This window comes from Enhydra lutris, unplaced genomic scaffold (assembly GCF_002288905.1).
Source record: "Enhydra lutris kenyoni isolate GAN:26980312 unplaced genomic scaffold, ASM228890v2 scaffoldscaffold13, whole genome shotgun sequence".
Taxonomy (NCBI): Eukaryota; Metazoa; Chordata; class Mammalia; order Carnivora; family Mustelidae; genus Enhydra; species Enhydra lutris.
This window is the reverse complement of record NW_019154097.1, coordinates 40,645,661-40,785,408: the sequence shown is the minus strand read 5'-3', so window position 1 is coordinate 40,785,408 and position 139,748 is coordinate 40,645,661. Positions and strand designations below refer to the sequence as shown.

At 44.7% G+C, this 139,748-nt stretch overlaps 7 protein-coding genes across 18 annotated transcripts; 3 read left to right on the top strand and 4 right to left on the bottom strand.

The window, feature by feature from the left end:
• The first annotated feature begins 9,952 nt into the window (after positions 1-9,952).
• LOC111146407 (coiled-coil-helix-coiled-coil-helix domain containing 2) lies at positions 9,953-14,263 on the top strand. Of its 2 annotated transcripts, none has more exons than XM_022501947.1 (4): positions 9,953-10,085; positions 12,126-12,375; positions 13,122-13,285; positions 13,961-14,263. In XM_022501947.1, the coding sequence occupies exons 1-4, from the start codon at positions 10,036-10,038 to the stop codon at positions 14,031-14,033; spliced, it is 537 nt and encodes a 178-aa protein (XP_022357655.1). In that variant the 5' UTR covers positions 9,953-10,035; the 3' UTR covers positions 14,034-14,263. The 2 variants fall into 2 exon arrangements, with proteins under 2 accessions (XP_022357655.1, XP_022357656.1); XM_022501948.1 differs by having other exon boundaries at positions 9,976-10,085; positions 13,122-13,281.
• Positions 14,264-20,187: 5,924 nt separating this feature from the next.
• On the top strand, positions 20,188-26,604 carry LOC111146405 (phosphorylase kinase catalytic subunit gamma 1). Of its 3 annotated transcripts, none has more exons than XM_022501945.1 (9): positions 20,188-20,270; positions 20,774-20,930; positions 21,402-21,451; positions 24,120-24,185; positions 24,440-24,603; positions 25,000-25,090; positions 25,228-25,381; positions 25,522-25,647; positions 26,028-26,604. In XM_022501945.1, the coding sequence occupies exons 1-9, from the start codon at positions 20,188-20,190 to the stop codon at positions 26,271-26,273; spliced, it is 1,137 nt and encodes a 378-aa protein (XP_022357653.1). In that variant the 3' UTR covers positions 26,274-26,604. The 3 variants fall into 3 exon arrangements, with proteins under 3 accessions (XP_022357653.1, XP_022357651.1, XP_022357652.1); XM_022501943.1 differs by having other exon boundaries at positions 20,774-20,952; positions 21,397-21,451; XM_022501944.1 differs by having other exon boundaries at positions 20,774-20,952; positions 21,397-21,454; positions 24,114-24,185.
• A 55-nt stretch (positions 26,605-26,659) lies between these two features.
• On the bottom strand, positions 26,660-37,516 carry LOC111146406 (sulfatase modifying factor 2). The gene is given in 10 exon segments (XM_022501946.1): positions 26,660-27,526; positions 28,748-28,892; positions 29,065-29,083; positions 29,085-29,150; positions 30,994-31,049; positions 31,859-32,009; positions 32,357-32,401; positions 32,760-32,874; positions 35,584-35,740; positions 37,425-37,516. Coding segments are annotated over 10 exon segments (903 nt in total). The 5' UTR covers positions 37,489-37,516; the 3' UTR covers positions 26,660-27,441.
• A 355-nt stretch (positions 37,517-37,871) lies between these two features.
• Positions 37,872-49,007, bottom strand: LOC111145912 (chaperonin containing TCP1 subunit 6A). Of its 3 annotated transcripts, XM_022501220.1 has the most exons (14): positions 48,800-49,006; positions 48,300-48,363; positions 46,431-46,565; positions 45,490-45,663; positions 44,673-44,776; positions 43,946-44,056; positions 43,285-43,444; positions 43,118-43,200; positions 42,110-42,206; positions 41,628-41,775; positions 41,090-41,223; positions 40,079-40,181; positions 39,092-39,164; positions 37,872-38,793 (listed from the first exon to the last, which is right to left on the bottom strand). In XM_022501220.1, exons 1-14 carry the CDS (start codon positions 48,934-48,936, stop codon positions 38,721-38,723), a joined length of 1,596 nt encoding a protein of 531 aa, XP_022356928.1. In that variant the 5' UTR covers positions 48,937-49,006; the 3' UTR covers positions 37,872-38,720. The 3 variants fall into 3 exon arrangements, with proteins under 3 accessions (XP_022356928.1, XP_022356929.1, XP_022356930.1); XM_022501221.1 differs by lacking the exon at positions 43,946-44,056 and having other exon boundaries at positions 48,800-49,007; XM_022501222.1 differs by lacking the exon at positions 46,431-46,565.
• Positions 49,008-53,419: 4,412 nt separating this feature from the next.
• LOC111146302 (phosphoserine phosphatase) lies at positions 53,420-92,225 on the top strand. 5 transcript variants are annotated; one of them, XM_022501795.1, is made up of 8 exons: positions 74,117-74,291; positions 77,044-77,175; positions 77,425-77,485; positions 85,564-85,722; positions 86,433-86,567; positions 87,441-87,586; positions 89,413-89,561; positions 91,748-92,225. In XM_022501795.1, the coding sequence occupies exons 4-8, from the start codon at positions 85,583-85,585 to the stop codon at positions 91,853-91,855; spliced, it is 678 nt and encodes a 225-aa protein (XP_022357503.1). In that variant the 5' UTR covers positions 74,117-74,291; positions 77,044-77,175; positions 77,425-77,485; positions 85,564-85,582; the 3' UTR covers positions 91,856-92,225. The 5 variants fall into 5 exon arrangements, with proteins under 5 accessions (XP_022357502.1, XP_022357501.1, XP_022357503.1 ...); XM_022501794.1 differs by lacking the exons at positions 74,117-74,291; positions 77,425-77,485 and adding an exon at positions 53,420-53,457; XM_022501793.1 differs by lacking the exons at positions 74,117-74,291; positions 77,425-77,485 and adding an exon at positions 64,041-64,058.
• A 5,639-nt stretch (positions 92,226-97,864) lies between these two features.
• On the bottom strand, positions 97,865-128,855 carry LOC111145486 (nipsnap homolog 2). Its single transcript, XM_022500382.1, has 12 exons — positions 128,682-128,855; positions 128,503-128,613; positions 128,069-128,385; positions 117,573-117,712; positions 117,445-117,490; positions 114,418-114,512; positions 114,008-114,078; positions 113,089-113,229; positions 112,153-112,184; positions 105,071-105,165; positions 100,438-100,521; positions 97,865-99,022 (listed from the first exon to the last, which is right to left on the bottom strand). The coding sequence occupies exons 1-12, from the start codon at positions 128,853-128,855 to the stop codon at positions 98,958-98,960; spliced, it is 1,371 nt and encodes a 456-aa protein (XP_022356090.1). The 3' UTR covers positions 97,865-98,957.
• Positions 128,856-131,173: 2,318 nt separating this feature from the next.
• On the bottom strand, positions 131,174-134,617 carry LOC111145560 (mitochondrial ribosomal protein S17). 3 transcript variants are annotated; one of them, XM_022500492.1, is made up of 3 exons: positions 134,489-134,617; positions 133,864-134,003; positions 131,174-132,128 (listed from the first exon to the last, which is right to left on the bottom strand). In XM_022500492.1, exons 2-3 carry the CDS (start codon positions 133,984-133,986, stop codon positions 131,859-131,861), a joined length of 393 nt encoding a protein of 130 aa, XP_022356200.1. In that variant the 5' UTR covers positions 133,987-134,003; positions 134,489-134,617; the 3' UTR covers positions 131,174-131,858. The 3 variants fall into 3 exon arrangements, with proteins under 3 accessions (XP_022356200.1, XP_022356199.1, XP_022356201.1); XM_022500491.1 differs by having other exon boundaries at positions 134,494-134,617; XM_022500493.1 differs by having other exon boundaries at positions 134,508-134,617.
• Positions 134,618-139,748: the final 5,131 nt, after the last annotated feature.

Sequence of the window (139,748 nt, the reverse complement as noted above, 5' to 3'; positions counted from 1 at the left end):
CTGTATGGATTATATATACTGTATGGATTAAATGGATATAATACTGTACAAATTTCAAGAGTTCTTAGGAGGTGTAAATAAAATAATACAGGTAAAGCTCTCCATGCCTGGTATATCGTAGGCCCTCTCATGATTAGTATATGTGCTGCTGAAACAAACAGCACTTACATCAATGTTCCCATTGCCACTGACTTGGCCTTCAGGATTTTACCCTCAGTCTCCTGCTGTGTCTCAGAGACATCATGCCCAGATTAATCTTCCTGAAGGCCACTTTAAACATATAAAAACCCTCAAGGAATGCTCTAGCCCTGCAGGATAAAAAAGCCTAAATTCCTTATATCATCTATTAAATTTTCTTAAATTTTGTTAACACAACTTCCAAAAACACACACTGGTTCTTGACACAGATCTTCTGTCCTCACCATATTTGATTCTGCTTCTTCATGTGAATCTGTGCTGTCTTACTTAGTGTGCCCTTCCCCCTTTATCATTTTAATCTTTCTAAAACAAATTCTACCTGTACTTATTTTAAGTGCCACTTTCTCTCCAAATCTTTCATCCATAGTAAATATCCATCCCTTTAAAATCCATAGAACCTCATTTAAACACCACCTAACCACTTGTGTATACAGTATTTTGTATTTTGGGATCTACAGTTAAAAATACATTCATTGGGGGTGCCTCGGTGGCTCAGTGGGCTAAGGCCTCTGCCTTCGGCTCAGGTCATGATCTCAGGGTCCTGGGATCGAGCCCCGCATCGGGCTCTCTGCTCGGTGGGGAGCCTGCTTCCTCCTCTCTCTCTGCCTGCCTCTCTTCCTACTTGTGATCTCTGTCAAATAAATAAAATCTTAAAAAAAAAAATGCATTCATTGGTTCATGCTTTTTTTGTCTGGTATGTACAAGGCACCACATTCATGTAAGTATGTCTTAGTTATCTAATGGAAAAAATGACATTTAGAGTGTAACGACCTTACTTTCTTAAACATCTCACTTCGTACACGGTTCCCAATTCATCACAATCCCAGACAGACATAAGCCATATTAAAGCAGAACTCTGTAACATGTTCTAACTAGATTTTGCTAACCTTAGATACTAAAAGTTTTATAGGTTAAATACAGTAATTGTGAAAATTGTGTATTAGTTACTTATTGCTGTGTAATAAGTTACTCCAAAACCTAGTGGCTTAAACCAGCAAATACATATTATTTTAGTTGCTAGAGGTGAAGAACTCAGGTGGCTAACAGAGTGGTTTTAGTTTAGGGTCATGATGTTGGAGAGGGATTAGGTTCCTTTTTTTTTTTTTTTTTTTTTTTTTTTGGATAGCCCAAGCAGGGAGAGCTGCAGGCGGAGGGAGAAGCAGGCTCCCTGCCAAGCAAGGAGCCAGATGTGGAACTTGATCCCAGGACTCTGGGACCATGACCTGAGCCTAAGGCTTACACTTAACCGACTGAACCACCCAGGCACCCTAGGCTCCACTTTTTCAAAGAAGTGTCAAAGAATCTGTGCATCTATTTTAAACACCATGGTATGTTTAATTAGTATAATTTAATTAAACAAATTGGAAACAAGCAAAAAAAAAAAGGAAGAAATCCCTCTTCAATGGGTAATACCACTAATTAAGTGCACATAATTCAAGTGTTTAAAATATCTAAGAACTTTTTCTAATAATATAACATACTATGTATACCACTTTGTAACCTCTTTCACTTAATATATTGTGAAGCTACTTTTCATGTCAGGTGTTCTTTCGTAATACTTTAAATGGCTGCATAACATTTTATCATGTGTATGAATCATAACACATAATTCTATATTGTAGGACACTTTTAAGTTTTTTATTGATTTTCCCTATTTTATACAACTTGTTAAATGAACATCTTTAGAGCTAATTTCTTTCCACATTCATGACCATTTCTTGAATTCCTAGATGTGGAATTTCTGGAACAGGTTTGCACAATTTTAAAACTTCTGGTACCTACCACTTGACTAGAATTTTATTGTAATCATCAGGGGTCCATTCATCCAAACATCGGTATCACATATATGTAACAATCCCTTCAAGAGTTATTTGTTCAAATTTTGATCACCATATGTGAATTTGTTGAGAATGATTGAGATCACTATGGAATGAGAAGTTTTTATATCTAGCCTGGGGGAAGCCATGGCCACAAGTTAAAGCCACATAGCCACCTGCTTCTCCCTCTCCCTGTGCCTGCCACTCCCCCTCCTTGTGTGCTCTCTCTTTCTCTCTCTGACAAATAAATAAAATCTTTAAAAAACATTGCTCTGTGGGCATGTAGGACTAGGGAAGCATATTTGGAGTCAGTATAAATATTAATTTTTAAGGCTTCGGCAATTGCAAAGCATGAGTGAGCACTGTGGCACACCCAGCTTTTCTTATTCCCTTTTCCACGAAACTATTGCCATCAGTAAACCAACTGTCATCTGTATTTCCAGTAGGGGAATCTTTTCATCTGGTTGACTAGAATAAACAAGATGAATGACTTCCAACAGTTATGCTCTACAGAAGTACAATGGACAGGTCTAGGCATGAGGGTAGCTGGGTTTAAAGTCTGACAGATTTTAAGTATTACTTCAGGCATATCTCTAAGCATAACCTGGTATTTAATAAGTCTGCCTCCCATCATTTATTGGTGGCCTTCTGTCCCCAAAACACTCTGGACCTCATGTGAAGTCACTACAGTCTGGGACTGTCCAATAGTGAGCTTTGAGGCTCCTACCAGGAGGACTGCTGTATGTTTGGCTAAAGGCTTTGTTTGCCATTGTACCTCAATAGAGGTGGCTTTTAGGATAAATATAAATAAAGGATAATACCATCGAGAAGACCTCTTTGTTTGAGGTCTGGAGTTAACAATATCCTAATTACAAGTAATCACTAGCAAGTAGGAAAAGACTTGTCTCAAGAGCTGGGGGCATCCCCAAGTGCATCATCCAATTTAATCATAAAGAAAGTGGGGTGGGGGCGCCTGGGTGGCTCAGTGGGTTAAAGCCTCTGCTTTCGGCTCGGGTCATGATCCCGGGGTCATGGGATCGAGCCCCGCATCGGGCTCTCTGCCTGTCAGGGAGACTGCTTCCTCGTCTCTCTCTCTCTCTCTCTCTCTCTGCCTGCCTCTCTGCCTACTTGTGATCTCTGTCAAATAAATGGATAAAACCTTAAAAAAAGAAAAAAAAGAAAGCGGGGTCATCCATTATCTCCACAAGCCCATAGTTAGTGGGGTATGCTCTGGCTTTTAAGGAGGTGATTTTGTCATCCCAGCCACATAGAATTTGTCAAGGTGATAGCTGAGTTATGCAATTGTTGGGGAATCTGTCCCATTTCTTTTCTTTTTTTTTTAAATTTTTTAAGATTTTACTTTATTTATTTGACAGACAGAGATCACAAGTAGGCAGAGAGGCAGGCAGAGAGAGAGGAAGAAGCAGGCTCCTTGCTGAGCAGAGAGCCCGATGTGGGACTTGATCCCAGGACCCTGGGACCATGACCCGAGCCAAAGGCAGAGGCCCAACCCACTGAGCTACCCAGATGCCCCAAATCTGTCCCATTTTCCACTTGTTTAATCATATGTCCATGGGGTCCTGTTATTATCCCCACAGAATAACAGGCAAGAATACTGCCTATACCTGGGCTATTGTGGCAATTTTTCTGAAGTTTACCTCAAGTTGCCTAGCTAAAGCAAACAACATTTAAGGACAATCAAAACTAGGATTTAACATCCACAAAGTTGCGTTATTGAAACACAATTTTTCTCTATAAAATAACCCTCATTTCCAGAGATAGCCAAACAAGACTAATTTCTTTGCAAAACAAGTCCAATTTTAACAAACTTGGACTAATTATTTACATAAACTCAGCAAGATAAATGATCATATAGATCTTTTAAGAATTTGCTTTGCTGGAACTTTTAAAAGGAATCTCTAGGTTGAATCTCTAGGTTGAACCTTTAGTAGCCTCTCCAGGCCAGAAGCCAAGCCCAGTACTTGCCATCAGACATGCCTACAATATCTGTAGTGGGAATCCCTCATCATGAGGTCTCCAAAGTGTCATGAAGCTCCTCTAGCTGCCAGGAGGTGATATTCTTTACTCACCTGGTGAGGCTCCTGGGAACTCTTTAGCAAGGTATCAGGCCAAAATTTCCAGAGGCTTTATGGCTCCAGGTTTCAGAAAGCCAGCCTTAGTTCCTCAAAGCTGTCTGGTCATATCTGAGTCTATGCATGTCTCTCTCAAATATGACATTCCAGTCAAAGAACTTGGTAAAATAACCAATGTTTCTAATGGCGTCCTGTTACAAGAAGAACAGATTCTTATTGAACTTAAGTGACTATGATTGCCATGGAAGAAAGAATACTTACTGAGACCTTTTGAATTTTAGAGGGTTCAGGTAGAAAGAAAAGTTAGATGCTTCAATGTGTTCACAAATGAATACTTTATCATGTTTCTGTAAGTCATAGATATCTTGAGAAAGTTTCCTTAATCTGAAAGAGTAAACATTAGCGAACCAGCAATATTTCAAACAAGAGTCACAAAACTATAATCTTTGGTTCATTTAGTCCCTTGTTACTAATTCTTGTTTAACTTAAATGCAGCTTTTTAGTTAGTTCTGGAAATTCTTACTCATTTCAGTTTTTTTCCCCAGTTTTGATCTTTAAGATACTGAACAGTATCTTTAAGATACTGTATTTGTCCTATAAGTCCTTTTGATGAACTCCCTTGAAGATGAAACTCATTTTGTAAGAGAAGTAGAATTATAAATGACAAAAACTCAGAAATGGACATTGTTAATGATCTGATATGAGAATTCATTATGATATAACTGATAAGGAAACTGTTATTTCCATGACACAGAACACTTCAATAGCTAGAACATCAGAACATCAAGTGATAATGACCTTATATCAAAACATAACATACCAAACAAACATGCCTAATCAGTCAAGGAGACTTTGGTCATGATTTAAATCTTGGGGAAGTTTGCTAAAACCTTAGAAAGTTTTAAAGCACACACCTAAAGATGATTAAGGATGTTGGTCAAAGACCTAATAAAGACAAAATATAGAAACTGTTTTTTCTCAGCAGGCAAAGAGAAAACAACTATTTACATTTTCGTATAAAGAGCAGACCCAACAATTCAAGGAAACTTTGTCTTTTTAATAGAAAACAGACTTTTAATCTTATACCAATGTATTTTTAAAATCCATTCATTTCACTCTTAGTCCATCCTGACCACACCTAAAATTCTTTTCCAAAGATTTTCCATCATAAGCCTACAGCTTTACTTTGCATTCAGATTTTGTCCCAAGCTATTTCTTTCCAACCAGTTGCATTTAGGACAAAATTATCTTTTTTTTACTTTCAACAAAAATGCATTTTTATTCCTTACGATGTGGGAAACAAAAGCAGAAGAAAAATTATTAACTTTCCTTACTACCCACTGACAAGTCCTTTAAACAGGCAGAGTGACATTTCTCTAGGGACTCTACTGCCTTGATATTGACACTTTGCTAATGATAAAAGACAATCCTAGCCTGACCCACCCCCCAGGATGCTGTAAGTCTACTTTAACATATAAAACTTCATTTAGAAATTTCCTTTATCACTAAACCCCCAAGCATATGGCCCACCAGTATACATCTGAAGGGTCTCATGACTAAGGTTTTATTAGACGGTAATAAATGAACTTTTCCCAACAATAGCTAGCCCCCTCCAGGCCTTGGAAGCCTTGTTTCAAAATTCCTTAAACACTTATGCTATCCCTAACCCCCTCCCAACCTGAAAGTATATAATGGGCCACTACTTATGACCCCATAGCAGCTCTTTCTACCCATGGGTCCTGTCCCCATGCTTTAATAAAATCACCTTTTTGCACCAAAAAGTCTTGAGAATTCTTTCTCCTACATCACTTATATCTTTCTTACACAAAGAATTGTTTTTCTTATTTCTATCAATCTTAATTACAGTTAATAGAATTTTTTCATTTTAGAAACCTTGGTCTCCAGTGAAAACTAAGTACTAGCCAATTATGAACTGTTTCACCAAAACTCTTAGATGGCATTTTCAAGAATCTATTAAGCACAAAGCATGTTTACCAACAGACTCAAATGTCCTTAGTTTCTTTGCAATAAGAAGTCAAAAGTGCAAACTACATTCAGTAATCAATGACTTAGCACCTTATCCTATTTGGAAAAGACCTAGATGTCCGATGAATTTAATCCCACTTACCATCCAAAGAAAACTTTAGTTTCAGGTTACCAAAGACCTTGAAAGCAATTACCCATGAAAACTTTGCTGCGACAATTAACCATCATTTTAGTCATCTTTTTACTAACAAATTGCAAAGATAAATAAAAAAAGATTAAAAAAAAATAACATGAGGTTATTTGCCCCTCAGCAAACCTCTATAGAATAAAAGTTTCACATTTAGTGTTAACTTTAAAGACATGTCTATCTTAAACCAAAAAACTTAACTTAGTTTAAATACTCAATTATGTTCCGCCTGGATCCTCCCCATTGTCAATGTTTACCTGAGACACTGTTCGGGGGGGATATGGAGTGGAGGGTGTCAAGTCCAGGGGGTGCTCTTCTTGCCCCTTTACAGCGAGGGGAGGAGCCATGGTGCCTGAGGCACCCAGGATGATCTAGAAGCCAGTTATGCAGGCCACATCCAAGGTGGTACAGAAACAGACGGAGGGAGAGGGGGAGACAGGAGAGGCAAAGTGCTGCCAGAAGGCAGAGAAGGGGTTCCCGGTTCCAGAGCTCATCAACCCCCACAGAGGAGCAGATGCCATGTTTTCCTGCCAACAAGAGGTAATACGCAGTCCATGCCAGGCCAGAGAAGACACAGAATTTCCCCGAGAAACAAAGAGAGTTTCAGCAGCTGCTTGGGAATATTCCTTTAAATCCGCATCCTGAGGTAGACTAAACCACAGTTGGCTTCAATTATAACCATTAACCCACGAAATGAGTGAGGGAGAAGCCCCCACATCTACTAGGAGGAGGAACAGTGAGAGTCAGAGTCCCCTTTGCTAGGGAGGGCTTGTGTTTCCTCCAGGAACCTGGGTTTATTTGGAGGCCTGTTTAGATAATTACCACCCAATATGTTGTGGTGGGGGGGGAGGGAAGGAGGTTATTGGTCAGAATGTTCCAGCAAACATTCTGTAAGAGGCCTGTAGGTTGAAGTCCTGGTGTAGAGCAATGAAGGTTAGGTATGAGCCATGAAGATATTCTAGATCCATTTGCCCTATTCCCTGCAGAGGAGATCCGATAGATCGCACTGAGGCCATGCAGTGTTACAGGAGCTCAGTTTTTTCCTCAGTTTTGCAACCTAAATTGTTTCCAGGGGGTTAAAAGGCACCCCAAGGGAGAGTCCTTGGGGACTGAAGAAAAGAGAAGGTCCATTACCTAGAAAATCCCCCCGCCCACCCCACCCTGGACTCCCAGGTGGTGTTCCAGGATATGTCAGAGTTCACGGTTTCAAAGCGACCAGAGGCATTTGCCGAACAAAATCGCTATAACCATTGCTGCCAATAAAGGCCCCTGAAGGAGGGACACTAGGGTCCCCTGCTTCCCCATTGCATCCTAGGCTACAGATGGGTGCCCTGAAAATCATGCCATAGAAGGTCATGCCTTATTTTACCTTGCCTTGAAGAACCTCCCATTTTTAACCCATGGAGAACACTAGAAAAGTTTTACAAGGGGAAATTACCCAATTTTGTAGCTTAAGTAGTTAGTAGAGGACATTGACGGAAAACAGTAAAGATAGAAATCCATCATGATCTAAGCAACATTCCAACACATGTAGTCTTTACAGCCAACTTCCCTAGGAAATGGTCCCCAGTTGGGCTTTAGTTCAATTGAGTCCTGGTTTTGGCCAGCTCCCAATGAAGGTCCTGTGGCCAGAAATGGCTGGACCAGGGATGTGAAGGGGATCATATTAGATCAAACAGGAGGAAACCTCACCTCGGAGTCTTAGGATTAGCAGCCATCCCATGCCCAAGACAGACAACTTTGTATAAGGACAGCAGTAAAGAGACAGCATCAAGCTTCTGGGTCTTATTACTATCCCATCCAGGGTACTAACTTCCAGCCAAGAGGCAGGCTTTCCCTCCCCACAGAGTAGGAAAGCACTCTGAGCAATCAGCATGAAAGTGTTCCAATAAGACCATATTCCTCAAAGGCCCCTGGAACGAAAGTAAAGGAAGAGGAGAGAAAGCACTCACCAAGTTTGCGTGGAAGCTCAGAGTCCAGAGACCCAGAAGCTCCACATTCAGGTGCCAAATGATGTGGTTTTGGAATATAGGTGAGGTTTGGTGGGGTGGGGTCCGGAGCTGATGACCAAGAAAGAATTCTTGAGACATAATTGGTGCACAAGGGTGGTTTTATTAAAGCCTGGGCAGAAAAAGCTGCTGCCTGGAGCTTTTTTATAGTTGCATAGTATGTGATGTGACTTAAAAAAAAATCAGTATTCTACTGACAGGAATCTAGGTTGTTTCAAATCTTATACCATTACAAAATAGCCTTGTAAAAATTATCTAATATTCTCTCCTCAGTGCAGGAATTAATGACTTAAGCCAGGAATGATTAAAACTGTCTGTTCTGGATGGTTGCCTGAACTGTCCAAAGTTATGCTCTTCTTGGGCCACGATGTCCTATATAAGGCTCCGTTACTCCTTCTCCGCTTATGAATTATCCGAAGGCAAGTACAATGTCGAATCATTGAGTTCCGTGAAAATAAAACTTCGTGAAAGGTTTGTGCATTATTTATCCTTTGGATGCACAAACATTCCCTGTTACTGGAAACAATGCGTTAAACTCTGTTACTCTGGTGGAAGGGGAAAACGTCTCTTGACATCCACGCAGAAATGGTGTTCCACTTCTGCTTCTCCTCCTCCATAAATCCCACCCCATCCCAAAGCCCTCCTCATGAAACCCTCCATGAAATGCCACTAGCCAACTTTCCCCCTTACTGCAGCGGTTCTGAAACGTTACTGCAGCCGCCTGTCGCACCAACAGTCACGGAAACGCACACACTTGGGGCTTTCGCAACTGCTGTTCCCTCCGCCGGGCCTGCTCCGACCCCTGATCAACACCTGGTTTCCTTCCGGTGCTTCCTCAAGGAGCCTATTCAAATGCCGCCTCTTCAAAGACCGCCGCCCTCTCCCGCCTCTCAACTTCCATCTCACTCGCGCAGCTTCCGTTCCTGTCGCCACGACCGGCTTCATGCGGGCGTCCGTGTCCCGCTCCCTGCCTGTCTTACGTGCTGCTGTGTGGACCTGCAGGGCCTCGCTGGCGCCGGACCGTCGTTCGGAACACGGATGACTACCAGCGGACCGCTCTACCCCGCTAACGGGCACAGTCCGGGACACAGACCGGGACACAGACTAAGAGCGTCCGAACACGTGCAGTCATAAATGCGAGGCGCCGCTAATCTCAACTTCTGCAGCCTCAGCCCAGATGAGAGAAATACAAACAGATCCGACTCGGAGCCGTCGATCCTGCCTGAGGTATTCCGGCTCCCTCGTTCAGTCCCTACCGCGCGCCCACACGGTAACTCAGAACACCTGACCCGGGCGAGTAACTTCATGCTGAGAGTTAACGCGTCCGAAGGCAGCGGCAGTCGCGCCAGAGATCTGTCCGCCGGACTAACAACACGCACGTCCGGAGGGAAGCGGTGAGGGTCCTCGCGCTCTGGGAAGCGAACCGCAAGCCGCGCCGACTCAGACTCAGCGGGAGAAAAACGCTGGCGCAGTTACTTTACGCATTTCCGGTCTCCTTCCGGCGCCCAGCGCGGAGCTCATGACGCAAACCGCGTGCGACCAGGCGCCGCCGTGGCGTCCTGCCCTTCCAGCGACCTTCAGGGCCCGCGCGGACGCGGGCGAGCAGGAGCCTCTGCGTGCACGCTGATTGGTCGCAAGCGCAGGCCCAGCCCGCCCCCCGTTTTCCGTTCTGCGGCGCCGCTGACGCCGCTGGGGTCTCCGCCGAGTCTCAGACGTCTGGAAGCAGGGCCGCTCCGCCAGGAACCATGCCGCGTGGAAGCCGGAGCCGCACCTCCCGCATGGCCCCTCCGGCCAGGTGAGGCCGCCGTTGGGGGGGTTGAGGCCCTGCGGGCGCTTGACGCAGAGGGAGGCCGCGCTAGGAGCGGGTCAGCCTCCGCCGCCGCTCGTTGGTTGTCACGGGCTTTGGCAGGGTTTCGCGCTGGGGGCCCTTTCCGGTTCCGAGCGCCCGTGACTCCGTGAGCTGCCCTAGAGCCCGTTTAGTTAAGTGACCCCTCCGTGAGGGGCTTGGAATTCACGACCCCCACTCCGGCCCCGCCCGGCCCGCCGCGCGCTCCCAGAGCGCATTTTAACTTAGAGCGGCCGTGCCCTGGAGGTGGCGTTTTCAAGTGTGAGCCGAAACGTCAAGAGGAGCCCCCCCAAAAAAGGAAGAGGTGGGGAAGGTGTGCTGGAAAGGCCGTAGGATGGGGAAATGACCCGCATTTCAGTAAACGGGCTGATCTGAGCACCAGCAGTGGGTTCCAGGGGCTCGGCCTAGTCGGAACGCAGTTACTAAAGCCTTACGTGTAGGGGACGTTTTCTAGTTCTTTTCTCTTCTTTTTTTAATATTTATTTGTCAGAGTACAAGCAGAGGCCGCGGTAGAGGGAGAGGGACCCCCCAACCCCCAGCGATGTGGGCCTCCATCCCACGACCTGGAATCATGACCCGAGGGGAAAGTGGACGCCTAACCAGCTGAGCCTCCCGCCCCCTCCCCCCGCCGTTCTCTAGGTCTTAAGATATTTTAGAAAGTACACTGCTACTCGCACTTTAACCTCAACACCAGTAACCTTAGGGAGAGATGTTATTCATCTTTTCCAGAAATAAGGAAATTGACAGCTCGGAACAAGTGACTTGTCCACGGTCTCTCTATCAGTGCGTAGGAAAGCCAGGTCTGACCCGAGTTTTCCAATGACCAGTAAAGGACGTTTTAGCACACTGGTTTTCTGGAGTAGGGTGGATTGTGGTGAAACAGTAGGCTAGGAGTATAGGGAAGTGGTTCACTTAACGGAAAGAAGCTTCTCTCCAAAGAACCAAAAACCACATTTTTGTAAAGTGATGCCAGATGCACCCTGATGGAACCGAAGTATAAACTTCTGACCTAGCCTTATGTGGGGCAAGAGCACCCAAGGAAGTAATCTAAAAACGGCCAGAGGAAACATAACATAGGTAAAGATTTTTATTTTATTTTAGTTTTTAAAGATTTTATTTATTTATTTGTCAGAGAGAGACCACAAGCAGGTGGAGAGGCAGGCAGAGGCAGAGAGAGAAGCAGGCTCCCCGCTGAGCAAGGAGCCTGATGCAGGACTTGATCCCAGGACCCTGGAATCATGACCTGGGCCGAAGGCAGCCGCTTAACTAACTGAGCCACCCAGGCGTCCCTCTTATTTTATTTTTAAAGATTTGGGGTTCCTGGGTGGCTCAGTGGGTTAAGCCTCTGCCTTCGCTCAGGTCATGATCTCAGGGTCCTGGGATCGAGCCCCGCATCAGGCTCTCTGCTCAGCAGGGAGCCTGCTTCCCTTCCTCTCTCTCTGCCTGCTTCTCTGCCTTCTTGTGATCTCTGTCTGTCAAATAAATAAATAAATAAATAAAATCTTTATTTTTTAAAGACTTTATTTATTTGACCGAGCACAAGCAGGGGGAGTGGCAGGGACAGGGAGATGCAGGTTCCCTGATGAGCCAAGAACCCCATGCAAGGCTCAATCTGAGGACCCTGGGGTAATGACTTGAGCCACCACCATAGGTGAAGATTTTTAAAGCGGTGCTGGGCGTGTTAGTGAGAGCCCGTTGATGACCAGAAGCCTTAGTAATAACAGAAGTAGTCAGGTAACATGTATTTCGTATGTTTTATTATTATAACACTGTATTCTTACAATAGAGTAAACTAAAGGAAAAATGTTACTAAGAAATCATGAGAAAATACATACGGTAGCGTACCTATCCCGTATTTATCGAAAAAATCCACATGAAAGTGGACCCCTGCAATTCAGACCTGTGTTAAATGGTCAACACTACCGTTCCTTTAAGTCCAAACCTGGTAGCAGGTGGGCATTTCATACTTTCTGTTCTGTTCTTTCTTAGCCGGGCCCCACAGATGAGAGCTGCACCGAGACCAGCGCCCGCAGCTCAGCCGCCAGCAGCGGCTCCCCCATCTGCTGTTGGATCACCTGCGGCTGCACCCCGGCAGCCCGGTCTCATGGCCCAGATGGCAACCACTGCAGCCGGCGTGGCTGTGGGCTCTGCTGTCGGGCACACAATAGGTCATGCCATCACTGGGGGCTTCGGTGGAGGAAGTAGTGCTGAGCCTTCAAGGCCTGACATCACTTACCAGGTAAGGTTTTAGGCAGTGTTTTCTTTCCGTGGGGCGTTTTGAGAAAACCTAGTTATTTTTAAGTTCCTTATGTATAGGAACTGTCTGTAATTTTAGAATCCACAGTGCTTTTAACAGAAAATGGTTTATCAAGAGCCAAGCTTGGCAGTTGTTAGTGGCTTAGATGAGCATCATCAAGTACTGTACAAATTGTACTTGTTTTTAAGGAGTAGAAGAGCAGTTCAACTTGATTTCACTGTAAACAGCCATTTCCCCCTTATTTTAAATTTAGTTTCAATCTTAGTTAAGTGTTTAAAAATCTCTTTAGTGGCTCTAAACCTCTTCTCTGTACTCTGATTTCTTTTCTGACATTTGCCACTGCCCCTTTTTCTGACGTATGTGAATTTACTTTCTGATGAGCATGAGTGTTTGGTGTGTAGCCTGTTGTATTTTTGGTGTATTTGATACTCTCATCCGTCAATTTTTCTGTAATAGTCCCACTTTCTCCTCCATGAAACTTCACTGAACCCCACTGGTATTTTGCATCATTGTTCTTGAATCTTCCTTCTTATAACTGGAATTTTGTTAAAGTCCATTTGCTTTTGCCTTTAAATTTTTTCACTTTCCATGTTATTAGATGGAAATTAATTTGCATCTAGTTCTAGTTATGTTTCCCCAGTTGACCTCAAAGACATTGGATACTGTTCTTTGTTCAGGCGTAAATCTAATTTGCTTTCTAAATGGTCCTGAATGTTGTGCCTTTGCAGGAGCCTCAGGGAGCCCAGCCAGCGTACCAGCAGCCACAGCAGCAGTTTGGCCCATGCCACTATGAGATGAAACAGTTTCTGGAGTGTGCCCAGAACCAGGGTGACCTTAAGCTTTGTGAAGGTTTCAGCGAGGTGCTGAAACAGTGCAGATTTGCAAATGGTAGGTGATGCACCAATCCCTGATTGAACCTGCATCTGCTCAATTCATAGCATGATACCCCTGGGCCCTATAGAGCTTTGGGATTCTGTGTCATAAATTAAACTGACAAGTTGGAGGAGATTTTGTTTACATTCTAAAAATAATTTAGTTCTTCTAACAAAGAGCTGGTCCAGAGGTTTCTAGTCATTATCTTAAGCTTTTGCCAGTTACATTGTGATTCTGATTCTTTTTAAGTGGGTGTAGATTAGTGTGTCAAGTCTTGTTCTGGTTACAGGATGTGGGTGATCTAGCCATAAAGCTGTGAATAAAAAATTACATTCCATTTTCACCCATGTCCAAGATTAGATATAGTTATTGGTATATATATATATGCCATATATATAGAATAAGTTATTGGCATTCTTCACACCTTATTTGAGAAAAGAGTTTATTCCATCCCTCAGTGAACTCTGAGGTTTGGGCTATCTGGAGTGGTGGCAGTGAATTTGTTTATATAATTTCCTCCTTTTGACCTAAGAACTCACCATCTGTTAAAATGCTCATTTTCATTTTCCTACCTTCATTTAGGCAAGAATCTGATAAACCTGGGCTTTCATCCCTCTTTTTATCATTTGGAAGGCTTCTGCTTTGCTAAGAATATACAACTATTACTCTATTAACTCACCTTTTCTGTTTGCAGGATTAGCCTAATCAAGAAGTTCAAATTGAAGACACAGAAAATCATCTCTCATGACCAAGTTAATTTAGCATAAAAATATAATTAATAGTGAACATATAAAGTATAAAACCACCAGTTAAGCCTCTCCATCATTAATTACAGCTTTCTTCAGAATTGGAATGAAAAAGCATGTTCTTACTGAATAGAAGTTCATTGAGATGGTTTGAGTTTGGGGCTGGGAGGATGTTTGTGTGCCTCCTTAAATCACCTTTTGTGATGTTCTCATTTGTGAACTAATTAGAATAAAGTGATTTTCTCTCAAAATGTGGTGTCTTTGAAGTGTGAGATTATAAATTAGATATGGTGTATGCACGCTGCACATAGGCATTTTGCAAAAGAACCCAAGTGTCTCAACATGTCTTAAAGCATATCTGTTTTATAGTCTTAGTATTAAATTAGCATCCATCTGGATGATCTGGCCGAGCAAGCTGAGGAGCTTTTGTAGGAAAGTAGTTCCGTAAGGAGTCGCTCACTAGCCAACAGTGCTCATTAAAAAGGTTCCAGATGGAAGGCTAGGGTTTGGTACTGAGCAGTAGCAGGAAACTGTTTTAAAGTGAGCGATAAAGGAAATGTGGGCAGAGACCTATTGCAGGAGTGGGTTCCTGTGGCCAGGTCAGAACTTCCTGTCACCTCCCCTACTATATCCAGTTAATTGGTCAGAGATGAGAACCAGTCTCAGTACAGGCATTTCCCCTGCAAATGTTTTTCTTCTGTGCAAGGCCTTGTAGCTTCCCTTTGCTGAAAGACTCAAGCTAGCTGCAGCTGCCCACTCCATGTTGTCTTGAGATGGGCTCAATTTGGGGTGCATCATTTTTAAAAAAGGAACCCAGCGCCATTCCTCACAACTCAAAATATCATTCACTTCTGGGAGATCTCTCCAGCCTACGTTGTGTTCTGCACTTCTGCTTTCAAATGCATCTTTCTGAGGCTACTGGATTTCTCCAATCCAAGTTGCAGAGACCCGTGTTACTGCGAGGTGAGGAAGGCGCTGTTGAGTGAGTAGATCTTCCAGTTGCTGCCTCCTGTTCTCAACTGTGTTCTTAGAGTGTCCCACTCCTAAAAAAATTTTTTAAAGATTTTATTGGACAGCACAAGCAGGGGAGTGGCAGGCAGAGGGAGTGGTAGAAGCAGGCTCCCTGCTGAGCAGAGAGCCCAGTGCAGGGCTCCATACCAGGACCCTGGGATCATGACCTGACCCAAAGGCAGATGCTTAACCGACTGAGCCACCCAGGTGCCCCTAGAGTGTTCCAGTCTCACTGAGTTCCTGAAAGGAGCCAAGAACACCTTGCCTGAATCACCACTGCCAATTCACTCCTGGTAAACCCCCCAGCACCCGTTTCTGTGAAACCTCAGGACTTCTAAATTCATAGTGTTACTGTCCCTTATGTCCAAGGTGTAATGGTGTATGGTGGGTACCCTAATAGTATTTTTTTAAATTCTTTTTTTTTTTAGATTTTATTTATTTATTTGACAGAGATCACAAGTAGGCAGAGAGGCAGGCAGAGAGAGAGGAAGAAGCTGGCTCCCCGCTGAGCAGAGAGCCTGATGCAGGGCTGGATCCCAGGGCTCTCAGATCATGACCTGAGCCGAAGGCAGAGGCTTTAACCCCCTGAGCCACCCAGGTGCCCCACCCTAATAGTATATTGTTGAATCAATGAATCAAGGCAAAATGGGGCAGCTGGCTGGCTCAATGGGTAGATCATGTCACTTTCAATCTTCGGGTCATGAGTTCAAGCCCCACATTGACCGTAGAGTTTGTTTAAAAAAAAAAAAGTAAACAGCTGTCAAGAAGAATGAAATCTTGCCATCTGCAATGATGTGGATGGAACTAGAAGGTATTATGCTAAACAAAAGTCAGACAAATACCATATGATTTCATTCACATGTGGGATTTAAGAAAACAAACACGGGAAGGGAAGGAATAATAAAAGATGAAAACAAGACAAACCATAAGAGACCCTTAACTATGAGGAACAAATAGAGGGTTGCTGGAGAGGAGGTGGATGGGGAGATGGGGTAACTGGGTGATGGGCATTAAAGAGGGCACTTGGAGTAATGAGCACTGGGCATTGTATGCAACTGATGAATCACTGAATTCTACCCCTGAAATTAGTACGTGACAATTTAAGTAAAATAAAAAAATTAAAAGGAAAATGAACTGCTGACATCAATAAATGCAAGAGTCTGGCTGGCCTGGCCTCTCTCTGGTAGAAGCCATGGCTACAAAGAGACAGGAATAATCCACTAGATACATTGGCCTTTTGCCCTGAGGTTAGAAGGGATTTTGTTAAACACAAAGTATAAAGCAGAAATCAAGTCTGTAGTTTATCATCGGACAACAGAAGGGATCAGGGAGCTTAGTGACAGTAAGTGAAGTGTTTTCATCTTGAGCCAGATGCTGCGTCTCAGCAAGCAGAAGCCTTTATGCACAGACCCCAAGTCACTTCCGCTCCTGCATCTCTAGCAGTCCAGCAAGTATCTCTCCAGGGGAAGAAACAGATGGTCAACATGAATAACGGAAAGAGCACTTGGGGCCACAGCTGAGATCAGTCTAGAACCTCTTACCTATTTAGTGGCCTTGAGCAAGTCACATTCTCTTTACCATGGGCTTAACACCAGAGTTTTGGGGTGCAAGTGCTTTGTGAAATGCTAACCAGGCATGCTTGTGGGCTCAGTCTCTGTGTGGAGCACTGCATTACCCCTCCCTTCATTTGTTCTATTAGAATTAGGGATTTGGAAAAAGGTAGTTTTAGGGACATCTGGGCGGCTCAGTCGGTTAAGTGTCTGCTTTCAGCTCAGGTCATGATCCCAGGGTCCTGGATCGAGTCCCACATCGGGCTCCTTGCTCAGCGGGAACCTGCTTCTCTTTCTGCCTGCTGCTCCCCCTGCCTGTGCTTTCTCTCTGACAAATGAAATCTTAAAAAAAAAAAAAAAAAGAGTAGCTTTAGGACGAGAGAGCAATAAGTAAGTGTCTACTGTGTGCCAGCACCTTCCATACACTTTTTCCAATTCTGTCAACCTCTTAATTATACTGATGAGGACCCTCACCCAAAGAGCCCAATGGCGCACACTGTCAGAGCCCATATGCTTTTCCTGGCACCGGGAGCTCCACCCAATAGCCCACAGGCTGAAAACCAAATGGGTTAAGGATGAAATCATGGAGGTAGATCAGAGATGGATTCCTAAGGGGGATGTTCCCTAACCTTTAAGGTCTGCATTTTGCAGATCAGCCACACTAACCGTTCCTCTGTGGGCCCCAGTGTCTGCTCTATGGGTCTGCCAGTGCTTGGGTTTCTCCAGGGCCCTGCTCTCAACATACACAGAAATGGCTCCCAAAGAAGTGACTGCATTCCCACCAAGGCTGGCTTTGTCTACTCAGGGCCCAGGGGCCGAGGGAGCTCCAAAGGGGAGACAGGTCACCTCTGCTATCCTGACTGCTCCCAGGCTGCCCGAGCTTCCCTCACCCTCCAGCAGAGGTCACCTCCTGGGAAGACTTGGCCCCTGCCAGGCCTTGGCCTGCATCCCAGGTTTGCAGTTGTGATTTATTTCTGGTACATCAGCCTTCCGTCACCAAGTAGCAAAGCCCGAAAGCCGAAGGAGGAGCAGCAAGATATCTTACCGTGGCCACGAGCGTCTGCGGGGGAGCCGCTTCAGCGCTCAATTGTCCCCACTCCCCAAGGAGCTCTGAGAACTTCAGGATTCCTGTCACATTCACTCCAGGGCCTGCGAGGACCTAACAGTGAGTAGCTGAGAGGGTGATGGACAAAAGCCAGGCGACAGGCAGAGAGAGGGAGAGGCTCTGCGGCAGAGAAGACAGAAACCCCAAGAGCTGTTAGACCCACTTTTCTCTTCTGAGGGCAGATGGATGCAGAGTGACACCACTGACTCTTGAAGCCCCCCTCAGGGTATTTGCCTACAGAGAGCACGTTCCCTGTATTTTCAGACTCTCTGAGCTTGGGGGAGGGATGTTTTGTTCCAAAAAGAATCAGGTAACCTACTCCCATCTGGGGACCCTTCCCAAAGAAGTCTTGGGAAAGGTGTGGGGGGTATGGATGGAGGCCATGGACAGAGGCCCAAAGATGGCCCCAAGTTAGGCCTAGAGCAAGGGGCTGGCCCTCCTGCCCCACCCCAGGAGAGGTGAGTGCAGCCAGAAGTCTGTGAAGCTCGTCATGCCAGGGAATGGAGACCCCAGCCTGGATGGCTTCTGGGGCTTGCAGTGGGGGTGGTCCAGATAGATACACCCTCTGCCTGTGGAGGGCTGGGGAAAGGGAGAGATGGTGTGCTACTCAGTCGTGGCAGGTGGGGGGCACAGATGCCCATCTTGGGAGTTTAAAAGGACTTGCAAGGAAATAGGCTTGTTTTTACAGTAACAGATATTTCTGTGCTCAGCTGGGGTTGCTGACTGGGGAGCCTGTAGCAGCCTGGGAGCCTTCTCTTGGCAAAGGAGACCGTTGTTGTTCTAATTCTTCCTCTGGTAACCAGGCACCCAGCAGTGGGGACACCAGGCTTCCTGGAACAGCTAGCCCCACTTGGCTGGTCAGAAAATTGGCCCCTTGGATAGACCAGGCCTTCTTGAACCCAGAAAGGGCAGTAGAAGTGAGACCAAAGGCCGGCTTGGCCCTACTGAGTGTGAACTTGTGCCCATTTTCTGTCCGCCCCTCCCCCTGTCGGTAGATGATTCTCTCCGTCCCTCAAATCCTATATCGAAGGTAGGAGGTACTAGGTGGCCTCGTGGGTAGGTGGCCTCCATATTCCTGCGGCAAAGCCAGCTAGCTCAGCAGCTCTGTGTCCGGCCGGTATATCCTGGCTTGGTAGTGCCCCGAAAGGCAGTACCTGCCACAGGGCTCACTGGCCAATATTTTGGTAGGACATGGGGCATTCTGAGGACAGGTCCATTCTGCCATCAGGACCCTGAGCCAAAGGGATACCTCCAACCATTGACTCACATTCAGGGAGCAGCACTGGGCACAGGTGGGGAGGAATGGCTAGGACATCCTAGATAAGATCAGTCAAATGGAGGAGGTGACACCACCCACTGACGAGTGATACCAGAGCTTGGGACCATTAAGCTCTGCATCCCTCTGAGCACCAGGCAGAGGGCTTCTCGAGGAGTATGGAAGAAAGAAGAGGAAGAGAGAGAGAGAGAGACATGGAGCAAGGGACAGCAGAATGCAGGCAGGCAGGAAGGGAGGGTGGAAGGAGGGGAGGACAGGAGGGAGGAGGGAAGGTTAGGAAAGTCCTGGATAAGGGCAGAATGAGTAAGGAACAGTGGGAAGCACAGGAAGTGTGTCTTGGAAGGAGGGGAGTTTCCAGGGGAGGACAGTTATGACTGCAGGTGGCAGAGAGAGGCTATAGGACTGCCATATTAAGAAGGGAAATCATGAAGCTTCTCATCTCTCAGAAGTGCAGAGAACAAGCAGAGGGAAAGCAGGACCACCCTCATCTCCTCAAAGAGAGGAGACAGCCCTTTAATTTGTCCCCTGCAAGGTTTCTCTGGAGTTCTTTCTAGATTCAAGGGTGTGACGGCCTCATGAGAGCTGACCTTGAGGGCTGACAGCCCAACCTCCTGCCTCTGGCCCAGCCTCCTGCCTCCAGCCTGGGCTTAGGCCTGGCCGACCACCTGCTGTCGGAACAGCAGCTTACAGCCAGAACATTCCCGGAGCCACGTGCTTGCCTGGGGTTCACAGAAATTTACAGCCAGTGGGAAGGTGCAGGTGTTTTGAGCATTCACAATAGGCCTGCTCTGTGCCAGGTGATACAGATGAGCGAGAAAGGGCCCAGCCCTCAAAGGGCACACCACCTAGATCAAGAGGGCTAACAGCCGCTTCTTTTCCTTTTTTTTAAAAAATTTTTAATTTAGGGGCGCCTGGGTGGCTCAGTGGGTTAAGCCACTGCCTTCGGCTCAGGTCATGATCTCAGGGTCCTGGGATCGAGTCCCGCATCGGGCTCTCTGCTCAGCAGGGAGCCTGCTTCCCTCCCTCTCTCTCTCTCTCTGCCTGCCTCTCCATCTACTTGTGATCTCTCTCTGTCAAATAAATAAATAAAATCTTTAAAAAAAAAATTTTTTTAATTTAAATTCAATTTCGTTAACACCTGGTGTAATATTAGTTTCAGGGGTAGAATTCAGTTGACGGCATCTTTCTATTTCTCCCTCAGAGCCCCTGAGAATCACCCCTGAGTTGCTGAGCATGACCCGGGACGAGGCACTGCCAGACTCGTACTCAGCCCAGGGCTTCTACGAGAACTACGAGCCCAAGGAGATCCTGGGCAGGTAAGGCCCAGACCTTCCCCAGGAAGTGCTGTCTTAGGCTCCAGCCGGTTCCATGGGCCCTGAGCACCAACCCTTTTCCATCCCCAAAGCATTATCCCCTTGAAGAAACCCTTAGTTTGGGTCCTGCCCTCCTGAACCAGAACAGATGAGAAGGGTATAGAAGCATCCAGGTAAGAGACCTTTCCCAGCAGAGCTCTCCCGGTGCTGTCGTCAAGCACATCCAAACCCAGTTTTGTGCAAGTGTCGGAGATTAGGGGTCAGAGGGAAGATTATGGCCTTCGGTGCTGGGAAAAAGCACTGAACTAGGAGTCAAGGGTCCTAAGACCAGGCTTATTACTCAGCAGCTCCAGACAAATCACTCTCCAACTATCTTCTTCATCCCACCCTTCCACCAAGCTCACAGGGAGTTGGTGGACAAGAAAGGACATTTCTGTGGTGGCTTAGACCTGGGATTCTCCCTGGGGTGAGTGGGCCCTGGAACCACCTGTCCTCTGCACCCCCAGAGGAGTGAGCAGTGTTGTCAGGCGCTGCATTCACAAGCCCACGTGCCAGGAGTATGCTGTGAAGATCATTGACATCACTGGTGGAGGCAGCTTCAGCCCTAAGGAGGTGCAGGAGCTGCGGGAGGCCACGCTGAAGGAGGTGGACATCCTGCACAAGGTCTCAGGGCTCCCCAACATCGGTGAGTGATGGCCCTAGGCCTCAGCAGGGTGCTCCACCATGATTCTGCTCTACTAACGCAAGTCTGGGAGCGCGGCCCCACTGTGCAGCCAGCCAAAACCACCGGCGCGTCTCCTGCCCCCGAAACCCCGCCAGCCCGGTGCCCTGAGGCGTGAGGCTCCCAGCTCCATGCTCTCCGCCGCGGAGATTCAGTTCTAAGCCTCCTCTTCCAGCCGGACGGAAGGGCTCGCAAGCAGGGCTGGGGCTAGTTGCAGGTCGGGAATGGGAGCGTGAAGTCCCTGGGCGGGCCCCTCCCTTAGCGGTCCTACTTTGAACAGCATTTTGATGCCCCTTCCAGCTTCTGAGGGCGGTCCAAGCAGCTTTAACCCTGTTGCTCCTCTACCCCTGCTGCCTCTCTGCCCAGGCTCCTCTGCTACCTGACACGAGTTAGTCATTTCCATTTCAGTACAGCTGAAGGACACTTATGAGACCAACACTTTCTTCTTCTTGGTGTTTGATCTGTAAGTACCCAGCCCCAGAGCCAGCCACACCCTGGGGCCTGTCGGAGAACCTCCTGTTGTGGTCCCCTATCCAGTGCTTCCTGGAGCTCAACAGCCAGCTCCCTACACTGTGGAGGCCAAATACGGTCTCCAGTGCGTTAGGGAGATCAGCCCCGGGGGTCAGGCTGCCAGGTCTCGAGTCCTGTGTCCACCATGTAGAAGCCAATGATTTCTTTCAGTGTCTGTTTTCTCATGGGTATTACAGAAGTAATAATAGCACAGCAAACGGCAGGATGTAAATGCTATGAATTATTAACTACAACGGTCCTTCAACCCTCATTTTAGACACGGAGGCTACAGCAATGAGCAAGACATATAAGGTTCCTGACTTCGTGGAATGATTTTCAGAGAGTGAAGAGAAAGCAATAAAGTCAGCCACAACACACGCACAGTTACGTACATGTACAGACACATGAGCCAAAACAGGGCTTAGAGAGAGGTGGGGTTTCTTTAGATGGAACGACAGGCCAGGGAACGCTCCCCAGAAGGTGACCTAAGTAGAGACCCAGACAAAGCGAGGGAGGGATCGGAGCCAAGACCTGGAGAAGGCTCCGCAGAAGGGCAGAAGGAAGAGCCAAAGCAAGGGCCCTGCTGGGTGGGCTTTGAATGTTCCGGGAAGCCAGGGTGGGGGCGGGGAGCAAGCCTGTGGTGTTGGCAGAATGTGAGGTCGGTCTGGACCGAACACCAGATTTTGCAGGCATGTTAGCCAGAGTCAGGATTTTGGAGGGATGAGAGTAGGAAGGTGATGGGATCTGATTTACTTTTGAAAAGCATCCATCTGACTGTAAGGAGGCAAGAGTGGGAAGGAGGAGACCCTCAGTATTGGTGTAAGAGGCCCAGGAAAGCAGGTGGTAAAGGCTATATTTGGGGTGTGGCTCAAAGAACGACATCATCGTTGTCATCATCAATGTCACTATTCCCCTGCTTCTGCACCACTAGGGCTCACAAGATGAGCTCCTTGTCAGTGTTAGCTCTGAGAGCCTCTGTTTTCTCAAGAAAGGAAAAATGACACCAACCACTCTGCCTATCCCCCAGGCTCTCAGCATTAAATTCCAACAATACAAAGTGCTCTGTGAACAATGCATTCAGACCTACTATCATTATTAGAAAAGCGTCCCAGGGAAGGGAGGTCTCCAGCTCCCTGTTCCCCCACTCCCGAGTCCTCACTGAAGAATGTGCATCTCCCCGCGTGCGGCATTGCTGTGGCGGCGTCTTGATTTCTCCACACATAACGGCTCATTTAGGGACTGGGTTTACCTGAGGAAATTACTCAAGTAGATTTTGTCTTGTTAGAATGTTTCATACTGTAGCCATACTGTAGAACGAGCAGGGTTATTGTGCTCGGAGACACAGTGTAGCTTGGCTGGTGTGTGCGGTTCAACTGCCACCTCCAGGAAGCCACAGCCCATCGCACCCTGCACAGTACCCAGTTTTACTGGTAAATCTTTCTGCAGCTAACAGTGAATTCTCCTAGTGTCTTTAAAATGGAATTAGAATGATAAAAACTGGATTCACACATAGCCTTTTAGGAACACAGTACAGGTATCGTGCAAGTAAGGTTCACCTCTGTAAATTCTGGGTTATCTCCTCAAAGAGGCCCCCTTCCACCTCCACCAGCTAAGCTCAAGGGTTTTCTTGCCTCTGTGCCATGGGCCAAAATCCCTTGTGCCTTAGGAATCAAACTAATTTCCCTGGAGGGGTAGCTGGGAGGGGGCAGGACGCATCTTTCCTATTTAACCAGGGGAGACTTTCCCAGGACCCCCAAGACTTAACCGGCCGCAGCTGTCCCAACTCTGCTTAGTAACATGGTCCTTTAGAGCCCTTGAGGGCAGCTCAAATATCCCTAACCTTTGAAGAAGTCGCTCGGGGAAGCTATTTTTAATGCTGTCCTGAGTTGCCCTCCAGAGTCTAACCAGATTGTTCTAGCAGCGACCTCTTTCCACGTCATCCCAAGAAGTGAGAAGACTGAACCATAATTCTTAATCCTAAAATAAGCAGACTTTGCTCCCTCAGCACTTGCACTATGGCTTCTACCATTCGTTCCTGGGAAAGATCAGGGTACTTCTGCCCTTCTGCTCTGGATCTGGGGCCTTGGACCAGTGGCTCGGGGTCCCTCTTTCACCTCCCAGCCCTGATTTTTTTTAAAAAAGATTTTATTTATTTATTTGACAGAGATCACAAGTAGGCAGAGACAAAGAGAGAGAGAGAGAGAGAGAGAGAGAGAGAGCAGGAAGCAGGCCCCTTGCTGAGCAGAGAGCCCGATGTGGGGCTTGATCCCAGAACCCTGAGATCATGGCCTGAGCCGAAGGCAGAGGCTTAACCCACTGAGCCACCCAGGCGACCCCCCAGCCCTGATTTTGACACTGACAGATCCCAGTCTGGGCTGTGACTTCCACAGATCAGGGGACCCCGACACTGCTGCCATCCCACCCCTTCAGCCTCCCCTGCTCTCTTAATCTTCCTAGACAACGTCTCTACTCATGTCCCCAGCTCTTCCCTGCAGCCCTTGGTCCTTTATTGTGGCCCACCTTGTCTCTGGAGATATGAGGGTAGGAAATAGGTCCCTGGGAGCAGGATAAGGAGGGGTGGACTTGGAACCAATCCAGCTACAAACACTCTGTCCCCACAGGATGAAGAGAGGGGAGCTCTTCGATTACCTCACTGAGAAGGTCACTCTGAGTGAGAAGGAAACTAGGTAAGGATCCACCTGCCCCCATCACCACTCTCTGTCCCAGAGCACAAGTGGTCCCACCACTAAGGTCTTGGAGGGGGCACAGCATGCGTTTCTCTGGGCTGGGGTGTGCTGCAGGCTTTTGTAGCCTCCCGCCAGCCTGTCCGGAGTCCTCCCTCACTGGCAGTCTGGCAGGTACATGGGCTTTCGTCTCCCTCCTGGGAGACCTGGCCCTGCAGAGGAGGAGCGGAGTGTAACATGTGCCTGTCCCACCCCAGGAAGATCATGAGAGCCCTGCTGGAGGTTATCCGCAACTTGCACAAACTCAACATTGTGCATCGGGATCTGAAGCCTGAGAACATCCTTTTGGATGACGACATGAACATCAAGCTCACAGACTTTGGTTTTTCCTGCCAGCTGGAGCCAGGAGAGAAGCTGCAAGGTCTGGTAACATGGCCTTGACCCATGCCAGAGGCTCAGGCTCTCTCATCCACACTTCCAGGAACAGAAAATGCCTGCATTTCTCCCCCAAGTCCTCCCCCACCCCAGAATAAAAATGCTACTGTTTCAGGCTAGGTGTCTCTTCGGGTAAGCCTCATCCCAGGGCTGGGCCAGGTTCCCACTGCTGGTGTTCCAGGCCACGAAACCACAGGCCCAGGCAGGCGGTCCTAGGAGCCAGTACCCAGTCCCTGCCCTTGGTCCTGAAGTTGGTCAGTGTTAGAAGAATCCCAGCCCAAACACCCGGTCACTTTTATCACCACGCCACCATTGTTTTCTCTGGACCTTCCTCTTCCAAGTGCCCCCTACTGACCTATCCCGATGGTAACTATTCCTGCAGAGGTCTGTGGGACCCCCAATTACCTGGCCCCTGAGATCATTGAATGCTCCATGAACGATGACCACCCAGGCTACGGGAAGGAGGTGGACATGTGAGTACGTTGGGGAAGACAGTGACCCACAGTGACAGGGGTGTCCCCATGGCTGGGAGCACCTGGTTGTGGAGGGGAGGAAATGGCAGGAGCTACCGCCAGCCCTCCCGCCTTCCTCCCTGTCTCCCTGGTGCCAGGTGGAGCACAGGGGTCATCATGTACACCCTGCTGGCGGGCTCCCCGCCCTTCTGGCACCGGAAACAGATGCTGATGCTGAGGATGATCATGAGTGGCAACTACCAGTTTGGCTCGCCTGAATGGGATGATTATTCAGACACTGTGAAGGACTTGGTGAGAGGCCAGGCCTGCTGGGAGTGGGGGGCATATTGTGCTACAGAACGGGGGACCCTGCTGGGAAGACCTTCTGTCTTGTCAAGTGCTAGCGGGGACCCTGCTTTGGTGTTTTCAGCTCCCCTTCCTTATTCTCTCAGGTTTCCCGCTTCTTGGTGGTGAACCCCCAGGGCCGCTGTTCAGCAGAAGAGGCCTTAGCGCATCCCTTCTTCCAGCAGTATGTGGTAGAAGAAGTGCGTCACTTCAGCCCCCGGGGCAAGTTCAAGGTACTGAAGCTTCCCTCTCACCCAGGGCCCTGGGGCAGGACTCCTCAAGTCCAAGCCCCCAAGTCCCCTTCCTTCCCCCAGGGATTCGTTTTACCCCCAGGGCTTCCAGAGCACCTGCCCTTCCCCTCTCCACCCATCCCCGTGATGGTTCCAGTTCAACTTCTGAATTCAGAGAAGGCAGATGTCCCCCACCTGGCTCCTACAGCCTACATCTCTGCAGATGCCACAGGGGTTGGGATGGTAGGGAGAACACGAGGGAGTGTCCAGCAGTAGGAACACAGGCTTCATGGCAAACGAGCTCAGGGACTCTCTGCTTCGGAGGGGGAAGGAGACAGGCCGGCAGGGGCTGGGGCCAGCTTCTCACTTCTGGCTCTCTACAGGTGATCGCTCTAACAGTACTGGCTTCAGTGCGGATCTACTACCAGTACCGCCGGGTGAAGCCTGTGACCCGGGAAATTGTCATCCGTGACCCCTACGCCCTCCGGCCTCTGCGCCGACTCATCGACGCCTATGCTTTCCGAATGTATGGCCACTGGGTGAAGAAGGGACAGCAGCAGAACCGGGCTGCCCTCTTCGAGAACACACCCAAGGCTGTGCTCCTTTCCCTGGCTGAGGAAGACTATTGAGCGGCTGGCAGGCGGGGTAGGTAGGGTGGGCGACAGGCAAGGAGGGAAAGCCACAGAAATGTAAGTTGAGGAGTAAGACCATGCCCAGGCCTCTATCCACAGGGGGCACTTGGCCCTGGTCAGGACCCCTGGCACTAGGGCCACCATCCCCTCTCAGAGGCTCTGCACAAGAAGAGCAGGGTGCTCCTATCACACGTTTTAAGTGTGGTCAGGGCCAGGCCCCATGGGGGGGCAACTAGCATTTGGGTTTGAGAGCTTTCCTGCTTCTCTCCTTCCCAGCTGTACCACCATCTCAGGTCCTTCCCTGAGGCCCAGAGTTCCTGACACTCACAGGTACTTCCCTTAGAGTTCCAGGGGGAGGGTAAAAGAGAGGACAGTCTGAAATACACAATCATGGAAATTTTACTGACCCCGCAACACCCACTGACACCATGGAAGCAGGTTCCTTTCCAGGGACATGTGTTTAGAGGCATATGGAAGCCCTCGTTTAATTAATAATAGAAATAGAAAAGGAAGGCTCTGGTTATTTGTCTCTCTGGAGTGTTACTTGCTTTGTGACTCCCACAATGTAGTTTTGTCTAGTCCATAATTCAGTTCTCTGAGACCTTTTTAAGACTCGCACTGTGCTTCAAGGAGCCCAGCTACCGCCTTCTACAGACCAACAGCAGAAATCAGGTTCTTCCAGAGGCACATGAGACACCACAAATGAGGCTAATGAAGGATGGATTTTCCTTCCACAGCAGTTCACTGGGAAAACAAAGAAAAATGGGGAAATTCTGTCTTCGGAAAACAATGCTGGATCCCTGCATCAGGCACTGAGAAAGGGGGAGGGAACAGATTTAAAAATTTCTGACGATGGGCCTTTCAGAGCATTCTGCCCCAGATGTTTAAGGACTGGCCCTATATGGTTAATACCTCTACGAGAAACGGCCAGCTCTGGGGCCACTATCCCTGAGTCAGGCCCCTTCTTCAAGAGATAGTGGTACCCCTCCTCTGAGGTCAGAGTCCTCTCCTGGCCTGATGAGAGATGCCTGCCACAGAGGGATGGGGTAAGGGGAGGGAACTCATTCTTGAGGCTGAAGCTGAAGAGACTGGAGTTTGGCTGTGTGGAATGTGGCCAGGGAGTGACATGGGTACCACCGGGCTTTTCTCGGCTCTGCATGGCTGTTCACAACTCCCCAGGCAGTCGGCCTGCACTGGAAGCACAGCGGAAGCCTAGGTTGTCTGAAGCTGAATCTGGAGTGTTGCCCATCCTGCCACCAGAGAAGAGGAAAGAGAATGGACATTTGTTGAGAAAGGGGCCTGGAGCCTTAGCCAACTTTCCTGCTCAACCTCCTAGGGCCTGCTGTGGTCCAGGGTGCCTAAGGACTGAGGGCAGGGACTAGAAAGAACGCTGGTATGAGGGCACTCCTGGGGAAAAGGGTAAGAAGGGACTTGGGATAGGGTGGAGGAAGTGGGAGTGCGTAGCCCTGGAGTCTGCTCTGGAAGGCAAGAAAGGCAATGACTAGTAACTTCGACTGCTCACAGTTCGGAATAACTCAGCCAAGACAAACCTGTTAGTAAGAAGCAAGAATATCATGTGCCAGTGAGTACTTCATACTTTTCAAAGGACTTTCACATATATTCCTTCATTTGCCGTTTCTCAACACTTCCAGCAGGCAGGTTTGTTCACCACTTTACAGACCCAGAATCAGATACCAGGAAGATTTAAATGTCTTGGCCAAGGCCAACCAATGCTTCATGGGCACAAGAGATTCAGTGGCAAACCCAGCTTCCTGGCTCCCAGGCAGTACTTTCCCTACTACTTTATCCTAGAAAAGGAGGTAAGGGAAAGCCAGGGCCTTAATGTACCAAAAAAACAGCTGCAAACCTGACTTCCCGAGGCCACAGAAACTGTGGTCTCTTTCTGGTCCTTATGGAACCCAGGAATGGGAGGAGTCAGAGGGAGATCATCCAAATAACCCTACAGATGAGCAAAGCAGAGAGAGTCCCAGCAGGGAACTCGGGAGCCTGGGACTCTACCATTCAGGCACCAGCACTACCCATCTGTGTGACACGAGCAGGTCCCAGCACCTCTGTGAACCTATTTTGACTGTGAAGTAAAATGGTTATAGAAAATTATTTTTCATGTACTTTCCACTTTGAAGGGTGAGCATTTCTATGACCACGGGCCATGACCTAGTACTGATGTGGCCATTCCCCTCCCCTGCCTCTGCCACCTAGTTACGAGGACGAGAGGAGAAACCCTTATGAGACACAAAGTCTCTCTGGGTGCTGAGAGCTGGCAAGAAAAGGCACAAGTTGACCTAGGTTCTTCTGCTTCTCATGGCAAATGCTGCTTATTCTCTTTTCTGTACCCACAATTTGGGGTGCAGACTGAGGGGTGGAAGCAGCAGCAGCACCAGCTCTGGGGCTGCCTGTGCTCTGGGAGAGCAAGACCCAGACCCTCAGCCCCCAGCTACCAAGCTCCTCACCTGGTGGTGACCCGGGCCCGGTGATTGGCAGAGCCGTCAGCTGTGTCGATCCAGGAGGCCCCCCGAAGGACACGCATGTCCTGCTCAGCAGCCTGGTATGGAGATGCTGTCCACTCCCACACGTTGCCCATGAGGTCATAGAGCCCTGCAGCACAGCAGGTGGGTCAGTCCCAGGCTGGGCAGCACCATCCCCCACTCCCCTGCCCCATAGGTATCAAATGCTTCCCTGGTGGTGTTTCTCTCGCCTCATCCTTCAGGCAGAGTGATCTCACCAACCAATTTGTGAGTGTTGACAGCAATGTGGAGGGAGATCTTACCGTAGTTATTCTGGGGGGGGGAAAGCATTCACTGGGGAGACTCCATGGAAGCCATCCTCAGCCTTGTCATCCTTGGGGAACCTTCCCTGAGGGGGAGAAATTTAAGCTCAAACATTTACCATCCTGTTCCAAGGTGGGTGTTCCTGCCTACCCAGAGGAAAACCAAGGTCACCTGGGGCAGGATGAAGGGCATGAGGCAGTGTACTGAGATGCCCATCCTGAGCTCCCAAACCTGTTTCCTCATGTCCTCCACCATTACCTCCTGACTGGATTGGGAAATGTGTGGCTTCCCTGTGCCCATAGTGGTGTACGTCAAGCCCAACCCACTCCCACTTTCTCCACTCTCGGCAGCTTCAACCTCTCAGCCTTGAACGCCACGTGCTTCAGTGCCTTGGGAAGGCTCCTCCTCTCCGCTCAGCACCACCTCCCTTCTCAAGGACGACTGATGCCTGCCCTGTGCTCTCCTGTACCATCTCTTCCCCTCCTACCACCAACAGTTTAACTCTCCCTCATCTGACCTGACTCTACTGTCCTCATCTGTTCTTATCACCAAAATGCTTGGAAAGGAACCTGTATTTGCTGATGCAGTTTGTTCAATCTTCTCAGTAAAACTGGGGTTCAGGTCCCCCTACTCTATGGAAGCTGATCTCACTAAAGGGAAGATGAAGGGGTAATAATTTACTCAACAGCTACTCTGTGCTCCAGCTGCCACATTTCTCTCTTTTAATTTCATCCTTGCACGGTTGTGAGGCGAGTATTTTCTCCTTTTAAGAAACTGGCAACTGAGGCTCAAAGTGGTTAACTTATCAAAGACCATATAGCAAGTAACTCAGATCTGTCTTTCTGCAAAGCTCTGATCCCAAGATCATCTAAAAGATCAGTTTACCCCTCAGGTCCACTTTAATGCTTTCCCCTGAAATGCTGATGCCGTGCCCTCCGACCCCACACTCTACAGGGATTCCCAGGGGGATAACATTCTTGCCTAAGATAGATGTTGCTGACTCCCAAACCACTTGCTCTGACCCAGACCTCTGTCCTAAGATCCAGACTCATAGATCTAGACTCATATTTCCAATATTTGAGCACATAAACGACCCAAGGGTACCTTAAACTAAGCTGATGCTAAACCCATCACGTTCTATCCTTCTGACCCCAACTGCATACCATCTATTCTGATGATGGTAGCACCATAACCCTGTTGCCCAAACTTAGTTTCATGCTTGAATCCAACTCCCTCCCACGTCTCCACTTTGATTAATTACCAAACCCCGTCCATCTTTTGGCCATGCCTCTCCCATTTGGCTTCCTCTCCATCCCACTTCTACTTGATTCACGTGTTCATAATCCCCTGGGCCATTGCCACAGCCTCAAATTCAGAGACAGCTCCCACCCCTGCCCCCACTGCAGCTCTACTTCACTTAGGCACCAATGAGCGACTAGCATCCTCCCCAAATCAAATGATGTTGTGAGTCCCATTTAAAAACCTTCACCAGCTCCCCAATGCCTGCGGGGAAAACCATACAACCCACTGTCTACCTCATCTCCTATACCTCCTGTTTCCCTAGGCTCCAGCCTCTCTGAATTTGTCCCATTTCTGAACACATGGTACCCTTCCCAATGCAGTGCTGACACTCACATTGTTCCTTCTGCTGTGAACACCCTTTCCTCCAATTTTCACTTAGCAAACTCCTATTCCATCAGCTCAAATGTCATCTTCTCCATGAAGTCACCCCCACCAAGCTCAGGCAGTCACTAACTTCTGCAACTCTTCGATATGTAGATCTACCACACTGTCTTTTGCTTTACCAGGTACCTGTCCCATTAGGACACAAAGCCCACTGCAGTCCCACGGCCCAACACGATGCCTAGCCTCAGGAGGTTTCGGTCAATGCTTTGAGAAGGGACAGGGGTGAGGAACATATGACTCACCTGCCACAGGTTGGTGCGGTTTGGCTGGAACTGGTTTCCCCATGGGTAAACCTGACCTGCCAGGACAGCAAGGAGACAGTGGGGGAGGAGGAGGTGAAGGGTTGTGAAAGGGAAAGCCAGAGAGAGGGAGGGAACCAAAAGGAAGTCAGGAGGTGGTGAGAAAAGAGAGAGGGAGATTACTCACTTTCATTTCCCATGCCTGTCCCTTCCACTCACCATCCCGCATTTGGAGCCCCTGGCCGCCTGATCTGCTCCAGGGCAGTGCAGTCCCAGGTGTGGCTCTGATTCAAGCCAGTCTGTAAACTATCTGTTACCTGCTCAAATCCGGAGAGGTACAGACACTGAGAGTAAGAGCTCAGAAACTTGTCCATTGGACTTAGACTGGATAAATAAACAAGCAACCTCATTTATCACAGTAATTTTGACTAATAGCCTGGCGGGTGTTTAAAAAGCAGCAGAGGTGCTGAACAAGAGCGGCTGTTTCCTTCTCCTGACTTTTTGTTCAGTCGGGACTGCCGCTCTTTGTAGGATTCCCTTCACGCCTACGGAAAAGGATGCTGGGCAATTCTTTTCTTATTCCCTGTACTTTGTTGTTCCGATTACATGCATTGAAATATAACATGTCTGGGTAGAATCTCCAAGAATAACCAATTTTACGTCTGTTTCTTCATTGCAGTTTTCCAGTTATTAACTTTTATTGGTCTGAGATGGATCAGAACTGAGAACGGTAACAAGTGGCCCTCCGCCAGCCACACAGATTAAGAAGCACTGCTCTAGGAAGTATGGACCCTTCCCCCCTTCAAAGCTCCCACGCAGGGCAGGATGGGGAGAAGAATAAAGGTAAGTCGCCTTGCCAGCTCTATACCCTTCAAGCCCCCTCGGGCAGCAAACTCCCACTCTTCCTCAGTGGGCAGCCGTTTCCCCCGCCACGCACAGTAGGCACGAGCATCGTTCCAGCTCACGTGTACCACTGGGAGCTCCAGTTTCTCTCGGATGCCAGAGCCAGGACCTGCAGGCTGACAGCCAGGATGAAGTGAGACAGGCTTCTGGGACTTCACGGAAGTCTGAGGAAGGCTAGGCCTAGGGTGTCTGAGTTCAGCTTTTACCACTAGATGGAGCAAGGAAGTCGGAGGAGACTGCCTGGAGCGTGAGGAGAGGTGAGTCAGAAGGAGCATAAATATGAACCGGTGGGGAATGAGATGTGCAAAGAGCAAGAAGATCAGGGCGGAGGAAACAAGGGTGCTTGGCTGCTGCCCTTTTTAGTTTAGTATCCCCAGATGGGCAAGGGGTCGAGGGAAACCAGGCTTCCAGAATAAGAGTCAGCAGGGGTGGAAAAAAATGAGGCAGAGGAACCAACCCTTACCTGCCTCCAGAACGCCCTTTCCACTGGAAGCCACCAGAGGACAGACTACAAAAAAGAAGTATGACCGCTAGATTCTCTGACCCGGCAAGGGCATCTTCCTGATACACACGAGGCAGAATGACACTTGAGGCTCAATAACTGCCGTTATTAGAGGGGTGCCAGGCTGTTCTCTTGTCAGCTCAGGGAGTAACCTGAACCCTACACGTATGTGGTTTCTTACCGAGCCTCAGTGCGCAGAAACCAGCCCAGTGTGAACACTGGGAGTATGTGTCCTGCGGACCCTCCGCAGGGGGTCTCTCTTGCTCCTCCCTCTCGCAGCTCTCAGGTGGGCTTCCCTGTGGTGCTTTACCGTAAGCACCATAACCCACTCGCACTCCCTCCGCTGCAAGCCCGGTTCTCTCACCGCCATCTGATGGGTCACTTTGTTTCTGAGCTCATCCGCGACAAAGTCCTCAAAGACAAAACTCCACCCGAACATCTCAGCCTCTGTCCGGTACTTTTTTTCCCTGACAAACTCCCTGAAAAGAGATATTTCACTTGGTTAAGCTGATGATAAGGTTCCATGTCCCGCTCTCACCCCCTCTTGCTCCAGAAAACCTCACAGAGTCTCCTCGAAGCCACACATCATGGAGTTTCCGTCAGTGACAAGCAGCTCCTATGAAAGCCCAGGCAGGAGATTTTCTTTTAAAATCCGTGGCTGTATGTTCAATTCACACACAGTCAGGCACTCTTTTTAGTGCATAGTTTTGTGATTTTTGACAAAGCGGACAGTCACCATAACAATCCAGATACAGAGCAAGTCTATCAACCACCTCTAAAAATTCCCTCATGCCTCTGCAACCACGGATCTGTTTCTGTCCCTATAGTTTTCCCTCGCCCAGAATACAAATTCACATAAATTGGATCATACAGTATGTAGGGTCTGGCTTCACTTAGCATAATACTTCTGACATTCATCCATGTGTTGCCAGTATTGGAAACTTGTCCCTCTTCGATTCCGAGTAGCATTTTACTGTACGGATGCACCAAACTTCGCTTACCCATTCACCAGGCGCAGATCATCTGGTAATCTCCAGTTTGGGGAGATTATGAATAAAGCTGTTGAGAAGATTTAAGGGTGGGGAATGGGTCTCTTCTCTGAAAGGTCTTCATCATACACCTACTCACACAACAATCACGAGAGGGAGGCAGAATGTGTGTTACTATTTCCATCTAACAGATGAAAAAAATGGAATCATATAAAAATAATGTGCTGAAATTTTAGAACGGATGTTCACACAGTTTGGTATGGTAAAGCAAATTTCAGCAAGCAAACTGCCAGGGTAAGATGGATTGTTTTCACTGGGCTAAAAGTACCCCGTCGATGCCTGCCCTTTGATCTGAGAAGACCTTGTTCACCCGTGAAAGGGGCACTGAGAATGGAGGAGGTCAGATTAATAGCTATTTACCAACCTCAGAGCGTCTGAACGGTTTGAAAATCTTCCACCAGAGAGGCAGAGATAAATCATGGGTTCTAAGCAACGTTTAGGGGCTTGCTGAAAGTCTATCATAAACAGATAATAAAAACAAATAAATAAGTAACAAACTAGTGTTATTTGAAATATAAAAGATTTCTATCATAAAATAGGTCATAACTTGAAATACACAAAAGTGTACATGCGTCTACCTAGTTAGCTGTTTCTGTCATGATATAGCGCAAGCCTGACCCGAAGTGATTTCTCCTTCAATTTTAATAAACATTCTTTTAAAAACCACATATAAGTAATGCACATTATAGAAAAATGAGAAAATAGAGGTAGATAAAAACAAAAAAACTGAAATCCATTATTACATCAACTAAGATATATCGTCCATATCCTTTCCCGTTCTGCCCCCGCTGCAAGGATTTCTAAATAGCTTTAAGAAGGTGTTTACCTAAAAAACAAACAAACAAACAAACAAAACAAAAAACAAAAAGTGCTTCCGTGCAATTATTCTCATTTGGAAGTCACAAAAACATGGGCAAAATCTGTTACCTAATGCAATGTTACACCTTTCAGTTCTTTTTAAACGCATTTACACTCCATGCACGTATTTTTTAAAACTAGGATCATACCCTGTATTTTGTTTGTAAGCTACTTTCTTCACTTAACATCTCACAATTCTTTTTGACAAAAGGATTTTAATGGCTTCTAAGTATTCTGTGATGTTGATATAACATGTTTAAGTGATCCTTATGTTGTTAGTATTTGTTCACAATGCCATCTTTTTAGCTAAATGTTTTTGGAAGACTTCAATTCTTTTCCTTAAGGAGAATCTGTAAGGGTGGAATCACTAAGTCAAAGGGCCTGAGAAGTCACCAACTACCCTTATGCTCACCTCCGTCTGTGTCTCCTGAATCAAAAAAAAAATTTTTTTCTTTTATTTTTTACTTTATTTATTTATAACAGAGACAGAGAGAGACACAGCAAGAGGGGGAACATACACAAGCGGAATGGGAGAGGGAGAAGCAGGCTTCCCTCCAAGTAAGGAGCCCAATCAGGGGCTTGATGCGTGCTCAATCCCAGGACCCTGGGATCATGACCTGAGCCACCCAGGCGCCCCGAATCAACTTTTTTCTAAGTCCACAATGTAACACTTAAGTCATCTCCCACATTTGCTATGTCGTTCTGTTCCTTCCTTTTCCTTATACTCCCCTCCTCCCTCTACATCCCCCACTGTATCATTTGAAGGTAAGTCACAGGTATCTCCTGGATCATTTTCTGCTTTAGCCTGCACAAACATACACAAAACATACCACCGTGAGGAGACTAAGGCAGCTCAGCATGGCTTCTTAGATTGAGCTGGAACCACAATGTCTGTCTTAGACTAACTCCATTTCCCTAAGTAAATATAAAGGGAATTTAAGAGACTCAGCTACTACGACCCTGCTCCCAATTCCTTCTCCCTGTGGAAGAGGTTTTCGTTGAGTGTTTGACTCCCGCCCATAATTCTCAGTGCTACACCCAGTGTAATGGAAAATCCACTGGCTGAAGAGTTGGGGGCTGTGAGTTCCAGACCCAGCTCCGCCACTAACAGAGCGTGAACCTCCAGACTTCAGATTCTTCATCTGAAAAACGTAGGTAACACTTATCCCACAGTATTACTGCAAAGATGACATGTAATAGTAAATAAGCTACTTTCCTTCTAGATATAAGGAATGAAAATTTGAAAAAGCTCTACCACTCCTGGAAGAACACCTGATGTACCTGAAATCTTTGTTGGTGACAGGAAATATGTCAATGGCAAATGGTTTTACTGTCATCTCCCGGACAGGCCCTTCACCATCTCTGCCATCTGGAGAATTTGTTCCCATCTGGAATCTCCCACCTGGTAGCTGGACCATGTTAGTAGTCTGCCCATTGCCTGCAGAGAAAAAGAAGCATCATCAGTAATACATGAATATATATTAAACAAGTGGCAATATTTGGATTATATGTAATATTCATAAGGGTGTAATGGAAAAAAAGTGGGCTTAAAAATCTGGCCTTAGGGCGCCTGGGTGGCTCAGTGGGTTAAGCCACTGCCTTCGGCTCAGGTCATGATCTCAGGGTCCTGGGATCGAGTCCCGCATCGGGCTCTCTGCTCGGCAGGGAGCCTGCTTCCCTCTCTCTCTCTCTCTCTCTCTCTTTGCCTGCCTCTCTGTCTACTTGTGATCTCTCGCTGTCAAATAAATAAATAAAATCTTAAAAAAAAAAAATCTGGCCTTAAATTCTTGTTCTGCCACTTAATTTGTTGGGTAATCTTAGGCAAATGAGGCAGATTTATTTGCCTACGAAGTAGAGATAACATCTATTTCATAGGTGTGGCTGTATAAATTAAAATTTTATGTGTGAAATGTTCTGAGCAGATGGTAATTATTCAACAAATGTTTATTTCTGTCCTTACTGTACCCAACAACTGTCCCAGCTAGCTAAACCTAGACACTAAGACCCTGAAATACTCGCAGACCCTGTCTATCCACACTTCTCATGTTGTTTCTCTGCCTCTTCCTCCCCATTTCTTATTGATTTTCCCCATTATATCAGATGTTCCAGGAAGAAAAGTACTACATCTATTTGGCCACTGTATTCCTGGCATCTAGCACAGAGCACAGTACTTAGCAAATAATTGATTGAGATCCTTCATATCCGCTGTTTGAACATGTCAGAAAATCAGGATTAAAAGGATCATTAATTCAACCACCTTATTTAACAGGAAAAAACCTAGGACTCAAAAAAGGAAAATCACATGAAAAGCTAGTTAGCCGGGAACAAGGACTAGATGATCCGGGTCTCCTTACTTCCAGGTCAGTGCTATTTCCAACCCACCGCACTTGTCCCCATTTTGGAAAGTTCTGTTTCTACTTAAGGACGTCTAAGTACCCTAAATTCCTTTATAGCAGCAGAGTGCACCCTCTTCGCGTGTTTCTGTCTGTAACCTCCTGTTCTCGTTCTGACGCACTCACACGGATGATTTCATCAACTTCAAGGGAGAAAGAAACGGAGCAAGCAGGGCACTCAGATTAAAGGGAGTTAAGAAACGACAGGCACTTGAAGTGCGCGCACTTTATTTCGACGCTAGCGCCAGTAAACCGTAACAGAGACAGCTGGTGAACCGCCGTTTAGTGACATTAAGGAGAACTGTTACCTTTTTAAAGCAGGGAAAGAGGACGGTATTTTTTTCATGACTCTCTTTTTGGCTTTTCAAGCTGGTGTTTACAAATAAAAGTGTGTAATGCCTGGATTCACTTCAAAAAGGCTGCAGGGAAATGGTTAAGTGGGAGCGATACCAAAACATCAAGATTAGCTATCAATTCGCAACTGTTTTAAGTTGCGGGACGGGCACATGGGAGGGGGTGTCTTTATATTCTCTTCACTCTATGTCCAGAAAAGTAAAAGGTAGATGCACGCCGTTCACCACCGCGCCGCCTCCGGGAGGTACGTCCGGCCGCTGCAAGCCCTTCCGGGAAGCGCGCGGAGGGGCCACGGTCTCTCGCCCGACCAGGGCGGGGACCCCACCCCCTTCCTGATGTCTCCCGGGGCACACAGGGTCAGGCCAGCACACTGACCTAACTCGAACCGCGGACCACACAGGAGCAATAGCAGCGTCAGCACCGGCGGCGAGGAGCCCATGGCGGGAACACGAGCCGCGCGCGCAGGACAGCCCTGCCGCGCATGCGCTCCGCGTGCCCTGCGTCGGCGGCCGTAGTGCGTGCCCCGCGTCGGCGGCCGTAGTGCGTGCCCCGCGTCGGCGGCCGTACTGCGTACGTACGGCCCGAGCTTTTTTCTTGGGAGGGGGGAAGGGTGTTACGGTTTAGTTCATCCCGGGCTACAGCGGGGTGCAAACTGAACGCGTGTGGAGCCAGGTAAGAGCAGCGTCGTCAGGCTTAGCGCTGAGGGACGCCGCCTTTCCAGAAGCCCCTCATTACCCTATGAACATAACATTTTGACTGATTTCCTTCCCTTTTATATTCTAATCCATGTCGGGCGCTGGAATAGCATTTCGAGATCAGAGAAAAGGTTTCAACTTAACATTTATTGCGCACGTACTTACGCAATTGCCAAGCCCCCCAAAACACAAAGCTTCACAACATACAACCTCGGGGGCGGGGGCTGCAGAGACACACCGACCACACAATTTCGTAACCGCGGGTGGAGGGACGGGCTCGTCAGCACGAGCACAGGCGCGGGGGTGTGAAGACACGACCCGCGGACAATCTACCCCTCAGCCGCGGCCTGAAAGACGTGGAGGCGGCAGTGGTGAGACGGCCTGTTTTCCCCACGTCACACTCGGGGCTTACTCAGCTCCCCCGTCCTTCCGTTCACGACGACTCTTCCGGGGGGGCATTTAAGCACAGCTGCTTGGAAATCACTAGAAGTCCCAAGATCCAAGAGTTTCACTCACAGGAATTTACTAAAAAGGGATGCTTTCAAAATTTTAAGTTACTTTAGTATTTGTATTAGGAAAACTTCCGAGTGTAACAGTGGAGTGTACTACTGGATAAACGAGAATACATCCATTAGAAGAAATTACTAAACCATTACAATTTGTTCTTCAAGTTACATTTAATAACAAGGTAGATAACATATACTTAACTAACACGGGACTTTTGTATCACTGAAGCTAAAGCAAACATCCTTCTCATTGGGTAAAAACGGCCTGCTTGATGGGTGTACACTGCAGTGCAATTTAAAAAAATACTCTAATTTCAGAACTTCAGAATTTAAGTGTCAGTGTTTTTTTAATATGGGAAAAGAAAATGCTTTTGAAAATTGTTTGAACCTTGGACAAAAATTCTGTTGCTATATTCTTAGGATCACTCTATAGTCTTCATGATTCGGATGACATGAAGGAAGCTTCAAATTCAACCTTTCAGAGAAGACATTCCAGCTCGCATGATCTCATCAACCAGGAGAATGTTGGTGGCAATCACAGTGCTGAAAGGGGAGGAAAATTCAGATGGCTCAGATTTGAGATATGAACCCTAATTCAGCTCAATTTCCAAACTGCAAATTATATCCAATTAAGTTTCTCCTTTCCCCTCCAAAACATGGAAGGCTAGTTTAATTTCTATACTTTCAGTTGATGACCACTTCTGCAAACCAAAACCAAACAAAAAACCCACAGAAAAACCCCACAACAAACAAAAAACCAAAGTAATTAAATAGAAAACACCAAATTAAGAGTGTGATGAGTCCCTAAAGGTTATCTTAGTTTTGGCTTTCTCAAACTTACCAGGAGTGAAGCAGCTGTTTCTTTACACAATAGTTATCCCATATGCCTACTTCGGCTGCTACCATTGGCTCACCTGCAAAGCAATCCAGGTTTCTTAAAACCACACAGGAGGTTACAAGATCAGAATGCTAAGACAACAGAGTATTTTGTCATTTGCTCATTATCCAGACTTCCTCAATTAGCCCAATGTTGCTCCAAACCATGAATCCTGTATACACCATCTCTGATTAACTGGTTGATCTCTACTCAGAAGGCTTCTAGTAATAGTAATGCTCTATTTGATTACCAAATGATTGATCATCTCTATTTTATGGGACACATTCTCATTTGTCCCTATTAAAGTAAAAAGCATTTGAACTATAATCTGGCCAAAATGGGGTTATCATTTCCCTCATCCCAGAAACCTTTTCTATTAACCTGAATGTAAATGATGTTATTGATAACAATAGGTCTTACACATACCACATGGATGTATACATCTCAGTTCTCTTTCTTCCAGTTTCTACTTGTCTATTTTGTGTTATTACATTTAAGACTAGGGCTTTAAAATCATTTCATTAAGACTAAGTCCCATCTTTCAGCATTATTTGCTATCCTCAGCCTTTTTTCATCCATGAATACCATCATCTCATGTATTTTCTTTTTAAAGTCCCAGATAAAAGACTGAGTACAGTCAGCCCAACATGAAATCCTTCCATATTAACCTGAACCACCTACTACTACTCAGCAACATAAAAAATCCATCCTCTTTGAAATTATACAAATGTCTACCTTATTCCATTACTTACTGTATCTAGTCATTCCATTTTTATATTTTTTAGAACGCAGGGTTCCCTAATAACACTGATGTCAAACTGCAAAGCATCACTCCAAGATTCATTTATCTCTATTTTTTTTTAACTTTTCACTTATCTCCATTTTTTATCCTTCCTGGCTTTCTCTCACCTGAATCTAGCTCTCCCCCTACAAATAGCTGTGTTCTCTTACCTGTGTTCAGGTCTACACCGACAAGTTGACCTGATTCTGAATGTTCTGCTTGAACTTTAACTAGTGTTTCCTGAAGGTCAAAACCAGAATTCTGAGCAAGTACCTAAAGCAAACAAATTTAATCCTTTAAAGACAGAACCTAAGAAGTAATAGTCAATCTACAAAAAATGAACTATAATTCCAATTAAGAAAAACAAACAAAGGGGCGCCTAGGTGGCTCAGTCAGTTAAGCGTCTACCTTCAGCTCAAGTCATTATCCCACAGTCCTGGGATCAGAGCCTGCACTGGGTTCCCTACTCAGCGGGGAGCCTGCTTCTCCCTCTCTCTGCAGCTCCCAATGCTTGTGCTCTCTGTCAAATGGATTAAAAAAATCTTAAAAACAAAAAAACAAACCTTTAATGAAGACAGACCGGTATTTATGTTCACTTCACAGAACATTTTTTTTTTTTTTAAGATTTTATTTATTCATTTGACAGATTATAAGTAGGCAGAGAGGCAGGCAGAGAGAGAGAGAGGAGACAGCAGGCTCCCCGCTGAGCAGAGAGCCCAATGCGGGGCTTGATCCCAGGACCCTGGGATCATGACCTGAGCCGAAGGCAGAGGCTTTAACCCACTGAGCCACCCAGGTGCCCCCACAGAACAGACATTTGTTACTAACTCAATCTACTTAGCCCAGCAACACACTGATCATGAGCAATACCCCCAAATGAGCACATAATAGAATAAAAATAAAAAGCAAGGTTTACTCGGGAGTATAACCCCTACACTCCAAACCCTCTAAAAACAGTTTCTCTCCTGCATCTGAAACTTCAGATACTCAATTCCCTTCCAGAGGAACCAAACACATCTGCCTGATGAGAGATACCGAACTCTAGCTACATTCACGAGAAAGTTGATAAAACCTGTTTACTCAAAATCTACATTATGAAAAAGATCCCAAATTATCAAAAACTTTCATCAGCTAACTCATTTTGATATAGTTAGGAACACTGACTGTTAAGGTAGTCCTACCTTGGGAATAATGAGCAATGCATCAGCAAATGCTTGAACTCCCAGCTGGGCCCTGCCCTTTACACTGGGCTTGTACTTGATCAAGGCTTCTGCCATTGCCACTTCCACTGCACCTGCTCCTGGAACTACACAGCCTGTGGGGGATGGGCGAGGAAGGAGAGAAACGCTCAACAAAATAAAGCTGTAGAATCATTTTTAATACATAAAACACAACGTAAAAATCATTAATTTCCTAAGAATGTATTACAGTCACCACAATGTTAATATTGTACTTGAAAGCACTATAACCAACACATCAAATGGCAAAATGGTTCAATTTAACTAGTATCTGCAAGCTTTTAGTATTAGCTCATTTACCTGTACCCACTTTTAAATATGATATGCTATGAAAAAGCTTAGCATACCATCACAGGCATTTTAGAGGGAGGACTTTACTTTTGCATGGTGTCTGGCTGTGTAAACTACTGATAAAAAGAACACAGTATTCAGCCATGCCTTTCACACTAGCCAAAGAACATAAATACAGTAAGGATCTTACCATCATCAAGAGCATTTTTAACAGCCCTCAAGCCATCTCTTATTGCATCTTTGATTTGTGTGAGTGTGTGCTTATTTGGTCCTTTGATCAATAATGTGACAGAGCGAGGATTGTTACATTTCTCAATAAAAGTGAACTTCTCTTCTCCCTATGTGAACAAGAGATAATATTTTTAAAAACAGGATATGTTTGGACAAAGAATGAAAAGCTTACAGGGCTTATGGAAGAATAAGTAGCATATTAATAAGGGACTAACAGACCAATAATATTAAAGCAAATTACTTCATAAAAAAAAAAATCACATATAAAAGAAATGTGGTTTTTCCCATCAGTGGCTTATCATTTACTACACATAACCTTCAAAATGTATGTACACAAAGCAAAAACCTGATCCTAAGTGTGAATGAATTTTTACTACAAAAGAATTCATGAACCAAAAATCAGTATTTATTACATTATCTTTGGAAAGAAAATACACTTACCAATGTATATTCATAGACAAGTCCTGCATGTCCCAAACAATCAGGACTTAGGTCATCAAAGGAATTTAGAGCCACTCCACCACAAGCAAGAGTCAGCCTGAAATAGTGAAGTGTGTTAAGGGAGATGTGTAAGCGGCTCTGTTATGTCTAAAGAGATTATTAATAATTTTTAGGAAGCAATCTTTCAGAATTACATACTAAAATCCTAAAATGTTATTTTAACTTAAACATTCCCATTCACCACCAACCAGCTAAACCAGTTTTTCCTCCTAACTTGACATTTAATCCACTCTTTCAAAGTCAGCAAATACTCCTCTGATAAGAAATCTCAAGATGAACAAGAGCTCTTCATTGTGGTGAGGTCTGGGGAAAAAGTCGTTCTCTGAAACCCTTTGATACTCTGGACATGGTAATGTACATATACAAATCACGGTTTAAAACGAAAGCATACAACAATGTTCAGAAAAGCATTATTCACAATAGCCAAAAGGAAGAAACTTAAGTGTCCACTGATAAATGAATAAACAAAAGGTGATATATCCATACAACGGACTATCATTCGCCCTTAACAAGGAACAGCATTCTAACCCATTACAACATGGTGAACTTGGGAAACATCACGCTAAGTGAAATAAGCCAGACACAAGAGGGCAATTATTGCATGATGTCTTAATATGAGGTACCAAATTCATAGAGACAAAGTAGAATAGTAGTATTTGCAGGGGCAGGGGAAAGAAACAAAGTTATTATTTAATGAGTAGAGTTTCAGTTTGGGAAGATGAAAAAGTTCTGGAGATGGATGATGATGATGGTTGCACAATAATGTGTATGTAACTTAATGCCACTAGATTGTATGTTGGAAAAAAATGAGTAAAATGATAAATTTTGCATTATGTGTATTTTATTCAGAATAAAAAACACAATAGTAAGAACAGAAAAAAGAAGTAATCTCACTTAATTTGCAAAGTAAGTAAAATTTACAACACTAAGGTAATACGCTATCCATACCTTTCCATATTTCTCCTTTTAGCTCTACGCAGAGCTACTATACCTTCTTTTGCAAGAGCATCTAAGGAAAAGGGGTCAATTCCCTATAACAAAAACAACAGTTAGTTACAACAAAAGGCACCTTAAAAAATAGCAAAATGGACAATACAGACTCATTTCATTCTCACCTTTTGATTAATAACAACGAATCCTTTATCTGAATCACCACAAACCTTCTTTTTCAATTCTATTATTTTCTTAACTCTATCTTCAATGAATTTTCTTTCAGCCTTCACAAGCTTCTCTCTCTCTTCTGCACTCTTGTAAAAAAAGCCAGAATTCACCTCTCTATTTAAGAAAAAGTGACAGAAGGGGGGGGTGGAGGAAAAATATTTATTTTTTTAAAAGATTTTATTTATTTGACAGAAAGAGACACAGAGAGAGAGAGAGGGAACACTAGTAGGGGGAGTGGGAGAGGGAGAAGCAGACTCCCCACCAAGCAGGGAACCCAATGTGGGGCTTGATCCCAGGACCCTGAGATCATGACCTGAGCTGAAGGCAGATGCTCAACCGACTGAGCCACCCAGGTGCCCCAAGAATGTTTATTTTTTGAGAAGATAAACCAGCAGCCTCAGAAACAGGGTTGGTCTTGAGATTTAACAAATAGCCACTGAGCTCCAATCCTGCCCCTGGTATATTTTCAGAGGTTGTTTCCTAGAATTCACCTGAACCCAACTGAAGCATTACTGCCCTCACAGTGGGGAAACTTAAATCTCACAAGTGACTTGCTTCCAAAATACCCAGCTCCTCCACCTTTCTATTCCATTTGTTAAGGGGCTGTAAACTCACGTTTTTTCATATTCTAATGACACATTGCATGTGAGGATGTATGCATCTTCTACTCTTTTTTTCATATCAGGATGCCGTGCCCCATGGTCCAAAACAAGACCTCTGATTAAGCTGTTGAAACACATAATAATTTGTACTGTTATTTAGTTCCAGATGATATATAACCTATTCTAATGAGACTGAAATACTGAATTGAGACTGTATTGGTAATTTTCACATTATATTTCTTGAGTTTTTTAAAAAGGCTTTTGGGTTAAACCTAGGCAGATTCAATTATGAAAAAGCAATACCCAGAACATAGTACAAAAACATGCCAAACAAAAGTAACAACCCTTATCTTGTACAGAAAATTCTGCAGAGAAACAATAGCAACTGGTAGGCTCTCAAATTGTGATCACCTCCTTTTAAAAATTATTTCCGAACTAGGCCTCTGAAATGTAATATATATTCTAAATTCCCCGAAAGTCCCCTGTTATGCTTTGTAACCTACAGTTTAATAAATCACTGACACAGCTCACTTTTCAGAATAATTCCAACTATAAATAAATACATCATTTCAAGAGCAAAACTGAGCAAACTAAATACTAAATTAAACTAAAAACTAACTTATCTAGGCAATACACATAAACTCGAAGAAAAAGAAATCAGCCAAATGATATGAACATACGTATAAGATGCCTGTAAATTTATAAACACACTTTGTATTTCATCGCGTTCTACCACCTACCTTGTATCAGTTTCAGATTTATGTTTCATCTCCATGATTTCAACCATGAAGAGGTCGATAGGTTCATCTTGTTTTTTAATGGCCAAAATGGCGTCCACCACAGCCTACAATAAGAGCATAACCATTAGATGAATTTGATTTGCAGAAGTCCAGACACTTACATTGCTCGTTCTTCAGAGAAATTTACATGTCTTTAAAATCTCTGAATCAGGGCACCTGGGTGGCTCAGTGGGTTAAGCCTCTGCCTTTGGGTCAGGTCATGATCTCAGGGTCCTGGGATCGAGTCCCGCATCGGGCTCTCTGCTCAGCAGGGAGCCTGCTTCCTCCTCTCTCTCTCTCTGCCTGCCTCTCTGCCTACTTGTGATCTCTGTCAAATGAATAAATAAATTCTTGAAAAAAAGAAAAATCTCTGAATCAATCTATGCTTTTTTCCTAGTCAGTAACAGAATACATTAGTTGTAAAGGATTGAAGTCAATTAAATTTCTGACATCTCAATTTACAATTACATAAAGAATCACTGACATCCCTACTACTCTATTATAAATATTGGGGATAGGAAGTTTTTTCACAGTAAAATCTCAATTTTATACACCTTCGATGAAAAATCCAATTACATCTTTATAACATGGTCAGGTATACTACTATTTTTCTCATTTCACACACATCAGCTCTCATTGCCACAAAAAGAGAAACTACTTATTTCACATGGTATGATACTGTGAGTTTTTAGGTAGCACCTTGTAATTTCAACTATAACGTATGCCAGGGGTTTTCAGTATAGGTGTGCACACTGGACACATACCACATTTAACATACCTCTGTTAAGACATCAGCAAGTTCAGCATGCACTTTAGTACGCAGAGATGTTTTGGCCACATCTATAAGTGTTTCCCTGTCCATTTCTTTGCTTACTTTGACTTGTTCCAAAAACTGAAGTGCTTTTTCCTTTGCAGCTTCAAATCCTTCTGTTATTATTCTGGGATGAAGACCCTATAAATATACAATTATATAACCACCACTAACTGAAGTTCTTCAACTAGATGATAAAATAAACTTTTAAAGGAATATTCTGGATCATTCACATGCTTTATTACAATGTGCTGACTTTCTGAATACATTTAAAAGGATAAATAGTCCTTTCAATGCAGAGGGAAAGAACAGACATTGCTCTAGCACAGACTCAAAGCCAAGGGAACTATAAAGCACACTTGGGTATTCACTGTGCAAGCCACAAGGAATAACGGCCAAAACTTACAACCATACTCAAGAAGACCATTTACCTTTTTGATTCACATCATTTACTAACAAAAACAAACAGGAGACTAGGGGTCTGCTTTTTCTCTCTTCCCAAGAATTTCTTGGCTTTGGATTACTACTAAGGTTTGCTTTAACCCTCAGACTAACTCAGGGTTCAAAACATTTTGTAACTCTTTATGTTTTAGTTGGCTTTGTCCTTTAAATAAATATGCCTAGTCCTGAATATCCTGTTTTGAGATCTCAACTATCACTCTCTTATAATAGACTTATATAAACAATATGTAAATGCAACTTGATTTAAAAAGCCTTCAGGCCAAGGAAGTTTCCTTAATCTGTCCAAGATCACAATAAACTTGTATTAAGACCAGGACATAGGTTCTAGTTCCCAGATTAAGCCCCTGCTCTTCACATTCTACAACACGGCCACAGCTATTATTAACAACTCAATTTATACAAATTTCCTATATATAAACTACTATGGAAACAAGAATCATGTATACTTCAGAAATGTAGAGATCCGCCTGCTTCAGTAGCTCGCCAATGATTAGGACATTGGAAGTGGTACCATCACCAGTTATGTCATCTTGGGCTGTTGCTACTTTGGCTATTAAGGAGGCTGTTGGGTGCTGAATTTGCTGAAAGTAGAAAAAGAAAAAAATTACTTCAACTGAAATAGTCCACATATACCATAAAATGTGCGAAAGGTCTCTTTAGGTGCATCTATTTGTGTAAATTGCCCAAGTGTTCAGCTACAAACCATGCTGATTTAAAACTCACCATCAACTATTTCCCACATTAATTTATGGTAACTCAAACATTTTCACATATAGATTTGAGATCATCTCCGCTTTACTGATGAGGAAATCTGAGGCCTAGTTAAGTTTTACTGAAGATGACAGAGTTAACAGTAAGAAATAATTTCAAATCCACGCAAACTTTAGAACTCTTGAGAGTAAACCAGGTTCCTTCTAAAATCTCAGTCTCCAGCATTACTTGGAATTGAACAAAAAATTAAAAAGACCTTTTAGCAAAGATCATGAGTGAATGCTAAATCTTGAAAGGTTCTGTAAGAACAGGATATTCACTAAGTCTCCAATATCACTCACGGATTCTTATAATTACAAAGGAGTCTCCTTATTCTCTGTAATCTAGAACAGTTTCCAGCCTTTTCTCTTTGGGGACACTGACAGTTTTAAGAATCTAGGCCAGATATCTTGCAAACTATCTCACCTAAATGTGATGTTAATTTTAGGGGGACAAGAATATTACATGAGTAATACTGTATACGTCTCACTGGCTTCATGTGCTTCTTTCTATATATATATATATATATATATATATTTATTTAAAGATTCTATTTATTTGACCGAGAGAGAGAAATCAGAGGCAGAGAGGCAGGCAGAGAGGGGGGAAGCAGGCTCCCCAATGAGCAGAGAGCCCAATGTGGGGTTCAGGGCTCAATCCCAGGGCCTTAAGATCATGACTTGAGCCGAAGGCAGAGGCTTAACCCACTGAGCCACCCAGGCACCCCTCTCTCAATTTATATTGTATTACACAATTTAAGAACTCAAGTAAAATAAAATAAGCCACACAGATAAAGCTTTTTTGACATCCTATGACTCTAAGTATTGTCTGTTAGTGCAGGTCACCACTTAGCCAACTAAAAATAAAACCGAACTTTCTAGGTTATCTAATTCATACTGAAGATATTTACAAACATCTACGTACTGAAGGCATGGTACACCACTATTAAAGCCCTGTATTTTAGCGCCTGGGTGGCTCATTTAGTTAAGCTTCCCACTGCTATCTCAGGGCCTTTCAGTGTCCTGAGTTCAAGCCCAGCCTCAAAACACAGGCATTAAGTGCTAGATTCCTTGGATTTTAAGTGCTAGATTCTGGAAACCTAGGGATGAGTCACACAAGTGCTTCTCTCAACGGTCTCATGCTCTTGGTTAGTGAACTTCAACAACAGTAAAACAGAATTTTATCTCCCTTTGAGTCTGGAGGTGGAGAGAGATGTTGACAGAAATGAATGTTTTAAAAAGCGAAAAAGTATAATCATTTGCACCTGTCAATCACTTAGTTTTTCAGATTTTAACAGAGTTAATCTTAATAACTACAACCCTTTAACCACAGACTTACGTGGCCAGAACAGGGACTCAAAAGTAAGCTGCGACTGCAGGATCCCTCCGGGCACTGTACGGTCAGTGCTCTCACCGCATTCCCTTCCTACTTCCACCACCGTATGAAAGACCTGCTGAGAGCTGACCAACGTGCCCTCTGTTGAAAATAACATTAAAAACCTTCCTGCAAATCACACGCAACGCGGAAAACCCGGACATTTTGGACCTGGTAGAGCAGCCTCTCACCATTTCATGAAGCAGCACATTGCCGTCTTTAGTGAGCTTGATGTCTCCAGCTCCCGAAACGAGCCTGTTCGAAGGCACAAAAGAATCAGTGTGACTTTTTCAACGGGGACCTAACTGAAGAGTCCCACTGCAACCGAGCTTTACCCTGATCCTAGGGAGCGGGGCCACGCGGCCGGTTCTCGCCGCCCGTAAAGGAAAGGTGCAGTGCCCACGCCCTCCCTTCGGAGAAACAGCCTGCCCCACTCAGGGTCGCCGGAGTCCCCGGGCGCGGAGCGAGTCGCGCACGCGGGCGCCTTTGTTCTCCGCAGAAACGGCATCCATTACAAGAGGAAACGGCCGGGGCAGGAAACAGGAGCGACCCGGGAGTCTGCGGGTAAGCAGGGCCGCAGCTGCGAGTGGTGAAGCCCGGGGGCGCCCGGCTCGAGGCCCGGGTCCCCTGCGCCAGGCCCGCGATGGCGCTGGGTGTCCGCCCGGCCCCCGCCCCGCCAGACCCGCCTTACATCTTCATGGTGCCTTTAGGCCCCAAGTTGGTCCTCAGCACATCCTGCAGGCCCCGGGCCGCGCTGATGTTCACCGCCAGCGCCGCCTGGGCTCGAGCCACCTCGGCCTTGGGGTTCAGGGTCTTCACAGCCGCCATCGCTAATCAGCACAGGAAGAGGAAGAAACCTGGCGGCGCGCCGAGGGCCCAACGCCGGCGCAGCGTGGCCAGGAGGCGCGCGCTCCCGGAGGCTTCTGGAAAAGTCGGGCGCGCCCGCCCCGCCCCCGGCGCTCCCGTGCGCCGCTACCATTGGGCCGCGGGTCGGCTAGCGCCGCTCACTGGGTGGTGGCACCGATGGTCCCGCCCCTCGCGGCCGCGCGGCCTCCATTGCGCGTAGGAGGGCTCTATTACGCGGCAGTAAGGGTTCGCGGCGGTCGTGTGTTGGCGGTCGTCAGGCCCCGGCTTTTCGGACCCGGAACCTGGGGACGGAGGAGGGGCCTGTGGGCCGCGCGCGTCTGGGCGTGACTGCAGAACGGGCGGCTCTCGCGGATGTCTCTGGCCGCAGGTGTAGGGTGGGCTCCGCCCCCCCGGCGCGGTTTGCTAGGCGTTCTGGCAGCAGCGTCCTGTCAGCAGCGTTTTCTTGACTGCTGCGTGCTTGGAGGGGGTCTCGGTGCCGTGGGGATACGGCGGTGCGTCTGGTAGTGTCTCGCGCCCAGTGCTCGGGGGTTGGAAGATGAAGAGGGCGGGTGCGCGGTGCCTTTTTAGCAAGCTGTTGGCTGAGGAGAAGCCGGGCGGGCGGCCCGCCCCTCCCAGGACGCGCTGCTCTCTAGGCGGGTTTTCTTTATTCATTCGTTTGTCGGAGAGCGCCCGGGCAGAGGGAGAAGCGGGGAGCCATGAAGGACTCGATCCCAGCACCCTGGGGTCACGACCTGAGGGGAAGGCAGACGCCCTCGAGGCAGGTTTTCGATGGTGGAGTGAGTAGGGATCCGGTTCTCGGAGAGGACTGACTCCCCTTTACGACCAATTCCGAGGGGTGCGTGCGGTTCCTCTCTGCTTCCCGGTACTCAGCGCCCGTATTCGGTCTGCGAGGTGACGTCTTGGCTTCATTTTTGTAGGTAACGAGGAAAATGTTAGAAGTCAAAGTGCCGAAGGGTGTGGTGAAAAGTAGGCTTCTTGCCTTTCCTTCAGCTTCCTTCAGACAACGCCATCACCCTCAGTTACTCCGAACTTCCGGATGCTGAGTTTGTAAATAAGCCTACCGAGGTACGAGTATTTCCCTCACACGGATGCCGGTTTATAACGCGCAGGTTGGGTGTGTTACACTCCATGTCGGCGATTTTCCACATCAGTAGGAGCAGGGACGCCTCCTTCCCATTAACAGCTGCTGGTATTCTCTGTGAGAGTGACGGGATTAACCGGTCATTCGCTGGGTGACACTTAGGTTGCTCCCGGTCTTTTGCTCTTCAGCTGCCGTGAATACCCTGGTGTGTAATGCTCCGAGGTGGCTTTATGCTTGAGAATCGGAAAAGCACACATACACGTTTGAGTCATAGCGTTACTTACTGCGCTACGTACCTTACTTGTGTGTGCAGATGTATTGACTGTTACGAGTGAGGAGACGGGAGCGGAGATAAAGGTTGTGCGGTTTTCAGGTACCTACTTGCAGGTAGGGAAATGGGGGGGGGGTGGATCTCCTGAGGTACAAAATTTAAAGGGGCACCAAAAACTTAGTAATTGAGACCAATTTTTTTTTTAAAGATTTTATTTATTTATTTGACAGAGATGACAAGTAGGCAGAGAGGCAGGCAGAGAGAGGAGGAAGCAGGCTCCCCGCGGAGCAGAGAGCCCGATGCGGGGCTCCATCCCAGGATCCTGAGATCATGACCTGAGTAGAAGGCAGAGGCTTAACCCACTGAGCCACCCAGGCGCCTAAGACCAATAATATTTTAATACAGTATTTAAAAAAAAATCAAAATTGATGCAAGAAATCCACAATGAATGGAATTTTATTTTTTATTTTTTATTTATTTTTAAAGATCTTATTTATCATTTGACAGAGAGAGACACAGTGAGAGAGGGAACACAACCAGAGGGAGTGGTAGAGGGAGAAGCAGGCTTCCTGCTGAGCCAGGATCCCGATAATGGGGTTCAATCCCAGAACCCTGGGATCATGACCTGAGCCAAAGGCAGACACTTAATGACTGAGCCACCCAGGTGCCCCTGAATGGAATTTTTATTAGGCATCTCCACTAACATGACACCAGACAGTCTCCAGACAGTCTCAGTAAAACAGATCCACATGATCCCTGTAGAGGCAGTCTGTTTGCATATAGCATTCTACTGGCCTCCACTGCCACACTTTGAAACAAATTAATTGTTTTCATTATACCATGCAAAAGAATGTAGCAAGGGAGTGTAGCCTGTATGCTAATGTATGTGTAGAGTGGAAAACGCTAGAATGTATTGGGAGAATTTCGCACAAAGGGTCATGTTGTGGGAGCAGCTCCATTTCAATCATAATTGAAGCGGTTGTGGCAACTGCAGATATTTAGCCATTTGATTAGGGAGGGATTTCAATAAAGAATAAAATTTTGAGGAATGAACTCTAATGAGGCAAGGTGGTGGTAATAGAATCCTAGAGACAATTTGAGTTTGAATTCTAGTTTGGCAAAAAAAAAAAAAAAAAAAGAATTCTAGTTTGACAATATGTACCATTAGGTGACCTTGGACAAGTTATTTAATTTTTTTTTTTACTCTATTTCCTAATCTATAAAGTAGGGGTAAGTGACATCTTAGAAAAAATTAAATGAGATTGCATTTGTAAGTAACATGCTTTATGTTGTGCCTGACACGGAAGGTGTGAATTGCCACTTTTGCATTCATACAGTACAATTACGCTATATAATTCTTTTTTTTTTTTAAAGCTATATAATTCTTACGGGACTTCACATGTAGTGTTTCATTCACTAATATGAATCCTTTGCCATTTAATAGGTCAGGTATAATTAAGCCAGTTTCATAGATGATTAAATCAACCCCCAAAGGTTAAATGACCAACAAGGTCATGCTATGTTGTATGAGTAGAGGGTCAAAAACCTAAATTTCACCCTTGACTCCTCCCTTTGCCCCAGCCCCTCACATCCACTTACTCCCTGAACACTTTCTAGATATATCCATTTTTCTCCATCCCCACTTACACCACTCAGGTTTAGGCCATGATGATTTCTTACCTGTATAAATACTGTAGTGCCCTAAGTAATCGTTCTGCCTTTCTTCCCCATGTTGCTACTGGAGCAGTCTATCAAAAATAAATCTATGAGCCACAGCTCTGCTTATAATCCCTGTTATCCTCAAAACCTTAGACTGAAATATAAACATCTTGATTTGCTTCCAGAATCAGCAACATCTTGTGCCTACCCCTCTGGGATAAAACCCTTTTCTCTTTTTCTCTTACTCACTGCATTCCCTGGTCATTCTGAATTTTTCAGTGCTTGGAACACTCTTCAAGGACCACTTCACTCCTCATTCTTATCCCCATTCCCATCCAGTGTGTATAGAAATAAATAAAATCCCTAATCCTGAACAGGCATGGCCTACAAGGAGATAAACTTGTAAACAGGTGAATGACCATAAATTGTAAGATGTTATAGTTAAGAGAAATGAAGTACAGTGAGCACAGAGGTATTAGCTTTGAGCACCAAGGAAGGTTTCTTGGAGGAGATGAGGCTGATGGGATTTTGAAAGATAGATAGATAATTTTTGCAAGAAGAGGGCTTAGGAGAGTGATTCCAGACAGAGTAACAGTGAAAGGAACTGGCATGCCCATTGAAAGGTGTATACTTAGGATGGAGAGAAGAAGGTTGCAAGAGACAAATCTGGAGAAGTAGTATTTCCTGGCTGTCACGTCCTGGTTAAGACATCTGGGCCAGCAGTGGGAACCTAACTAGTGATGAAGATGACTCTGGAGGTGGAATGGAGGATGAACTAAGAGAAAACTAAGGATAGGGCAATCAGAAAGAAGGATGTTGAAAAGTCTGTGCAAAGGTGATGAAGGCATATTTAATGACATAAAGAGGTGTTCTTGATAGGAGACAAAAACATACTAAATGGTGTAAATTTTACATTCTCATTTTTGTAACCACTCCCCATGTATCTATACCAAAACAAGGATATGCATTAAAATCCTAACTATATTAAAGATTTCAGAATATTTTTATTTTCGCAAAGCTTCACAAATTTATGTAGCCACAAAAGGGAGATGCAGAAGTATATACATGAAAATATGAAATATACAAAGTGTGTCCAGTGTCTTGTTTTTAAGTCTTCCAAGTGTATGTGTATATATATGTATATATATCAATAAAGAACCAGAAGAATATACATCAACATGTTTAACATTTTCTTTCTATGTTTGCCAGTCTTATAGGTGAAAAATGGTATCTTAAAGTTTCGTTTATTTTTTTTATTTTTATTTTTTTAAGATTTTATTTATTTATTTGACAGAGATCACAAGTAGGCAGAGAAGCAGGCAGAGAGAGGAGGAAGCAGGCTCCCCGCTGAGCAGAGAGCCCGATGTGGGGCTCGATCCCAGGACCCTGAGATCATGACCTGAGCTGAAGGCAGTGGCTTAAACCACTGAGCCACCCAGGCGCCCTAAAGTTTCATTTATTGAGAGTGAAGGTGAGCCTGTATCTTAGATGTGACCTGTTTCTGTGAACTGTCTATTCATGTCTTTTGTCTGTTTTCCTGTTTGGTTTCTTGTGGATTTGTAGGAGCTGTTTATGTTTTCTGTGTTGCACTTAACTTGTCTCAATACTATTTGTACAGTAGTTTGTATGTATGTCTTTTTTCCAATTAAAAATTTAAAAAATTCTTTTCCTGTAGTCACATGTATTTTTTTTTTCTTGTATGGGCATTGGATTTTGTGCTCTACTGTGTAAAACAGGTCTTATGCTCTTAAAAAGTATTCTTAAAATTCTTCTATGTTTTCTTTTGTATTTTTAAGATTTTCATTTTCATTTTAATCCTTGATTCATTTGAAATTTATTTTAGTAAGGAATGTGATAAAAATCTGTGGTACTATGAAAATATGTATTTGGTCTTTGTCCCTGGTTCCTGGCACAGAAGTCCTTAACTATTTCTGAGTATGGGAGTATATTTTGTTATCCATAACAGTTCTGTTTAGAATATACCTGAGCCTGGGGCACCTGGGTGGCTCAGTGGGTTAAGCCTCTGCCTTCGGCTCAGGTCATGATCTCAGGGTCCTGGGATCGAGCCCCACATCGGGCTCTCTGCTCAGCATGGAGCCTGCTTCCCCCTCTCTCTCTTCCTGCCTCTCTGCCTACCTGTGATCTCTCTCTGTCAAATAAATTAAAAAAAAAAAAAAAAAAAAAAGAATATACCTGAGCCTGTGCTAATGATGTAAGTTAAGGTGAGAACCCTAGATATCCTCAGGATGGGGACTGGTCACTAGAAAGACTAAACACAGTGATTACAGGGTGGGGATTCTCAGTCCCATGCCCCTTTCCTCTGGGGGAGGCATGTGGGTACCAGATAGTTTATAAAAATGGTTGAATAACCAGGGTGGGTAAACACATTGATATCCTGGTAGGGTGGTGTACCTAGAGGGCTTGGAAGCTCTGTGCTTCTTCCCCAGTACCTGGTCTTGTGCATTTCTTCCATTTGGTTTCTTTCTGAGTTGTATCCTTTATAATAAACCATAAACCTAAGTGAAGGGATTTCCCAAGTTCTGAGTCAGTCTCAAAAATTTTCAAACCTGGGGCGCCTGGGTGGCTCAGTGGCTTAATGCCTCTGCCTTCGGCTCAGGTCATGATCCCGGGGTCCTGGGATCGAGCCCCGCATCGGGCTCTCTGCTCAGCAGGGAGCCTGTTTCCCTTCCTCTCTATCTGCCTGCCTCTCTGCCTACTTGTGATCTCTGTCTGTCAAATAAATAAAAAAAAAATCTTAAAAAAAATTTTTTTTTCAAACCTGAGGAGGGAATTGTGGGAACCTCCAAATTTGCAGCCAAGTTAGACAGAAATGGAGGTAGCATGTAGACCTGGAGCTTGTAACTGGAGTCTGAAGTGGAGGCAATCTGGGACTGAGCCCTTCACTGCAGGGTCTGGGCTGATTCCAGGTAGAATTAGAATTGGATTGAATTTCTGGATACCCAGTTGGTGTTGGAGAATCAAGAACGTTGGAATCTGGGGCGCCTGGGTGGCTCAGTGGGTTAAAGCCTCTGCCTTCAGCTCAGGTCATGATCTCAGGGTCCTGGGATCGAGCCCCGCATTGGGCTCTCTGCTCAGCATGGAGACTGCTTCCTCCTCTCTCTCTGCCTGAATCTCTGCTTACTTGTGATTTCTGTCTGTCAAATAAATAAATAAAATCTTAAAAAAAAAAAAACGTTGGAATCTGAGGACTGAATTGGTTATCGGTATTTGGAAAGAGCTCACACAGAATCCAGTTTAATTTTTTTTCCAGAATAATTCATATTTTCCACCACTAATATGTAATGCAATTATTAGCATATGCTATGTTCTCAAACGAACCTGGATCCACCTTGGACTAAATTCATAGCTAAGTCTTTTTAAGTAGGAACACCATATTTTATTTACTATAGTTTCACAATATGTTTCAAAGTTTGGTAGAGCTGCATCCTCTTCAGTCTTTCTTCAGAAATTTTCTGGCTATTTTGCATGTTTGTTTTTCCTAAATGAAGTATAGAATTATATTGTTTTGAAAAATCTGTTCTTTTGGCCTACGCTTTCAGAAATAAGCATGTAATACTTTTTAAATAAAACACATGTTTTGTAAGTGTGATATTCAAATCAAAGCAGTGGACATACAGATAGCAAAAGGCCAGGGGCTACAGGCATTCTTGACATAAAGTTGACAGAATTTTGAAACATGTACTATGTGGTCACCATTTCTAGTCTAGGAGTCTGAAGAGGTCAAAGAAATCCCAGAAGTGGGGCAGGTTTAGAATGGGTAGGTGGAGTAATAGTATGGATTTGGGGTAATATTTTTTCTGTTATTGGCCATTCATTCTTTGAGTGTACTTTGTAGCAGAGTAGTGTGCTTGGGTAAACATACGCACATGAAAAGTGGAGGCTCTTTCCTGTAGAGCCTTCCTAGTCTATTAGACAAACATACAATAGGACACACAATATACACAATGTACTCAACAGCTATAATGGTATATTCTGAGTGCTATGCTACTACGGAAGACTTCCCAAAGCTAATCTATTTTTAAAATATTTATTTATTTGACACAGAGAGAGAGATCACAAGTAGGCAGAGAGGCAGGCAGAGAGAGAGGGGGAAGCAGGCTCCCCACCGAGCAGAGAGCCTGATGCAGGGCTCTATCCCAGGACCCCGAGATCATGACCTGAGCCGAAGGCAGAGGCTTTAACCCACTGAGCCACCCAGGTGCCCCACAAATCTTTTTTTAAAAAAAACTATTAAAAATATATTTACTTATTAGAAAGATAATATATGATAATAGAAAAATCAAAAACAAAAATTTAAATAAATTCATAAACTTCCCTAAGAGATAACCATTTGTGATTGTTAATTTTATGTGTCAACTTGGTTGGGCCATGTTGGTTCCCAGATATTTGGTCAAATGTTATTCTGAATGTGTTTTTTTGGATGATATTAAAAATTGGTGGACTTACGGGGCGCCTGGGTAGCTCAGTGGGTTAAAGCCTCTGCCTTTGGCTCAGGTCATGATCCCGGGGTCCTGGGATCGAGCCCCGCATCAGGCTCTCTGCTCAGCAGGGAGCCTGCTTCCCTTCCTCTCTCTGCCTGCCTCTGCCTACCTGTGATCTCTGTCTGTCAAATAAATAAATAAATAAATAAAATCTTTAAAAAAAATTGGTGGACTTTGAGTAAAGTAGGTTATTCTACATAATATGAGTGGGCCTCATTCAATCAGTTGAAGGCCTTAATAGAATAAAGACTGACCTCCCTATAGCAAGAAGGAATTGTGCCAGCAGACTGCCTTTGGATGCAAACTGCAACTCTTCCCCTGGGTCTCCAGTCTGCCAGCCTGTGCTGCAGGTTTTGGATTCACGAAGCCTCCACAATCACATGAGCCAATTCCTTAAATTTCTCTTTTTTAATCTCAACAGTAGATAATGCCCTCGCTATGGATGGATATATAGATGTGTATACACATCCTGTTCTGTTTGGAGAATCCTGACTAATACAGATGTTGATACTAAGAGTGGTTCTAAGGGAGCAGAATCTTAAGGGTGAATTCTCTGAGTAGGTTCTGGGGTTTCTAGAATTGGCTCTCTGATCTGATCAGATTTTAAAGACGCTAAGGATTGTGTTTCCAGTAGTAAACAGTAAAAGTGATGATAAAATCTGTGACATGATATGAAAATAGGAATATGTGAAATACCACTATTGGATATTCTTAAACACAAGAGGCAAGGATCTGGATTACTGTGTGTGATACCTTCAAACATTTTTGTCAAACTAACGAGTATAATGAAATTGCTGTTGCTTCTAATGTCACTGAACAAAGTGGGGGAAAAATGGACGAGATCAAGTGTTCAGAGTCCCAGCCCAAGAACTGTATAACTGATTGAAAGCTTCTATGTCTATGCTGAAAGATACTCCTGTAGCTGCAGAGCTGAGATTGCTGAACACCAAACCCAGAATCTCATCATGTTAGTAGCCAAATTATAATGTGAATTGAAAAGTGGAGGCATTGGTGAGGAAGGAATGGGATTCTGATATTTGGAATGGGGTGTACGAGAATGCCCTGATGAAGTTTGGGACACTGGGCCTGTAAATTCAATTGTACTTTTTTTGCTGGTAGAAGCAACCTGTCTACCCCTCTCTGTGGAGATATATCCTGCATTGCACTAGGAAACTAATGGTCTGCCCCAAGACAGTTGCCTTGGAAGACACTGCTGATTCTCTTCAGAACCCACTCCCAACACCCCTCTTTGCATCTAGAACTATAACTAGACTAATATCCCAGTAGGTCCTGGAACCACAAGTAATAATATAAAGAAGTGGCCCAAATATTGATGGTCCTAACTCCTGCTGTCCTACCTTCTCTGTCCCAGCCTGCACCTGTGGCTTTATAGGAAGTTCCCTCTGATCAGGTGACAGAGGAAGAGAAAACTTGGTCCTGGTTTACAAATGGTTCTGCAGGATATGCAGGCACCACCCAAAAGTGGGCAGCTGTGTGTATCCATGAAGGCAGTGATAGAGGGAGATCCTCTCAATGGGCAGAACTTCAAGCAGTGCATCTGGTTACTCGTTTTGCTTGGAAGGAGAAATGGCCTGATGAGTGATTATATACCAATTCATGGGCTGTGGCCAGTGGTTTGGCTGGGTGGTCAGGGACTTGGAAGGAACATGATTAGAAGGTTGCTGACAAGGAAGTCTGCAAAAGAGATACATTGATTTCTCTGAATGGGTGAAAAACATGAATATATTTGTGTCCTGTATAAATGCTCAGCAAAGGGTGACCACAGCAGAGGACGATTTTAATAAGTGGATAACAATTGGCCCCTTCAAGCCACCGCTGTCTTTGCCCAGTGAGTGACCAGGGTGGCAGGTTGGAGGTTATGATGGGGTCAACAACATGGACTTCATTCACCAAGGCTGATCTGGCTATAGCCATTGCCAAGTGCTCAGTCTGCAGAAACCAACACTGCATCTCTGATATGACTATTCATTGGAGTGATGAGCCAGCTACCTGATGGCAGGTTGATTACACTGGACGACTTCTGTCATGGAAGAGGCAATGATTTGTTTTTATTGGAATTGACACTCTGAATATGGATTTGCCTTCCTTGCACATAATGCTTCTGCCCAAACTAACATCTGTGGACTCACTGAACGCCTTATCCACCATCATGGTATTCCACACAGCATTGCTTCTGGTGAAGGAACTCAACTTTATAGCAGGTGAAGCTTGGCAGTAGGCCCATGGTAATGGAATTCACTGGTCTTACAATGTTCCCCACCATACTAAGTAGCTGATTTGACAGAATGGAGGAATGGCGTTTCAGATTCAGTTACAGTGCCAGCCAGGTGGCAGTATCTAGTGGGGCCGAGGGAAAGGTTCTCCAGGAAGCTTATATACTCTGAATCAATGTCCAATATAGGGTGCTGTTTTTCTCATAGCAGGCATTCATCAGTCTAGGAATCAAGGGATGGAAATAGAAATGGCATCCCTAGTAACCCAGTAAAATTTTTGCTACCCATCCCTAAAAACTTGCGCTCTACTAGGCTACTGGTCTTAGTTCTAAAGGGAGAAATGCTTCTAATAGGAGACATAGTAATAATTCCAATGAATTGGAAATTAAGACTGTCACTTGACCACTTTGGATTCTTCATGCCCTTGAATCAACAAATTTGTCTTTTAACTTTATGAAGTTTGCTTCTGTTTTTGTTATGTGAAAACATTTTATTTATTTTTAAAAAAGATTTATTTATTTATTTTTTTGGCAGACAGAGATCACAAGTAGGCAGAGAGGTGGGGAGGGGTGCGGGGGCAGGGAGGCAGGCTTCCCGATGAACAGAGAGCTCGATGCGGGGCTCGATCCCAGGACCCTGGGATCACGACCTGAGCTGAAGGCAGAGGCTTTAACCCACTGAGTCACCCAGATGCCCCAAAACATTTTTATTTATATGTGGTCAAATTTACTAAGGTTTTTGTAAGTTTGAGTACTCATTAAAAGTAACGCCTTTACTGCAAGAGTAAATTTATTTCTCCCTATATCACTTGTAATTTTTGCTTTATGAGTATGATATTATACAACATAATTCCTGATACTTATACCTTTTCATTGTGAATTAAAACTGTAAGCAGTATTTCTCATTTAAAGATTTTTGGCCTCTACCTCATTGTCAGTTAAAATTGTTACTCCTGCTTTCCTTTATTTGCCCTTGACTAGCAGATCTTTAGTCATCCTATTTCAATCTTCTGAATCACTTTTAGGTGAGCCTCAATAATGCAGCATACAGTTTGGTTTCACTTTTAGATGCAATCTGAAAATTCTTTTTTAAAGATTGATTGATTTATTGATTTATAAATACCAGGGGTAAATATGCAGTAGTGCTATTGCTTGGTTGTAGGGTAGCTCTATTTTTAACTTCTTGAGGAAACTCCACACTGTTTTCCAGAATGGTTGTACCAGTTTGCATTCCCACCAACAGCGTAAGAGGGTTTCCCTTTCTCCACGTCCTCACCGGCGTCCATTGTTTCCTGGGTTATTAATTTTAGCCAGACTCCTGTGAGGTGGTATCTCATTGTGGTTTTGATTTGTAGTTCCTTGATGCTGAGTGATGTTGAGCATTTTTTCATGTGTCTGGTGGCCATTTGGATGTCTTCTTTGGAGAAATGTCTATCATGTCTTCTGCCCATTTCTTAGCTGAATTTTTTGTTTTTGGGGTATTGAGTTTGATGAGTTCTTTATAGTTTTAAATATTAGCTGTTTATCTGATATGTTATTTGTGAACATATTTTCCCATTCTATAGATTGTCCTTTAGTTTTGTTCATTGTTTCCCTTGATGTGCAAAAGCTTTTTATCTTGATGAAGTCCCAATAGTTCATTTTTCCTTTTGATTCTCTTGCCTCTGGAGAGATGTCTAGCAAGAGGTTGCTGCCGCTGATGTCAAAAGGTTGTTGCCTGTGTTCTCCTCTAGGATTCTGATGGATTCCTGTCTCATGTTTATGTCTTTCATCCATTTTGAATTTATTTTTGTGTGTGGTGTAAGAAAGTGGTCCAGTTTCATTCTTCTGCACATGAGTGTCCAATTTTCCCAGCACCATTTGTTGAAGAGACTGTCTTTTTTCCACTGAATATTCTTTCCTGTTTTGTCAAAGATTAGTACCCATAGAGTTGAGCATCCATTTCTGGGTTCTCTCTTCTGTTTCATTGATCTCTGTGTCAAAAACAGGGCCCAGGGGCGCCTGGGTGGCTCAGTGGGTTAAAGCCTCTGCCTTTGGCTCATGTCATGATCCCAGGGTCCTGGGATTGAGCCCCACATTGGGCTCTCTCTGCTCAGCAGGGAGTCTGTTTCCTTCTCTCTCTGCCTGCCTCTCTGCCTACTTGTGATCTCTCTCTTTCTCTCTCTCTGTCAAATAAATAAATAAAATCTTTAAAAAAAAAAAAAAACATGGCCCATACCACACTATCTTGATTATAGCTTTGTAATACAGCTTAAAGTCTGGAAATGTGATGCCTCCAGTTTTGTTTTTCTTTTTCAACATTACTTTGGGTACAAATTTGGCTATGTAAATTTTAGAATTGTTTGTTCTAGCTCTGTGAAAAATGCTGGTGGTATTTTGATAGGGATTGCATTGAACGTGTAGATTGCTTTGGGTAGCAAAGACATTTTTAATGTTTGTTCTTCCAACCCATGCACATGAGATGTTTTTCTATTTCTTTCTGTCTTCCTCAGATTCTTTCAGAAATGTTCTGTGTTTTTCAGAATACAGATCCTTTACATCTTTGGTTAGGTTTATTCCTAGATGTCTTATGGTTTCTGGTGCAATTGTAAATGGGATTGATTCCTTGATTTCTCTTTCTATTACTCCATTATTAGTGTATAGAAATGCAACAGACTTTTGAGCATTTGATTTTATATCCTGCAACTTTGCTGAATTCCTGTATCAGTTCTAGCACTTTTTTGGTGGAGTCTTTTGGGACTGGGTGAAGTCTACATTTCATGTCATCTGTGAAGAGTGGAAGTTTGACTTCTTCTTTGCCAGTTTGGATGCCTTTTATTGCTTTTTGTTGAGTAGACATCCTTATCATGCTCCTGACCTTAGGGGAAATGCTCTCAGTTTTTCCCCATTAAGGATGATATTTGCTATGGGTCTTTCATATATGGCTTTTCTGATGTTGAGGTATGTTCCCTCTATCCCTACATTGTGGAGAGTTTTTATCAAGAAAGGATGCTGTACTTTGTCAAATGACTTTTCTGCATCTATTGAGAAGATCGTATGGTTCTTATCCTTTCTCTTTTATTAATGTGGTGTATCACATTTATTGATTTGTGGATGTTGAACCACCCCTGCTGCCCAGGAATAAGTCCCACTTGGTCATGTGAATAATTCTTTTAATGTACTGTTGGATCCTATTAGTTAGTACCTTGTTGAGAATTTTTACATCCATGCAAAATTGGGGATATTGGTCTGCAATTTCCCCTTTATGGTGGGATCTTTGTCTAGTTTGGGGATTAAGGCTTCATAGAGTGAGTTTGGAAGTTTTCTGTACATTTCTATTTTTGGGAACAGTTTCAGAAGAATAGGTATTAATTCTTCATCAGATGTTTGGTAGAAAACCGCTGGGAAGCCATCCAGCCCTGGATGCGTGTTTTCTGGGAGATTTTTGATTACTGGTTCAATTTCTTTGCTGGTTATGGGTCTGTTCACATTTTCTGTTTCTTCCTTTTTCAGTTTTGGTAGCTTATATGTTTCTAGGAATGCATCCATTCCCCCCAGATTGCCTGATTTGTTGGCATATAATTGCTCATGATATTCTGTTAGAACTGTTTGTATTTCTTCAATGTTGTTTATAATCTCTCCTCTTTCATTCATGATTTTTAATTTTTTAATATTTTTAAATTTTATTTAATTTATTCTATTTTAAAAATTTATTTATTTATTTATTTATTTATTTTTTAAATTTATTCTCTTCTTGATAAGTCTGGCTACAGGTTTATCAGTCTTTCTAATTCTTTTATTAAACAACCAGCTCCTAATTTTGTTGATCTGTTGTACTGTTTTTTTATTTCTACCTCATTGATTTCTGTTCCAATCTTTATTATTTCTTTTCTCCTGCTGGGTTCAGGCTTTATTTGCTGTCCCTCCCCACCCCACCCCCCACTCCTTCAGGTGTAATGTTATATTGTGTGTTTGAGATTTTTCTTGCTTCTTGAGAAAGGCTTGTATTGCTATATACTTCCCTCTTAGGACTGCCTTTGCTGCATCCCAAATGGTTTAAACTGTCATGTTTTCATTTTCATTTGTTTCCATGTATTTTTTTAAAACTCTTTAATTTCCTTCTACCCATTCATTCTTTTTTTTTTAAGATTTTATTTATTTACTTGAGAGAGTGAGAGAGACAGAGAGAGACAGAGCATGAGAAGGGGAGGGTCAGAGGGAGAAGCAGACTCCCCGCTGAGCAGGGAGCCTGATGTGGGGCTCGATCCCAGGACCCCTGGTTCATGACCCGAGCCAAAGGCATATGCTTAACCAACTGAGCCACCCAGGCACCCCCCATTTATTCTTTAGTAAGATATTCTTTAACCTCCATGTATTGTGGTCCTTCCAAATTTCTTGTGGTTGACTTCAAGTTTCATAGCATTGTGGTCTGAAAATATGCATGGTATGAACTTAACCTTTTTGTTCTGGTTGAGTCCTGATTTGTGACCTAGTATGTGATCTGTTCTGGAGAATGTTCCATGTGTACTTGGGAAGAAAGTATATTTTGCTGCTTTAGGATGAAATGCTCTTAATATATCTGTTCAGTGCATCTTGGTCCAGTGTGTAACTCAAAGCTCTCGTTTCAGGGCACCTGGGTAGTTCAGTTGGTTAAATATCTGCCTTTGGCTTAGGTCATGATCCCAGGGTTCTGGAATCAAGTCCCACATTGGCTTCCTGCTCAGTGGGTTATCTCCTTCTCCCTATGCCCCTTCCCCTTCTCATGCCTTCTTTAGCTCTCTCTTGTGTGTTCTCTGTCTCTCTCAAATAAATAAAATCTTTAAAAAATTTTTTAAAAATGGAAAAAAGGGGCACCTGGGTGGCTCAGTGGATTAAAGCCTCTGCCTTCAGCTCAGGTCATGATCCCAGGGTCCTAGGATCGAGCCCCACATTGGGATCTCTGCTCAGCAGGGAGCCTGCTTCCCTCTCTCTCTCTGCCTGCCTCTCTGCCTACTTGTGATCTCTGTCTGTCAAATAAATAAATAAAATCTTTAAAAAAAAGGAAGAAAAACCCACCAAAAAAACCCCCAAACCCTCATTTCCTTGTTGATTTTCTGCTTAGATGAATCCAGTGAATCCACATCCATTGCTGTGAGTGGGGTGTTAAATTCCCCCTACTACTATTGTATTATCATCAATGAGTTTCTTTAAATTTGTTATTTTTTTTAAGCTCTTTTTAAAAAAGAGTTCATTTATTTGACAGAGAGAGAGCGCAGCAGAGGGAGAGGGAGAAGCAGACTCACCACTGAGCAGGAAACCTAATGCAGGACCTGAGTCGAAGGCAGAAGCTTAACTGACTGTGCCATGCAGGCACCTTCTGTAAGTTCATTACTAATTGATTTATATATTTGGCTACTCCCAAGTTAGGGGCATATATATTTGCAATTGTTAGATCTTGTTGGATAAAGCCCTTTATTATGATATGATGTCCTTCTTCCTCTCTTATTACAGTCTTGGTTTAAAATCTAGTTTGTTTGATATAAGGATTGCCACCCCAGCTTTCTTTTGATGTCCATTAGCATGATAGATGGTTCTCTACCTCCTCACTTTCAGTCTGGAGGTGTCTTTGGGTCTAAAACGTGTTTCTTGTAAGCAACATATTGATGTGTCTTGTTCTTTTGTTTGTTTTGTTTTTTCTTTCTGATACCTAGTGTCTTTTGATTGGAGCATTTAGCCCATTTACATGCAGAATAATTATTGAAAGATATTAACTTAGTGCTATTGTATTACTTGTAAAGTTGCTGTTTCTGTAGATTGTCTGTTCCATTCCAGTCTTTGTTATTTTTGGTCTCTCTTTCTCTCAATATGTCCCCTTTAATATTTCTTGCAGGGCTGATTTAGTGTTCATGGATTCCTTTAGTTTTTGTTTGTCTTGGAAACTCTCTTTCTATTCTGAATGACAGCTTTGCTGGATAAAGTATTCTTGGCTGCATATTTTTCCCATTTAGCACATTGAATATATTGGGCCAGTCCCTTCTGGCCTGCCAGGTCTCTGTGGACAGGCCTGCTGCCAGCCTTACATGTCTACCTTTGTAGGTTAAGTATGTCTTGTCCCAGACTGCTTTCAGGATTTTCACTATATTTTTGTAATTTGCAATTTTTACTATAATATGTTGAGGTTTTGACCTATTTTTGTTGTTTTTGAAGGGAGTTCTCTGTGCTTCTTGCCTTGAATGCCTGTTTCCTTCCTCAGATTAGGGAAGTTCTCAGCTATAATTTGTTCAAGTGAAACTTCAGCCCCTTAGCCCCCACTCTTTTTCTGGGACTCCTGTATTATGGATATTATTTTGCTTTACGGAATCACTAACTTCCCTAGGTCTACCTTCATAATGTAATAGTTTTCTTTCCCTTTTCTTTTCAGCTTCATTATTTTCTGTAGTTTTATCCTGTAGATCACTGGTTCACTCATCTGCTTCTTTCGTCTTCATTTGTGTGGTCTCCAGTTGGGACTTCATCTCAGTTATAGCATTTTTACTTTTGGCCTCACTAGATTTTAGTTCTTATTTCTCTACACTAAGGGATTCTCTAGTGACTTCTATGCTTTTTTCAAGCCTGGCTGGTATCTTTATAATTGTTGTTTTAAATTCTAGTTTGGATATCTTACTTATAGCCATATTGATTAAATCCCTGGCTGTAGGGGGGCCTGGGTGGCTCAGTGGGTTGAACCTCTGCCTTGAGCTTGGGTTGTGATCTCGGAGTCCTGGGATCCAGCCCTGCATCGGGCTATCTGCTTGGTGGGGAGCCTGCTTCCCCCTCTTTCTGCCTGCCTACTTGTAATCTCTCTCTCTGTGAAATAAATTAAAAAAAAAAAAAATCCCTGGCTGTGAGTACTACCTCCTGTTCTTTCTTTTGTGGTGAATTTCTCTGCCTCATCATTTTGTCCAGAAAATAAAAGAAGAAAGAAAAAAAAAAAAAAACAACAGCATCATCAACAACAGAAACAAAACAAACAAACAAAAAAACTAGATCCTGGGTGTGTTTTGGTCTGCTTGTTAAAAGAAACTAGATCCCAGCCCCTGGGTGTCAGTGGGTTAAGCCTCTGCCTTCAGCTCAGGTCATGATCTCAGGATCCTGGGATCAAGCCCCACATCGGGATCTCTGCTCAGCAGGGAGGCTGCTTCCCCCTCTCTCTCTGCCTGCCTCTCTGCCTACTTGTGGTCTCTCTCTCTCTCTATGTCAAATAAATAAATAAAATCTTTAAAAAAATAAACTAGATCCAAAAATAAAGAAAGAACATATACATGTAAAAATTTCCCCTAGAGCTGAAGCTTTGCAGCCCTCTATGATCAGTGAACTTGGTGTGAATGAGTTGTTGTGCTGGTCTTTTGGGGGAGGGACCTGTTACATGGTGTCAGGTGAACTTGCCCTAGTGGAAACGGGCCTCCAGTGCACAGGGAGGCAAGGCTCTGTGTAAGCAGCTCTGGAGTCCACTAGGTTGTGCTGTTTGGCTCCCTGAGGGCTTTCAGTACTGATGGGTGGGATGAACGTCTTGTTGCCCAGCTCTCCAGCTCCAGAGCTAAAAAATGTGCATCCTGGACTCTCCAGTGAGCCCTTACAGGAGAGCAATCAATCACTCTTGTCTACCGGGTTTCTGTCAGAACTCAGTGTTCACCCTGCCTGTGTCTGAGCATATTTATCTCGGGCATGCACTGAGTTCCGAAACTCTAACTTTTAGGGACTCCTGCGGTTGTAGACCCAGGCTGTTCACCCAGGGAGGGTCTCGCCACCTTTCTGCCTTTTGCTGAACCAGATCCATGTAAGTGGTCACAGGACGGCTCAGCGGTTCGCAGTTTAGGACAACCCAGAGCAGAGAATTGGCACCTGGACTCACTGTTCTCAGCGGGCTTTCATGCTTCTGTGCCTGCGAACCATTTGGCACACAGGCACCACCATTTCTTGCGAACCTGGCGATCCTCAGACCGCACTGTCACAGCCTGGATTCCACCCAGCTTCGCCACCTGAGCACCTTGAAGCCAGGCACGTCCCCCACTCTAGCCGACTTCTAAAGGTTCTAATGTTGGCTCTGGTGTTTTTAATACTTTGGGGTAGTCTCCTTAGGCAGTCTCTCTCCCTGCCACCATATCCTTAGCTATAGCACACCGGATTCAAGTCTCTGTACTTCCTACCTTCAGATTAGTGGTGGCTTTTCTCCCAGGAGACTTGCAGAATTTGTTTTCTCAGACTTCCTACTGATTTTTGGGTGTTCCAAATGACTTGATAACTACCTAGCTGTATTCAAGGGATAAGACAAACTTAGGGTCCCCCTATTCCTCTGCCATCTTAACTCCTCTCCTGGAGAGATCTTTAGATCCACAAGAACTCTATGGATCTCCAGACTGCGTCTCTTACAACTCCCCCATGTCATTCCTCTGGGCTTGATTCAGAGACCATTATCTCTGGCCGGGGCAACTGCTCTTGGTTTCAAATGGTTTTAGAAGTGAGGACCACACTGTGGTTCATCTTGATGGGATGAGTGTCCTTCAGATGCTGGAAAGATCAGGGAGGCCTTGGCCTGGAGCTATGACACTAGGTTCAGGAGGGGGAGGAGCTAAAGGAGGATCTTGAGGACAAAGAGCTGATGCAAATTCAGCCACTGCCTCCCACCAAAGTCAGCAGGAAGCTGTTGATGGTTTCTTCAACGGTGTCTTTCCTTATTTTTAAATCCAGTAGCTGTTATGTATGTATCTTTAAATAGTTATTTTGTTCTCATGTTTGGTTATTTTCTTTGGGAAGTTCAGCTATGCTTTTGTTGCATCTCCCTTGCCCGTTTTCTGTCATTTTCTCTTTTATTCTCTTTCATTATTTTATATAGGTTCCTTAATTCTCTATCATTATATACTGTTTGCTTTGCTCAGTTCTATCCTTTGTATTGGTAAGTGAGTTTTTCATAGTATCTAATTTATTTGTGTCCTTTTTTAGTTTCATCTTTATTTTTTTATTTTCCCCCTTTGACTTTTCCCTTAGATTTTGTTTTGTCTTTTGTCTTCCTCTTCTCATGTCATCTCTTCCCTGAACTCCTGCCTTTGTATTTTTGTTTGGATGGAGTCAATTCCCTGTGTTTTTAATATCAAAACAGAATATATAATCAGTCTTAGTTTTCATCTTTTCTGTGACTTACAGTTTTCTGGTGTGTACTTTTAGCTATAGGTAAGATTTGCTGTCCTTTTCTACCACTCTTAAATAGTAATTTTGTATGAAAAGTTGTATTAGTTTGTATAACAAAAAATCACAGACTGGGTGACTTAAACAATACCAATTTGTTTTCTCACTCTTCTGCAAGCTAGAAGACCAAGATCAAGCTGTCAGCATGTTTGGCTTCTTCCAAGCCTTCTCTTTGGGTTTGCAGAAGCCTGCTTTCTCAGCGTGTCCTCACAGAATCTTTGTTCTGTGTGCACTCACATTTCTGGTGTCTCTCCATGCATCCAGCTTTCCTCTTTGTTTTGAGATCCCAGTTGCACTGGATTAGGGTGTAGTCTAAGGACCTCATGTTGACCTAATCATCTCTTTGACAGCCTTATCTCCAACTGTTTTCACATTGTGAGGTATGAGAGGTTAGAACTTAAGCATAGGAATTTTGGAGGTACACAGTTTTAACTCATAACAAAGGTATTTGTCACTTTGTTCGTCTTTATTTTTAATCCATTTCTTTAAAAAATTTTGTTTATTTGAGAGAGAGAACATGGGGGGGGGTCAGAGGGAGAAGCAGACTAGCCCCTTGAACAGGGAGCCTGATATGGGACTCAATCCCAGGACTCCAGGATCATGACCCAAGCCAAAGGCAGTCGCTTAACCAACTGAGCTACCCAGGCACCCATTTTTAATCCATTTTTAAATGAATTGTGTTTTCTAGGACCCATGATTTTCAGGGATCTCCTGCGAAGGAAGGGCAAGAGGGCCCAAGGTAGTTTTCCAGGCTGAACAGTGCCAAAGTTTTTAGCTGCCATGGTCACACCGCCTCATTCAGTGTGGCTTTTCTTAGTTTTTGTGTAGCCTCTCTTCCTTTGCTTCCTTGTCCTAAACTGGCCCGTACCTGCTGTCATACCTGTGCTCTCTGGCTTTGTCACTGGTCATTGAACCCAGGAAACATAGTGCCTGCATTTGAGGTGAGCTGTTTATCTGCTTTCTGAGATTTATCATGTTTGGTTTCCAAGACATTCTTTTGGATACTCTGTACCTTCTCTGTCTACTGGGTTCCTTGTAGCCTCAGTGCAATCTCACTTCTCATCGCTGTGTGCGCTCTGGTTGTTTTGAACAACAGGTATTTTCATTTTCATGTGAACTTCTCATCCTCAGGGAATCTGCTTTCTGGTGTTTTCTGGGATCTGCTGCTGCTCCTTCCCTTATGACCTCCCAAGTGCCACTCCCCATGCATTGCTGCCCAATCTCTGCTGCTGTAGGTGGCCCTTATTCAGGCCTTGGAGTCTCTAGTGGCTTTTCTTCTAGTATTGTGGAATACAGGATATTCAGGTCCCCCTCAACCAACTCTCCATTGTTTTGTAGAATTTCTAGGAGGAGAGGGAAGATTCAGTCATGAATGGCTGCACTTTTTATATTGTAATCCTATCGCTTTATAATATAAGTGTTCCTATTTTTCTCCACTATAAGGATAGCTTTATGTTTTCCCTAATGACAAATGTAATACTTAATGCGTAACCATGTAGGAGATTCAAGTAACACAAAAGAGTACAAGGAAGAGTGAAAATCATCGAGAGGCAGCCATTCAGCATTTTGGTAAACATTTCAAATATCTTCCAGTTACATATAGATTTATATGAATAAGTTCATACTGTATATATTGTTTTATATTCTGCATTTTTACTCAGTAATTTGTCCAAAAGCTCTTTGTCAATAAATATAGATTTACCATCCTTTTAAATGGCTATGCTGTATTCTATTGTATAATATATATATACAATACATACATATATATACCACATGGTATATACATAACGTAAATTGTTTAACTTATCTAATGAACACCCTGAAAGAGAAATATTTCTGCATTGATTGAGCTCTTTGGGATTGGTAACTAGAAGTTAAAAAATTGCATGCATTTGTATTCACACTGCCGATAAGGGCCCATTTTCCTGCATCCTTATCAACCTTTTTCATCTTTGTGTATGTGCGAAAAAATTTGTAACTCATTATTTTTCTTTGAATTTCTTTACTAGTTTAATTAGTTTTTTTTGTTTGTTTATTGGCCTTTAGTGAATTGCATATTCATGTTCTTTGCCCATTTTTCTACTGGAATTAGTTGTGTGTTTTTTTTTTTTAAGATTTTATTTACTTATTTGACAGAGATCACAAGCAGGCAGAGAGGCAGAGAGAGAGGGGGAAGCAGGCTCCCCACTGAGCAGAGAGCCCTATGTGGGGCTCGATCCCAGGACCCTGAGATCACGACCCAAGCCGAAGGCAGAGGCTTAACCCACTGAGCCACCCAGGCGCCTCTGGAATTAGTTTTTTATTACTTATTTGTAGGTCTTTGTAATCTGTGCTGTTCCTTGGCCTGCCTTTGTCATATCTGTTCCTTGCTCTTCCTCTGCTCTGTTCTGTCTGACACCTACAGAAAATACATTTCCCCTTAGGTTCCCGTGTCAGCTGGCTTCTAGCTAGATTTGGCCAAGAGAAACCCTGACGAGAGGAAATGAGAAACCACGGTGTTTCTCCCCCTTGTTTCAGGTGGCAATGTGTGTATTTCCTCTATGGCTCCTGCTTCGATTGGACAGCCCACTGAGCAACCCAGATACCCTTGTGTTCTAAGAGCATCTTGTGTTCTAATGGAGCACCTCTGGGTGGGGTTCTGGATGAAACCTAGTCACCAGAAAGACCAGTCCATAATTAGAAGCTTGGAGATTTCAGTCCTGCCCCCATTCTCTTGAGAAGAGAGAAGGGCTGAAAATGGAGTTACTGATCTATCATGCCTCTGAAGACTCCATAAGACCCAAAAGTGTATGGGGTTCAAAGAGCTGCCAGGTTGTATGATACCCTGAGGTGCTACACCCGAGCTTCATGGGGACTGAAGCTCCTGCACTTGAGACTCTCCCAGACTTCACCCTATGTGTATCTCTACGTTTGGTTGTCCGTCTCTATGCTGTAGTAAGCTGGTAAATGTGTTTCTGAGTTCTGAAAAAGTACATGATCCAGCAAATCAATCAGACCTAAGGAGGGGGTCGCTGGAACCTCTAATCTAGAGCTAGTCAGTCAGAAACACAGATGATAACTGGTATCTGAAATGTGTGTGCGGATGGGGGCAATCTTGTGGGACTGAGCCCTTAACTTGTGGGATATTATGTTTGAGAAGATAGTGTCAGAATTGAGTTAAATTATAGGATAATAGGATACACAGCTGGTGAAACTTCCACATTTCATGACCAGAAGTCAAGTGTTTTGTGTAAGTAGTAAAAGACAACATAGGAGGAAAGAATTGGGTTTTGCTTCCTACGTGGGGAGGAAAAAAACCTGAGGTTTTCTCTTTTTAATTACATACCCATAATATATTTATTTTATAGCTGGAAATTTGTACCTTTTGGCCACCTTCATGGAGTTCATGCTCCCTACTCCTAAAGCATTTAGTTTTAATTGATTCATAAACCATTATAAAACTAATAAATTTTTTAAACTAATCTCAACCAATATGAAACCAAATAAATTAGAAAGGTAAATTCTTCATTCCTTTTACTCCCCAGGATTAATTGCTCACCAGAATTACTGTTTACATGCACAGAGTTTTCTTCTTTCAGAAATGGGAATCGACCAATATATATTATTCTGCAGTCTGCCTCATTCACAGGACATATCATGGACATATGTGCACTGTGTGATTTATTTTGAAAGTCAGTGTTTACATTAAGTTGTATTTTTCTTTAACTACATTCTTTTAAAACATGATATTTCAATGTATTGGTACTTAATGTATTGATATACAAATATCACATGTATCATAAAATATTTTATATATATGCACACAGATATAAAAGTATATATACTCACTGCCATTAAAGAAATCTATAATTTCTTCCCAGTCTCATTTTCTTTCCTGTTTCCAGAAATAACTACCACCCTGGATTTTATGTTGTAAGTTCTTTATGATATTAAATGATACTCTCTTTTTTAAGTGTCTGGTCAATGACTATTTATATGTGTACAGTATCATGAGCATTCTTATATGTGACTCCTGCTACTCATGTGCAAGAATTTCATCTGAGCATTCCAGAGGTGGAATTGCTGGGTCATAGAAAATGTCCATGTTCAGTGTTACTGAACGATATCATGTTGTTTTCTGGAGTGATTGTTCCAACTTACTTTATTTTATTTTATCTTTATTTTTATTTTTTGTAAAGATTTTATTTATTTATTTGACAGACAGAGATCACAAGTAGGCAGAGAGGCAGGCAGAGAGAGAGGAAGAAGCAGGCTCCCTGCTGAGCAGAGAGCCCGATGCGGGGCTGGATCCCAGGACCCTGGGATCATGACCTGAGCCGAAAGCAGAGGCTTTAACCCACTGAGCCACCCAGGTGTCCCCCAACTTACTTTATTTTAGAAGGCTATTTTATTAGCACTAAATTATTTTTAAAAAGTACATGATTCTAGGGTGCCTGGGTGGCTCAGTTGGTTAGGCCACTGCCTTCTGCTCAGGTCACGATCCTGGAGTCCTGGCATCAAGTCCCGCATTGGGCTCCCTGCTTGATGGGGAGTCTGCCTCTCCCTCTGACCCTCCCCCATCTCATGCTCTCTTTTTCTCTCTCTCAAATAAATAAATGAAATCTTAAAAAAAAAAAAGTACATGACCCTAACACAGTTAATCATCAGTGAATATGTTAGCTTGTAAAAATGTGACATATAGGAAACCTTTCAGGAATACTACTAGTATTACCTGTATTACTTTTTACTAACCAATTATGATTAAAGCTGTGCAAATAATAGTGCATTGCATTTGGCTTACATGTGTTATTTAACATTGTTCCTGAAGAACAACAATGAAGCATATTATAATCTCCTTGTATAGTTATGACTTGTTAGGCAAGATTACTTTGTGATTCTTTCATGTATCTGTGACCACCCATTAGCTTCCTCTGGACATTTTTTTTTTTTTCCAGTGTGGTTTGTGTTGTAGAGCACTGCTACCTCATGACCCAAGTGTTAGTACAGATGTAACTATGAGGTAGGTACAGAGACCATGAGTAGCTGACAGATTTTATTCAGTGCAAATATTTTATTTGAAATCTGTTTCATATTAAGCATCTATGAAATATGAATAATAGTAGGAACTAATTATACTTTTCCACATTATTATACTTGCGTTTCTTTCCCCCTAGAAATACTCAATTACCGTCTATGCTTATATACAAATATTTGTTGTTTAACATCTTTTATTATACTGATGTCTACTACAAAATATAAACAGGTTCTTAATTAGATTGTTATTTTAGGCCCCCTTATTTTACCCTCCCCCATTAGTGGTATCATTTTTTACCTCATATTTCAGAACATCAAAATTCCACCTCTCCATTCTTCAGATCAGAACCTTCTTTGACACATCTGGGAGAAATTAAACCAGATGTGCCCCAAACCTGCAACCATTTTCTTGCTGAACTTCAAGGGCACGCCTGGCTACAGAGCAGCAGCACTCTTGTTTCCGGATAGAACTGTCTTTTGAGAGGTTCTGTAGCAAAGGGCAGGGATGTGGTGACCGAGTGTCCTGCTCCAGCAATTGCGTCCCCTCTCCCTGAGTGACCACTTGTAGGGAACCTGAACTGTTAGCGCCTGAGGTTTAGGGCGGCACCTAACTGTCCTGCTCCAGCCAGCTGACCCAAAGGTAAATGTGTGGAGGTGCTCACCCCTTATTTATTATAGTCAAAAGTAGCTCGGCAAGTGACACCTAGAAGAAAATAAGATGACAAGAAAAAAGATAAGAAAAAGAATCAGACTCATTTTGTCACTCATAGCTTTCTGCATTTTAGTTGCGAATATAAGTAGTTTTGCTTTTGATACTGTATATATTTTTAACTGATGGTTGGTATATAATATGAATAGAAGTAGTTACTGAAATTCCCCTGGAGACCTACATTCCTAGAACAGAAGGTCAAACGTGAATTCAAAAAAGATCCCTAGGAGCTTCCGTTAATTGCAGAAAAGGTCCCTAAGGAGCCCAGAAGTCCCTGGCTTTCTCTTACTCTCGTTCCTAGTGGGGCGGGCCAGGAGCACTTCGGCCCCTCCCGCGTGAAGTGAAGGGGGGGCGGGCTCAGAGAATCCCCGCCCAGGGGCGGGGCCGGGAGGTGGCGAGGCTGCAGGTCCACGGCCGAGGGGCGGGCTCAGAGAAGCCCCGCCCAGGGGCGGGGCCAGGCTCTACTGCGCTGCTGTGCGGTCCGCGGCTGGGAAACCCGCCCGGAGGCCGCCGCGCTGCCAGCAGACCTCACGGGGCTGCTCGGGGAAACCTCGGCTGGTCTGCGCAGGCCGCGCCCCTCGGAGCTCCGCGGCTGAGGGTCGGGGCGCGCCCGCGGCTGCCTGCAGTCGGAAGGGCAGCCCGGGAACCAGGAAGGGCAGCAGTCCCGGGTGAGTCTGGGCGCGTGCCGGGCGCTCCGGTGCCGACTTCAGGTCTCCGAGCCGGGCCTTGTCCGTGGCCGGCGGCGTTCTCGGTCGCGGCAGGGGAAACGCTCGTGGGGTTTCCAGGCTTTCGCTTCCCGGTGTACTCTTGAGCAGCCCCCGGTCTAACCCTGCCGCCGGTTCCCGAGCCGCGTGAATGAATGATGCAATCCTGCACCGGGACGTCGCCGGGGCGAGGTCGGGGTTCCGCGCGCTTCCGGCCGGGCCGTCTTTCCCGGCCGAGCTGGGGTGTCCGGGGAGCACCTGCCGGACCCGCTGCTGCCAGCGACCGCCGCGAGTCAGGGGCTGAGTCCGCTTGGTCAGAGAAGCTTTACTGTGTCTTCTTCACGGGCGCCGCGCGCCGAGTTGCTCGTCCGGTGCTGGACTGACCCGTGCGGGCGTGAGGGTCCGGGGGGGAAGGGACAAAATCCAGGATTTCTGAATGGTATTACGACAGCTGCTGGTGGGTGCTCGGTGTGGTCGCGGTGCCCTCACTGTCACGTGGGTGACCTCGAGCCGTCGGGACGGTTGAGGTTTTCAGGTAACTGGATGCATGTCAATAACCTCTCCAAAGCTGATGTTTTCTTGAGGTATAATTTGACGCAACAGTAACGCACCCATTTTAGGTGTACATTTGGGTGAATTTCGAGATTATCTACACACTTATAATCGCCAGCAGATGTAATACTTCCATCTCCCCTGAAGGGTTCCCAAGGCCACTTTGCAGTCGGGTCGCCCCACCCCGAGCCCTAATGACCTGATTTTTGTCGTTATAGCGTTTGTGTTTTCTAATGTGTCCTCTAAATGGAATCATGCTGTATGCAGTCTTTTGTGATGGGCTTCTTTCAGTATCACGTTTTCTGTATTTATTTTGGCGCCTGGTACTAATTCCTTCCTTTGGATCGCTGAGTACTGTTCCTGTGTGGGGATATCCCACCGTTTGTTGACCACTTCTCTGCTGATGGACGTTCTGGTTTGGGGCTGTCACAAAGAAGGTTTCTCTTGGATAAACCTCTGTTTAACTTTATCAGAAACCACTAAAATGTTTTCCAGAATGGTGGTACCATTTCCTATCCCGAGCAGTTCTGCGGTTCCCTGTCTTCACCTATACTTGGTGTGGTCTGTCTTTTTCATCTTAGTCATTCTTCTTTTCAGTTTATTTTCATATCTTCTTTTCTGGAGTGTCTATCCCAGTCTTTTGCTCATATTTTAATAAGTTGTGTTATTACTGACTTGTAAGAGTTCTTTATTCTGGATACAAGTTCTTTGTCAAATATGTGTATGATAAGTGTTTTCTCCTGTTCTGTAGCTTGTCTTTTCTTTTTCTTTTTTCTTTTCTTTTTTTTTCCCCATTATGGTATCTGTTGTTGTTGTTGTTGTGTGTGTGTGTTTTAGGGAGGGGCAGAGGGGGAGAGAGAGAGAGTCTTAAGGAGGCTCTGTGCCCAGTGTGGAGCCTGATGTGGGGCTTGATCTCACCACCCCGAGTCATGGCTCTGAGCTGAGATCAAGAGTCACATGCTCAGCTGACCGCACCACCCACGGGCCCCATCATGGTATCTTTTGAAGAGCAAGTGCAAGTTTTTAATCTTGAGGAAGTCCATTCTCTCATGCTTTCCTTTTATTGTTCATGCTTTATTTAAGAAAGTTTTACCTGCCCCAAAGCTGTTATTCTAGCTACCTATTGCTGTATAACACTTTAGCCCCAAACTTAGCAGCTTTAAAACAAACATTCATTTTTCACAGCTTCTGTGGGTTAAAAATTTGGGAGCAGCTTAGTTGGGTGGTTCTGGTTTAGGGTCTTTCAAGAGGTCACGTTGGCCAAGGCCAGTTTATTTGAATGTTTTATTGGAGATCTGCTGCCTCGCTCATTCACATGGGGGGCAGGATTCAGTTCCTTGAGGGTTGTTAGATCAGGGGTCCCAGTTCCTTTTTAGCTGTTTCCAGTTCTGCCACATGGGCCTCACCATAGGGCAGCTACCAATATGGCAACTGCCTTTTTTTATAGCCAGGAGGGAGGCTGGGCCAAGATGGAAGCCACATTCCTTTTCTTTGCTTTTGAGACCAACTCAAAAATTGGATGAGAGAAAGGTTACGCAAGGTCTGTATTTTGAACCCTCTGAATTATTTATTGCCATTATGGTTCCCTCTTCAGTCTCTTTGCGTTTTCTTGCCTCATCTTCTTAACTATTTCTTTTATCTTTTTTTCTTCTGAGTTTTGGTACTTTTATCTACTTCTACTTACAGTTTTAATTATGAGGATATTAATTCAATATTGTTGGCTGTGTTCCCTCGATATTGGGCAATGGAACTTTTCGTTGACTGTTCTTGGCCTGTTGGCCACTGTGTCTACTCCTTTTGAAGACAGAAGGATCTGTTTTGCAGAGTCTGGGATATACCTGAGTCAGCACTCTGTCTGCGTTTTGTTCTCTCAGTAGATCCTCTCCCCCTTCCCTCTCGTTGGCATTCTGCTAATTGGGTTAGGTGATTTCCTGTCAGACCTGAAGCTTTTGCAGAATCAAAGCCAGAGAAAATAATGTGTTTACTCCTCTGCAGTGTGGAAAGGAGGCAGAAGTCAAGCGTTTCGCAAGGGAAGCAGTCTTAGGGAACTTTGCATTTGACCCTTCTTCGTACCAGTCCTACCAGTGGGGAGAGGGAAGCTAGACAGTTTTCCTTTCTTCTCTTGTGTCTGGACCTTGATGTTTGTTTCCTCCTCTCCTTCTAGGCTCTCATCTTGCAGAACTCTCAAGATCTCTTGTAAAGAGATTTGTAGTCAGAGCTTTATGCTGCATTTTTATTCGGGAAAGAAGCAGGGAGAGAAGAGCGTTCTTTCCCAGGAATCCAGCACTGGAGAAACGTGAGTCTGGTTTGTCTTTTGTTGTTGTCATTTATCATTACCAGTTTCCTCCTCACCTGAATAAAACTGTCTGCTGTCATGTATGTGGGATCCATAAAATCTCAGGTTCTCCAGAACAGCTATAGTTTTTTTGAGTCATAAAATACACTATAAATGCATTGACTGGGAGCCCTAGGCCTACTTACCAGAGGCTCTTTGACTCTCCTCTGACCCAGAAGCTTCTCAGGCTGCATTTGTGCCTTGTTGCAGTGCCCGGAGGACCTGAAGCAGACTCCCCGCTCCTCTGCAAGGTGACCTCCATCTAAGCCTGGTAAGGTTTATTCTCTTGGATGTGCTTGATCTCCACAGTCTCTGTACCTGCATTTGTTCTTACACAGGGGAAGGTAAGAGGTCGGTCCTGACAAAGAGTAAGCTGCTGAAGCGATTTTGGATGCCTCTCATGAAATACAGAGATGAAGGAGTTCAAAGAGATTCTGGGTGAAGAGGTTTTCCCCTCTTATCTAAAATCAGACCCCCTAAGCCTGGCCCTGAAGAAAAACTTGCTTTTGTACTTTTGGACCTGAGGGTAAGAAGGGGTCGTCAGCAAAGGCTTCTTCACCATTTGGCCCTCTCTTTCCCCCGGACGGACCAGCTGGGCGCCGGGCGGGTGGGAGACCTGTTCTGACCCGCGGAAGGGAGGGGCTCAGCGGTCTGGGCCTGGGAGCTGCCATGTCAAAGCACATACCCTTCCACCAGGACTTCTTCCGCCTCCTGTCCTGTCCCCCTGCCGGGGCCACATGCGAGGGATCCAGAGTCCATTCTCTAGCAAGGAGTTTTGTGTGTGTGGAATTCTAAGGTTCACAATTTACTTGGAAGCACCTGAACTTACCAGATTCTTTTCCCCCCTTGTAGACATGAGAATTTTGACTGAATTAATGAGCGGCTCCTGGTGGAGAGCTGAGAAAAAAGGCAACAGGCAGTGAATAAGGAGGCAGGGCATTTTTCGGTGTGGGCTGGGAAGGGCTAGGTGAGGCTCAGGCTGTTTGTTCTGAGTGTGAGCAGGGAGCTGAAACCTGTGTAACCCCTGGGGTGGAGGGCATATCCCCTGACATGAGCATTTTGTGGGCAAAGTTAAGGTTCTGTAATCCAGCTCTGTCTTCTAGGGAGGGTGTGGAGAAAGATTCCGCTTTCCCAGTAAATTCAGTGCCACTTTTGTCTCAAACATTGTATTTTCTCTGCCTTTGGTACCACCATAGTGCACCCCAGGAGGCGTTGGCAATTCTGAGTCATAAGTCAGGACTCGTGTTCATCTGGGGATATGGAAGTCAGCCCTCACTTTACTTAAGGAAATGTGTGTTTCCTTCCGTATTTGAGGCTGATGGTGTGGTTGAAGCTATTTGTTTTGTCTGTGGTTGGGGAGAAGCTCAAGCCACTGGCTTTTCAGACATGAACAATAATGATTGGTCTGGTCATCTCAGTGAGACTGGTCACCTCTTGGAGATGATGCCCGTTCTGTACTTCCCAGGTCTAAGGCTAGGCACAGGGGGGCAGTGTGGACTGGCTTTGGGGTGAGGAGTTTTGAGGCTTCAGGAGCCTGTCAGTCCTTCTCAGGAGTCTTGCCCATTCTTAGTTATGTTGTGCTGCCTCATGCACAGTCTTTAGCCTGTCCCATTTATTTCATTTTAGCTCTTCTTAGGTAATGTGTCTGCTCCTGGCTTTCCCTCCATTTACATATGACTCGTTTTCCATGCTCAGGGGGGTTGCATTGCACTAAGCACCGCTTCTCCGCTGACAGTGTGCTCTTCTGTGCTGGGGTAGCTGTCTTGCCATGTGATGTGAAATGCGTTGATTCCCTCTGGGCCAGTGCCATGTGGGTGGTTACTGAGCCACAGAGAGTGGGATATGAGGCTCCTTGGTATTCCCTGGCTTGGTGGAGGTTTGACAATTTATGAAACTTGTTTCTATCCACTGGTCTCCCAAAGAATGTGCAGACTTTCTTCTTTCACTGTTAATGAATCATTACCCATCGCATTGTCCAGCTAGCAGAACTTTGGTCTGATTTTTTTTTTCTTTAAGATTTTAGTTATTTGAGAGAAAGAATAAGTGGGAAGAGGGATAGAAAGAGAGGGAGAGCAGAGGGGAACCCAAAGTGGGGCTCAATCCCAGGACCCTGGCATCATGACCTGAGCCAAAGGTAAATGCTTAACCGACTGAGCCACCCAGGCACCCTGGTCTGAATTCTTCATGGCAATCTTTGACATTTCCTCAGTCCAGATAGGTTCCTATCCAATGTTTAACCTTGTTTAGTTCTGCTTAATTTATCTGCCTCTCAATTTATCCACATCTTGATTTATGCACCACCTTTTATGCTGTCTGTATGCATTTGAGATCCAAATTTTAGTTTTTTAGCCATCGCTTAGGAGCTGTGTGACCCTGGTCATTTAACTTCTTTATACCTCTGGTCATTAATCTGTGAAATGGACACATTAATATCGTTCCTACAGAAAGGCATGGGGCCAGACCTAAATGATGGCTGTGAGGTTTCTTCCAACTTAAAAATTTATGATGTCAATTCTGTTTCATTCGTGATAGTCATCATTGCTGGTTAAGGATTTTAATTTTAGGCTAATAGCACTCTAAGTTGGAATAGTTTTTTTTTTTTTTAAGATTTTATTTATTTATTTGACAGAGAGAGGGAGATCACAGTAGGCAGAGCAGCAGGCACAGAGAGAAGGGGAAGCCGGCTCCCTGCCGAGCAGAGAACCCCCACATGCAGGGCTCAATCTCAGGACCCTGAGATCATGACCTGAGCTGAAGGCAGAGGCCCAACCCACTGACCCACCCAGGCACCCCTAAGTTGGAATAGTTTTGTTGAGAACAATAATCTCAGTTATAAGTTCTCAATAACTTCTTAGATTCAACTCTATTTAATTTATGAAACATTTACTTTATACCTACTGGGTCCTGGAAACAAAGATGAAAGATATTTCACTCAAGGAGAGGAATGGGAGTGATTAATTAATTCTCTGAAGGAGTAGGAAGGAGATAATGTAGTATAAGGCAGGTTATTTAATTATCATCTTGAAGAATAAATAGGAATTTGCCCACTGAGTATGTGGGATTAGGTGATTTCAGGCAGAGGGAATAGCATTTGCAATGGCATAGAGATTTAAAAAACCATGACATATTTAAGGAACAAGACATCTTCTGTATATCTTGAACATAAGTTGTGTGTATGTGTGTGTGTGTGTGTGTGTGTGTGTGTGTTATCTTGGGGGAGAAGAGCAACAGGTGATAGGTTGGTGAAATAGGATCCAAATGATGGAGGGCATAAATTAATTGAATAACAAAGATATTATGTTAATTGATATGCTAATGATGGGGAATGGATTAGCAAGGGCATCATTAGGTCTGATATGATTAAGTTCTTTTTTTTTTTTTCCAAGATTTTATTTATTTATTTGACAGACAGAGATCACAAGCAGGCAAAGAGGCAGGCAGAGAGAGAGGAAGGGAAGCAGGCTCCCTGCTGAGCAGAGAGCCCAATGCAGGGCTTGATCTCAGGACCTTGGGATCATGACCTGAGCTGAAGGCAGAGGCTTTAACCCACTGAGCCACCCAGGTGCCCCTATGATTAAGTTCTTAACTTGATTTGATTCTAGAATCCTCAGAAGCCAAACCTGAATCCAGGCAGGTACAGTAGTATATTTATAATTGAAACATAATGGGCATGTTAAAAAGAAAAGCCTTTACCTTTTAGAAATATATACTGAAATATCTTGGATGAAATGATATGATTTGCTTTGAAATCATGAGAAAATGTGGAAGTGTTTAGATGTGAAATTGTGATTTATGTATAATAAGAAATATATTTGATCATCTCTGGCACAAAGCTCTTCAAACTCTTGGAATTTCCTATGATGAGAGTGATAAAGGTGTTTCTTTTTGTTCCAACAGAACCAACCTTGGTGACTTAGTCCTACCACCCTCACCTCTGGAGAGCAGAGAGGGGCCAGTGATCTAGCTCAGTTACCAGTAGCCAGTGATTTAATCCGTCATGCTTTGTAATGAATAAAACCCTAAAGGATCGTGTTTGGAGAGCTTTGGGGTTGGGTTCGTGAGCACATGGCAATACGGGGAGAATGACATACTCAGAGAGAGTATGGAAGCTCTGTGCTTCTTCCCACATAACTTGTCCTGTCCTATACATCTCTTCCATCTGAGTTCTACCCTTTTATAATATACCAGTGATCTAGTAAATAAAACATTTCTCTGAGTTCTATGAGCCACTCTAGCAAATTAATTAAATCCAAGGGGGAGGTTGTTGGAGCCAGTTGGTCTGAAGCACGGGTGACAAGCTGGACTGGGGTCTTCAGTGTGTGTGTGTGTGTGTGTGTGTGTGTGTGTGTCTGTGTGTGTGCAGGGAGGGAGGGCTCAGTCTTGTGGAACTGAACCCCTAACCTGGGGAATCTCATGCTATCTGGGTGGATAGTGTCAGAACTGAGTTGAATTATAGGGGGGCCCATACTAGTGTCTAAGAATTGCTCAGATGTGCAGGAATCCCCCCTTGTTGGACGAGGTACAGAATGCTTTCTGGGGCCATTGATGAAGCATGATTTGCTATGATTGTTGAAGCAGGTTGATGTGTATGTGGAATTCATGTATTCATTCTCTTTTGTATGTATTTGAAATTCTCTACAATAAAAAGTTAAAAAAATAGTTGTGGGTATGTAATTCACAACTATATCATTTCATTTATTCATTCAACCTTCAGAAATTATTTGAGCATCTCCTCAGAAGAGGCTCAAAATAAGTGTTTTGAAAAATTTTGGATCTTAGTATAAAGAGCTTACAGTCCAGGAGTAGAGGTGACATACATATAAATCGGTTTAAGATAAGTAAGACTATTGTGAATTTTATATATTGAAAACAGGTCTACCCAAAGTACCGTGGAAGTTCTAGGGAGAAATTTTTTCCAGCCCCAGGGAATCAGGAAAGACTTTATAGTGAAGATGGCATTCGAGCTTTATTCATTCACTTAATTCAACAAATATTATTAAGCTGTACTATATGCTAGGTACTGTTCTCAGTCCTATGGATAGTGAACAAAGCTGATAAAATCCTATGCTTGTGAAATTTGCATCCTAATGAGGAAAGATAGACAATACATAATAAACATAATGAGTCTATTTTATCATATGTTAGAAAATGATAGAAGTTACAGAAAAAAGAAAAAGCATAGTGAGGGATATTAGTAAGGTTGGGTTAAGGATAAGGAGGGAGAGGCTGCAGTCATAAACGGGGTGGTCAAGGTTGGCTCATGGAAAAAGGTGATTCTTGGGAAAACTTGTTTTTTAAAATTTTATTTTTTTTAATTGACGTATGATTGACACACAGTGTTGTTTGGGCAAACTCTTGATAAGGGATTGGCGACGTGGGTATGCAAGTAAAGAGCATTCCCACCAGAGACAGAGCCGGAGCAAAGGCCCTGAGCGGGGAGCCTGCTTAGTGCATTTCCAGAGCAGCGGCAGGAGGACTGGTGTGGTTGAGCAAGGGGGAGAGGAGGAGGAAATGAGGTCAGAGGTGTGATGGGGAGGGCATGGTGGTGGTGGTGGTCGTGATGGTATCAGTGTAGGGGGCAGACCCTATTCGTAATTATAAGAACTTTGGCTTTTACTCTTAATAAAATGAGGAGCTATTGAAGGATTTTGAGCTAGAAGTGTGACAGGATTAGGCTTTCGCTTACAATGATTACTTGGGATGTTACCTTGAGAACAAAAACCAGGGTGGGAGACCTCTTACGTGGTTCTTGGTATGGTCTTGGCAAGAAACCTTGGTAACTCAGGCTAGAACGATAGCAGTGCATAGGGTGAGAAGTGGTCAGATTTTGGTTAGACTTTAAAGATTTATTTATTTATTTGACAGAGAGAGATTACAAGCAGGCAGAGAGGCAGGCAGAGAGGGGGAAGCAAGTTCCCCGCTGAGCAGAGAGCCAGATGCGGGCGGGGCTCCATCCTAGGACCCTGAGACCACGACCTGAGCAGAAGGCAGAGGCTTAACCCACTGAGCGACCCAGGAGTCCCTTGATTTTGGTTAGACTTTAAAGATAGAACCAACATAGTTTCCTGAATGATTGGATGTGAATTTTGGACATGGGCCATCAAGGGAGAGAATGGGTTTTTATTTTTTTAAGAAAATCATTGGACTAGAATCTTGGGGGTAAACAGGATCCTAAAGGTTGCCATTTACCTTTAGGTAAATGCAAGAATGGCAGTTTGAGAAGATCAGGAGTTCAGTTTTAGGCTTGTGTTTGGGTGTTTCCCAGACATGTGAGTCAGGTCAGGTAGGTGGTTGGAGTTGAGAGTTTGGGAGAGAGGACTGGGCTCCAGGTACACATCTGGGCGTTCCTCTCCCAGAGACGACATTTCAAGCCATGAGCCCGGATGAATTCCATCGGGGAGTGAGTATGGTTGGAGAAGACCAGGGGTGGACTGTGGTCATTGCAACATTAAGAGAATGGAAGAGAAGCAACCTGCAAAGGAGCTCAGTATGTTTAAGGGAAACTTCATTCACATTGAGGCTGATGTTAGAGTTTAATACTCTATTATCTTACTGGATTCACGGACTGTCTTCTCTTTCCCCCTTGTCAGTGGGTCTCCAGTGAAACTCCGATTTCCCATTAAGAGCCCTCTTTTATAAGGGTTCCAAACAGGGGTCCGCAGTTTTTCTGTCAAAGGCCAGATAGTAAATATTTTAGGCTTTGCAGGCCTTACAGTCTCTGCTGCAGCAGCCCACCTGCTGTGTTGTGCAAAAGCAGCTGTGGACACGTAAACAAGTGAACATGGCTGTGTTCTTCTGAAACTTTAATTATGGACACTGAATTTTGAAACCCATGCAATTTCTGTGTGTCGCAAAGTTTTATTCTATTGGCTTTTTTTTCAATTATTTAAAACATAGATGTGCCTGGGGCTGGGGCTCAGTGGGTTAAGTGTCCTGCTCTTCATCGCAGCTCAGGTCTTGATCTCGGGGTTGTGAATTCAAGCCCTGTGCTGGGCTCCGTGCTGGTGTGGAGACTACTTGAAAAACAATAAAAAAACCAAAACCAAAAACAAGTTGGTCTTACTTTACAGACTATACAAAAACAGGCTGATTTGTCCTACCGGCTATAGTTTGCCTCCCCCTGCTGTAAAGGCGTTAAAAATGTAAAACGTTTCTTCCCCCAGGTCAGCTTTGCCCTGGACCTTTCTGCCAGGTGCACTGCAGCTCCTTGGGGTTTGTTTTCAGCAGTGTCTGTTCTCAATACAGATTATTTGCATCATCTGTGTGGCCTCATACGGGACATATTTGATGAGAGATGGGTCTGGGGAACCTTTAGGATCCCATTTAACCCCAAGATTCTAGTCCAGTGATTTTCTTAAAAAAATAAAAACCCACGACATCCCTTTCAAAACTGTCCTCCATCGCTTCTGCAGCTCTGTGGTCTCTCAGTCTCTTCCTGTGAGTCTTGACTTCCTTTTCCTTTTCCTTCCCAGGCTCCCAATCTGATCTTTTCTGCTCCTGTGAGCTCTGTCCTCAGCCCCCCTCTTTCCCCCTCTGTCTACTCTCTGGTGACTTCAGTCAGGCCATACCCTCTGTATGGCTGACTGACAAATGTGCTGTTCAGCTCTGACCTCTCTTCCGTGGCAAAAAGCCTTTCAGGATTTTCCACTACCTAGATGTTAAAATCCAAACCCATCAGCCTGGCCCAGAGCCCCCCCTTGGTGTGCTGCCCGGCAGCTGGACTCCAGTGGGCAGTTTCCAGAATGTCATCCATCATTCTTGTTCCTTGCCTTGGGCCCTGCTCTTCTCTCTGCTGTCATTATCCTCTCTTCTGGCCTCCATCTCCCTGCCCCCTACTCCCAGCACCACCAAACTGATGCCCTGCCCTTGGAGAACCCACTCAGGCCACTTACCCTTCAAGGTTTGGGTTGAGTTTCTGTCCCCTGGAAGCCCTGTCTCATAGGCCAGCTCAATCGTCTTCTGTGTGTGCCTGTAGTATCTTTAGTATCTTATGCAGTTTCCACTTCAGCACTCGCCTTTCTGCTGGCATTGTCAGGTCAAAAATAGTCGAATATTGGTTGAATGTGATACATATTTGTAAGTCGGCGCCTTCACCAGACTGAGTTCCCCGGAGAAGAGTTTGGTCCTGCTCATCTTTGTATTCCAAGAGCCTGACATTTAGATGGTGCTTACTTTGTGTTAAAAACAACAACAACAACAACAACAGCGTCAACAAATGAGCCCATGAGTCCATGTTTATGTGGAATATGCTGACTTTGATACAGATCAGAGTATCTTGGCATTAGTAGGCATAATTGGATCTTTTTACGGTGATGCGTGTTTAAATATGTCTGTCTTCTTCTGTTGTAGGAGGAAGACTCTTCCGAGGATGGTCTCCCATTCAGAGTTGAGGAAACTCTTCTGTTCCGCAGATGCAGTGTGCTTTGATGTTGACAGCACGGTCATCAGAGAAGAAGGAATTGATGAGCTAGCCAAATTCTGTGGTGTTGAGGCTGCCGTGTCAGAAATGTAGGAATAGTATTTATTCACTTTATGAAGTGATAAAGAATAGCAAGAGAGAGTGACTTTGGGTGACATGCAGGACCACGGCCGTAATTCCCCGAGTTTTAGTCCCTGACAGCAAACCCTGGGCAGTTAGCTTCTTCCGTCACTCAGAGCTGAATTCGCTAGTGTGCATCATGCCGTCACCCATTTATACAGACTCTTATGGCAGAAGAAAATAGTTGCCTCAAAATAAATATGAGTGACAGGCTCTTACCCAGTGAGGGAAACGACGACCATAACTGACCAGAGAAGATGATGGGGGGTGGGGGCGGGGATCCACGGGGGTCCCCAGTCGTCCAGTGCTTTGTGTCATGGCTGACTGTGTGGCCTTAGTGGCGTGCTAGTTTGGGTTCAGAGTCTCTTAGTCTATGTGCAGGTGAGACCCTTCCCTCCCTCCTGCCCTCCCCATTGCTGCGTGCCGTCGCCAGGTCACGGACATTTCATGCTCAGCTGCATTTGACGTGAGACGTGACCACAAAACATCAATGTGATTCTCAGGCAGACTGCCGTAAGTTTATTCCCATGGCCTCGCTGCCGTGGCACTGTGGCATGTTTATGGTGGGGCTCTAGGCAGCACCTTCCTCATGGGTGGACACTGGAGGAGCTAGGGAGATAAGGTATGGACTTTGGGGACCTCTGACTCGCCTAGTCTGATTGTTGGCTCTTCCTCCCAGGACACGGCGAGCCATGGGTGGGGCAGTGCCTTTCAAGGCTGCCCTCACAGAGCGTTTAGCTCTGATCCAGCCCTCTAGGGAACAGGTGCAAAGGCTCATAGCTGAGCACCCCCCACACCTGACCCCGGGCATAAGGTAAGAGGAACCCTGGTCTGGGTACTGTCTCTCCATCAGCACCTGCATTTTGGGGCATATCCTCTTGAGAGCATCTCACTGTGGCTCTAGCGCTGCCTTCTGCCTGCCTCTTTCAGCTCTTATGTGCAGTGCTGAGTGGTTGGCCCTGCCCAAGTCATCTGCCCTTCCTTTCTCCACAGAGAGAGCTGAAGTTTCCTCCTCATTTTCTGTTTCTAGGTTCATGGGCAGATCGAGTTGTGGGATGGTTTCTTAAGCAGTCCAGCCCCACCTATTAATTTCTTTTTTTTTCCCCTAAACTTCATTTTTTTTAAAAGATTTTATTTATTTGACAGAGACACAAAGAGAGAAGGAACACAAGCAGGGGGAGTGGGAGAGGGAGAAGCAGGCTTCCCGTAGAGCAGGGAGCCTGATCTGGGCCTCCATCCCAGGACCCTGGGATCATGACCTGAGCAGAAGGCAGAGGCTTAATGACTGAGCCACCCAGGTGCCCCCACCTATTAATTTCTAAGTGCATTTAGAAAAACATACATGGGGGGCCTGGGTGACTCAGCAGTTAAGCGTCTGTCTTCAGCTCAGGTCATGATCCCGGGGACCTGGGATTGAGCCCCGCATTGGGCTCCCTGCTCAGTGGGGAGTCTCTTCCTTTCCCTCTCCCTCTGTATGTGCTCTCTCTGTCTCTCTGTAGCTCTCACTCTCTCTCAAATAAATAAATAAAATCTTTTAAAAAATACATAAAACATTATAATTAACCAAGCAATATACCTTGTCCATTGTATTTGGGCAAATGCTTTGCGAACAAGAAAATGTATTTTAGTTTCCTTTTCATGTTTCATGTTTAGTAGTGATTTTGGTGTTTTATATTTCTTTTTGCAGGGAGCTAGTAAGTCGCCTCCAAGAGCGAAATGTTCAGGTTTTCCTAATATCTGGTGGCTTTAGGAGCATCGTGGAGCATGTTGCTTCAAAGCTCAATATCCCGTCGACCAATGTTTTTGCCAATAGGCTGAAGTTCTACTTTAATGGTAAGAACTGAATGGTACCATGTTCCCTTTCTTGTCAGTTTTAGTGTTCGGTATCTTATGTAATGTCTGTTGGAATGCAACCTAAGTAAGGCAGGCTCAGAGTTAAACACTGAGATGAAGGATTCTCTCCTTTTTAATTGATTTAATTTAATTTAAATTCAATTAATTAACATTTAGTATATTATTAGTTTCAGAGGTAGAGTTCAGTGATTCATCAGTTGCATAGAACACCCAGTGTAGGGGCGCCTGGGTGGCTCAGTGGGTTAAGCCTCTGCCTTTGGCTCAGGTCATGGTCTCAGAATCTTGGGATCGAGCCCCACATCGGGCTCTCTGCTCAGCAGGGAGCCTGCTTCTCCCCTGCCCCCCGCCTGCCTCTCTGCCTACTTGTGATCTCTCTCTGTCAAATAAATAAATAAAATCTTAAAAAAAAAAAGAACACCTAGTGTTCTTTTTTTTACACCTAGTGCCCTCCTTAATGCCCATCACCCAGTTGCCGCATCTCCCTGCCAACCTCCCTCCAGCAACCCTGTTTGTTTCCTAGAGTTAAGCGTCTCTTACGTTTGTCTCCCTCTCTGACTTTGTCTTATTTTATTTTTCCCTCCCTTCCCTTATGATCCTCTGATTTGTTTTTTAATTCTACATAGGAGTGAAATCGTATGGTAATTGTCTTTCTCTGACTTATTTCACTTCGCATCATACCCTCTATTTCTTTTTTTTTTTTCCTTGAGATGAACGATTCTCTACTGGTGTCTTTTGCTCCTTGGGATCCTTTGCTCTGTGAAATAGACTTAGGCCATCATCTCTCCTGGCTTTAGTGTCCATCTAATCTCTCGGTATATAAGTGCCTGCACTTGATTCCTCTGTACCCAGGTGACTCGTTTTGTTATGTGTTATAGTTCCGTTTTTTGAGCTCTCTTCTGTATTTGAACCAGTTTAGGCTCAGGAAAGAGGGTTTGTTGGCCGTGAGTCGCTGCTCTGTTCCGGCTCTGAAGGGCCTGCTGGTTCTTCTCTGGGCCATCACAGGGCCGCAGCTTCATCCCCACCATTTCAGGAGGTCTCTCATGATGGCCACGGGTGGCTGACAGCCTTATAACCAAATAATGTTAATTTAAAAAAAGTAAATGTGTTGCTGGAACATTTTTGAAGGGTCTACAGGTAGAGATTGTTAAAAAACGTAGATGGGGCTGCCTGGGTGGCTCAGTGGGTTAAGCCTCTGCTTTTGGCTCAGGTCATGATCTCAGGGTCCTGGAATCAAGTCCCGCATCGGGCTCTTTGCTGGGCAGGGAGCCTGCTTCCTCCTCCCTCCCTCCCTCTCTCTCTCTCTCTCTCTCTCTCTCTCTGCCTCTCTGCCTACTTGTGATCTCTCTCTGTCAAATAAATAAAATCTTAAAAAAAAAAAACAAAACGTAGACAGGGAGTGTGAGAATTACTGTAAGAAAGAAAATCGACCAAATCTGAGTTGGAATCTCCTCTTAGATGAAATTATATATTAACTTTTTAAAAGCTTGGATATATTACTGTTTCATGGTGTTCTGCCCCCTCAGCGAGGTTTGAGAATTACAGCTCTGACAGCTTAGAGGGTAAAACCCATTGACCCCAAGGTGCTGATGACCTAAACACCTCAACAAGAGGGACCTGCACTTTAAAGGCAGAAGTTGTCCATGGGAGGGTGGGGAGAGGTGTGGACATCCAGGCTGTGTCACTTTACTGAGGGCCATTTTTAGCTTTCTCGGTGACGTTTAAGTGAGGGTATCATCTGTGCACAAAGCTGGCTCTACCGGTATAAGTCTGTGGGTCACTGACACTGTTTTAACTGCTTTTTTAAGGTGAATATGCAGGTTTTGATGAGATGCAGCCAACTGCCGAATCTGGTGGGAAAGGAAAAGTTATTAAACTTTTAAAGGAAAAATTTCAATTTCAGAAAATAGTCATGATTGGAGATGGCATCACAGACATGGAAGCCTGCCCTCCCGCTGTACGTATTAAGCGTACTGGTTCTTCTGGTAGTGCTTTCCTTTAGACGGCTGATTTGGAACTCTGTGAGATTGGTGAAAGTTAAACAAGAGCACTAGGTAGCATTGTGAAAAACCAAAACAAATAAAACAACTTCAGTCTCAGTGTGTCAGCTGACGTTTTGCAAACCTAAGGAAGAGAATGGTTTAGAACTTTATGACCTGGTTCCTGCCACCTCTCAGCCCAGGTGTGTGCCCGATTTTTGGCTTCACTTCCCTGAATAATACCAGAAATAGTAAGACAGCTCTTGTAGCTCTAACCAAAATTTTAATGTATATACATACATATATATGATTTTATTTTTTGAGAGAGCGTGCGTGTGCAGTGAGAGAGACACGGAGAGCGCGCAGGAGCGGGGGTGGGGGGTAGAGGGAGAAGCAGGGGGAGCAGGGAGCCCAGTGTGGGACTTGATCCAAGGACCCTGGGATCATGGCCTGAGCTGAAGGCAGACACTTAATGGACTGAGCCTCCCAGGCGCCCCTGTGTTTTTATATTTGATAAAGTATTTCTTCATACATTATCTTCTCGTTTTTACTAGTTAGGGGACTGACGCTCAGGGGGTTTGAGAGTGTGCCTGTGTTAAAGCCCTTCATTCCTATGAATGAATGCTGTTTTCTGAGACTAGCCGGAAACGCATGCTGTGTAGTAAGTGTCCAGAATATCAAATATGTCCCTTTCAGGTAGGACTTTATCCTTATCATTTCATTCTAAATTAAGAAAAACAGAACCAAAAATAGAGTGGTGAACTTTTTAGCACCTGGTTTCCTGAGATCTAAAAATAGTTGTCTCTGTAAATGATTAACACAAAGTGGTTAAAGAACCTTTGGGCCCTTTTCACTGACTTGCGTCAACTCAAGATAAGACATCTTCAGATGATTGACCCCCCACACTGGCGTTGAGTTAGTCACAGAGGCTGGGCCAGTTGAACGAGGCGTGCCTGAAGGAGACCGTGTGGAGTTCTGTCAGGTTGCTGCTAATCCTGATGTCAAGAAATGACCAAACTGAATTGCAGAGGACCTTACCCGTCATCAGAAGGTGACAGGCCTGACTGAACCGAGCGCGAGTGTGTCTACGCAGACGTGTAGCCCTCAGAGGTGGTCAGGGGAGTGTGTGATCTAGAGGAAGGTTAGCTGCCCCGTGTGAAGGCCTGGCAGGATGGGGGTGGGGGGGCAGCAGAGCAGAGAGGGGACGCACTAGGAGCGGATCTGGGCCGGTCAGGGGGCAAAACCTGGCAGGAATGGGCTTTCTCTTCAGCAACTGCTGAAGACTTTATGTATCAGGCACTTGGGGGTTCCCACTAGGCCGTGGGGAGCCCTGAAAGGCTTGGGGACAGAGAAGGAAGGCGATAGTGTGTTGGGACAGCTGAGTCGGTGCTGGCCTGCAGAGAGGGCTGCCAAGGAGGCAGGAAGCTCATGAGGCTAAATTTAACTGGAAGGTCAGAATCTCGCTCTGTTTTCCCCTTGTGTGGTCTGAAAACAAAAATGAAGAGAAAAGGCAAGTAAAAGAACTTTCAGTGTCCAAATTAGGTACAATGTGCCTATACCCTGGCAGAAAAAGAGAAAGTACCGCTTTGAAAGATCATTGACTAGAAGAAGGTATCACTTGGTAGATACTAAGGAAACAACATAGATTTAATATTAAATTTAATGATGGAAAGTGGAGTGTTGCCCCAGATCCTGGGGCTGTCATCTCCTTCAGCCCAGAGTAACACCCTCCCTGGGAGGGAGGTCCGTCAGGTTCACAGAGGGCCCCTGTCAGGAGATGCCTGCTCTGGTCCCGATTTTAGGGCCACTGGGACTTCACCTGCACCCCAGGCTTCTCTCTTATCTTCCCTCTTTGAGATTGTCTGGCCTAGCTGTGCCTGTGTCCAGTTTAGAACTCGGGATTTTATCTTTGTAAGAGATTGTGCTGGTGTTAAGGGGGCTTAAATTCTCCTGGAAGGCTGCAGTGGCCTGGGCCTGAGTGGATTTGCAACAGAGGTGCTCAGACTCATTCATTCTTGGGACAGGGGAGGCAAGAAAGCACCCCTTGGAGGCTTGGCTTTACCTTTCTTTGCACAGTTTGTTCTTTCAAAGAACACTTACTGCCCCAGGGTGTATCTTTTTTTTTTTTTTTTTTTAACTCTTTCCCCCTTTTTTCTCCTCTTAGGATGTTTTCATTGGATTTGGAGGAAATGTGATCAGACAACAAGTAAAAGACAACGCAGAATGGTACATCACTGATTTTGTAGAGCTTTTGGGAGAACTGGAAGAATAATATCAATTTTTATACGGTTCATAATAACTTTAGGTAAATTTTTAAGAGTTATACAGTTTGATACCATTTGCTTACAATTGCTTATTACAACCTAATGTATAGGTTTGGTACTGATTATCTGTACTTCCAAGTAGACTACATAAAATTGCTCCTTTTTAACTGTAGTCCCAACATTATTATGACCATTAATTACCTGGAGAGTTTTATAATCTGAATTCTTTATGTATTTTCCTACCTATATTTTATTTGAAACCTTTTAAAGGTGGATAGTAAATGAAACACCTTCCCTATTGGAAATACGGGGTAGGCCTCTTATGTGAGTGTTGGTTTTCCCTTTGGTAGGTAAATAAAAATTTATCATGTATCAGTACAGATTGTGGCATTGTCACTTTCTGCCTGTCGTGTATTTCAATATCAAATATTCCAGGTACTTTAAATGTTTGAGTAGAAACAGCCTCCAGGCAAGGGACCAAGAAGTTGGGAGGCCCCACCCTGATCACAGGGCGCAGTGCTGGTAACCACGCAACCCGCCAACCCTCACACTGGGCCGGGGGGGGCGGGGGGGTTGCTGGAGACGCTTCATTAGCTCTTGGAATTAGTCGTATCAGGAATGTTACAAAGGCTTTAAAAAATGGAGCCTTAAACAAAAGCAGTGACCTTAAAAGACAGTCATTTGATAATCACATGAAGTAAAAGAACTAAAAACACATTTTACTCATCCCAAACGGGTTTCGCCTTAAATGAGTTAAATGCCTCCTAATAGCCGATGTGAGCCATTCTTTCTTAAAAGAGGACTTGGAAAGACCTGGAAGCCAGGTTCGTGTTGATTCTTGTAGTGGCAGGAAAGAGGAATTTCAGAACGTGCTTTCCAAGTAAGTGGTTACTACCGTCCCTGGTAGAGAAACGGGGGAGGGTAAGGCACAGGTGTAGCGAGAGGCATTAAGTGGATAATTAGGTAGAAAAGGCCAGAAGGATTTAATACAGGAATTTATTTGAAAAATTTTTAAACCAAATAATCAAATTTGGTCAAATATTCAGGTAATTGTGTAGCCAAATAACCAAATCAGATGACTCGGATTTCCTTCTGAATCCAAGTTGCGGGAGGAGCTTGGTGACAGGTTTGGCGAGCTTAGACGAGACCCGCAAACAGCGAGGCGGCCGTTGGGCGGGGAGACTCGCTGGCCGCTCGCCCCGGAGCTGTGCGGCGGCTCTGGGGTGCGGGGCGAGGCTGGGGGGTGCGGGGCGCTACCGGCGCTGCAGGAGCACTGGCCCCCCGCTGCGGGCGGGCGGGCGACCCCGAGCTCGGGCCCGGACGCTTCCGACTGCCGCACCGCCGGGGCCCGCCTTCTGCGGGGCAGGGGCCTGAGCGGGAGGGCGCCCGGGGTTTGGCGCAGAGGCGTCCGATGGGCTCAGGAACCGCGTGCCCGCCTGGAACCAGCTGTGCCCGTTGCACGAGCCCCCGGCCCCGGCCCTCAGCCGCCGCGGGGCCGCAGCAGCCCGCGCCGCGCTGTCCGCCCAGCTCCGGGGACCCCGGCCGCGCCGGGAGCTGCGCGCGGTCCTAGGAGCCCGGGAGGCGGATGGTGTTGGTTGTGACGTGATTCCTGCCTGTGTGACGTCACGTTTCGTGCTGATGACGCGCTCTGCTGTGTAGACAGGAAGGCCCGAATCGGGGTCACGGAATAACTGGTTTTTCGTGTATGAAATGGAAACCGCCCCTCAGGGCTTCCCGCGCCGAGAAGGACGCGAGCGCGAGCAGCGGGCGTTTCCCTCCCACCGCCGCCCCGTCTCGGGCCCGCCGCGGGCTTCCTCCCGCTTCTCCCGGGACGGCGGTTTCTCCGCGGCGCTGCGGGGTCCCGGCGGCCGCTCCCAGGCGCCGGGCCGAGCGCTCGGGACGCGGCGCAGGAGCGCGGGAGGTTCGAGAGGGCTCCGGAGACTCGCGGGGTGGCGCGAGCACGGTGGCTCCTGCCTCTGCGACCCTCCGACTCGTCAGGGTCCGCACGGGAAGCGCGGGCCGCGGCCTGACCAACGGCCCCTCCGCGGACGGCCGGCCCGGGCTGCTCTCCGCGGCGCTCGCGTGGCTCTCCCGGCCCACCTCTTCCCGGCAAGGGCGGCGCGCGCGGGGTCGCCGCCGGCGGAGGTCACGTGCGGAGCCGGCGACTCCCCCACCGGAGGGTTCCCCGGGCGCTGGCCCGGGGACGCCCTAAGCCGACACTTGCCCTCGGAGCTCCGTCTTAACGCGTGTCCTGCGGTGGAGGAGGTTTTACTCCCCGGGCCGGAAGCCTGTTCTGCAGAGTGTGCGGGTGGGGTCCTTTCCAGTGGTCACGACCTCTGCAGACAGTACTGCTTTCCGCGCTAAATAGAGGACCATTCAGGACTTTGCTGACCAGTTTCCGCCTCTGAACTTATTTGATGTATGTTTATGATTTTCCTTTTGAGTTGTTTTTACTGACTTGCCCTAGGCATATCATAACTTCCAAGGATTGCTAGAATTTGCCTCAAAAATAGTATGCATGAAGACACTGCCCTGCCTTCCGAGAGCCTCGTGTATTTTCCAGCTGGAACCGACAGTCTCCATCCTCTTTTCCTAGCTTCCCTTTCTCCCTTTCTCCACTTACTTGCTCCTCCCTTCTTTCTCTCCATCAAGCACATTATTAACATCTACTGTGTCCCAGCCAGAAAGTGAAGGTATCAATTTAGTAAATATAATGCAGAACTGAAGAAAAGGCTCTTTCACAGGCAGCCATGGGAACAAGGGGGAAAGAAGTAGGTTCTGTCAACTGTTGGTTTTAGGAGAGCAAAGTGTGGGTCCTAGAGGGCTTTTGAAAAGGAGTAGGGATGATATCACATGAATGATAATTAAAAATGAGTGGGCTTGGGGAAGTAAGATTCACCAGACTTACACCCAACGGATGGAAAACGAGTTTGGAAGTTTTGAATATTCCTAATGAAAATTCATAGTAGGACAAATAATATAATTTGCTCTTTGGTGGGCATTTTATAAAAGGAGTTGGCAAATTGGGCAGGAGTTGGTAAAATGAAGTGATTATTCGGAATTAGTATAACGAGAGGATGTTCTTAAAAGGCACCAGGTGACCGCTGTACTACTGAGTGAGTGCTCAGTTTCCAGGCCTCGCCTAACCCCGCCTCGCAGCAGCGTCTGACATCAGTGATCGCGTCCTCGATGGACATTGTTCACTTAGCTTTCATGACATCCCACTTCCTTCAGTTTCTTCCTGTTTCCCTGATGGTTTTTCACCCTCTTCCTGGTTCCTCCTTACCCTGGCCCTCTTCTCTGTGTACACTCACTCCCCATAAGACTTTTAGTTCTGTATGCAGAGAGTTCACACATGCCTGTCTCCAGGCGAGTCTGCTCTCCTGAACTGCTGAATTCACATGCGCCTACCTGATATCTCCACCTTGTACCCGCGTAGACCAGCTCAAACTCTATGAGCCAAACAGTTCCTGATCTTCACTTCCCCAGATCTGCTGTACCACGCCACCGACAGCCTTCCCCGTCCCTAGTTGTGGAGGCCAACACTTCATTCACTTGATTTTTTCTTTCATTCATACTTTCATTCAAATCATCTTGGCTCAGCCATCAAGACATATTCAGAATTTCACCATTCTGCCTACTTCTACTGCTACCCTACTGGTCCAAGCCACCATTTAAAATGTAAGTCAGATCTGTCCTTCCTCTGCTCAGTACCTTCCAGTGGATCTCTTCTCAAAGTAAAAGTCAAGGTCCTTCCAGTGGCTCCCAACACTCTACTGATCCAACCCCATGACCTCTGCCTTCTTCCATCAAGTCCTCCCTCTCTCCTGTTTCAGCCAGTGGTCTCCACCCCTCTGGTGCATGCAGGAATGACCCTGACTCAGGGCCTCTGCTGTCGCCATTCCCCCAGCATGGTGGGATTCCCTTCTAAACACTTGCCAGCACTGTCACCTCCTTCAAGTTTTTGCGTAGATCTCTTCTGTGAGGCCAACTCTGCCTCTCCCAGCCCACCCTTAGATTCCTGATCTCCATTACCCTGTTCTACCTCGCCCCACTACAGCATGTATCAACTTCTCCCATATCATGTAACTTATAGTAATTTTTTCCAGTAACATATAATGTACTATTTGCTCCAGGGGTACAGGTCCATGATTTGTCAGCTTTCAGCATAGCACATACCCTCCCCCATGTCCGTCCCCCAGCCACCCTATCCCTCCCACCCCGCCCCTCTGGCAACCCTCAGTTTGTTTCCTGAGATTAAGAGTCTCTTATGGTTTCTCTCCCTCTCTGGCTTCATCTTGTTTGTCATATGATCTCACTGATACGAGGTATTTGAGAAACAAGACAGGATCACAGGGGAAGGGAGGGAGAGAGAACTTGCAGTATCTTATATTTTAATTGACGGTCTCTTCTCACTGCACTGTAAGCTTCACAATGGTAGGGATTATGTTTTGTTCATGATGTTATTCCCTGTGTCTGATGCTTGGCACATAACAGAAACTCAGTATTTGTTGAATGACGACTAAAGCCTAGCGTGAGGCAGGCTGCTTTGGGAAACCCAATGACTTAATTAGGACAGAAATTCCTCTTCCTAGCGTAGGGTATATTCTGAAAGAGGTCCATTTTACAGTCGGTTCATTCCTCCGTGCTTTCTGGACAGAAAGCTCTTTTAAGAAAGCAAAACTAAAGGAGAAAAGCAAAGTTTCTAAAAGAAAACATCATTCTTGCATATTCTGTGTGGCATCTGGACATCACGGTGCTCACCAGAGACTGAATGGCCTCTGGATGGGGAGTTGGGTGATGACGCAATTTAGGGAGCCTCATCCAGCCCGTCCACCAACTGAGCTCAGTTGTGATAGCTAATTTTATAGGTCAACTCGACTGCCCGAGGGATGTCCAGGTAGCTGCTAAAACATCTCTGGGTGTGCCTGCCTGTGAGGGGTTTTCCTGGAAGGTCAGCATTTGATTCAACAGGATGAGTAAATATCCATCCTCTTCAATGTAGGGGGGCATCATCTGATCCTTTGGCGGCCCAAACGGAACAAGGCAAAGGAAGGGCAAATGTATGCTCTCTGCTGGAGCGGGGAGGTTCATCTTCTGCTTTCAGAAGATCTCTCTGGAGATCTTGGTTCTTGGGCCTCTGAGCTTGGACTGGGAGTTAAGCCATCAGCTCTCCTGATTCTCAGGCCTTTGTACTTGGGACAGAATTATACCATTGGTTTTCTTGGTTCTCTAGCTGGCAGATGGCAGGTTCTGGGACTTCCTGACTTCCATAACCACGAACCAATTCCTGCCTCTTCTTAAGTGTACCTTATTTAGGTATTCTATTGGTTTTCTCTGGAGAACCCTACCACCCCAGTGAATGATAGGAAATTCCAGATTTCTGCAGGGTTCACTTCAAGTCCATACAGTTTGTAAGTGAAAATTCCCTCCATTCCTCACAATTTTTTCCCAGTTCTGAATAGCTAGATCACCAGTAAAGGTAATTCACCAGTAATACTAATTCTATCCTTTCTCTTTATGTAGTTTAGAAAGCAGTTTCATATAAATAATCCTTTGATTCACATCCTATAAACATGCTCTGAGCATCCAATCAGTAGAACTGCTAAGATGCAGGTCTTCTATGCTGGAGCTCCCCATCCCTCTCCTTCCTCCTGCTCCCCGTGGCACTAAGAAGTTAAAAAATTCAGAGCGGAAGAGCCGTTAAGTGCCACGGAATTCCACCTCCCCATTTTATGGATTCAGGGAGCTGAACACCGAAGACGGGAAGTGCCTCGTCAAGGAAAAGCGCCTGTTCTTCTGCCGGCTGCCCCAGTCCCCCAGACACCATGCCCTGGTACACCAACACCCGGTCCTCGATCACTTGGCTAAGTGGCTAGGGAGAAGTCGAGGAGCTTATTCAGTATTTTGCTCCATAAACTCAACATGTGCCCACTCAACAGGGACAAGCTGTATTTCAAGAGGGACAGGGTCATTTTCAGCACAAGTTCATACAAAAAGATTGCAAACAAGTAATATGTGAAAATCAAGAGGATTTTATTGATTTTTGTAGGTTCTTGGAGAAAACCATTCACATGTAAAAGTTTGACATTTGCTATGAGATTTATTCACACTTTATTTTATACATAAATTCTTTAATTTGGGGGTCAGACATAATTTTTCACTTCAACGGGACTTTCACATGATTACAGTCACAAAACAGGCACACTATATTGAAAAACTAAATCAAACAGAGCTCGACAAAATACGTACTTTATTCCAACTTGAATCTCAACATGCACCACCCCTCATACATGATCTTGGAAGTATCTGCTGTGAGCTTACTAAAATATTAACTACAGAATGTCTGAGGTCACAAATGATTGTTTACAAAATAAAACCTCTTTTCCTAGTGCTACTCATTTTATTATAGAAAAATATTACCAATAAAAATTAGTGCTTTTCAAGATGTTCATTTCAAAAATCACATATGATACACAGGTTCAAGCCATTATTTCCTCTCACACAGAGCTATCACAGTACACTCTGTGAAGACTGAATTACTGATTAAATAAATGTACCTTAGCAACCATTACCACCTTAGTAATGACACGTTGTTTACTATACCAACTGATTAAAAAGGAGAGTGAATTAAAACATTTTCAGGTATTGGGTATGCTCTTAATTTGTTCCGAGTCTGAGGCTCAGAAAAACTGCTGGAGTAACATGACAAAATTTCTATTTCTTCCTGATACAAGAAATTTGTCTAAAAAAATCTGTAATTATAAAACAGATTTGCTTTTAATAAAGAGGTTGCTAGCTTTTTTTTCATGGTTATGTTCCTATTTGGAGAGGATTCAAATTTTAATTTGGGCCCTCTTTTCCCAGAGGGTAGAGAGGGGTGGCTAGAAGTATAAGGTGTATTCGACAAACATAGGGATGCTTCCACTGTTGCAGTCAAAATGTAATAGTTTCCTTTCTTGTGATTATGTAAATTTTAAAGAAAAGAGGTCTCTCATAAGCTATATACAGCAGTTTACATTTCAGTGTTTTTTCACTTGATATACAATTAAAATTAATTTATGACAAATACTTGTCACATAAATTTATGTAGGCACGTCTAAAATCTGTTTACTGGAGGGGTGAGGTCTTCAGTGGGATCATGATTCTGGATTCCATTTCCTGAATAAGTGGGACTGAAAACAAGGATCAAGATTATTACGCTTGTTCTTTTCTAAACAGATTATGGTAAATGTACAGTAACAAACACATTGCAGAGAATGTTCAGAAGACATGCTGCTTGGAATCAGAACAGACTGGAAAACAAAGGACTGATCTCAGGGAGAGAAATACATAGGTTAACGGTAGATGTTTTTAAACAAACAGGAGATGTTTTTAAAATTAAAGCAGATTCTGTTTGGAGATCTGTTTCATTTGTAGGAACTTAGGAATGTCCCTTTTGTAAGAAAAGTGATGCTTTCTCGAAAGGCTGAGAACTCTGAGCTAAAATACAGTTATATAAAACCAAGTAATACTGCATGTAACTACAGATAGCACTGAAACCCACTGCTGAGTAAACTACACCTCTTGGAACTAATAAACGTTTAAAAATAAGCAAATCATCCACATACAATTACATGATGTTTTGAACCAAAAGACAAGATAACACTTATTTTCTAGAACAAATTACTCTTTGATTTTCTTAGTAGTATATGGACTTAAATGTACCTGACATGCAACATGATTGGTACTTATAACCTGTGTCCTCGTTACTGGGTTGTATTCAGCCCAACTGTTCTTATAAAAAATCAAGCCACGAGGATTTCATAGTATATATGTATGTGGCTATCCATGCAAAATGCCAAATTAATTTTCAAAATTACTTTTAATTGCTGTACTAAATTATAATGTTTTTGGGAATAGATAACTTTGATGAGAAAGGGAAAGCCCAGAAGAATATTGTGTAATAAATATTCAGAGAATATTGAAAAGTACAAAAAAAAGGGAATGATGTAAAATTTACAACATACAGGATCTGAAAACTGTACCAGACAATACTTGCTTTTTTTTTTAAAAGATTTTATTTTATTTTATTTTTTTAAAAGATTTTATTTATTTATTTGACAGAGATCACAAGTAGGCAGAGAGGCAGGCAGAGAGAGAGAGAGAGAGGAGGAAGCAGGCTTCCCGCAGAGCAGAGAGCCGGATGTGGGGCCCGATCCCAGGACCCTGGGATCATGACCTGAGCCAAAGGCAGAGGCTTTAACCCACTGAGCCACCCAGGCGCCCCTAAGATTTTATTTTTAAATAATATCTACACCCAAAGTGGGGCTTGAACTCACAACCTTATGAGATCAAGAGTCACATACTCCAATGACCGAGCCCGCCAGGCATCCCCCACACATACTTGAAAAAATGAAAGTTCCTTATTGAAAACAAGGCATGTAACTATTAAAGAAAACTCTATTCTCCATTCCCCCCAACCTTATGAGTCACTGTCCTAGAGCAATATACTATTAAAAAAAAAAAGTACATATTAGCCTTGGAGGGAAAGAACATAAAACAGTTAAGATGAGAAGAACGGCAAGTTTTATATTTATGAAAATATTACCTGTATAATATACCAATTCTTCCCAGCCATGTTTATGCCACGCTGCATTCCGTATATCTTCCCTGGTCTGAAGATCCTTGTAAGCTGAAAAAGAACCACACAGAAGCAAGGCTTAAACCAAAGAAAATGTCCTGTGTTCCACTAGTATGTCCGTCAAGTACTGGGTCAGCTGCTCGGCTAGTTTTCTCAAAGAGACCACTTTGGGGATTTAACACTAAGCTGAGATCACTATACGCTGGTTACTCTGAGCAAAATTATTTAGGCCTTGTGAGAAGTAAAACAGCTCTCTAAGTTTGACAATCTAGTCAATCCAAGACCTATCTTTCAAACCAAGTGTATTTCTTCAATAACATGTTAAATTCATAATCAGAAACTGTCAAACTACAGATAAATAATATTCAGTTCAATTTTGCTCAACATTTCCAAAGCACTACAACGATGTGGGTGACAGACTGTGTTCACTGCACCGGAGGGCAAAAAGACCAGTAAAGGCAAAGAACACGGTGGTCTCCTTGAGAACAGAGTGGGGAGGAGAGGAGAGAGCTGTGGGAGGTGTGATTTGACCAGGTGCGCTTTGAAGGTTGAAAAGAATGTCATGGACAGGAACAGAAAAGAAAGCTCCACCAGGTGGAGAGAAGAGTGTCAAAGGCATCAGGTCGTTGGTGTCACGTGGTACAATTCAGGGATCTCATCCGGATGCCTCGATTTCTGATTCCCAGGCTAGGCAACCTCCTTCCAACCACTCACCAGGGAAATACCTGGTGAGGCATTTTGACAGGGGGGTGTCAGTGAAGACTAAAAGGATAAGAATCGGGGCTTCTAGTGTCTATTCTGGGACACACACCTGTTCTCCACAGGATTTCCTTTTCCTGAAAGAAGACCTACCCTTGTAGGCCTAGGAGTTTAACCATCTAAGATAAAATTTCCTTCAACTAGTAATAGAGTATACATTTATTACAAGCAATTTTGAAGATGCTGAAAAGTAGAAGGAAAATAAATCTTGTACCTTTCACCACCCAGAGCAAAACAGCATTAACGTGACAAGCAGTACATTCCAACTGAGGTCAGGTGCACGGCCAGTGCACTGAGTGGTCACTCCCCTTGCAGAGAACACAGGTTGGGGATGGCTGTGTTCTTATTTTTTCATTTCAAATTTTTAATTTTCTTAATTAAAATGTTTTATTATGGTAAAATATGCACAGAAAAATTAACTTTTATTTAAAAAGATTTATTTATTTGAGAGGGAGAGAGTGAGCATGAGGTGGGAAGGGGCAAGGGTAGAGGGACAAGCAGGCTCCCTGCTGAGTGGGGAGCCCGATGTGGGGCTCTACCCTAGGACCCTGTGATCATGACCTGAGTAGAAGCTTAACCGACTGAGCCACCCAGGCGCCCAGCAAAATTAACTTTTAACTATTTTAAAATGTACAATTCAGTGGTGTTAAATACATTCACAACTATCCCCCTTTCATTACTATCCATCTCTAAAACTTTTCACCATCGCAAATTAAAACTGTACCCACTGAACACTAACTCCCCATTCTCCCTAACCCCCAAGCCCTGGTAACCTGTACTCTGCACTGTCTCTATGAATTTGCCTCTTCTAGACACCTCGTATAAGGGAATTTAATGTTTTCAAGGGTTATGTGTGTCGCAGTATGGACTGGCATTTCGCCCCCCCAGACGGATAAATATGTACATACCACATTTTGTTTATCTATTCATCAGTCTATCCACATTTGGATTTGGGGAGGCTTTTATTTTATTACTGTTTTTTTTGTTGGGGAGGCTTTTAAAGGTGGGAGGCCCTTGAGCATGGACGTATTGCTGAGGAAGGGAGCCCTTAGATGGGGTGGTGGTGAGCAAACGGGTGCAGTGAGGCGTTGAGGTGAGGAAGGGACGGCATCGAGCATGCAGGTCAGAGGAAGAGCTGCTGTGCTGTGGAGAGATCTGCTCAAGTCTGGGCCTGCTGCAGTGACTCAACGGCTGCTGATTTATCTGTGAGTCACAGATACCTCGCTATGGCGCGTGGCTGTAAGGATGAGAGAATGATGCTGGAGGGGCTGGGTCAGTGTGGTTCTCTAAGAAGTATGGCACAGGGAGGGCAAGGTTTTGGAGGCAGGCAACTGAGAATTCAATTCTGCATATCTCAGTACTTTCTCTGATAAAGTAGGGAGCAGGCAGTGGATGTTTGGCACACTAACTGGGGACAACAAAGGCAGGCAGAGAAAGGGACCGCCTAAGAAAAGACATGAGCTGCCATCTGGCCACTTTCCAAAGCCAGAGCACCACACTATTCCTAGCTTCCGCGTCTGTGCGTTGTGGCTGACCTTGTGGACTCCTCCTCTTGTGCTGCTCTGTGAAAGCTCAAGCTCCTTCCCGTAGGACAGAGTTAAGGGTCTGTGACACCCTGGTGCCTGTCTACTCCTTCGCCTGGGAATTCCAATCCAGACACATTGTAACCCTGACCTGAGTGGAGTTCCTGTGCTTGCGAACAGAGGATGTCTAGGACAGGGTGTGGGTGCCAAGCCTGAGGGGTGAGTGAGTGAACGGAACAGGGCTGACTTTTCAGTTTATTTCCTCGAGACATAGCACGTACTGTTTTAAAAAAATAATAATAGGGGCTCAGTGGGTTAAGCCTCTGCCTTCGGCTCAGGTCATGATCCTAGGGTGCTGGGATCGAGCCCTGCATCGGGCTCTCTGCTCAGCGAGGAGCCTGCTTCCTCCTCTCTCTCTGCCTCTCTGCCTACTTGTGATCTCTCTCTAGGTCTCTGTCAAATAAACTTTTTATAAAAAATCTTAAAAAGAAATAATAAGAATGACTTCACCCGTATCTCAAACCCATAAAGGTTAAATTAGGTTTAGCATAATCTCTAAAGGCAGGTATTAAAGATTTGTTTCCAAGTCTACCGCATTTGAACACTCTGGTATCCATGGAGTCCTGTCCCAGCTGGCTGGAAAATGAAGCCCCAGGACACGGTGGAACGTGCCTCTACGGGGAGCTGAGGTTACTGTGGCATTTATTATTTGCTGCAGGGTTTCCATTTCTTTTCTTTTTTTTTCTTTTTAAAAGATGTTATTCATTTATTTACTTTTGAGAGAGAGAGAAGGAGAGCGAGCGAGAGCACAAGTCGGGGGAAGGGCAGAGCAGGAGGGGAAGAGAATCTCAGGTGGACTCCTGCTGAGTCTGGGGCCGGTCTGGGGTTCGATCTCACAACCCGGAGATCATAACCTGAGCCCAAACTGAGAGACAGACTCTCAACCAACGGTGCCTCCAGGAACCCCATGTGCAGTGTTTTCACTCGCTCACCCGCCAGGAAAGCCCAGTGTATGCGGCTGAGCTAAGCTCTGGTCGAAGTAGTGATGGGTGGGGGTGAGGATGGGGTCTCCTCCCCAGACCCTGAAGACCTGGGGGGAAGGCGTTCCCATTCAGACTTAGGTCCCCCCACAGCTCTCCGACCATATAGCCAGTCTGCGCTATTTCATTTTCTGACCACTTTTCATAATCTCCTGTTTTCCCATCACTGTTCTGACCCCTCCTTCTTGCCTTTACCTGCCAACTCCTTCAGGTCCTGAAGGCTAGCTCCTACTCACCTTCTACTGATGCCCCCAACTACATGTAAGTCTATGTCCCCTCAGTGCTGGGAGTACCCCGAATATAAACCCCTACATCACCGATCACAGACACGGCCTTGTGGCATGTCCCTCATGTTGGCTTTTCCCTCATGAGACCAGTCACCAGTCTCTATACGTCTGCCGTACTGACACAGCAGGCGGACAGGGTGCCGCCCTTGGTGGGACCCAAAGGTCAAATACCTCAGTTAATGAATATGGTCCAAAAACGAGTTATGCTTTTCATTTCTTTTAAAAGTGCGCTCCACACCCAGTGTGCAGCCCTTGGAGGGCTTGAGCTCACACCCTGAGATTAAGACCTGAGATGAGATCAGGAGTCCGATGGTTAACTTAGAAACCACCCAGGCGTTTTAACTTTAATAAACTTACACACATGTGCCCCAAATGTACCAAGCTATTACTCAGACCTGGCTCCTGTTCTATCAGGGGGACAGGCACACATAGCCACAGATGACGACCTACATGGTATTGGGCTCTGGGGGCTCAGGAGGAGAGTGACATTCACTGGGGGGCGAGGGGGCACATCTGAGTCAGGCCCTCAGAGATACCAAAGATAATGCCATACCAAAGTGAGCAGGGACAGAAGAGGGGACAGGAGAAGGGCCTCCAGAATGACAGTCTCAGACACAAGGCAGGCAGTAAGCTGACTGCGTGGGGACCTGCCTCTCTGGATCGAATGTGGGATAATCTGTGAGGAGCCACGTTAGTGTCTAGAAAGGGACGGCAGCTTTATCATCTTCCCTCTCCCACGGCCTCTCACTTCTCTTGCTCCTCTCACCATTATCCCCGCTCTCATGGCAGCCTCTAATGCACCCCAAGTCTACAGGCCTTTCACTGATGACCTCTTTCCTTCTAGACAGCCCAGCACTTAACTTTCTATGTTTCAGTTTGCTGCAGTGTTTCAAGTTACTGATGGGAGATGTGCTGTGTTGCCTGGTATAGCTTATTTGGTAACGTACTCTGAAATCCTAGTAACCCAAAAATGAAAGAAAAAGTTACGTACCCCAAAGATGATGGACCATGTATAGCTGCCCAATCTGAGAGAAGAATCCTCCCACCGCTTCACTACCGTCCTGTCTGAAGCGAATCGCACGAGCCCTGTGAGGAAAAATGACAACGTTCAGGTGCTGAGCTGGGTATGCTGGAAGTATCCGATTCTCTCCACCCTCACAGCAAGTGGTACCATATGAAGACTAAGTGTTTTTTAGCTATCAAATGCAACTGAAAATTATTTTAATGTGGATAACATATCTGAGTGCAAATGTACTGTTCTGTAGCTTTAACAGTCATTTTGGGGAGAAGTGGACAGTAATTAATGACTCTTAAAATCAGTGCTTGAGAATACAATAGTCGAGAAAAGTGGCCGAGGATAGGACCCATCAACTTAGAAAGAACTGTTTCTCCAAGAACACACTGAGAGAAAGCGAGGGAAACATGGATGCTAGAACACTCAAGATGCCGAAGCTACTGTATCTTAGGGAGACAGGGACCGCGCCTGGAGAATGGGGTTTAGGACAGAGATGAAGGGTGCACACCTTCAAAGCAGCTGCAGACCAGGAATTCTGGAAAACACATTGAATAACCATGAACGTGGAGCTTCCTGGCAATCCAGCATCACTATCAAAACGGAAGCTGCCTTGTGGTATTGTCATAGCGTTGTCGTATGGTGACAGATGGCAGCTACGCTTGGGGTGAGCAGAACATAATGTACAGACTTGACAAATCACTGTTGTATGCCGGAAACTACTTTAACATGTGTGTCGACCATATTTCAATAAAAAAATGAAAGAAAACCCCCCCTTTTTATCAGAACAAACCATCAGGAAAATTACCAAATGGCATTCCTATGTGTGGAAGAACATGTAGATACATGTGTCCATGTGCATGACATGGAATTGTGATTAAGTTGGCTAAAAACTGGCACTTGTTTTCAACATTCCTTTTTAAGATTTCCTACTGCAAAACCCAGCTCCCTAAACACCTTCTTTCATATTTGCACAGTACTTTGTTTATCTATGTAGTGATGCATCTGAAATCCTAAAATGGTTTTTAAGAAAAATGTACAGGGGCACCTGGGTGGCTGAGTCGGTTAACATCGCACTCTTGATATGGACTCAGGGTCCTGGGATCAAGTCCCTCATCAGGCCCCACACTCAGCTGGGAGTCTGCTGCTCTCTCTCCCTCTGCCCCTCCCCCATATCGAGTGTGTGCATCCATGCTCTCTCTCTCAAATAAAATCTTTTTAAAAAATTATGTTTTCCAAAAGCAGTTTTCAGGAATCAAACTTGAAAATGAAGGAAGTGGCCCGAAGTGATATACAAAAGTCACCTGGAAAATAGCTGGGGTTTCTCCGAGACCCCACACCACAGACCATCCGATATATTTACAGCAACACTGCCCAGGTTTGGGCCTGAAGTCTGTCACCTCAAGGTACCAGAGTTGGCAGGACTTGAGAAGGTGGATTTGTTCTAATTAATTTAAAGGAACTGGAGGCATAAGAACAAGGATTCTAATCTACTCACATCTGCAGTGAGACAGAACTCTTGAGGGACAAGAGATTTCAGTTGGCTTGACCGGCACTTTCTCGTCCTGGAGGCAAACTTCACATCAACTGAATTACAACATCTCAAGACAGTGGTGGGGTACAGATCCGAGCAAGGGCAACCAGGGCAGGAGTGATCTGTGCATCTCTGCTCTCATACCCATGAACTCCACTCTGAGCGGGACCCACGCTTTCAGGTTCTTCTGTGGTGAAGGAGGGATCTCTTGCTAGTGCCCCCATGGGCTACCCCCAAATAATATTAAATTCTTTAACCCTTACACTCAGAATTAAGTGATCAACAGCTTCATAATAATTATAAATCTGATTGGTAAATTACTGAAATTAAGCAAATCACTTTAATGTGCACTCTAGCTCAGAGAGGGAAGAACTGTCTTTCATTGATCGTGATAAATATTCAGCATTATTCATTCCATTATGAATTTTTCTAATTCAGTTACAGGAGGCAAAGAAAACATACTTGCCTTAGCCTGGTAATAATCAGAAGCATGTACTGAAGAGGAGATCACCATCTTAAATAGTTACCTATGTGCCAAAATATAAATTGAACGCTGAACTGGCTTTATAAATAGTTAACTGAAGAATCATCTCAGCACTTCTTTGTGAAGTCCATGGCGGGCAAGTCTTAATTAGTAATGTGCAAAAACAGAACTAATGAATGATCCTATTCTGCGGGCAACTAAATTATTACGTTTATAAGGCCCCTCCCTACGGTGCCTCCAGTAGCGGCATCCAGTTAACTAGGTATGTCTTAGTTTTCAAATTAAAACAATTTCTAACTTGCATTATGTAGCCTTTGATGACCCAAGAAGAAAAGATTTATTAGAAATAAGAATCGCAGGAGCCTCTGCTGGCTCAGGCTATAGAGCATGTGACTCTTGATCTCTGGGTTGTGGGTTCAAACCTCATGCTGGGTATAGAGATTACTTAAAAATAAAATCTTAAAAAAAAAAAAAAATCCAGAACTGTTTTTTGGAGCTAGAAGAGATCTTAGAAAATTATACAGTTCAAAGCAAGAAATTTCATTGCTGAAAAAGAACACATCTAAGCTGAAAGTACGTAAAAAGCCACAGGTTCTCCTTTAAAGATAAGGAAGCCAAAGGGTTAATGTCTGACTAATGGCCAATAACCTACTCTTCTATCCCTCTTAATTCCTGAGGTTTTATATTATTATAATTCTGTTTGTTTTTTCCTCACAATAGGATTTTAAAAAACTATATAAAATGATGGTAAAAGTTGGTGTTTTGTGATAATGCTCTTGAGCGTGCTTCTTATGTTCCACCATCCAGTTTAACATAGCTGTTAAGATGGAAGAAATGGGGCGCCTGGATGGCTTGGTTGGTTGAGCTACTGCCTTAGGCTCAGGTCATGATCCTGGAGTCCCAGGATCAAGTCCCGCATTGGGATCCCTGCTCCACAGGGAGTCTGCTTCTCCCTCTGACATTCTCCCCCCTCATGCTCTCTCTCACTGTCTCTCTCTCAAGTAAATAAATAAAATCTTAAAAAAAAAAAAAGACGGAAGAAATGGAGAGTTTTATCGTTCAGGTCAGGGCTGGCAAAACAGACCGTCAGCCTAAATCCCACCTTCTGTAGCTTGTTTTCATGGCCCAGAACCTAAGAATGATTTCTACCTTTTTATTTTTTAAGATTTTATTTATTTATTTGACAGAGAGAGATCTCAAGTAGGCAGAGAGGCAGGCAGAGAGGAGGAGAGAGAGGGGGAAGCAGGCTCACTGCTAAGCAGAGAGCCTGATATGGGGCTCGATCCCAGAACCCTGAGATCATGACCCAAGCTGAAGGCAGAGGCTTAACCCACTGAGCCACCCAGGTGCCCCTGATTTCTACCTTTTTAAATGCTTGAAAAAAAAATCTCATCAAAAGAATAATATTTCATGACACATGAAAATCATGACATTCAAATTTTAGCAGCCATAAATAAAGTTTTCTTGGGGGGTTCCTGGGGGGAGGCCAAATGCCCTCTGAACATGTACTAAGATGATTTTTATACTGTTAATTTGTGCCCATTAAAACACTCTGGCCACCTAGATTTTTAAAACACCAATACTTGACATTTTCGTACATTTCAGATCTTTTCAAACAGAAATGACCACCACAGAAACAGATGAAGCTCCCTTTACATTCTTCTCCCCGCCCCCCGACTAGTCACCACTTTTTGGAAGCAGTTACCTCTCTTTCGAAGACCGTCTTCCTGTCCACGGTTCTATATTTCTACTTCATATGTGTGTATCCATGAACAGTAATTATATCTTTTTCATAGAACTCGTTTATATCACTCTCTTGTATCATTTTAAAATTTACCTACAAGACAACATGTTGTACATATCCTCTAACTAGCTCTTTCTCCTCAACTTGGCTTTTCAGTATTACTGCACCTGCCAATCTGTTTCACGTTCGCCACCGTGTAGGATTCTACCACACGAATTTACTATAATCCATTTCCCTCAGACACGTAGGTTGTTCACAGGTTTGGCAATTGACCTTTTCTTCATGTGCAACCACGAGTTTCCGCTGTCCATTAAACGTTTACCAACCGCCCAGGATGGGCCAGGCCTTGTAGACAGTGTCAGGGACTGGAAAGCAGAGCAGCTCCTGGGCTGACAAGTGCTCTAACAGAGGCATGGAGGCAACGGGCTGGGGTGCAGAGGCCACACACCAATTACACACTCGACTGTGTTGTATCTACCAATCTCCTTATTTTGAATTATCCTTGGATTCATGGTATAAATTCTCCTTAGTGAGGTGTGTCATTAGCAGCTTCACTGAGGTATATTTTATAACCTAGAAAATTAAATTAGACGTATAGTACTTTTTTTTTTAAAGTAAACATACAGCCTTGTGCAATCATCACTACAATCCACTTAAGCTAGGATCCCTTGTGCCCATCTGCAACATTTTCTGTTCCCACCTCCAGCCCCAGGAAACCACTCATCCTTCCGTCTCTATAGATTAGACATTTCTGGACATTCTGTACATGTGTACTTTGAGCACTTATCCGTGGTTCACTCCTTTTCATTGCCGAGTAGACTCCCACGCGGACCCAGCAAGGCTTGTCTATCCGTTCCTCTGCTGACGGGCATTTAGGTTGTTTGCACTACTTGGTTATTATGAGAAATGCTGTCTATGATCACGGATATGAATCTATATGGACGTACACTTTCATTCTCTTGGAACAGAACTGCTGGGCCATATTGTAATTCCACGTTTAACATTTTGAGTAACTGCCTATTTTCCCAAGTGCCTGCACCATTTTACATTCTCCCTAGCAATGTATGAGGGCCCCAATGCATTCCCAACCTCATCAACATTTATTACTATCTGTCCGTTTAGCCATAGCCCTCTGAACATGTGTGGAGTCTCATCTTGTGGTGTTACTTTGCATTTCCCTAACGACTGAGAGGGTTGGGCGCTTTTCATGTCCTTATTAGCATTTATTTATACATCTCCTTTGATGAAATGTCTATTCAAATCCTTTGCCCACTGAAAAACATTTTTTAACATTTATTTTATGATTATTTTTTAGTATTAATTTATTGTATCATTAAAAACACATAACATTAAACTTATCTCAGCCACTTCACAGTTCAGTAGTATCAAGTACATTCATACTGTTGGGCAAGAGATCTCTAGAACTTCTTCATCATGCAAAATTGAACTCGATACCCACTAAATACCAAGTTCCCTTCACCGGGACCCTGGCAATCATTCATTTTCCATTACTGTGATTTTGGCTACTTTAGACACTCATAATAGTGGAATCATATAGTATTTGTCCTTTTATGACTGGCTTAATGTCCTCAAGGCTCATCATATTGTAGCACATGGCAGAATTTCCTACTTTGGAAGGCTGCATAATATTCCTTTATATGTATATATAAGATTTTCTTTATCTATTCATCTGTCAATGGATATCTGGGTGGCTTTCACCTCTGGGCTACGTGACTAATGTTGTAATGAACATGAATGTGAAAATATCTTCTTGAAATGCTGCTTTGAATTCTTTTGATTATATACCCAGAAGGAGGGTTGCTAGATCATATGATAATCCTATTTTTAATGTTTTGAAGAACTGTTGTACTGTTTTTTCCTAGTGGCTGCAACATTTTACATTCTTACTGACAATATACAAAGTCCCAATTTCTCTGTATCTTCACCAACACTTATTTCCCGTTCTTTTGATAATGGCCTTCACAGAGGGTGTGAGATGGTATCTTATCATGGTTTTGATTTGCATTTCTCTTATGATTAATGATGCTGAACATCTTTTGGCTGTTTGTGGATCTTTAGAGAACTGTCTATTCAAATTCTGTCCATTTTTAACTGGGTTATTTGTCTTATTATTGAGTTGTAGGATTTTTTTATATATGTGGATGCAAGTCCTTTATCAGATATGATTTGTGAAATTTTCTCCCAGTCTATGACTTACTTGCCTTTTAATTTTAAAATGATGCCCTTTGAATTATAAAAGTTTTTAATTCTGATGAGTTATAATTTATCATTTTCTTGTGTGCACTGTGGTTTTGGTGTTACATCTAAGAACTCTTTGCTTAACCCTAGATCACAATGATTCTCTCCTATGTTTTCTTCTGAAAGCTGTGTTATGGTTAATTTTGGTATATATGTGAGATAGGGCTCTAAATTTATCCTTTTGCAAAGATATTCAGTTGTTTCAGTACCCTTTGTTGAAAGGCTGTCTGTCCTCACTGAAATGACTTGGTGCATGGACTGAAAGCTAATGAACTCACGTATGTGAGTTTCCTTCTGAACTTGCACTTCTGTTCCATTGATTTGCATGCCTGTTCTTATGCTAGTACCACACGGTCTTGATTACTCTAGCTTTGCAGTCAGTTCTGAAATTGAGAAGTGTGAGTCCTCCAGCTTTGTTCTTCTTTTTAAGGTTGTTTTAGCTGTCTTGGGTCCTTTGCATTTCTGAAGCCTTGCTGGGGTTCTGACTGGGATTGTTGTGAATTTATAGATCAGTTTGCAGAAAAACTGGTACTTTGTTACTTAAATGAAGGAGAAAAACAACAAGCAACTGTGTCATTGTGGTGCTGTGTGTGTGACAAAAACATTTCAAAGAAAGTAATATCCAAGAAGAATATGAAATAACATAATGCAACAGTGGGGTTTTATTAAAAAAAAAAATATATATATATACATACATATATATATATATATATATTATATATATATAATATATATATATGACATGTTATTCAGGATTTACCTTCAAATAGTCTGGGTTGGGAGAGTGAGACCTAAGCAAGACTGGCCAGGTGTGGTAACTATGGAAGCTAAGTCACGGGCACGGAAGGTGGGGAGATTCATGGGGTTATTCCTTCTAGTTTTGTGTATGTTCAAAAAAATTTCATAATAGAAACATCAAATAAAACAGTCTAGTATCAAATCATGGCTTTATCCCCAGATTTTATTTCTGGAATTAAACACTGTAACCTAAAATAAGCTATTAGTAAGATTACAAACTCACCGTTTGGTAATATACTCACCAGTAATTGCCCCATTCTATCATAGTTCCTGGCTGAAAAGAGATTTGGATTTTGGTGTGTTAGTTCTGTGAATAAATAGGAAATAGTAGTATAAAAAATATCAAATGACAAAACTAACTTAAAAATAACTTTTAATAACATGAAGTGTAACATAAAAAATGTAACAAATTAATATTATTTACCATGCTCATATCTATCCCATAGTGGAAGTAATATTCTATTCTATTTCAAGTAAGAAGGCAGTATTTACAGTAAAGCATCCAATTATGGTTATCAAAATCATAGCTAGGTCCATTCTCCAGATGTACTGAACTCATGATTAAATTGTTGGCACCCATTCAGACTTTATTGTGAAATTAAAAAAAAATTCAATTTACTGAATCACTACTTTTTCCAGTATTATGGTGAGTATTAGACTACTAAGATCTACTACTGATACGTACTCCTTTTAACAATATTGCCATGTTGCTATCTGGGGCTTTCTTTCTAGTAGTGCTCAGTGGGGAAGCACCATGAAAGGCTTACAAAATATTATTCCCTTCGACTCTTACAGTGCTGTGACTTATTCAGCGGGGCCACATTTATTAGTTGCTCTAGTTCAATTACAGCAGATGCTATATATTACAGCTAGTCCTGCATTTTAGGTCTTTCCTCTTAAAAACCGCTATGCTAGATGGAAAAATGTCAAATAATAAACATTATACATAAGATTCTAAAAAACAAGAGCATGGCAGAAGAGAAAGAATAAGAGAGAAGAAGATAAAAAAAAAAAAGGAAAGAGGAGAAGGACTGGACAGCAGAGAAGACAAACCAATCAAAATATTATGCCAAACACACATCACAAAACGTAAACTCAACTTTTGTTTTTGGCACTAAGGGGTGCTCACGCCTCCTCACAGAAGAATGAGGGCTGTTAACCCGTATTTTAGTACTTACTCGGAGCTGGTAAGATCTGAGTTCATATATATTAGGTCCTGACCGTGGCACAGGCTCATTCCAGAAACTGAACTCCAACAGCAGCTGATTCTTCCTAGAGAGAAGCATGTTGCTTCTTGCCTTGCGGAATTCCACAAATTCCTTTGAGGGAAACAAAAAATGTGCTCATGATATCCTCTGATAGTTACATGTAAACCCACGTTAGTATCATTTATATTCCTTCTATGATGGAATGCTACCATGAAAAGGGTCCCAGGTGGCCCGAGACAGCCCTGGTTTACAGCTTGTTGAGCCAGCATAAAAATTATGAGCACTCACTTCCACTCTCAGAAGTGTCCGGAGTTAGATGACAGACTACATGGCCATCCCGAGTATTCAGGTAACAACGTAAGCAAATTCAATTCCTACAGTTTTACGTTCTCCTGACGGTGACTGACAACATATTAATAGAAGTGACACAGGGACTACAGAATATCAGATGGTCCCAAAGCCACTTATGTTTGGACTGGGAATCTACACAAAAGGTTTTCTTTCCAGTAGTGTGTGGCTGTTCAAAGTCTCTTCATCAACCTGCACCTATCACTGAAGGGACGGGGAGGGGAGGGCGGTCGCTTCCCACAGCAGCTGTGTGTTAGGTAACCCACGGCTCACTGGGGCTACCATGCTGACTTGCTGGCGTCGAAGTACAGGCTCACCAGTTTCAAAGCACAGCTGACTTCTACGGTAAGAACTGTTATGTTAATAGTATTACAGCCCGTTAATTAGTTGCAGTACAGCTTCAAGAATCCAAACAATAAAACTTTTACTACAAAAAAGTTTATTAATGTTAAAAAAATGAGGACAGAAAAAGTCATTTAATTCTGTACTATCATTTATTTTATCATTAGTCTGAGTAAATAAACATTTTTCAAAATCATACCCGATTTTCTCTGAGTTTACTCATGACCTCTGTGAGGGCTGGGTAGCCTCCTTCATACCTCCAGAGGTGCACTGAAATATATTTTAAAAGAGAACATACATTTAGGGTTTCATGATACTCTTACCTTGAAAACAGTCTACGTACACATTATGTTAACACAACACAAAACTGTAATGGGCTATGTGTTGGCATATGAGCGACACCATAAATTTTCAATAATGGATTCAAATGTTAAAGAAAAAAAAGTAGTTTTTTGAAATCAATTACTGGAGAAACTATTTTAAACATAAAACTAGACAGACCTGGAAAGCTTTGATTATAAAAACAAGTATTAAATTAAATATTATTTAAGTCATTGACAGGAAAGGCATAGGGAACAAGTGTTTATTCCAAAGACTTCTGCTTCCTACCAGCTTGATCCTGCTCGCCATACCACGTGTTCCAGGTCCCCACCAGAGTACAAGGGTAATGCTTATCTTCATGAATCTTTGGCAACACCTCTTGACTTAAAGAGAAGAAACAGCAACACTAATTAAACAACTGACAAGATCATACCAGGTGGACACATGATCAGCAACAGGGAGAAGGCCATCTACTCTGTTCTGACAACTAACATCACAATACATTTATGATAAACCTGTGTTTAGAATTACCCTTTTAGCTATGTTCTACTCTAACATCCCCCTTATCAGAGACTCAGGTTTCTGTAATCCAACTACCTAGAACAGCTGGAAACAACTGCAGTGATAAAAATGGATAAGGAAGAGCCAAAGGTCCCAGCATTCCAGGAACGACATGGGTCTACTATTTGCTATTTCAGGAAAAAGAAAATGAAGTACCTAGGAATGGTGAAGTTTCTAAGAGCTAAGTTCTGCTGGTTCCCAAGACAGGAAGGAGAGAAACAGGAACAGAAAAAGAGCATGGAAGAAATAAGAGAAGGAAGTGATGTTTAAGACAGGGGACAACAGAAGCGGCACGAGCAGGCAGAGGTGGCCGGGGCAGAGAACAAGTTGGCTCTAAGGAGGGAGGAGGAAGACAGAGCTGGAACCCAACACAGCCTGGAAGCAACCCAGCTCTAACAGTCCCCGAGGGCATCAGAAACCAAATTAAAGATACAATGTGGAGCGTAACTAGGTTCTACTCAATTCAACCAGCTGATGGGATTTAGGAAGTATCATACAATCCCATGTTGCATCATTACCAGTGACTGTACAGACTAGCGGCAAAGCCACGACAGTTATGGCAGTCTATTAATTTAACAGAGGTGCCAGAACTTGGCTCCATGGAAACTTCCTTATCGTACGGATTTTAATACCCAGAGCAAGGCAAAAGGAAGAGACATGACTGTGCCATCCCACAATAAAAGCTAAAACCTGCACATGTTCTGAATAGAATAACTGTGATGAAAAAATAGAATACAGATTCAACAATAAATGCAAAAGGGTGTCAAGGACGGGAAATGGAACCTGATCCAACTATTTGCTGACACTGAGTGCAAGTTAGTGATCACTGCCAGAGGGTGGGCCACCAGAACTGAGTGTATATGCAGTTAACAGAGAAAAGCCCAGAATGCTCTTCTGTCTAGCCAAATGAAAACCCAAACAGTTTTATGACCTTGTACAATGACCACACCATGTGTATTTTTTGAAATGTCACCCTTCAAAAAATACCCACGGTATGATCATTGTACAGGTAAAAAAAGACTTATGTTAGAAATAACACTGGACTGATGGAAATCAAGGGTGGGGAAAGATGGATTATGTATAATTAATGGAAATGGATTTCCTTTTTTGTCATGACATGAACCCCAAATGAGAGCCAGTGTAGAAGAAAATCTGTAGAGATGACCCATGTGGTGTCGAGACAGGGGCTGGGGCCTGACGATGAGGCCTAGGTTTTTCACCAATACGGAGTGGTATCTTCTTTGCTGGGGACTCCAAAGCTGCTCTTGGAAGCCGTGGCCTTCCTTACACGAATGAAGTCTGTAAGGCAGGTAGTACTTGTACCTAGAACTAGCTGGGTTGGGCAGACCTCATCACTGGGGCCGCTAAAAACTAGGCAGGAGTTAAATCTTTATATACTGGAAACAGTTTCAGAGAAAAGAAAAAAAAACTTGATGAAGGAGAAAGCAGAACTCGGGGAGATTAATTTGATAAACTTCTAAGTAATGAATTGGGTGTGGGGTAAGGTACAGGTACAGCCTTGAGGCCAGGAAGGCACTCAGCAAGGCAGTTACTTAGAAATGGGGCTCAAGAGGCTGGGAGAAGGAGATGGAGAAGGAAATGGAATAGAACCAAAATGCAAGTCAAACGAAGAATACATAGCTCTTAGCAACCAGTTGCAAAGAACTAAGGAAAAGGTTAACTAAAACCATGGTGAGTGACACATGTGGGAGGTAGGAAGCGCCATGTGATTCTACATGTTGAGTTTGAAGGGAGACGAAGACATCCAAATGGAAATATGAACACACAGGAAATGAAAATCTGAGACAGGAGATGAAGTGATACAAACAGGACAGGAAGGATAACCCAAGGAAATACTAACATAGACAAGAAATTTCATTTTATGAAAAAAGATTTAGAAATATGCATCTGCTTTGTTTTAGGACATTTTTTTAATAAAGAGAACTGTGCTGAGGTGATTAAGAAACACTTTGCTAATGTTTTATTTCATGAATCACTTCCCCAAATAAAATAACAAAAAGTTTTTGCATCAAAAAATTATGCTGATTCTGGTGACAAAATCATTTGCTTTCTCATGAAAGTAGCAGATGTGAAAGGTAAAAAAATGCTTCTTAATGATGTTTGCTCATAACTGATCATTAAAATACAATTTGTTAGCTTAATCAAGAATGAATGCACTTAATTATCTTTGGTCTTAAAGTTTACAAATTCTGTAAAAGCATAGGGATCTCATTATCATATGAGAATCTGCCAAAGGGACTTGAATCCTGGTGAATGAAGACTTGAGAAGAAATGGTGGCTATATTCAAATATCTACGGGACTTCCATGTGGTGGCTTTAGTTAGGAGTAAAACTGTAAACAGTGGAGATCACGGGGATGTCAATTCTAATTCCTAACACTCAAGTTATCCAGAGATGGAATGTATGAATGTACTTAAATACACCAGTCAGGAAGGTCTGCAGAAAGGACTCAAGCACTGGTGAGTAGATGGACTAGATGGCACTATACGGTTCCTTCCAACCTAAGACTCTAGAACATTAATGTCTGAGAGCTTAGGTGATGAGTTAGCTGTGTGAGTCCTTCAAATCAAAATGCCCTTGGCAGTCCCACACAGAGCTCAACTTAAGAGCCTCTGAACATTCAGCCTCAAGAAGAGGGATCAAAGATCCCACTCCGCTATCAAGGGTTAGCAGAACCAACAAATACGCAAATTGTTAATTTTCCCCAAGTAAAGGATAGTTTGGTATACACACCAAATTTTGTTGTATGCTTCTAGGCATTCCGGTTTAACATTGTGAACTGAAACAAAAGAAAATTCAACGATAAACTTATGAACAAAGGGAAAAAAGTCAACTATGAAGATAGCAAACCTATCACTCACACTGCAATTTGTATAGACTGCTTGTTTCCTTTTTGGCTAGGAGATTAGAGTGAGCATCTTTTCTTGGATCAACTTTCCGGACAAATAAGGATTTTAGCCAGCTGTCTTCTCGAGGTCTATTATTAGAGGATGTCAATCTCCTATGGAATAACAAACATAAAAATGTGAGTCTCGTTAGCGGTATGAAGATTTCAGCGTCTTCAGGTAATGTCACATAGCACACCGTTTTCATAAAATCAATCCATCCAGCAAACATGCCTTGAGCACCTATTCTAGGCACTGTTATAGAACCTGGAATACCAGGGTGCGTGGGTGGCTCAGTGGGTTGAGCCTCTGCCTTCGGCTTGGGTCGTGATCTCAGGATCCTGGGATCGAGCCCCACATCCGGCTCTCTGCTTGGCGGGGAGCCTGCTTCACCCTCTCTCTCTGTCTGCCTCTCTGACAAATAGAAAAAATCAAAAAAAAAAAAAAAAAGGTTAAAAAAAAAAAAAGAACCTGGGATACCACAAAGTGTCCACTTTCCATTCTGATAGCATGCAATCGAAATAGCAAAGTGTAAAAGATGTAACTTGTGGTTCTTATAATAGAGTTTTAACTTTTTTAAAGTTTTTATTTTTATTTTTTAAAAATATTATTTATTTATTTATTTGACAGAGAGAGAGATTACAAGTAGGCAGAGAAGCAGGCTGGCGGGGGTGGGGGGAAGCAGGCTCCCTGTTGAGCAGAGAGCCGAATGTGGGGCTCAATCCCAGGACCCTGAGATCATGATCTGAGCCAAAGGCAGAGGCTTTAACCCACTGAGCCACCCAGGCACCCCTAAAGTTTTAAGTATAGCTGGCATACAATGTTGTATTAGTTTCAGGCATATAACATACTGATTCAACAATTCTACACATTAAGCTATGTAAGTACAGTTAGTTACCATCTGTCAACATTCAGCATTACGACAATATTATTGACTATATTCTCTACGTTGTAATTTTCATCCCCATGACTTATTTTATAACTGGAAGTTTGTACCTCTTTTTTTTTTTTAAGATTTTATTCATTTATTTGAGAGATAGAGAGAGAGAGATACTGAATATGGGGAGAGGGACAGAGGGAGACAAAGAACCCCAAGGAGAGCCTGACATGGGGCTTGATCTCATGACCGTGAGATCATGACTTGAGCCCAAATCAGACGCTTACCCAACTGAGCCACTCAGGCACCCCTGGGAGTTTGTACCTTTTAATCCCCCTCACCTATTTTGCCCATCCTCCCTCTACCCACCTCCCCTCTGGTAATCACCAGTTTGTTCTCTACAGTTTAGAGTTTGTTTTTTTGTTCATTTGTTTTGTTTTTTAGATTCCACATGTAAGTGAAATTGTACGATAATTGTCTTTCTCTGACTGACTTATTTTACTTAGCACAATACCCTTCAGTTCCACCCATGTTGTCACATGATCTCATTCTTTTTTATGGCTGAATAATATTCTATTGTGTATATGTGTGTATATATATATGTATCTATATGTAGCATATCTTCTTTATCCATCCATTTACTGATAAACATTTTGGTTGCTTCCATACCTTGGCTATGGTAAATAATACTGCAATAAACATATGGGTGCACGTATCTTTTTATATTAGTGTTTTCATTTTCTTTGGTTAAATACCCAGTAGGGGAATTAACTAGAGACTGTGTGGTATATCTTTTCTTTTTCCCCATAAATTCCTTATACTGTACACTTCATCCTTGTGATTTGTTCATTCCATAACTGCAAGCCTTGCACCTCCTTTTCCCCATGGCATTTCTATTTTCAATGTTTCGAGGACCCTCCATATTGTTTTCCACAGTGGCTCAACCAATTAATATTTGCACCGTCAGCGTAAGATGGTTCCCTTTTCTCCACATCCTTGCCAATACTTGTTATTTCCTATCCTTTTGATACTAGCCATTTTGAGAGGTGTAAGGTAAAATCTCATGGTGGTTTTGATTTGCATTTCCCTGATGATTTGTGATGTTAAACATCTTCTCACAGAGTTCATGTTTATCTTTGCCATTTCTGCTATGTGTTTTTCTCTCCTCTAATGCAATTTCTGACAGAAAAAATACATATGGTAACCTAGGTAGTCAAGTTCATAGAGAAAGGAAGTCATAGAGTGGTTGCTAGAGGTTGAGGAAGGAGGAGAATGAGGAGTTATTGCTTAATTGGGACAGAGTTTGGGAAGGTGAAAAAGTTCTGGAGATGGAGGTGGTAATGCACAACAGTATGAATTTACTCAATGTTACTACTGAACTGTACACTTAAATATGATTAAAATGGCAAGTTTTATGTTACATACACTCTACCACAATAAGTAAGTGTGAAAATATACAGGGAAGATGAAATAAATTCTTTCTTTGAAAAAATTATATTGGGGTGTCTGAGTGGCTCAGTCAGTTAACTGTTTGCCTTCGGCTCAGAAAAGATATATGCACCCCTATGTTCATGGCAGCATTATTTAAAACACCCAAGACATGGAAGCAACCTAAGTCCTAAGTCCACTGACACATGAATGGATAAAGAGAGGTGGTCTATGTATATGCACATATTGTAACAGACACACATGCGCACAAAAATTATTCAGTCATAAAAAATAAATTTTTTAAAAAAGATTTATTTATTTGTCGAGAGAGAGAGAGCGAGCGAGCATGGGGATCAGCAGGCAGAGGAAGAAGCAGGCTCCCCACTGAGCAAGGAGCCTGGGGTGGGACTTGATCCCAGGACCCTGGGGTCATGACCTGAGCTGAAGGCAGACGATGACTGAGCCGCCCAGAGCCCCAAGATTTTTTTAATAGGACTATATAATTCCTGTTTTTTGTTTATTTTAGATTTTAAGTTCACTAGACAGAAACTGTACCGAAAAATTTTGGGGGGGGTGGTTAAATAGATTTTAAGACCTTAGGAATAACTATTATGAATAATGAAGAAAGGGGTACAATGCAAATTTCTAAAAATATCAGCATTAGGGAATTTCATTTACAATAACAAATATTTACCAAAGTAACCACTACTAATAGTTTTTAATTCCAGAAATGCACAGACATGCATCATCATGTGTATACACATATATTTAATTTTTATGAAATTTAATACTTTATAACATTTATTAGTACCTTATTTCCAGTTTTTTCCTAGTATAGGCAATTTAGGTATCCATTAACAGGGACCAGTGAAATAAATTTGGAATATCCAAAACCATAATAGAAGCAATCACTAAAAAGAATGAAGCAAACCTACATGCACTGATAACCTGGTATTTCTGAAAGTAAATTATGTGGGAAAAGCAGGTATAGAACTGGACCATAAATACACAGAGCGGATTGTTAATAGTAGTGATATCTGGGGAAGGTGACTGGATGTGGGGTGGGAGTTTTTTCTTCTCATGTATAGCCTTCTGGACTATTTGACAAATTTTCCATATATATATATATTATTGTACTTAAAATTAGCTATAAAAGTGCACATTTAGAGAGTCTTTTATAGGAAAGGCACATAGGTATATTGGCAAACTAAATTTGGAAGGGGAAAGACCCTGAAGTAATTTTTTTCCCCTCTTCTTTAGAATTTAAGGGGATTACAAATTAATAAATACATACTTCCTGTTAGGCACTGAGTTAGGTAGCCCGTCTATGTCATCTCATTCAGTCCCCGTACAGCCTAGCAAGGTAGGTATTATCACATTTTAAGGCTTGGCTCAGAGAGGTTATATGACATGAGCTAAGACGTGGCAAAATGAAAATATGAACCCAGACCTAACTGTAAAGTTCAAAACACTCTCACTAATATGGGATGCCTCCCGAACATTCATCTCACCAGTTCAGCATTTCCCCAGGTTTTACTAACACCAAAGGGATTATTTACTTTAAGATGGGTAAAATGAGGTAAAGTGTATGGAAACACTCTGTAATCTACGAACGAGCCTAAGAAATAGTCATGGGACACACACAAGAATGCGAATGGTGTCTGCTTATCAACTTGGGTAGCAATTGTCTTGACAAATAAAAGACAGTCCAGTCCAGCATTACCCCCAGCTGACGGTCCAACACTGAAATCTTTTCCGTGTCAGGTGGCCAAAGCTGACTCATGCACCCAGTCCATCTAGCTGTCCAAGCTGAATCACAGAGCACAGCAGAAAGCGGCCATGCCAACAGCTGTCAGGGTGATAAGATCCGGGCTGGGGTTCTTTTTTGAGAATGACAATCACGATCAGTAGCCTTTATACCATCATACGTATATTGTGTGGCACTTTACAGAGGTGGGTGGGAGGGCAGATCATTCTATAAAACGTTAGACTTTATTTTTATTGTATTTTCCCAAAGATCTTATTTTTAAGTACTCTCTACACCCACCGTGGGGGCTGGAAAGATCAGGAGTTGCCTGCCCTACCAGCTGAGCCAGCCAGGCACCCCACAGAACAGCAGACTCTAAATAGAGTCAGCACTAGGAGCCGCCGAGCGCCCAGGTGGGGCAGGCGGTTAAGTGCCCGACTCTTGCTTTTGCCTCAGGTCATGACTGCAGGTGAGACTGAGCCCCGTGTTGGGCTCCACTCAGTGCAGAGTCTGCTGGAGACTCTCTCCCTCTCCCCACTGCATGCTTTCTAAAATAAAGAAATAAATCTTAAAAAAAAGTAAGCACTGTGTGCCAGGCTCTGTGGATATAAAGGTGAATCAGACGCTTCGCCTATTCAGTCTCACACGCGGAGTGGTCCCAGATACTACAGACTTACACACACACACACACACACACACACGGTCTCAGATACTACAGACTTACACACACACACACACACACGGTCTCAGATACTACAGACTTACACACACACACACACACACACGGTCTCAGATACTACAGACTTACACACACACACACACACACGGTCTCAGATACTACAGACTTACACACACACACACACACACACACACGGTCTCAGATACTACAGACTTACACAACACACACACACACACACACAGTCCCAGATACTACAGACTTACACACACACACACACACACACACGCACGGTCCGAGATACGACAGACTTACACACACATGGTCTCTGATACTACAGACTTACACATGCGCACACGGTCTCAGATACTACAGACTTACACACACACACGCATGTGCACTGTGTGCGCTCAAGGGAATGAACCACTGGTCTGGCCTGTGAGGAGAGGAACTCCCACAGAGACATTCTGGTTCTGTCTTGGGAGACAACACAGACTGGTGGACAAGGCAGGTGACAATTCGAGTCACAGGGAACAACAGACCCAGGGGCATGGCGTCATGACACTGTAGGGCGTATGTGGGCAATAGCAGAGGTTCAGCGAGAACAGGGCGCGGGAGGCCGGGAAGGAAGGGCCGACAAGGGGGGCGGGGCTGGGCTCCGGCGCACCGGCCGTCCGCCGCCTTCCTCCCGCCGGCAGTGCGCGCTAGCCGGTCTGAGGGAAGCAGCCAGGCCGCCGCGCGGCGGGCGGACCGCGACCGCAACGGCAGGGCGCGTGGCTGCTGGGCTTTCCGCCGGCTGCCGTGCCCCGCACGCCAGCCACGCGGGAGGAACCGAGTACTCCCGGGACGGACCGAGAGCCGGGCCTGGGTTCCGAAGACGGCAGCAGGCATGAAAGGAAGGACACCTTCAAGAGATACTCCTGAGCCGAAAAGCAGAAGACGCGGGTCCCGACTAGGTGTGCAGACCGCGTTGCGCTTCGGCCGGAGCAAACCACACGAGGAACTACTCGTGACTCTGAGACCCCGGGACGCGGCAGCAGCGGGGAGACGGCTTCACCCCGCCGTGTGCCGGCGTCTACACCCGGTGCCCGCGTGGGCCAAGCACGGCGCCCGTGAAGCTGTCGAGATGAACACGCCCGGCCGCGACCTCACAGAGCTGTCCGCCGGTGGCAGCACGCGGGCAACCATGATGACGGCCCAGCGGGAGGTGAGCTCCCCGACAGGCGCGTCAGGTAGTGCCTGCGACAGCGCGGGGTCGGAGGAAAGGGACTCCCAGCGGCTTGGTGAACCCCTTCTCCGAGGAAGCCCTTGCTGCACTGGAGACTGGAAAGACGAGGACGCTTGTCAGGCCGATGCCCAGGAGAGGAGGCAGAACCGCACCTGCCAAAGCCAGGAGCCCGCGAGCGTAGCTGAGGAGGCGGAGAGGAGGCTGCCTTCAGTCTTGCAGGAGAGCAGCCGTAGGTGACCCCTCCTGACCAGCAAACCCTCCGCCACCCCAATAAAGCAGTTTGCAGAGAACTAGCCCCTAACTTTTCATTTTAAAAAGACTACACAGAGGGGTACCCGGGTGGCTCAGTCGTTAAGCGTCTGCCTTTCCCAGGGTCCTGGGATCGAGCCCCCCATGAGGCTCCCTGCTCAGCAGAGTCCGCTTCTCCCTCTGCCGTCCCCAAATCGTGTGTGCGCTCATGCTCTCTCAAATAAATAAAATCTTAAAAAAAATAATAAAAACTGCACAGAGATGAAGGAATACTATAATGAAGACCTCTATACCTAGCATGAAGGTGAAAAAATGAATATTCTATCATTTTAAATCATTCTAGATATATTTGCTTTTTTATTTTTACTAAACCGTTTTGAAAGCAGAGTACAGACATTACAATAATTTATCCCTAAATACTTGAGCATGCACCTCCTAAGGACAACAACAAAACCATGATATCACTTTCACATCTGAAGAAAAGAGTAATTCTATCTAATATCCATTTCATACATTAAACTACCCCTAGGGGTGCCTGGGTGCCTCAGTTGGTTAAGTGTCTGCCTTCAGCTCAGGTCATGATCCCGGGGCCCTGGAAGTAAGCCCCACGATGGGCTCCCTGCTCAGCATGGAGCCTGCTTTTCCCTCTTCCTCTGCCTACTGCTCCTCTGCTTGTGCACTTGCTCCGGTGCTCTCTCTCTCCCTGTCAAATAAATAAAATTTTAAAAACAAACAAACAAAAAGGACAGTCCCCAACTGTCCCTAAAATGTCTTTTATAGTTTTTCTAGGCAAGGATAGGGTGGGGTGGGATGGGAAAGAAGGGGGATTAGCATCCAGTCCAGGTTTGTGGAGATCTTTCCAACAGGAGAACATTCTACTCAGAATTCTTTAGTTGTCCCCCTCACCAACAGGTTCAAGTCCTTACTCTTCACAGGACTCCAGACAAGTGTTACCAAGAGTTGAGGTAGGGGAATGGTGAGAGGGAAGGTAGAGTCAAGACATGCCAGAGGCAGAACTGACATATCTGGCAGCTGGCTAGCTGGGAGAGAGCAGAAGGGGTGGACTCGGGGCCACGACACGGAAGATGTACCATTAGTGGAGAGAGAATCTGGGAGGAACAAGCAGGTTCTGTTGGAGGAAGGGGAGTTGAATTCTGGGTACAAAAGCATCTCAAGTACCCGTAAGACACTAGTGAAATGTCTGCTAAGCCACTGGAACTCCAGGCACTGCACAGAGCTGAGAGGTGCTGGCAAATAAATCTCTGGGGAAGGCTTCCTCCTTCCCCTCTGAAATCCCTCTCACAAGGTCACTCAGACTCCTGTCGACAAATCCAGTTTTCTTCATCTTACCTTTTTAGCAGCATCTGGCACAGTTGCCCACCACCTTGAAATACCTCCCCTTGAGCACTGCCACAAACAGGGATGTCACTGGCTGCCCCTTCCCAGTCTCCCTCTTCTTCGTATATCTAACATGTGAATTTTCTTTTTTTTTTTAATTTAAATTCAAATTAGCTAACATATAGTGTAGTACTGGTTTCAGGAACAGACTTTATTGATTACCTGTAATACCCAGTGCTCATCCCAACAAGTGCCCTCCTTAATATCCATCACCCATCTAGTCCAGCCCCCCAGCCCTATTTGTTCTCCATATTTGATTCTCTAACGGTTTGCCTCTCTATTTTTATGTCATTTTATTTTTCCTTCCCTTCCCCTATGTTCATCTGTTTTGCCTTAAATTCCACATAGGAGTGAAATCATTTGTCTTTCTCTGACTTATTTGCTTAGCACAATACCCTCTGGTTCTACCCACGTTGTTGTAAATGGCAGGATTTTATTCTTTTTGATGCCTGAGTAATATTCCACTATATACAAATACATATATAATCTTTACCCATCATCAGTTGATGGGCATTTGGGCTCTTTCCACACTTTGGCCTACCAATGCCGGCATGCCTCAGGGCCTGTTTTTTAGCCCCTTCTCTATCCACACTCTTCAAACAATCTCATCCATTCCTGTGGTTTTAAAAAATATTTTATTAAGAAAAATTTCAATTAAATGCAAAACAGTATAATGAAGTCCATGGATCTACCAACATTTGGCATTTCTATATACCGATAACTCCCAAATGTAACCTATAGTCCAGACATCTCCTTTGAGGAGTCAAATAGGTCAAGTGGGCCAAACGCCTTTCCATTTGAATAGCTCACAACCATCTCAACTCCAAAAGTGCTCTGGATTCCCCACTCCTGACCTTGTACCTGTTCTTCCTTCTCTGAATTAGGAGCAAGCTCCCAGATGGCCACTACTTTATTCACTGACATTTCCCAACAGTGCCTGACGCATGGTGGGCACTCATATGCTTACGGAACAAGTGACTTTCAGTAAATGGCACCAGTATGTGCCCTTGATTCTATCTCCTTTCCAAAATCAGATTGGTATGACATAGATCAGATCATGTCACACTAGAATGTATACCTTTAAATGGCTCTCAGTATAAAATTCAAACTCTCCAAAATGGGTTGCAAGGCCTGAAATTATGGGGTTCCTGCTCCTTGCCACCTGTCTTCTGGCCTGTCTTCCCTTCACTCTTTATTTTCCATCCTCCTACTAGACTTTTCTGGAGTTTCCTGGTATGCCTTGCTCCTTCCCAGTCAGGGCTTTCCTGCATACTGACCCTTCAGGTCTCAGCTTAATGGCACCTTCTTGGAGGGCCCTCCATGATTTCATGGGGGTAGGTTCCCTGATTTTCTCTCATACTACCTATCTCAACCTTTAAGTCGATGTAGGTTTTTTTTTTTAACCTCTGCCTCGCCTTCCTGGGGATAGTGACCACGGCTATTACGTTGAGCTCCACAAGGTTTCAAAGATATATACATTCAATATTTGTAGAATTAGTGTATTAGTTGGGTCTAGACGGAGTCCCAAAGAACTCCTACAGTTAAGGAAGTCAAAAGATACAGAGGCCTGTGAGAATAATCCAAGAGTCAACAGGTTGGGCTTCAGTTGGAGAGCATTTGGCTCCAACATGGCGTGGGGGTACTGGGCAGACCCAGGTCCAAATCTCCAGTTTACGAGCTTTGTGACCTTGGGCACTTTAGGTGACTATGTTGGGGGAACACCTTCAGCCTCAGCTGTCTTTGTTGGAAAGGAGAAAATATGAATTTCAGTTTCGTATCCCCTGTGTACGGGAAAAAAAAACAACAAAAAACAAGACACAGCAGATGCTCAATAACAGAATAGAGGGACTGCTTTGTTGACCAACTTGGAAACATACACATCAAACCTGGAGACCCAAGTTGGGCGTCAGTCCTAGGAACGCCTGATAACCCTGAGCTCAAACGCCTGTTCTAGCTGGACGTGCCCCGCGCTCTGAGGCTCCCTCTCACGCGTAAAACGCAGACCCTGACACCGCAGAGCGCGTCTGGGGCTGGATTTAGGGACCTCTCCAGCCCGGAGTAAGTCTGACAACAGGCGCCCCGCACCCCTCCGCAAGCGGCGGCTGAGTCTCTGGAGGCTCAGCACCCAACTCCAGCAGACCACGTCTGGATCCTCCGGAGGGAGGAAAACGAGAGCAAATCTGAGCCAGCCAGAGCCCGGGTCTTGACCACAGAAGCAGGACACGGAGACGTAGAAGGGATGGTTCGGAAAACCGAGTATGGGACCCAGCGCGCGGGGAGAAGTTCCCACTGGAACCCAGAGCCCACTCCCGAAGGCGACCCGTAACGCCCGTCGCCGCGCCACCTCCGCTTTCCCGCAAGCCAGCCTGTCCGCGCTGCTCGGACGGCCCGCGACCCCGCGCGCCCCGACCACGAGCTACCGGACCCCTGCTCACCGCCTCAGGGGCGAGCAGCAGCCCCGCCGCCGGCGCCGGTCGGCGGAGTTAGACCCCGCGGCCCAGCGCTCCCGAGCAGCCGCCGGCGACGCCAGGGCCTGGGGCCTCCGCGCGCGCGCCCTCGGCCACCGCTCGGGTCGCGCCGGGTCAAGGTCCCGCAGGCCTGGCCCGCACGGCGCGCGGACTTGGCCTGGGCACCGAGCGCCGTACCCGCCGTGACCTTGAGCCCGGCCCCACCGGACCGCGCTCCGACTCTGCCGAGGCTCCCGTCCGCGCCGGCCTGGCCCACCGCGGCCTCGGCCCCACCGGACCCGCAGTCCCCGCGGCCCGGCCAGAGTGAGCGCTGCCGGGCCGGGGCGGGCCGGGGGACCCCGCGCCCTCCGCCCCGCGGCGGCCACTCCCCGGCCACTCCCGGAGAGGGCGGCGCTGCTCACCGGAGCGGGGGCTGGAGGCTGCAGGGCGCGGCCCGCCGCAGGAGACCGCCGGCCGAGGCCGCTCCTCGGGCGTGCCGATGTAGATCGCTCACTTTGCTCTGGCGCCTGGGCTCCCCCCACCCGGGCCGCCGCTGACGCCGCCGCCGCCGCCGCCGCGACCCCTCCCCCGGCCGGGCCAGCCGAGCTGGGGCGGGGCCGGGGCGGGGCCGGGCGCGCGGCCCCTGCAGGGCCGGGCGCGGCCGCCAGGGGGCGCGGGGCGCACCGTCCCGGCACAGGAGGCCCGGCGGCGGGAGGAAGGAACGCCGGAGAGGCCTGCACTAGGCGACGACGAGCCCCGCGAGGGAAGCCGGGCGCCCCGCAGGTGCGCAGAGGAACGTGGGCTTTAATCACAAGGAGCGAGCAGCACCGCGCTCGATCCGGGCCTCTCCCGGTACAGTCCGCACTTCGTGCCGGCGCAGGTATTTCCTCTTCAAGCCGAAGCCGACCCCAGACGACGCGGTCACGGACACATCCCGGCTGGAAACACACTCAGGTCGTCGCGCGATCTCGGGACACCGTGTTCCCGTTCATTTCAACGCTCTCCAGCTGTCCCCGTCCAGGGGCCGTGGTGTACCAGGGGGATGCGCTGAGTGCGCCGAGCGCGGAGATGGGGGGGCTCGCAAGGCGGGGAGGGGCCCGGACGAGAGAGCGAGTCTCTGCGGCGCCAGAAGCAGGGGCCGGAGCCCGGGCCGCCGGCACCACAGCGTAGTCCCATGGGGCGAGGAGCTGACTGGTGCAAGGGGGACATCTCCGGCCAAGGAAGCAACTTAGAGGCGTGAGGTCAGGACGGCCACTGTTCCCGGAAAATGCATCCCGGGTCAGATAAAAGGGCACAAGCGTAATCTCGAAAACTGACACTCAGACGAGGTAGGCAGAAAAGGAGCGAGACCGTGCGAGAAGGGGGAGCAACGAGGAGGAGGAGACGCCCCAGCCAGCAAGGGGAGCATCTGAAGGGCCGCGCAAGACACTGCGGACGCCGAGAAGAAAATGCCCTCCGGACTGGGTAGCTGGTGGGGGGGGGGGGGGGGGGGGGGGGGGGGTCTCTGTTACCCAGGCAGGTCTCTGCAGAAGAGGGCGGCGGCGCGGGGCCCCTGGGCGGCTCCGGTGGTGATCCCAGGGTCCTGGGCGGGAAGCCTGCTTCTCCCTCTCCCACTCCTCCTGCTTGTGTTCTCCCCCTCTCTCACTGTGTGTCTGTCAAATAAATAAATAAAATCTTGGCGGGGAGGGGGGAAAAAGAGCCGCAGAGTCAGGAACTGGGCTTCTTGGAGGCAAAGGAAGCACCAGAGCTCAAGGGGTGCAGTTTTCTGACTGGGGGATATTTGAACATGTTCATATGCCAAAGAGCCACCTGAGAGGACAAAAAGGGGTCCTGTGTATGGAGAAGTGGCAACAAGGATTTGCTGCAGACCAGGGAGATACGTAGCTCTCTCTTGGAGGCCAGTGCAAAGAAGACCAAGGGGCACAGGACAGGAGGCCAGAGGCTGTGTGGCTGAGCAAGCTCCTGATCTCAACTGGCTTACGTTAGTGAACCTGTAAGAAACTGGAGAGATCCAAAAGGGAGGCTGAAGTGAGCTTTCCCCAGGGCAGAAAGGACATGTCCCCATCCTTCCCTGCAGGAGCCCTCTTCAAGCCAGTGGTGTCAGTGTGCCCTTGTGACTTTCTCACATATTCTCCCAACTTCTCAGCTATTTTTCAAGAGACAAATGTTTTCAGGGGTGCCTGGGTGGCTCAGTGGGTTAAGTCTCTGCCTTTGGCTGTCAAGATCCCAGGGTCCTGGGATGGAGTCCCACATCCAGCTCTCTGCTGGAGAAGCGGGAAGCCTGCTTCTCCCTCTCTCTCTGCCTGCCTCTCTGCCTACTTATAATCTCTGTCAAATAAATAAAATCTTAAAAAAAAAAAAAAAAAAAGAGAGACAAATGCTTTCTAATGCATTTTCCTGTGTTGTAAACTTGGTAAGTATTTCTTGGGTTTGACCTTGCTTTTGTGGTATTTAGCGTAAGGCCACTTATTCTGCACTTTTCCCCTCCATCATCTTCCTGCTCCGGAGTTCCATTAACCCTATGCTTCTCACTGGGCGAGGTACTTTAATTTCACAGGTGTATAGCTTAGGTTACTCGATGCCATAGAAGAAATATTGGACATATTCCTGGAGCATAATTTTTATACCAAGATTATTAAGAAAAATAAAAAAATAAAGTATATGTAAACATTTTAAGTGTTTGAGGCTTTTGAGATGGCTTGTACAGGTGTCCTGTTTCTTCCAGGATAACCGGTTCCATACAGCTTCACCTGTGGGAGACCTAGGCACTACTTTGCTTGTTGGAACATCATCTATCCAACCTCTTTTCTTCTTTCCTTATTCAGCTCAGTTTAGGTCTTAGGACCAGTCTTTGAATAAGTCCGTCTCCTTCCTTCTAATCTTTCCTCTTCCAGTTCCATTCTCTACACTGATGCTGTAACTTTTATAGGAGTGTGAATCTAATTATATCATTCTCTTAAAAAAAATGTCAAATAACCCACAACCACCTAAGTGTAATTTCTGCCTATTTCTTTTTCTTTCATTCACTCTTTTTTTTAAGCAATAGAAGTTTATTAAGCAAGTATACAGAAAAAGCTCTCAGGAGTGAGAGGGGTTCTGACAGGATTGCCCTCTGCCTGTTTCCTTACCGGAGCTGCACTCATGTTCAAAATGTCCCAGCAGTCCTCATCAACTTACAGAACCCCTTGGTTATGCTCCGTTCTCTCACACTTTCAGGATTTTACACTCTTCCCTCTGTGTGGAATACCCTTTCCACAACCCTCATCTACTAGCCTCGAGCCTATTCCTTTAAGATTTAGTTCTCTAGCACTATCTAGTCTCTTCCGGGGAAGTTACCCTAATTTCTTCCGCACCCGTGCATACCTCACTTACTAGATTATAAGCCTGAGTGTGTGGACAGTGCCTCGTGGTTACTGCTGAAACCCTGTGCTTGTAAAATACACATATTAGTTGAGACTGAAATATGTTCCAAGTCTCTAAGAGCCAGAAGACTGAAATATATAACTTAATGTTTCTTCAGGTCAAAATCTAGGTTCATAGTTTATTAATAAAAAGGAACTAAACAAACTCTCCAACTCAAATGCACAGTGTGAGAAGCTCTAAACTTCATCAATGTATCAAATTTTAGGAACTCAGTCCTATTTAATCTACACTAGAATACAGGATTAAAAAAAAAGTGACAGAATTTTCAAGTTTTATTTTCTATGTTTCAACATTCATAATACAAACTTTAATCTGATAAAGTTTGACACCAATCAGACTGTTAATTATTTCCATTTGTAACTAGTAAAATCAGAGAAAAAATTTAAATTCAAATATATGCCACCAAAAATAAATATTCACTTAATGTAGTCTTATCTGTTTTTTATCAAAAGATATTTCCTCCCCAAATAAAGATTCTAAGATAAATTCAAGATTCCTCTGAATGAAAAAAAAAAGGACACGTTCTAATACAGTGAGCTTATAAAACAATGCAGGGGACTGCTAGGCACACTTACTCTAAGAGGAAAGTATGTCCACTGAAAAGGAAATTTAAAACATGACCTTAAACTTTTATGAAAAATTTTAACGGCCTTTACTTCATTTACTTTTAGCTATTCCATAAATACCGGGAGAGAAATTAGACAGTTTGTAAGGAAACTTAGAAAAATTTCTTTTTCCACAAAGCAAACTTATCAATCTTTCCCTTTGGCTCCTTCTTCCAATCCTCCTTCACTGTGCTGAAGAGCTACTGAGTTCTTCCAGATTTTTGGGTAGGCAGGTGGTTTCTAAGCTGACTGGGCTTTCCAGGTAGGTAGTTCCTGCACAGGGTTTTCCAGTCACTGGATCTATGACTCGTCCGACTTTGAAAATGATCTCGGCCAGTTCATGTTTCACGTGCTTTGTTCGTGGAACAGGTAGAGCTTTGAGAAGCACGATATCCCCAACTGTGCACTGCTGAAGAGCATCGTGGGCAAAGTAGGTTTTTCGTTTATTAAAATACTGTTGAAAAAAGGGGGAACAAAACAGTAGTTCCCATCTGTGATCTGACAATACAGTATAGAATATGAAAAATGATGCACGGAAAACAAGCTGGGACTTGGGGGAAAAAATAATACACTAATACAAAAATTACCTGCTTAATTCCTGGAAAAACAGCTAAATTCTAGAGTGGATCATGTCCCTGAGCTCTCCAGCCTATTACCTTCAGTATCCTTGGTCTATCAATCATCATCATTCTTTACTCTTATTTAAACTCTTCCTTCCTAGTGGAGCCTTCTCTCCAGCCTATAAACATGCTACTTTCACTACTAGCTATGTGATCTGGGGAAGTCACTTATCATTCCAAGCTTAGTTTTTTTTTTTCTCCCCCAGCAAAAAATGAGGCTCCAATATCTGCATCTCTAAAGTTATCCAGAGAATCAAATGCTATAATACACAAAAAACACTTAGCTCCATGTGTGGCTCAAACAGCAGATCGAGCCACAGATGGCCATCAACAACCTTGCTACAGAAGGTATTCTCATTCTACATGTGAGAAAACAGGTCTGGAGCAAGGCAACGGGCACAGCTAGTAAACAAGAGTCAATATTCAAGCTAAGGTATTCCGACTCTCACGACAATAACCATGCTGTCAGTCTCCTGCTTGCTCCTATGTTATTATTGTTAATAAAAGACCACTTTATTTGCTCCCTAACCCACTTGGTGTCCCCTTCCCTCAACTCTGTCACCTCTGAAGCACCTGGGTGGCTCAGTCGGTTAAGTGTCTGTTTTTGGCTCAGGTCATGATCCCAGAGTTCTGGGAATGAGTCCTGCATCAGGCTCCCTGCTTCTCCCTCTACCCCTCCACCTTCCTGGGCACACTCTCTCAAATAAAATCTTTAAAAACCAAAACACCCTGTCACCTCTGCTCCTGTGTTAGCAAAGAGCATTTCTACCTCCCTGTATTCCCAACCTTGAATGCAGAGCCATCCCTGGCACTTTCTCTCGCTTCCTTGCACTTCTAACAAATCAAAGACTCTATTTTTTCTGAAATCTACTTTTCCCACTCCATTCGCATTACTCCAAGGACTGTTTAGGTCCTTATATCCAGTTCTAGACTTTTGCAAAAGCCTTCTTATCCACTTCCTTACATCCAGTCCTCACCCTATGTCTCCAAGTCTGCCTTCCTTTGCCTATAGGATGAAATCCAACAACACGACATCCAAGACCTCTCTCAGTCCAGCTCCCAGTGTCCTTCCATTCACTCATCAACAGTCAGTGCCTATGGGGGTCAAGCTCTGGGCTTGATCTTGCCAAACTACTTGTTGTTCCTGCCCAATGTCATGCCCTTTAATGGCTAAAAGAACTTCCATAAACCACTCACCATGGCCAGAATGACTCCCCCAAACCTGGTCCTTTGGATAAAAGCCTTTCTGTGATTCAGCCCCAATGTCTCTTAACTGAGGATGCCCTCCTTCACCCATGTGGGAAGATAACAGGTGTCCTGCTCTCTGCTCCCAGTACTTTGCATACGAATGACTATAGGAGTTATCAGACCCAGTTAAAATTAACTCTATGTGTCCACGGAATTTGAGAATGGACCACGATCAATTCACTTCGTTATACCCACAGATCGGCACAGAGTCTGGCTCACAGCGGATGCCCAGGGCATCTGTCCTGGCGGAACCGTTTCTCTGCTCAGAACCCACAACATGCTGTGATTTACCAATGTCTTCTGAAAAAGGACATCCCTCACCTTTAATAAATAGGGATCCAAAACGAGCCTGGTCACTCTCACTTTGGCTGTTTTTTGCATTGCTGTTCCAATCACCTTCCCCACGATCCACTTGGCGTGGACGGACGAACGAACTATTGACATCACGTGGCTTTGGTCACCTGCAAAACAAATTCCGAAGTTTAATGTGCGGGCTGTTGGGCTCACACACTGAATTTTGTTGCTGGAACTGCCGAAGTTCAGAAACATCTCTTGTCGGCCTTCCGGAATCGCCACTTCAGACGCTTGCGTTCCGTCTCCTTCCCCCAACCTTCCACCTTCACACCGTTGACGGAGCCGGCGTTTTAGCCCAGGCCCCAGTCTCTCCGTGCTCAACCGGAGCGAGAACAGGCTCCCGCCACAGCAGCGCTTTGAGGTGCGCGGTCGCGGCGTCCCCGATTTCGTTCCTTCCGCTGGGCGTGCCTGTCTCCGAAGGCGTCGGCCCCGCGCTCGCGCGCAAGGCCCAGACGGCCGGGACGGCCCCGCCCCTGGGAGGGCACCTCCGCTGGGGACTTTCTTAGCCAACGCTGGGTCCGTCCGCCGGGCCTGGGGTACGCTGGGGTGACTGACCCTCCCGCCCCGCACTACTCCGGGGTCAGGCACTCGCCTCACCTCCAGGCTCTCACCGGACGGCGTCCTCCTCCTCCGGATTCACCCACTGCAGCCGCAGGACGCAAGCCGCGCTCGTCCAACCGCTCCGCTTTCCCCGCGCGTGGTGTGGAAGGCCAGCGGGAGAGCGAACCGCAGCGTGATGACGTCATGTCCTTCACGACGGCTCCTCTCATTGGCCTCGTGTCCCATCGGCCATGGGCGGGGTAAAGGCGTGGCTCCGCCCACTTCCCTTAAAGGGAACCGCAGACAGTGGGTCAACTGGGGACTTGTACCTGCGCCTTGTTCCCGCGCGGTGCTGCTGGAGCGTGGAGGATTTCGGCCTTTCCTTTAACTATTCCATCCGGTTTCCTCTTTTTCCGCCGAGCTCCCAGGCTTGGACAAGGCCTTTCAGATCAGAGGAACCTCGTTCATTCATTAAACACCGGACATTGGACACTGCTAAATGATGAGACCTAAGCATTCTAGCCCCACAGCTGCTTTAAAGAAACACTGTAGGTTTTTGTGCCCAGTTTGATTTTACACGTTATTTCTCAATATCTATGAGACGGAGAGAAGTCCAGCGTTGGCACATACATACCTGCGACAGTGACGAAGGAACTCCATGGGCCATGAGCTGCTTGATGGCGCCTTCTCAGAGGGACGGAGAACTGGGAATGTATTAGGAAATTAAGAGAAACGGAAAACAATAGCTACTGGCACAGACAATATGAGGGCCAAAATATGGGTATGGAATCCTGTCTTTAACCATTGAAACATCTTAGGGACTGGTGACGGAAGACAGAAAATAAGAATTCTCCCATACGTTAGTCTGTCCAACACTCACTTCTTTCTTAGCAAACTGGTATAGAACACCTCTTAGATTCTGTGCAAGGCAAAAAGATGAAATAAAGAAGACTCCTGCTCTCAAAAAGCCCACAGTCTAGTAGGGACAGGTGAGTAAAGAAAGAAGTGTATTCCGACAGTACAAGAGGGTTCCCCTTTCTCCACATCCTCTCCAACACACGTTGTTTCCTGTCTTGTTGATTTTGGTCATTCTCACTGGTGTAAGGTGGTATCTCAGTGGGGTTTTGATTTGAATCTCCCTGATGGCTAAACGGTGTGGAGATTCCTTAAGAAATTAAAAACAGAGCCACCCTATGACCCTGCAATTGCACTGCTGGGTATTTACCCCAAAGATACAGATGGAGTGAAAAGAAGGGACATCTGTACTGCAATGTTCATGGCAGCAATGGCCACAGTCACCAAACTGTGGAAAGAACCAAGATTCCCTTCAATGGACGAATGGATAAGGAAGATGTGGTCCATATACACCATGGAGTATTATGCCTCCATCAGAAGGGATGGGACTGGAGGAGATTATGCTGAGTGAAATAAGTCAATTATCATATGGTTTTGCTTATTTGTGGAGCATAAGGAATAACAAGGAGGTCACTGGGAGATGGAGATGAAAAGTGAGTTGGGGGAAACTGGAGGGGGAGACAAACCATGAGAGACTGTGAACTCTGAGAAACAAACTGGGGGTTTTGGAGGGGTGGGTGAGCCTGGTCGTGGGTATTATGGAGGGCACATATTGCATGGAGCACTGGGTGTGGTGCATAAACAATGAATTCTGGAACACCCAAAAGAAATTTAAAAAAATAAGTAAAAATTAAAAAAAAAAAAGAAAGAAGTGTAAAACAATTGTACGTTATGGGAACCTTGAGAAAGGAATGCATACTTTTGTGGAGAGAGAAGGCTTGATCAATACATAGCCCTTGACCAGAGGCTGTATAGCTTGAGAAGAGAGGGACATGGGATTTGGGAAGGGCATTTGAGGCAGAAAGGAGAGCATGTGCAGGGGTGCTGGGGTGTGAGAGACAGTATGATGAGCAGGAGGCTGATACAGGAAAAGAATGGCAGGGATAGAAATTGGTCAGAGATAGGCCTCTACCTTGTTAAGTGCCTGACCTCACTTTTTGTTCTAAATGATGAGAAGCCTTTGAGAGATATGAATAGTTTTGCTAGCCTTCAACATCATCGTGGTAGGAGTGTGGAAGAGAGGAGAGATGTTGGGGAGATTGGAGGCTAGATGCTTTGTCAGGAGATGGTGAAAACCTAAATTGAAGCAGTGGGAATGGAAGAAAGAAGGTGGGTTGGAGAAGTGATTGGGAAATTGGTCATGTGAGGCAAGGGGACAGAGAGGAGGTAAGAGTGTGTGCAAGTGTGGCAAAACCTTAACATGTCCACAACTGAGCTCCTTGTCCCTTAACCTTATTCCACCTCCTTTTCTCAAAAGCATCATCATGCACTCAATTAGTCAGGCACATCTTGGATTACACTCTCTTCTCTTCTTTTACGAGTATTGTCATTTCTACTTCCCAAATATTTATTGTCTATTTCTCTCCATCTCCACTAACCCAAGCCACCATCATTTCTGACTTAGACAAATGCAACTGCCATCCTTTAATTCTTTGCTTCCGTTCTTGTCTTTCTCTACATAGCAGTCAGAATATGCACATTGGATCATGACATTTCCTTGCTTAAAAACCCTATATATGGGTGCCTGGGTGGCTTAGATGGTTAAGTATCTGCCTTCAGCTCAGGTCATGATCTCAGGGTTCTGGGATCCAGTCCCGGGTCGGGCTCCCTGCTCAGTGGGGAGTCTATTCTCCCTCTGCCCCTCCCCTGCTTGTGTTCTCTCTCTCTCTCTCTCAAATGAATAAATAAAAATTGAAAAAACAAAACAAAACCCTGACTGCTTCCCATTGCACTTGAATACATTTCAAGATCCTTAAAGGGCCTACGGGGTTGTACCATTTGGGAGTGCTTTCGGTGAATGTCTGCCTATCAGTCAGGTAAACAAATAGAAGTTCTTAGGGGTGGTGTCCCATCATGAAACAAGGTGTTGAGAGGTTTGCAGTCCAGGTCTAGTGAGGATCTCAACAATGTCATCAAGGAGTCATGTGCTTTCTATCTTTTATCTGCTATCCTCAGTGCTTTGGCTTGTTACCTCATGGGTGCAAGATGGCTGTGGTAGTACCAGGAAGCACACTGAGTATCATGGCATAGAGGAGGAGCAAGGGCAGCATCAGCCCATCTGTCTTTTTATCAGGGAAGCAAAAACTTCTGCTTATGTCTGCTTCACCAAAACTGTGCCATATGACCATCTCTTAAAGCCTCAGTTTTAAGAAAGGCTGGGAAGATGTGCGTACAGCATCTTTACCTCTGTATTGGAAGCAGGCAAATGAGAAAGGGGATTGGGAGTGGAAGTTGGGTTAAGTATTGCAAAGTAGCTGCCCTAAATATCTTTTGTTTACTTCTCCATCTCAATTTACATTCATCACCCTGTTAGCCACTATGCTCCAGTTATACTCTTAGCTTCTTGCATAAGCCAAGTTTAGTGAATCCTTTTATCCTGAGATTCTAGTCTTTCTTCATTACAAAGAAATTCTTTTTATCCTTCCTTTCTTCTTTCTCTTCCTCCCTTCTTCCATTTTCTCCTTCCTTCCTTTATAGTTTCTCTTCTTTACTTTGTAATTATTTCTTTCTGGAAGTTCTTGAAGAATTTAGATTTTGCATAGGTTAAAAATGTATATATTTGTACCCTTTTAAGACCTTGAAATACATAGGAATTTTTCAGATGATTAATTAATTTATAATCTATTATTTTGTTAATCCTTGGCAAAAGTGTATTTTTTTATAGCCTTAGAACATGTTATTGTTTCTCTCCCCACTCCCTTTAGATCTCTGTTCTATCTGGCATTTCCTTTTTAGACAATCTAGCATTATTTATGTCAAAATTTTCCAGCACAGTTATAAAACCTTTTTAGTATTTGAAAATCACTTCTGTATGTAGGTTTGCTTATCACACATTTTTACAGATTTTATTTTATGGTTATGTGATCCACTCATTTTATATTATTGTAAACCAGCCACACTCTATTTTCTATCATATCTCTGAAGTGGATGTTAATTCTTTCATATCTCTGCATCATCATTAGACTAAGTTGTACACATTTTATTTTTCAAAGTTCTTAGCTAAATTTCAGTTAGTTCACATATAGTGTAATAGTCATTTCACGTGTACAATATAGTGGTTCCACACCTTCCATACTACACCTGGTGCTCATCTCAAGTGCAGTCCTTAATCCCATCGTCTATTTAGCGCCTCTCCCCACGTCCCCTCTGATAACCATCAGTTTGTTCTCTATAGTTCAGAGTATGATTCTTGGTTAGCTTCTCTCTCTTTTTTCTTTGCTTATTTGTTTTGTTTCTTAAATTCCACAGAGGAGAGAAATCATAGGGTATTTATCTTTCTCTGAGTAACTTATTTTGTTTATACTCTCTAGCTCCATCTGTGTCATTGTGAATGGTGAGATTTCCTTCTTCTTTATGGCTGAGTAATATATAATCTCACATCTTCCTTATCCATTCATCAGTTGATGGACACTTGGGCTATTTCCATAATTTGGCTATTTCAGATAATGTTGCTATAAACATTGGGGTGCATGTATCCCTTTCGATTAGTATTTTTGTATTCTTTGGGTAAATACCTAGTGGTGCAATTGCTGGCTGATAGGGTAGCTCTATTTTTAACTTTTTGAGGAAATTCCACCAGCACACTGTTTTCCAGAATGGCTGCATCAGTTTGCATTCTGATCAGCAGTTCAGGAGGGTTCCCCTTTTTTCACATCCTCACCAACACCTGTTGTTTTATGTGTTGTTGATTTTAGCTGTTCTGACAGGAGTGAGGTAATGCCTCATTGTGGTTTTGATTTGCATTTCCCTGATGCTGACTGATGTTGAGCATCTTTTCATGTGTATGTTGCCCATCTGTATGTCTTCTTTGGAAAAATGTCTGTTCATGTCTTCCGTCCTTTTTTGAATTGGATTATTCATTTATTGGGCATTAGGTTTTATAAGTTCTTCACATATTTTGGATACTAACCCTTCATCCAATATGTCATTTGAAAATATCTTCTCCCATTCCATAGGTTGCCTTTTAGTTTTGTTGACTGTTTCCTTTGCTGTGCAGAAGCTTTCTATTTTGATGAAGTTTATTTTTGCTTTTGTTTTCCTTGCCTCAGGAGACATATCTATAAAGAAGTTCCTATGGCCGATGTCAAAGAATTTACTGCCTATGTTCTCTTCTAGAATTTTTATGGCTTCAGGTCTCACATTTAGATCTTTCATCCATTTTGAATTTACTTTTATGTATGGTGTAAGAAAGTGGTCCAGTTTCATTCTTTTGTATGCTGTTCTCCAGTTTTCCCAAC

Coding starts and splice junctions, on each gene's coding strand:
- LOC111146407 (XM_022501947.1), top strand. CDS start 10,036: ATGCCGCGTGGAAGCCGGAGCCGCACCTCCCGCATGGCCCCTCCGGCC. Junction 10,086..12,125: donor CGCATGGCCCCTCCGGCCAG/GTGAGGCCGCCG, acceptor GTTCTTTCTTAG/CCGGGCCCCACAGATGAGAG. Junction 13,286..13,960: donor TGCAGATTTGCAAATGGTAG/GTGATGCACCAA, acceptor TTCTGTTTGCAG/GATTAGCCTAATCAAGAAGT.
- LOC111146405 (XM_022501944.1), top strand. CDS start 20,188: ATGACCCGGGACGAGGCACTGCCAGACTCGTACTCAGCCCAGGGCTTC. Junction 20,953..21,396: donor CTCAGGGCTCCCCAACATCG/GTGAGTGATGGC, acceptor TTTCCATTTCAG/TACAGCTGAAGGACACTTAT. Junction 25,648..26,027: donor GCCCCCGGGGCAAGTTCAAG/GTACTGAAGCTT, acceptor GGCTCTCTACAG/GTGATCGCTCTAACAGTACT.
- LOC111145912 (XM_022501220.1), bottom strand. CDS start 48,936: ATGGCGGCTGTGAAGACCCTGAACCCCAAGGCCGAGGTGGCTCGAGCC. Junction 41,776..42,109: donor TTGTCTATGAATATACATTG/GTAAGTGTATTT, acceptor TTGTTCACATAG/GGAGAAGAGAAGTTCACTTT. Junction 39,165..40,078: donor CGGTGTAGACCTGAACACAG/GTAAGAGAACAC, acceptor ATTGCTTTGCAG/GTGAGCCAATGGTAGCAGCC.
- LOC111146302 (XM_022501794.1), top strand. CDS start 77,102: ATGCTGCATTTTTATTCGGGAAAGAAGCAGGGAGAGAAGAGCGTTCTT. Junction 85,723..86,432: donor GAGGCTGCCGTGTCAGAAAT/GTAGGAATAGTA, acceptor TCTTCCTCCCAG/GACACGGCGAGCCATGGGTG. Junction 86,568..87,440: donor CACCTGACCCCGGGCATAAG/GTAAGAGGAACC, acceptor TTCTTTTTGCAG/GGAGCTAGTAAGTCGCCTCC.
- LOC111145486 (XM_022500382.1), bottom strand. CDS start 128,855: ATGTCCCCCTTGCACCAGTCAGCTCCTCGCCCCATGGGACTACGCTGT. Junction 113,230..114,007: donor GTAAACTCAGAGAAAATCGG/GTATGATTTTGA, acceptor TTTCCCTCAAAG/GAATTTGTGGAATTCCGCAA. Junction 100,522..105,070: donor CATGGTCCATCATCTTTGGG/GTACGTAACTTT, acceptor GTTCTTTTTCAG/CTTACAAGGATCTTCAGACC.
- LOC111145560 (XM_022500492.1), bottom strand. CDS start 133,986: ATGTCAATAGTTCGTTCGTCCGTCCACGCCAAGTGGATCGTGGGGAAG. Junction 132,129..133,863: donor TGGATCCCTATTTATTAAAG/GTGAGGGATGTC, acceptor TTTTTTCAACAG/TATTTTAATAAACGAAAAAC.